The sequence below is a fragment of the Homo sapiens genome, chromosome X (assembly GCF_000001405.40).
Source record: "Homo sapiens chromosome X, GRCh38.p14 Primary Assembly".
In the NCBI taxonomy this organism is placed as follows: domain Eukaryota; kingdom Metazoa; phylum Chordata; class Mammalia; order Primates; family Hominidae; genus Homo; species Homo sapiens.
This window is the reverse complement of record NC_000023.11, coordinates 62,258,779-62,402,957: the sequence shown is the minus strand read 5'-3', so window position 1 is coordinate 62,402,957 and position 144,179 is coordinate 62,258,779. Positions and strand designations below refer to the sequence as shown.

Below are 144,179 nucleotides of genomic sequence, written 5' to 3'. Positions count from 1 at the left end.
AAAGAATGTTCTGAGTTTGCTTCCGTTCAGTTATGGGAAGTTGATCCCCTTCCCAACGAAATCCTCAGAGAGGTCCAAATATCCCCTTGCAGATTCTACAAAACGTGTGTTTGGAAACTGCTCCATCATAACGAATGTTCAGCTCTCTGAGTTAAACTCCATCGTCACAAAGAATTTTCTGAGAGTGCTACCGTCTGGTTTTTATATGAAGTTCTTTCCTTCACTACCACAGGCCTCAAAGCGGTCCAAATCTCCACTTGCAGATTCTACAAAAAGAGTGTTTGCAAACTGCTCTATCAAAAGGAATGTTCAACTCTGGGAGTTGAATGCAATCATCACAGAGCAGTTTCTGAGAATGCTTCTATGTCGTTTTTAGGAGAAGATATTTCCTTTTCCAACACAGTCCTCCAAGCCCGCTAAATAGCCACTTGCACATTGTAGAAAAAGTGTGTCAAAGCTGCGCTATCAAAGGGAAAGTTCAACTCTGTGAGGTGAATGCAAACATCCCAAAGAAGTTTCAGAGAATGCTTCCGTTTAGCTTTTAGGTGAAGATTATCCCGTTTCCAACGAAACCTTCAAAGAGGTCCAAATATCCCCTTGCGGATCCCACAGAAAGAGTGTTTCGAAACTGCTGTTTCAAAAGGAATCTTCAACTCTGTGAGTTGAATGCAATCATCAAAAAGAAGTTTCTGACAATGCTTCTCTCTCGTCTTCCTGTGAAGATAAAGGAAAAGGCTTTCAGGCCTTTTCCACCACAGGCCTGAAAGCGCTCCAAATGTCCACTTGCAGATTCTGCCAAAAGAATATTTCAAAACTGCTCTATGAAAAGCAATGTTAAACTCTGTGGCTCGAACACAAACATCACAAAGCAGTTTCTGAGAATGCTTCAGTTTAGTTTTTCTGTGGAAATATTCCCGTTTCCAAAGAAATCTTCAAAGAGGTCCACGTATCCACTTACAGATTCTACAAAAAGACAGTTTCAAAACTGCTCCATCAAAAGGAGGGTTCAACCGTGTGACTTGAATGCAATCATCACTCAGAAGTTTCTGAGAATGCTTCTCTTTAGTTTTTACGTGAACATATACCCGTTTCGAACGAAGGCCACCCAGTGGTCCAAATATCCACTTGCAGATTCTACACAAAGAGTGTTTCGAACCTGATCTCTCAAAGGCAGGTCCATCTCTGCGAGTTAAATGCATTCATCATGAAGAACTTTCTCAGATTGTTTGTGTTTAGTTATGGGAAATTATTCCCGTTTCCAACGAAATCCTCAGAGAGCTCCAAATATCCACCTGTAGATTCTACCAAAAGTGTATTTGGAAACTGCTCCATCAAAAGGCATGTTCAGCTCTGTGAGTGAAACTCCATCATCACAAAGAATATTCTGAGAATGCTTCCGTTTGCCTTTTATATGAACTTCCTTCCTGTACCACCGTAGGCCTCAAAGCAGTCCAAATCTCCATTTGCAGATTCTACAAAAAGAGTGATTCCAATCTGCTCTATCAATAGGATTGTTCAACTCCATGAGTTGAATGCCATCCTCACAAAGTAGTTTCTGAGAATGCTTCTATCTGGTTTTTGTGTGAAGATATTTCCTTTTCCACCACAGGCCTCAAAGCCCTCCAAACGTCCACTTGCAGATTCTCGAAAAAGAGTGTTTCATAGCTGCTCTTTCAAAAGGAAAGTTCAACTCTGGGAGTTGAATACAAACATCACAAAATAGTTTCCGAGAATGCTTCTGTTTAGTTTTTATGTGAAGATGATCCCGTTTCCAGTGAAATCTTCAAAGAGGTCCACATATCCCCTTGCAGATTCCAAAGAAAGAGGGTTTCAAAACTGCTCCATCAGAAGGATTGTTCAACTCTGTGAGTTGAATGCAGTCATCGCAGAAAACTTTCTGAGAATGCTTCTGTCTAGGTTTGATGTGAAGATATAGACGTTTCAAACGAAGGCTACAAAGTGGTCAAAATATACACTTGCAGATTCTACTACAAGGGTGTTGCAAACCTGAACTATCAAAGGAAGGTTCAACTCTGTGAGTTGAATACAAACATCACAAAGAATGTTCTGAGTTTGCTTCCGTTCAGTTATGGGAAGTTGATCCCGTTTCCAACGAAATCCTCAGAGAGGTCCAAATATCCCCTTGCAGATTCTACAAAACGTGTGTTTGGAAACTGCTCCATCATAACGAATGTTCAGCTCCCTGAGTTAAACTCCATCGTCACAAAGAATTTTCTGAGAGTGCTAACCGTCTGGTTTTTATATGAAGTTCTTTCCTTCACTACCACAGGCCTCAAAGCGGTCCAAATCTCCACTTGCAGATTCTACAAAAAGAGTGTTTGCAAACTGCTCTATCAAAAGGAATGTTCAACTCTGGGAGTTGAATGCAATCATCACAGAGCAGTTTCTGAGAATGCTTCTATGTCGTTTTTAGGAGAAGATATTTCCTTTTCCAACACAGTCCTCCAAGCCCGCTAAATAGCCACTTGCACATTGTAGAAAAAGAGTGTCGAAGCTGCGCTATCAAAGGGAAAGTTCAACTCTGTGAGGTGAATGCAAACATCCCAACGAAGTTTCTGAGAATGCTTCCGTTTAGCTTTTAGGTGAAGATTATCCCGTTTCCAACGAAATCTTCAAAGAAGTCCAAATATCCCCTTGCGGATCCCACAGAAAGAGTGTTTCGAAACTGCTGTTTCAAAAGGAATCTTCAACTCTGTGAGTTGAATGCAATCATCACAAAGAAGTTTCTGACAATGCTTCTCTCTCGTCTTTCTGTGAAGATAAAGGAAAAGGCTTTCAGGCCTTTTCCACCACAGGCCTGAAAGCGCTCCAAATGTCCACTTGCAGATTCTGCCAAAAGAATATTTCAAAACTGCTCTATGAAAAGCAATGTTAAACTCTGTGGCTCGAACACAAACATCACAAAGCAGTTTCTGAGAATGCTTCAGTTTAGTTTTTCTGTGGAAATATTCCCGTTTCCAAAGAAATCTTCAAAGAGGTCCACGTATGCACTTACAGATTCTACAAAAAGACAGTTTCAAAACTGCTCCATCAAAAGGAGGGTTCAACTGTGTGACTTGAATGCAATCATCACTCAGAAGTTTCTGAGAATGCTTCTCTTTAGTTTTTACGTGAACATATACCCGTTTCGAACGAAGGCCACCCAGTGGTCCAAATATCCACTTGCAGATTCTACAGAAAGAGTGTTTCGAACCTGAACTCTCAAAGGCAGGTTCATCTCTGTTAGTTAAATGCATTCATCATGAAGAACTTTCTCAGAGTGTTTGTGTTTAGTTATGGGAAATTATTCCCGTTTCCAACGAAATCCTCAGAGAGCTCCAAATATCCACCTGCAGATTCTACCAAAAGTGTATTTGGAAACTGCTCCATCAAAAGGCATGTTCAGCTCTGTGAGTGAAACTCCATCATCACAAAGAATATTCTGAGAATGCTTCCGTTTGCCTTTTATATGAAGTTCCTTCCTGTACTACTGTAGGCCTCAAAGCAGTCCAAATCTCCATTTGCAGATTCTACAAAAAGAGTGATTCCAATCTGCTCTATCAATAGGATTGTTCAACTCCATGAGTTGAATGCCATCCTCACAAAGTAGTTTCTGAGAATGCTTCTATCTAGTTTTTATGTGAAGGTATTTCCTTTTCCACCACAGGCCTCCAAGCCCTCCAAACGTCCACTTGCAGATTCTCGAAAAAGAGTGTTTCATAGCTGCTCTTTCAAAAGGAAAGTTCAACTCTGGGAGTTGAATACAAACATCACAAAGTAGTTTCCGAGAATGCTTCTGTTTAGTTTTTATGTGAAGATGATCCCGTTTCCAGTGAAATCTTCAAAGAGGTCCACATATCCCCTTGCAGATTCCAAAGAAAGAGGGTTTCAAAACTGCTCCATCAGAAGGATTGTTCAACTCTGTGAGTTGAATGCAGTCATCGCAGAAAACTTTCTGAGAATGCTTCTGTCTAGGTTTGATGTGAAGATATAGACGTTTCAAACGAAGGCTACAAAGTGGTCAAAATATACACTTGCAGATTCTACTACAAGGGTGTTGCAAACCTGAACTATCAAAGGAAGGTTCAACTCTGTGAGTTGAATACAAACATCACAAAGAATGTTCTGAGTTTGCTTCCGTTCAGTTATGGGAAGTTGATCCCGTTTCCAACGAAATCCTCAGAGAGGTCCAAATATCCCCTTGCAGATTCTACAAAACGTGTGTTTGGAAACTGCTCCATCATAACGAATGTTCAGCTCCCTGAGTTAAACTCCATCGTCACAAAGAATTTTACTGAGAGTGCTAACCGTCTGGTTTTTATATGAAGCTCTTTCCTTCACTACCACAGACCTCAAAGCGGTCCAAATCTCCACTTGCAGATTCTACAAAAAGAGTGTTTGCAAACTGCTCTATCAAAAGGAATGTTCAACTCTGGGAGTTGAATGCAATCATCACAGAGCAGTTTCTGAGAATGCTTCTATGTCGTTTTTAGGAGAAGATATTTCCTTTTCCAACACAGTCCTCCAAGCCCGCTAAATAGCCACTTGCACATTGTAGAAAAAGTGTGTCAAAGCTGCGCTATCAAAGGGAAAGTTCAACTCTGTGAGGTGAATGCAAACATCCCAAAGAAGTTTCTGAGAATGCTTCCGTTTAGGTTTTAGGTGAAGATTATCCCGTTTCCAACGAAACCTTCAAAGAGGTCCAAATATCCCCTTGCGGATCCCACAGAAAGAGTGTTTCGAAACTGCTGTTTCAAAAGGAATCTTCAACTCTGTGAGTTGAATGCAATCATCACAAAGAAGTTTCTGACAATGCTTCTCTCTCGTCTTTCTGTGAAGATAAAGGAAAAGGCTTTCAGGCCTTTTCCACCACAGGCCTGAAAGCGCTCCAAATGTCCACTTGCAGATTCTGCCAAAAGAATATTTCAAAACTGCTCTATGAAAAGCAATGTTAAACTCTGTGGCTCGAACACAAACATCACAAAGCGGTTTCTGAGAATGCTTCAGTTTAGTTTTTCTGTGGAAATATTCCCGTTTCCAAAGAAATCTTCAAAAGAGGTCCACGCATCCACTTACAGATTCTACAAAAAGACAGTTTCAAAACTGCTCAATCAAAAGGAGGGTTCAACTGTGTGACTTGAATGCAATCATCACTCAGAAGTTTCTGAGAACGCTTCTCTTTAGTTTTTACGTGAACATATACCCGTTTCGAATGAAGGCCAGCCAGTGGTCCAAATATCCACTTGCAGATTCCACAGAAAGAGTGTTTCGAACCTGAACTCTCAAAGGCAGGTTCATCTCTGCGAGTTAAATGCATTCATCATGAAGAACTTTCTCAGCGTGTTTGTGTTTAGTTATGGGAAATTATTCCCGTTTCCAACGAAATCCTCAGAGAGCTCCAAATATCCACCTGCAGATTCTACCAAAAGTGTATTTGGAAACTGCTCCATCAAAAGGCATGTTCAGCTCTGTGAGTGAAACTCCATCATCACAAAGAATATTCTGAGAATGCTTCCGTTTGCCTTTTATATGAAGTTCCTTCCTATACGACCGTAGGCCTCAAAGCAGTCCAAATCTCCATTTGCAGATTCTACAAAAAGAGTGATTCCAATCTGCTCTATCAATAGGATTGTTCAACTCCATGAGTTGAATGCCATCCTCACAAAGTCGTTTCTGAGAATGCTTCTATCTGGTTTTTGTGTGAAGATATTTCCTTTTCCACCACAGGCCTCAAAGCCCTCCAAACGTCCACTTGCAGATTCTCGAAAAAGAGTGTTTCATAGCTGCTCTTTCAAAAGGAAAGTTCAACTCTGGGAGTTGAATACAAACATCACAAAGTAGTTTCCGAGAATGCTTCTGTTTAGTTTTTATGTGAAGATGATCCCGTTTCCAGTGAAATCTTCAAAGAGGTCCACATATCCCCTTGCAGATTCCAAAGAAAGAGGGTTTCAAAACTGCTCCATCAGAAGGATTGTTCAACTCTGTGAGTTGAATGCAGTCATCGCAGAAAACTTTCTGAGAATGCTTCTGTCTAGGTTTGATGTGAAGATATAGACGTTTCAAACGAAGGCTACAAAGTGGTCAAAATATACACTTGCAGATTCTACTACAAGGGTGATGCAAACCTCAACTATCAAAGGAAGGTTCAACTCTGTGAGATGAATGCAAACATCACAAAGAATGTTCTGAGTTTGCTTCCGTTCAGTTATGGGAAGTTGATCCCGTTTCCAACGAAATCCTCAGAGAGGTCCAAATATCCCCTTGCAGATTCTACAAAACGTGTGTTTGGAAACTGCTCCATCATAACGAATGTTCAGCTCTCTGAGTTAAACTCCATCGTCACAAACAATTTTCTGAGACTGCTACCGTCTAGTTTTTATATGAAGTTCTTTCCTTTACTACCACAGGCCTCAAAGCGGTCCAAATCTCCACTTGCAGATTCTACAAAAAGAGTGTTTGCAAACTGCTCTATCAAAAGGAATGTTCAACTCTGGGAGTTGAATGCAATCATCACAGAGCAGTTTCTGAGAATGCTTCTATGTCGTTTTTAGGAGAAGATATTTCCTTTTCCAACACAGTCCTCCAAGCCCGCTAAATAGCCACTTGCACATTGTAGAAAAAGTGTGTCAAAGCTGCGCTATCAAAGGGAAAGTTCAACTCTGTGAGGTGAATGCAAACATCCCAAAGAAGTTTCTGAGAATGCTTCCGTTTAGCTTTTAGGTGAAGATTATCCCGTTTCCAACGAAACCTTCAAAGAGGTCCAAATATCCCCTTGCGGATCCCACAGAAAGAGTGTTTCGAAACTGCTGTTTCAAAAGGAATCTTCAACTCTGTGAGTTGAATGCAATCATCACAAAGAAGTTTCTGACAATGCTTCTCTCTCGTCTTTCTGTGAAGATAAAGGAAAAGGCTTTCAGGCCTTTTCCACCACAGGCCTGAAAGCGCTCCAAATGTCCACTTGCAGATTCTGCCAAAAGAATAGTTCAAAACTGCTCTATGAAAAGCAATGTTAAACTCTGTGGCTCGAACACAAACATCACAAAGCAGTTTCTGAGAATGCTTCAGTTTAGTTTTTCTGTGGAAATATTCCCGTTTCCAAAGAAATCTTCAAAGAGGTCCACGCATCCACTTACAGATTCTACAAAAAGACAGTTTCAAAACTGCTCAATCAAAAGGAGGGTTCAACTGTGTGACTTGAATGCAATCATCACTCAGAAGTTTATGAGAACGCTTCTCTTTAGTTTTTACATGAACATATACCCGTTTCGAACGAAGGCCAGCCAGTGGTCCAAATATCCACTTGCAGATTCTACAGAAAGAGTGTTTCGAACCTGAACTCTCAAAGGCAGGTTCATCTCTGCGAGTTCAATGCATTCATCATGAAGAACTTTCTCAGCGTGTTTGTGTTTAGTTATGGGAAATTATTCCCGTTTCCAACGAAATCCTCAGAGAGCTCCAAATATCCACCTGCAGATTCTACCAAAAGTGTATTTGGAAACTGCTCCATCAAAAGGCATGTTCAGCTCTGTGAGTGAAACTCCATCATCACAAAGAATATTCTGAGAATGCTTCCGTTTGCCTTTTATATGAAGTTCCTTCCTATACGACCGTAGGCCTCAAAGCAGTCCAAATCTCCATTTGCAGATTCTACAAAAAGAGTGATTCCAATCTGCTCTATCAATAGGATTGTTCAACTCCATGAGTTGAATGCCATCCTCACAAAGTCGTTTCTGAGAATGCTTCTATCTAGTTTTTATGTGAAGATATTTCCTTTTCCACCACAGGCCTCAAAGCCCTCCAAACGTCCACTTGCAGATTCTCGAAAAAGAGTGTTTCATAGCTGCTCTTTCAAAAGGAAAGTTCAACTCTGGGAGTTGAATACAAACCTCACAAAGTAGTTTCCGAGAATGCTTCTGTTTAGTTCTTATGTGAAGATGATCCCGTTTCCAGTGAAATCTTCAAAGAGGTCCACATATCCCCTTGCAGATTCCAAAGAAAGAGGGTTTCAAAACTGCTCCATCAAAAGGATTGTTCAACTCTGTGAGTTGAATGCAGTCATCGCAGAAAACTTTCTGAGAATGCTTCTTTCTAGGTTTGATGTGAAGATATAGACGTTTCAAACGAAGGCTACAAAGTGGTCAAAATATACACTTGCAGATTCTACTACAAGGGTGTTGCAAACCTGAACTATCAAAGGAAGGTTCAACTCTGTGAGTTGAATACAAACATCACAAAGAATGTTCTGAGTTTGCTTCCGTTCAGTTATGGGAAGTTGATCCCGTTTCCAACGAAATCCTCAGAGAGGTCCAAATATCCCCTCACAGATTCTACAAAACGTGTGTTTGGAAACTGCTCCATCATAACGAATGTTCAGCTCCCTGAGTTAAACTCCATCGTCACAAAGAATTTTCTGAGAGTGCTACCGTCTGGTTTTTATATGAAGTTCTTTCCTTCACTACCACAGGCCTCAAAGCGGTCCAAATCTCCACTTGCAGATTCTACAAAAAGAGTGTTTGCAAACTGCTCTATCAAAAGGAATGTTCAACTCTGGGAGTTGAATGCAATCATCACAGAGCAGTTTCTGAGAATGCTTCTATGTCGTTTTTAGGAGAAGATATTTCCTTTTCCAACACAGTCCTCCAAGCCCGCTAAATAGCCACTTGCACATTGTAGAAAAAGTGTGTCAAAGCTGCGCTATCAAAGGGAAAGTTCAACTCTGTGAGGTGAATGCAAACATCCCAAAGAAGTTTCTGAGAATGCTTCCGTTTAGCTTTTAGGTGAAGATTATCCCGTTTCCAACGAAACCTTCAAAGAGGTCCAAATATCCCCTTGCGGATCCCACAGAAAGAGTGTTTCGAAACTGCTGTTTCAAAAGGAATCTTCAACTCTGTGAGTTGAATGCAATCATCAAAAAGAAGTTTCTGACAATGCTTCTCTCTCGTCTTTCTGTGAAGATAAAGGAAAAGGCTTTCAGGCCTTTTCCACCACAGGCCTGAAAGCGCTCCAAATGTCCACTTGCAGATTCTGCGAAAAGAATATTTCAAAACTGCTCTATGAAAAGCAATGTTAAACTCTGTGGCTCGAACACAAACATCACAAAGCGGTTTCTGAGAATGCTTCAGTTTAGTTTTTCTGTGGAAATATTCCCGTTTCCAAAGAAATCTTCAAAGAGGTCCACGTATCCACTTACAGATTCTACAAAAAGACAGTTTCAAAACTGCTCCATCAAAAGGAGGGTTCAACTGTGTGACTTGAATGCAATCATCACTCAGAAGTTTCTGAGAATGCTTCTCTTTAGTTTTTACGTGAACATATACCCGTTTCGAACGAAGGCCAGCCAGTGGTCCAAATATCCACTTGCAGATTCTACAGAAAGAGTGTTTCGAACCTGAACTCTCAAAGGCAGGTTCATCTCTGCGCGTTAAATGCATTCATCATGAAGAACTTTCTCAGCGTGTTTGTGTTTAGTTATGGGAAATTATTCCCGTTCCCAACGAAATCCTCAGAGAGGTCCAAATGTCCACCTGCAGATTCTACCAAAAGTGTATTTGGAAACTGCTCCATCAACAGGCATGTTCAGCTCTGTGAGTGAAACTCCATCATCACAAAGAATATTCTGAGAATGCTTCCGTTTGCCTTTTATATGAAGTTCCTTCCTATACGTCCGTAGGCCTCAAAGCAGTGCAAATCTCCATTTGCAGATTCTACAAAAAGAGTGATTCCAATCTGCTCTATCAATAGGATTGTTCAACTCCATGAGTTGAATGCCATCCTCACAAAGTCGTTTCTGAGAATGCTTCTATCTAGTTTTTATGTGAAGATATTTCCTTTTCCACCACAGGCCTCAAAGCCCTCCAAACGTCCACTTGCAGATTCTCGAAAAGGAGTGTTTCATAGCTGCTCTTTCAAAAGGAAAGTTCAACTCTGGGAGTTGAATACAAACATCACAAAGTAGTTTCCGAGAATGCTTCTGTTTAGTTTTTATGTGAAGATGATCCCGTTTCCAGTGAAATCTTCAAAGAGGTCCACATATCCCCTTGCAGATTCCAAAGAAAGAGGGTTTCAAAACTGCTCCATCAGAAGGATTGTTCAACTCTGTGAGTTGAATGCAGTCATCGCAGAAAACTTTCTGAGAATGCTTCTGTCTAGGTTTGATGTGAAGATATAGACGTTTCAAACGAAGGCTACAAAGTGGTCAAAATATACACTTGCAGATTCTACTACAAGGGTGTTGCAAACCTGAACTATCAAAGGAAGGTTCAACTCTGTGAGTTGAATACAAACATCACAAAGAATGTTCTGAGTTTGCTTCCGTTCACTTATGGGAAGTTGATCCCGTTTCCAACGAAATCCTCAGAGAGGTCCAAATATCCCCTTGCAGATTCTGCAAAACGTGTGTTTGGAAACTGCTCCATCATAACGAATGTTCAGCTCTCTGAGTTAAACTCCATCGTCACAAAGAATTTTCTGAGAGTGCTACCGTCTAGTTTTTATATGAAGTTCTTTCCTTTACTACCACAGGCCTCAAAGCGGTCCAAATCTCCACTTGCAGATTCTACAAAAAGAGTGTTTGCAAACTGCTCTATCAAAAGGAATGTTCAACTCTGGGAGTTGAATGCAATCATCACAGAGCAGTTCCTGAGAATGCTTCTATGTCGTTTTTAGGAGAAGATATTTCCTTTTCCAACACAGTCCTCCAAGCCCGCTAAATAGCCACTTGCACATTGTAGAAAAAGTGTGTCAAAGCTGCGCTATCAAAGGGAAAGTTCAACTCTGTGAGTTGAATGCAAACATCCCAAAGAAGTTTCTGAGAATGCTTCCGTTTAGCTTTTAGGTGAAGATTATCCCGTTTCCAACGAAACCTTCAAAGGAGGTCCAAATATCCCCTTGCGGATCCCACAGAAAGAGTGTTTCGAAACTGATGTTTCAAAAGGAATCTTCAACTCTGTGAGTTGAATGCAATCATCACAAAGAAGTTTCTGACAATGCTTCTCTCTCGTCTTTCTGTGAAGATAAAGGAAAAGGCTTTCAGGCCTTTTCCACCACAGGCCTGAAAGCGCTCCAAATGTCCACTTGCAGATTCTGCCAAAAGAATATTTCAAAACTGCTCTATGAAAAGCAATGTTAAACTCTGTGGCTGGAACACAAACATCACAAAGCGGTTTCTGAGAATGTTTCAGTTTAGTTTTTCTGTGGAAATATTCCCGTTTCCAAAGAAATCTTCAAAGAGGTCCACGTATCCACTTACAGATTCTACAAAAAGACAGTTTCAAAACTGCTCCATCAAAAGGAGGGTTCAACCGTGTGACTTGAATGCAATCATCACTCAGAAGTTTCTGAGAATGCTTCTCTTTAGTTTTTACGTGAACATATACCCGTTTCGAACGAAGGCCACCCAGTGGTCCAAATATCCACTTGCAGATTATACAGAAAGAGTGTTTCGAACCTGAACTCTCAAAGGCAGGTTCATCTCTGCGAGTTAAATGCATTCATCATGAAGAACTTTCTCAGAGTGTTTGTGTTTAGTTATGGGAAATTATTCCCGTTTCCAACGAAATCCTCAGAGAGCTCCAAATATCCACCTGCAGATTCTACCAAAAGTGTATTTGGAAACTGCTCCATCAAAAGGCATGTTCAGCTCTGTCAGTGAAACTCCATCATCACAAAGAATATTCTGAGAATGCTTCCGTTTGCCTTTTATATGAAGTTCCTTCCTATACGACCGTAGGCCTCAAAGCAGTCCAAATCTCCATTTGCAGATTCTACAAAAAGAGTGATTCCAATCTGCTCTATCAATAGGATTGTTCAACTCCATGAGTTGAATGCCATCCTCACAAAGTAGTTTCTGAGAATGCTTCTATCTAGTTTTTATGTGAAGATATTTCCTTTTCCACCACAGGCCTCAAAGCCCTCCAAACGTCCACTTGCAGATTCTCGAAAAAGAGTGTTTCATAGCTGCTCTTTCAAAAGGAAAGTTCAACTCTGGGAGTTGAATACAAACATCACAAAGTAGTTTCCGAGAATGCTTCTGTTTAGTTTTTATGTGAAGATGATCCCGTTTCCAGTGAAATCTTCAAAGAGGTCCACATATCCCCTTGCAGATTCCAAAGAAAGAGGGTTTCAAAACTGCTCCATCAGAAGGATTGTTCAACTCTGTGAGTTGAATGCAGTCATCGCAGAAAACTTTCTGAGAATGCTTCTGTCTAGGTTTGATGTGAAGATATAGACGTTTCAAACGAAGGCTACAAAGTGGTCAAAATATACACTTGCAGATTCTACTACAAGGGTGTTGCAAACCTGAACTATCAAAGGAAGGTTCAACTCTGTGAGTTGAATACAAACATCACAAAGAATGTTCTGAGTTTGCTTCCGTTCAGTTATGGGAAGTTGATCCCGTTTCCAACGAAATCCTCAGAGAGGTCCAAATATCCCCTTGCAGATTCTACAAAACGTGTGTTTGGAAACTGCTCCATCATAACGAATGTTCAGCTCCCTGAGTTAAACTCCATCGTCACAAAGAATTTTCTGAGAGTGCTACCGTCTGGTTTTTATATGAAGCTCTTTCCTTCACTACCACAGGCCTCAAAGCGGTCCAAATCTCCACTTGCAGATTCTACAAAAAGAGTGTTTGCAAACTGCTCTATCAAAAGGAATGTTCAACTCTGGGAGTTGAATGCAATCATCACAGAGCAGTTTCTGAGAATGCTTCTATGTCGTTTTTAGGAGAAGATATTTCCTTTTCCAACACAGTCCTCCAAGCCCGCTAAATAGCCACTTGCACATTGTAGAAAACGTGTGTCAAAGCTGCGCTATCAAAGGGAAAGTTCAACTCTGTGAGGTGAATGCAAACATCCCAAAGAAGTTTCTGAGAATGCTTCCGTTTAGCTTTTAGGTGAAGATTATCCCGTTTCCAACGAAACCTTCAAAGAGGTCCAAATATCCCCTTGCGGATCCCACAGAAAGAGTGTTTCGAAACTGCTGTTTCAAAAGGAATCTTCAACTCTGTGAGTTGAATGCAATCATCACAAAGAAGTTTCTGACAATGCTTCTCTCTCGTCTTTCTGTGAAGATAAAGGAAAAGGCTTTCAGGCCTTTTCCACCACAGGCCTGAAAGCGCTCCAAATGTCCACTTGCAGATTCTGCGAAAAGAATATTTCAAAACTGCTCTATGAAAAGCAATGTTAAACTCTGTGGCTCGAACACAAACATCACAAAGCGGTTTCTGAGAATGCTTCAGTTTAGTTTTTCTGTGGAAATATTCCCGTTTCCAAAGAAATCTTCAAAGAGGTCCACGTATCCACTTACAGATTCTACAAAAAGACAGTTTCAAAACTGCTCCATCAAAAGGAGGGTTCAACTGTGTGACTTGAATGCAATCATCACTCAGAAGTTTCTGAGAATGCTTCTCTTTAGTTTTTACGTGAACATATACGCGTTTCGAACGAAGGCCACCCAGTGGTCCAAATATCCACTTGCAGATTATACAGAAAGAGTGTTTCGAACCTGAACTCTCAAAGGCAGGTTCATCTCTGCGAGTTAAATGCATTCATCATGAAGAACTTTCTCAGAGTGTTTGTGTTTAGTTATGGGAAATTATTCCCGTTTCCAACGAAATCCTCAGAGAGCTCCAAATATCCACCTGCAGATTCTACCAAAAGTGTATTTGGAAACTGCTCCATCAAAAGGCATGTTCAGCTCTGTGAGTGAAACTCCATCATCACAAAGAATATTCTGAGAATGCTTCCGTTTGCCTTTTATATGAAGTTCCTTCCTATACGACCGTAGGCCTCAAAGCAGTCCAAATCTCCATTTGCAGATTCTACAAAAAGAGTGATTCCAATCTGCTCTATCAATAGGATTGTTCAACTCCATGAGTTGAATGCCATCCTCACAAAGTCGTTTCTGAGAATGCTTCTATGTAGTTTTTATGTGAAGATATTTCCTTTTCCACCACAGGCCTCAAAGCCCTCCAAACGTCCACTTGCAGATTCTCGAAAAAGAGTGTTTCATAGCTGCTCTTTCAAAAGGAAAGTTCAACTCTGGGAGTTGAATACAAACATCACAAAGTAGTTTCCGAGATTGCTTCTGGTTAGTTCTTATGTGAAGATGATCCCGTTTCCAGTGAAATCTTCAAAGAGGTCCACATATCCCCTTGCAGATTCCAAAGAAAGAGGGTTTCAAAACTGCTCCATCAAAAGGATTGTTCAACTCTGTGAGTTGAATGCAGTCATCGCAGAAAACTTTCTGAGAATGCTTCTGTCTAGGTTTGAGGTGAAGATATAGACGTTTCAAACGAAGGCTACAAAGTGGTCAACATATACACTTGCAGATTCTACTACAAGGGTGTTGCAAACCTCAACTATCAAAGGAAGGTTCAACTCTGTGAGATGAATGCAAACATCACAAAGAATGTTCTGAGTTTGCTTCCATTCAGTTATGGGAAGTTGATCCCGTTTCCAACGAAATCCTCAGAGAGGTCCAAATATCCCCTTGCAGATTCTACAAAACGTGTGTTTGGAAACTGCTCCATCATAACGAATGTTCAGCTCTCTGAGTTAAACTCCATCGTCACAAAGAATTTTCTGAGGGTGCTACCGTCTGGTTTTTATATGAAGTTCTTTCCTTCACTACCACAGGCCTCAAAGCGGTCCAAATCTCCACTTGCAGATTCTACAAAAAGAGTGTTTGCAAACTGCTCTATCAAAAGGAATGTTCAACTCTGGGAGTTGAATGCAATCATCACAGAGCAGTTTCTGAGAATGCTTCTATGTCGTTTTTAGGAGAAGATATTTCCTTTTCCAACACAGTCCTCCAAGCCCGCTAAATAGCCACTTGCACATTGTAGAAAAAGTGTGTCAAAGCTGCGCTATCAAAGGGAAAGTTCAACTCTGTGAGGTGAATGCAAACATCCCAAAGAAGTTTCTGAGAATGCTTCCGTTGAGCTTTTAGGTGAAGATTATCCCGTTTCCAACGAAACCTTCAAAGAGGTCCAAATATCCCCTTGCGGATCCCACAGAAAGAGTGTTTCGAAACTGCTGTTTCAAAAGGAATCTTCAACTCTGTGAGTTGAATGCAATCATCACAAAGAAGTTTCTGACAATGCTTCTCTCTCGTCTTTCTGTGAAGATAAAGGAAAAGGCTTTCAGGCCTTTTCCACCACAGGCCTGAAAGCGCTCCAATTGTCCACTTGCAGATTCTGCCAAAAGAATATTTCAAAACTGCTCTATGAAAAGCAAGGTTAAACTCTGTGGCTCGAACACAAACATCACAAAGCAGTTTCTGAGAATGCTTCAGTTTAGTTTTTCTGTGGAAATATTCCCGTTTCCAAAGAAATCTTCAAAGAGGTCCACGCATCCACTTACAGATTCTACAAAAAGACAGTTTCAAAACTGCTCAATCAAAAGGAGGGTTCAACTGTGTGACTTGAATGCAATCATCACTCAGAAGTTTCTGAGAACGCTTCTCTTTAGTTTTTACGTGAACATATACCCGTTTCGAATGAAGGCCAGCCAGTGGTCCAAATATCCACTTGCAGATTCCACAGAAAGAGTGTTTCGAACCTGAACTCTCAAAGGCAGGTTCATCTCTGCGAGTTAAATGCATTCATCATGAAGAACTTTCTCAGCGTGTTTGTGTTTAGTTATGGGAAATTATTCCCGTTTCCAACGAAATCCTCAGAGTGGTCCAAATGTCCACCTGCAGATTCTACCAAAAGTGTATTTGGAAACTGCTCCATCAAAAGGCATGTTCAGCTCTGTGAGTGAAACTCCATCATCACAAAGAATATTCTGAGAATGCTTCCGTTTGCCTTTTATATGAAGTTCCTTCCTGTACTACCGTAGGCCTCAAAGCAGTCCAAATCTCCATTTGCAGATTCTACAAAAAGAGTGATTCCAATCTGCTCTATCAATAGGATTGTTCAACTCCATGAGTTGAATGCCATCCTCACAAAGTAGTTTCTGAGAATGCTTCTATCTGGTTTTTGTGTGAAGATATTTCCTTTTCCACCACAGGCCTCAAAGCCCTCCAAACGTCCACTTGCAGATTCTCGAAAAAGAGTGTTTCATAGCTGCTCTTTCAAAAGGAAAGTTCAACTCTGGGAGTTGAATACAAACATCACAAAATAGTTTCCGAGACTGCTTCTGTTTAGTTTTTATGTGAAGATGATCCCGTTTCCAGTGAAATCTTCAAAGAGGTCCACATATCCCCTTGCAGATTCCAAAGAAAGAGGGTTTCAAAACTGCTCCATCAGAAGGATTGTTCAACTCTGTGAGTTGAATGCAGTCATCGCAGAAAACTTTCTGAGAATGCTTCTGTCTAGGTTTGATGTGAAGATATAGACGTTTCAAATGAAGGCTACAAAGTGGTCAAAATATACACTTGCAGATTCTACTACAAGGGTGTTGCAAACCTGAACTATCAAAGGAAGGTTCAACTCTGTGAGTTGAATACAAACATCACAAAGAATGTTCTGAGTTTGCTTCCGTTCAGTTATGGGAAGTTGATCCCGTTTCCAACGAAATCCTCAGAGAGGTCCAAATATCCCCTTGCAGATTCTACAAAACGTGTGTTTGGAAACTGCTCCATCATAACGAATGTTCAGCTCCCTGAGTTAAACTCCATCGTCACAAAGAATTTTCTGAGAGTGCTACCGTCTGGTTTTTATATGAAGTTCTTTCCTTCACTACCACAGGCCTCAAAGCGGTCCAAATCTCCACTTGCAGATTCTACAAAAAGAGTGTTTGCAAACTGCTCTATCAAAAGGAATGTTCAACTCTGGGAGTTGAATGCAATCATCACAGAGCAGTTTCTGAGAATGCTTCTATGTCGTTTTTAGGAGAAGATATTTCCTTTTCCAACACAGTCCTCCAAGCCCGCTAAATAGCCACTTGCACGTTGTAGAAAAAGTGTGTCAAAGCTGCGCTATCAAAGGGAAAGTTCAACTCTGTGAGGTGAATGCAAACATCCCAAAGAAGTTTCTGAGAATGCTTCCGTTTAGCTTTTAGGTGAAGATTATCCCGTTTCCAACGAAACCTTCAAAGAGGTCCAAATATCCCCTTGCGGATCCCACAGAAAGAGTGTTTCGAAACTGCTGTTTCAAAAGGAATCTTCAACTCTGTGAGTTGAATGCAATCATCAAAAAGAAGTTTCTGACAATGCTTCTCTCTCGTCTTTCTGTGAAGATAAAGGAAAAGGCTTTCAGGCCTTTTCCACCACAGGCCTGAAAGCGCTCCAAATGTCCACTTGTAGATTCTGCCAAAAGAATATTTCAAAACTGCTCTATGAAAAGCAATGTTAAACTCTGTGGCTCGAACACAAACATCACAAAGCAGTTTGCTGAGAATGCTTCAGTTTAGTTTTTCTGTGGAAATATTCCCGTTTCCAAAGAAATCTTCAAAGAGGTCCACGTATCCACTTACAGATTCTACAAAAAGACAGTTTCAAAACTGCTCCATCAAAAGGAGGGTTCAACTGTGTGACTTGAATGCAATCATCACTCAGAAGTTTCTGAGAATGCTTCTCTTTAGTTTTTACGTGAACATATACCCGTTTCGAACGAAGGCCACCCAGTGGTCCAAATATCCACTTGCAGATTCTACAGAAAGAGTGTTTCGAACCTGAACTCTCAAAGGCAGGTTCATCTCTGCGAGTTGAATGCATTCATCATGAAGAACTTTCTCAGAGTGTTTGTGTTTAGTTATGGGAAATTATTCCCGTTTCCAACGAAATCCTCAGAGAGCTCCAAATATCCACCTGCAGATTCTACCAAAAGTGTATTTGGAAACTGCTCCATCAAAAGGCATGTTCAGCTCTGTGAGTGAAACTCCATCATCACAAAGAATATTCTGAGAATGCTTCCGTTTGCCTTTTATATGAAGTTCCTTCCTATACTACCGTAGGCCTCAAAGCAGTCCAAATCTCCATTTGCAGATTCTACAAAAAGAGTGATTCCAATCTGCTCTATCAATAGGATTGTTCAACTCCATGAGTTGAAGGCCATCCTCACAAAGTCGTTTCTGAGTATGCTTCTATCTAGTTTTTATGTGAAGATATTTCCTTTTCCACCACAGGCCTCAAAGCCCTCCAAACGTCCACTTGCAGATTCTCGAAAAAGAGTGTTTCATAGCTGCTCTTTCAAAAGGAAAGTTCAACTCTGGGAGTTGAATACAAACATCACAAAGTAGTTTCCGAGAATGCTTCTGTTTAGTTTTTATGTGAAGATGATCCCGTTTCCAGTGAAATCTTCAAAGAGGTCCACATATCCCCTTGCAGATTCCAAAGAAAGAGGGTTTCAAAACTGCTCCATCAGAAGGATTGTTCAACTCTGTGAGTTGAATGCAGTCATCGCAGAAAACTTTCTGAGAATGCTTCTGTCTAGGTTTGATGTGAAGATATAGACGTTTCAAACGAAGGCTACAAAGTGGTCAAAATATACACTTGCAGATTCTACTACAAGGGTGTTGCAAACCTGAACTATCAAAGGAAGGTTCAACTCTGTGAGTTGAATACAAACATCACAAAGAATGTTCTGAGTTTGCTTCCGTTCAGTTATGGGAAGTTGATCCCGTTTCCAACGAAATCCTCAGAGAGGTCCAAATATCCCCTTGCAGATTCTACAAAACGTGTGTTTGGAAACTGCTCCATCATAACGAATGTTCAGCTCCCTGAGTTAAACTCCATCGTCACAAAGAATTTTCTGAGAGTGCTACCGTCTGGTTTTTATATGAAGTTCTTTCCTTCACTACCACAGGCCTCAAAGCGGTCCAAATCTCCACTTGCAGATTCTACAAAAAGAGTGTTTGCAAACTGCTCTATCAAAAGGAATGTTCAACTCTGGGAGTTGAATGCAATCATCACAGAGCAGTTTCTGAGAATGCTTCTATGTCGTTTTTAGGAGAAGATATTTCCTTTTCCAACACAGTCCTCCAAGCCCGCTAAATAGCCACTTGCACATTGTAGAAAAAGTGTGTCAAAGCTGCGCTATCAAAGGGAAAGTTCAACTCTGTGAGGTGAATGCAAACATCCCAAAGAAGTTTCTGAGAGTGCTTCCGTTTAGCTTTTAGGTGAAGATTATCCCGTTTCCAACGAAACCTTCAAAGAGGTCCAAATATCCCCTTGCGGATCCCACAGAAAGAGTGTTTCGAAACTGCTGTTTCAAAAGGAATCTTCAACTCTGTGAGTTGAATGCAATCATCACAAAGAAGTTTCTGACAATGCTTCTCTCTCGTCTTCCTGTGAAGATAAAGGAAAAGGCTTTCAGGCCTTTTCCACCACAGGCCTGAAAGCGCTCCAAATGTCCACTTGCAGATTCTGCCAAAAGAATATTTCAAAACTGCTCTATGAAAAGCAATGTTAAACTCCTGTGGCTCGAACACAAACATCACAAAGCAGTTTCTGAGAATGCTTCAGTTTAGTTTTTCTGTGGAAATATTCCCGTTTCCAAAGAAATCTTCAAAGAGGTCCACGTATCCACTTACAGATTTTACAAAAAGACAGTTTCAAAACTGCTCAATCAAAAGGCGGGTTCAACTGTGTGACTTGAATGCAATCATCACTCAGAAGTTTCTGAGAATGCTTCTCTTTAGTTTTTACGTGAACATATACCCGTTTCGAACGAAGGCCACCCAGTGGTCCAAATATCCACTTGCAGATTCTACAGAAAGGGTGTTTCGAACCTGAACACTCAAAGACAGGTTCATCTCTGCGAGTTCAATGCATTCATCATGAAGAACTTTCTCAGAGTGTTTGTGCTTAGTTATGGGAAATTATTCCCGTTTCCAACGAAATCCTCAGAGTGGTCCAAATATCCACCTGCAGATTCTACCAAAAGTGTATTTGGAAACTGCTCCATCAAAAGGCATGTTCAGCTCTGTGAGTGAAACTCCATCATCACAAAGAATATTCTGAGAATGCTTCCGTTTGCCTTTTATATGAAGTTCCTTCCTGTACTACCGTAGGCCTCAAAGCAGTCCAAATCTCCATTTGCAGATTCTATAAAAAGAGTGATTCCAATCTGCTCTATCAATAGGATTGTTCAACTCCATGAGTTGAATGCCATCCTCACAAAGTAGTTTCTGAGAATGCTTCTATCTAGTTTTTATGTGAAGATATTTCCTTTTCCACCACAGGCCTCAAAGCCTTCCAAACGTCCACTTGCAGATTCTCGAAAAAGAGTGTTTCATAGCTGCTCTTTCAAAAGGAAAGTTCAACTCTGGGAGTTGAATACAAACATCACAAAGTAGTTTCCGAGAATGCTTCTGTTTAGTTTTTATGTGAAGATGATCCCGTTTCCAGTGAAATCTTCAAAGAGGTCCACATATCCCCTTGCAGATTCCAAAGAAAGAGGGTATCAAAACTGCTCCATCAGAAGGATTGTTCAACTCTGTGAGTTGAATGCAGTCATCGCAGAAAACTTTCTGAGAATGCTTCTGTCTAGGTTTGATGTGAAGATATAGACGTTTCAAACGAAGGCTACAAAGTGGTCAAAATATACACTTGCAGATTCTACTACAAGGGTGATGCAAACCTGAACTATCAAAGGAAGGTTCAACTCTGTGAGTTGAATACAAACATCACAAAGAATGTTCTGAGTTTGCTTCCGTTCAGTTATGGGAAGTTGATCCCGTTTCCAACGAAATCCTCAGAGAGGTCCAAATATCCCCTTGCAGATTCTACAAAACGTGTGTTTGGAAACTGCTCCATCATAACGAATGTTCAGCTCTCTGAGTTAAACTCCATCGTCACAAAGAATTTTCTGAGAGTGCTACCGTCTAGTTTTTATAGGAAGTTCTTTCCTTTACTACCACAGGCCTCAAAGCGGTCCAAATCTCCACTTGCAGATTCTACAAAAAGAGTGTTTGCAAACTGCTCTATCAAAAGGAATGTTCAACTCTGGGAGTTGAATGCAATCATCACAGAGCAGTTTCTGAGAATGCTTCTATGTCGTTTTTAGGAGAAGATATTTCCTTTTCCAACACAGTCCTCCAAGCCCGCTAAATAGCCACTTGCACATTGTAGAAAAAGTGTGTCAAAGCTGCGCTATCAAAGGGAAAGTTCAACTCTGTGAGGTGAATGCAAACATCCCAAAGAAGTTTCTGAGAATGCTTCCGTTTAGCTTTTAGGTGAAGATTATCCCGTTTCCAACGAAACCTTCAAAGAGGTCCAAATATCCCCTTGCGGATCCCACAGAAAGAGTGTTTCGAAACTGCTGTTTCAAAAGGAATCTTCAACTCTGTGAGTTGAATGCAATCATCACAAAGAAGTTTCTGACAATGCTTCTCTCTCGTCTTTCTGTGAAGATAAAGGAAAAGGCTTTCAGGCCATTTCCACCACAGGCCTGAAAGCGCTCCAAATGTCCACTTGCAGATTCTGCCAAAAGAATATTTCAAAACTGCTCTATGAAAAGCAATGTTAAACTCTGCGGCTCGAACACAAACATCACAAAGCAGTTTCTGAGAATGCTTCAGTTTAGTTTTTCTGTGGAAATATTCCCGTTTCCAAAGAAATCTTCAAAGAGGTCCACGTGTCCACTTACAGATTCTACAAAAAGACAGTTTCAAAACTGCTCCATCAAAAGGAGGGTTCAACTGTGTGACTTGAATGCAATCATCACTCAGAAGTTTCTGAGAATGCTTCTCTTTAGTTTTTACGTGAACATATACCCGTTTCGAACGAAGGCCAGCCAGTGGTCCAAATATCCACTTGCAGATTCTACAGAAAGAGTGTTTCGAACCTGAACTCTCAAAGGCAGGTTCATCTCTGCGAGTTAAATGCATTCATCATGAAGAACTTTCTCAGAGTGTTTGTGTTTAGTTATGGGAAATTATTCCCGTTTCCAACGAAATCCTCAGAGAGGTCCAAATATCCACCTGCAGATTCTACCAAAAGTGTATTTGGAAACTGCTCCATCAAAAGGCATGTTCAGCTCTGTGAGTGAAACTCCATCATCACAAAGAATATTCTGAGAATGCTTCCGTTTGCCTTTTATATGAAGTTCCTTCCTATACGACCGTAGGCCTCAAAGCAGTCCAAATCTCCATTTGCAGATTCTACAAAAAGAGTGATTCCAATCTGCTCTATCAATAGGATTGTTCAACTCCATGAGTTGAATGCCATCCTCACAAAGTAGTTTCTGAGAATGCTTCTATCTAGTTTTTATGTGAAGGTATTTCCTTTTCCAGCACAGGCCTCCAAGCCCTCCAAACGTCCACTTGCAGATTCTCGAAAAAGAGTGTTTCATAGCTGCTCTTTCAAAAGGAAAGTTCAACTCTGGGAGTTGAATACAAACATCACAAAGTAGTTTCCGAGAATGCTTCTGTTTAGTTTTTATGTGAAGATGATCCCGTTTCCAGTGAAATCTTCAAAGAGGTCCACATATCCCCTTGCAGATTCCAAAGAAAGAGGGTTTAAAAACTGCTCCATCAGAAGGATTGTTCAACTCTGTGAGTTGAATGCAGTCATCGCAGAAAACTTTCTGAGAATGCTTCTGTCTAGGTTTGATGTGAAGATATAGACGTTTCAAACGAAGGCTACAAAGTGGTCAAAATATACACTTGCAGATTCTACTACAAGGGTGTTGCAAACCTGAACTATCAAAGGAAGGTTCAACTCTGTGAGTTGAATACAAACATCACAAAGAATGTTCTGAGTTTGCTTCCGTTCAGTTATGGGAAATTGATACCGTTTCCAACGAAATCCTCAGAGAGGTCCAAATATCCCCTTGCAGATTCTACAAAACGTGTGTTTGGAAACTGCTCCATCATAACGAATGTTCAGCTCTCTGAGTTAAACTCCATCGTCACAAAGAATTTTCTGAGAGTGCTACCGTCTGGTTTTTATATGAAGTTCTTTCCTTCACTACCACAGGCCTCAAAGCGGTCCAAATCTCCACTTGCAGATTCTACAAAAAGAGTGTTTGCAAACTGCTCTATCAAAAGGAATGTTCAACTCTGGGAGTTGAATGCAATCATCACAGAGCAGTTTCTGAGAATGCTTCTATGTCGTTTTTAGGAGAAGATATTTCCTTTTCCAACACAGTCCTCCAAGCCCGCTAAATAGCCACTTGCACATTGTAGAAAAAGTGTGTCAAAGCTGCGCTATCAAAGGGAAAGTTCAACTCTGTGAGGTGAATGCAAACATCCCAAAGAAGTTTCTGAGAATGCTTCCGTTTAGCTTTTAGGTGAAGATTATCCCGTTTCCAACGAAACCTTCAAAGAGGTCCAAATATCCCCTTGCGGATCCCACAGAAAGAGTGTTTCGAAACTGCTGTTTCAAAAGGAATCTTCAACTCTGTGAGTTGAATGCAATCATCACAAAGAAGTTTCTGACAATGCTTCTCTCTCGTCTTTCTGTGAAGATAAAGGAAAAGGCTTTCAGGCCTTTGCCACCACAGGCCTGAAAGCGCTCCAAATGTCCACTTGCAGATTCTGCGAAAAGAATATTTCAAAACTGCTCTATGAAAAGCAATGTTAAACTCTGTGGCTCGAACACAAACATCACAAAGCAGTTTCTGAGAATGCTTCAGTTTAGTTTTTCTGTGGAAATATTCCCGTTTCCAAAGAAATCTTCAAAGAGGTCCACGTATCCACTTACAGACTCTACAAAAAGACAGTTTCAAAACTGCTCCATCAAAAGGAGGGTTCAACTGTGTGACTTGAATGCAATCATCACTCAGAAGTTTCTGAGAATGCTTCTCTTTAGTTTTTACGTGAACATATACCCGTTTCGAACGAAGGCCACCCAGTGGTCCAAATATCCACTTGCAGATTCTACAGAAAGAGTGTTTCGAACCTGAACTCTCAAAGGCAGGTTCATCTCTGCGAGTTAAATGCATTCATCATGAAGAACTTTCTCAGAGTGTTTGTGCTTAGTTATGGGAAATTATTCCCGTTTCCAACGAAATCCTCAGAGTGGTCCAAATATCCACCTGCAGATTCTACCAAAAGTGTATTTGGAAACTGCTCCATCAAAAGGCATGTTCAGCTCTGTGAGTGAAACTCCATCATCACAAAGAATATTCTGAGAATGCTTCCGTTTGCCTTTTATCTGAAGTTCCTTCCTATACGACCGTAGGCCTCAAAGCAGTCCAAATCTCCATTTGCAGATTCTACAAAAAGAGTGATTCCAATCTGCTCTATCAATAGGATTGTTCAACTCCATGAGTTGAATGCCATCCTCACAAAGTCGTTTCTGAGAATGCTTCTATCTACTTTTTATGTGAAGATATTTCCTTTTCCACCACAGGCCTCAAAGCCCTCCAAACGTCCACTTGCAGATTCTCGAAAAAGAGTGTTTCATAGCTGCTCTTTCAAAAGGAAAGTTCAACTCTGGGAGTTGAATACAAACATCACAAAGTAGTTTCCGAGAATGCTTCTGTTTAGTTCTTATGTGAAGATGATCCCCTTTCCAGTGAAATCTTCAAAGAGGTCCACATATCCCCTTGCAGATTCCAAAGAAAGAGGGTTTCAAAACTGCTCCATCAAAAGGATTGTTCAACTCTGTGAGTTGAATGCAGTCATCGCAGAAAACTTTCTGAGAATGCTTCTGTCTAGGTTTGATGTGAAGATATAGACGTTTCAAACGAAGGCTACAAAGTGGTCAAAATATACACTTGCAGATTCTACTACAAGGGTGTTGCAAACCTGAACTATCAAAGGAAGGTTCAACTCTGTGAATTGAATACAAACATCACAAAGAATGTTCTGAGTTTGCTTCCGTTCAGTTATGGGAAGTTGATCCCGTTTCCAACGAAATCCTCAGAGAGGTCCAAATATCCCCTTGCAGATTCTACAAAACGTGTGTTTGGAAACTGCTCCATCATAACGAATGTTCAGCTCCCTGAGTTAAACTCCATCGTCACAAAGAATTTTCTGAGAGTGCTACCGTCTGGTTTTTATATGAAGTTCTTTCCTTCACTACCACAGGCCTCAAAGCGGTCCAAATCTCCACTTGCAGATTCTACAAAAAGAGTGTTTGCAAACTGCTCTATCAAAAGGAATGTTCAACTCTGGGAGTTGAATGCAATCATCACAGAGCAGTTTCTGAGAATGCTTCTATGTCGTTTTTAGGAGAAGATATTTCCTTTTCCAACACAGTCCTCCAAGCCCGCTAAATAGCCACTTGCACATTGTAGAAAAAGTGTGTCAAAGCTGCGCTATCAAAGGGAAAGTTCAACTCTGTGAGTTGAATGCAAACATCCCAAAGAAGTTTCTGAGAATGCTTCCGTTTAGCTTTTAGGTGAAGATTATCCCGTTTCCAACGAAACCTTCAAAGGAGGTCCAAATATCCCCTTGCGGATCCCACAGAAAGAGTGTTTCGAAACTGATGTTTCAAAAGGAATCTTCAACTCTGTGAGTTGAATGCAATCATCACAAAGAAGTTTCTGACAATGCTTCTCTCTCGTCTTTCTGTGAAGATAAAGGAAAAGGCTTTCAGGCCTTTTCCACCACAGGCCTGAAAGCGCTCCAAATGTCCACTTGCAGATTCTGCCAAAAGAATATTTCAAAACTGCTCTATGAAAAGCAATGTTAAACTCTGCGGCTCGAACACCAACATCACAACGCAGTTTCTGAGAATGCTTCAGTTTAGTTTTTCTGTGGAAATATTCCCGTTTCCAAAGAAATCTTCAAAGAGGTCCACGTATCCACTTACAGATTCTACAAAAAGACAGTTTCAAAACTGCTCCATCAAAAGGAGGGTTCAACTGTGTGACTTGAATGCAATCATCACTCAGAAGTTTCTGAGAATGCTTCTCTTTAGTTTTTACGTGAACATATACCCGTTTCGAACGAAGGCCACCCAGTGGTCCAAATATCCACTTGCAGATTCTACAGAAAGAGTGTTTCGAACATGAACTCTCAAAGGCAGGTTCATCTCTGCGAGTTAAATGCATTCATCATGAAGAACTTTCTCAGAGTGTTTGTGTTTAGTTATGGGAAATTATTCCCGTTTCCAACGAAATCCTCAAAGAGCTCCAAATATCCACCTGCAGATTCTACCAAAAGTGTATTTGGAAACTGCTCCATCAAAAGGCATGTTCAGCTCTGTGAGTGAAACTCCATCATCACAAAGAATATTCTGAGAATGCTTCCGTTTGCCTTTTATCTGAAGTTCCTTCCTATACGACCGTAGGCCTCAAAGCAGTCCAAATCTCCATTTGCAGATTCTACAAAAAGAGTGATTCCAATCTGCTCTATCAATAGGATTGTTCAACTCCATGAGTTGAATGCCATCCTCACAAAGTAGTTTCTGAGAATGCTTCTATCTAGTTTTTATGTGAAGATATTTCCTTTTCCACCACAGGCCTCAAAGCCCTCCAAACGTCCACTTGCAGATTCTCGAAAAAGAGTGTTTCATAGCTGCTCTTTCAAAAGGAAAGTTCAACTCTGGGAGTTGAATACAAACATCACAAAGTAGTTTCCGAGAATGCTTCTGTTTAGTTCTTATGTGAAGATGATCCCGTTTCCAGTGAAATCTTCAAAGAGGTCCACATATCACCTTGCAGATTCCAAAGAAAGAGGGTTTCAAAACTGCTCCATCAAAAGGATTGTTCAACTCTGTGAGTTGAATGCAGTCATCGCAGAAAACTTTCTGAGAATGCTTCTGTCTAGGTTTGATGTGAAGATATAGACGTTTCAAACGAAGGCTACAAAGTGGTCAACATATACACTTGCAGATTCTACTACAAGGGTGATGCAAACCTGAACTATCAAAGGAAGGTTCAACTCTGTGAGTTGAATACAAACATCACAAAGAATGTTCTGAGTTTGCTACCGTTCAGTTATGGGAAGTTGATCCCATTTCCAACGAAATCCTCAGAGAGGTCCAAATATCCCCTTGCAGATTCTACAAAACGTGTGTTTGGAAACTGCTCCATCATAACGAATGTTCAGCTCTCTGAGTTAAACTCCATCGTCACAAAGAATTTTCTGAGAGTGCTACCGTCTAGTTTTTATATGAAGTTCTTTCCTTTACTACCACAGGCCTCAAAGCGGTCCAAATCTCCACTTGCAGATTCTACAAAAAGAGTGTTTGCAAACTGCTCTATCAAAAGGAATGTTCAACTCTGGGAGTTGAATGCAATCATCACAGAGCAGTTTCTGAGAATGCTTCTATGTCGTTTTTAGGAGAAGATATTTCCTTTTCCAACACAGTCCTCCAAGCCCGCTAAATAGCCACTTGCACATTGTAGAAAAAGTGTGTCAAAGCTGCGCTATCAAAGGGAAAGTTCAACTCTGTGAGGTGAATGCAAACATCCCAAAGAAGTTTCTGAGAATGCTTCCGTTTAGCTTTTAGGTGAAGATTATCCCGTTTCCAACGAAACCTTCAAAGAGGTCCAAATATCCCCTTGCGGATCCCACAGAAAGAGTGTTTCGAAACTGCTGTTTCAAAAGGAATCTTCAACTCTGTGAGTTGAATGCAATCATCACAAAGAAGTTTCTGACAATGCTTCTCTCTCGTCTTTCTGTGAAGATAAAGGAAAAGGCTTTCAGGCCTTTTCCACCACAGGCCTGAAAGCGCTCCAAATGTCCACTTGCAGATTCTGCCAAAAGAATATTTCAAAACTGCTCTATGAAAAGCAATGTTAAACTCGGTGGCTCGAACACAAACATCCAAAGCAGTTTCTGAGAATGCTTCAGTTTAGTTTTTCTGTGGAAATATTCCCGTTTCCAAAGAAATCTTCAAAGAGGTCCACGCATCCACTTACAGATTCTACAAAAAGACAGTTTCAAAACTGCTCAATCAAAAGGAGGGTTCAACTGTGTGACTTGAATGCAATCATCACTCAGAAGTTTATGAGAACGCTTCTCTTTAGTTTTTACGTGAACATATACCCGTTTCGAACGAAGGCCAGCCAGTGGTCCAAATATCCACTTGCAGATTCTACAGAAAGAGTGTTTCGAACCTGAACTCTCAAAGGCAGGTTCATCTCTGCGAGTTAAATGCATTCATCATGAAGAACTTTCTCAGCGTGTTTGTGTTTAGTTATGGGAAATTATTCCCGTTCCCAACGAAATCCTCAGAGAGGTCCAAATGTCCACCTGCAGATTCTACCAAAAGTGTATTTGGAAACTGCTCCATCAACAGGCATGTTCAGCTCTGTGAGTGAAACTCCATCATCACAAAGAATATTCTGAGAATGCTTCCGTTTGCCTTTTATATGAAGTTCCTTCCTATACGACCGTAGGCCTCAAAGCAGTGCAAATCTCCATTTGCAGATTCTACAAAAAGAGTGATTCCAATCTGCTCTATCAATAGGATTGTTCAACTCCATGAGTTGAATGCCATCCTCACAAAGTAGTTTCTGAGAATGCTTCTATCTAGTTTTTATGTGAAGATATTTCCTTTTCCACCACAGGCCTCAAAGCCCTCCAAACGTCCACTTGCAGATTCTCGAAAAAGAGTGTTTCATAGCTGCTCTTTCAAAAGGAAAGTTCAACTCTGGGAGTTGAATACAAACATCACAAAGTAGTTTCCGAGAATGCTTCTGTTTAGTTCTTATGTGAAGATGATCCCCTTTCCAGTGAAATCTTCAAAGAGGTCCACATATCCCCTTGCAGATTCCAAAGAAAGAGGGTTTCAAAACTGCTCCATCAAAAGGATTGTTCAACTCTGTGAGTTGAATGCAGTCATCGCAGAAAACTTTCTGAGAATGCTTCTGTCTAGGTTTGATGTGAAGATATAGACGTTTCAAACGAAGGCTACAAAGTGGTCAAAATATACACTTGCAGATTCTACTACAAGGGTGTTGCAAACCTGAACTATCAAAGGAAGGTTCAACTCTGTGAGTTGAATACAAACATCACAAAGAATGTTCTGAGTTTGCTTCCGTTCAGTTATGGGAAGTTGATCCCGTTTCCAACAAAATCCTCAGAGAGGTCCAAATATCCCCTTGCAGATTCTACAAAACGTGTGTTGGGAAACTGCTCCATCATAACGAATGTTCAGCTCCCTGAGTTAAACTCCATCGTCACAAAGAATTTTCTGAGAGTGCTACCGTCTGGTTTTTATATGAAGTTCTTTCCTTCACTACCACAGGCCTCAAAGCGGTCCAAATCTCCACTTGCAGATTCTACAAAAAGAGTGTTTGCAAACTGCTCTATCAAAAGGAATGTTCAACTCTGGGAGTTGAATGCAATCATCACAGAGCAGTTTCTGAGAATGCTTCTATGTCGTTTTTAGGAGAAGATATTTCCTTTTCCAACACAGTCCTCCAAGCCCGCTAAATAGCCACTTGCACATTGTAGAAAAAGTGTGTCAAAGCTGCGCTATCAAAGGGAAAGTTCAACTCTGTGAGGTGAATGCAAACATCCCAAAGAAGTTTCTGAGAATGCTTCCGTTTAGCTTTAAGTGAAGATTATCCCGTTTCCAACGAAATCTTCAAAGAGGTCCAAATATCCCCTTGCGGATCCCACAGAAAGAGTGTTTCGAAACTGCTGTTTCAAAAGGAATCTTCAACTCTGTGAGTTGAATGCAATCATCACAAAGAAGTTTCTGACAATGCTTCTCTCTCGTCTTTCTGTGAAGATAAAGGAAAAGGCTTTCAGGCCTTTTCCACCACAGGCCTGAAAGCGCTCCAAATGTCCACTTGCAGATTCTGCCAAAAGAATATTTCAAAACTGCTCTATGAAAAGCAATGTTAAACTCTGTGGCTCGAACACAAACATCACAAAGCAGTTTCTGAGAATGCTTCAGTTTAGTTTTTCTGTGGAAATATTCCCGTTTCCAAAGAAATCTTCAAAGAGGTCCACGCATCCACTTACAGATTCTACAAAAAGACAGTTTCAAAACTGCTCAATCAAAAGGAGGGTTCAACTGTGTGACTTGAATGCAATCATCACTCAGAAGTTTCTGAGAACGCTTCTCTTTAGTTTTTACGTGAACATATACCCGTTTCGAACGAAGGCCAGCCAGTGGTCCAAATATCCACTTGCAGATTCTACAGAAAGAGTGTTTCGAACCTGAACTCTCAAAGGCAGGTTCATCTCTGCGAGTTCAATGCATTCATCATGAAGAACTTTCTCAGCGTATTTGTGTTTAGGTATGGGAAATTATTCCCGTTTCCAACGAAATCCTCAGAGAGGTCCAAATATCCACCTGCAGATTCTACCAAAAGTGTATTTGGAAACTGCTCCATGAAAAGGCATGTTCAGCTCTGTGAGTGAAACTCCATCATCACAAAGAATATTCTGAGAATGCTTCCATTTGCCTTTTATATGAAGTTCCTTCCTATACTACCGTAGGCCTCAAAGCAGTCCAAATCTCCATTTGCAGATTCTACAAAAAGAGTGATTCCAATCTGCTCTATCAATAGGATTGTTCAACTCCATGAGTTGAATGCCATCCTCACAAAGTCGTTTCTGAGAATGCTTCTATCTAGTTTTTATGTGAAGATATTTCCTTTTCCACCACAGGCCTCAAAGCCCTCCAAACGTCCACTTGCAGATTCTCGAAAAAGAGTGTTTCATAGCTGCTCTTTCAAAAGGAAAGTTCAACTCTGGGAGTTGAATACAAACATCACAAAGTAGTTTCCGAGAATGCTTCTGTTTAGTTTTTATGTGAAGATGATCCCGTTTCCAGTGAAATCTTCAAAGAGGTCCACATATCCCCTTGCAGATTCCAAAGAAAGAGGGTTTCAAAACTGCTCCATCAGAAGGATTGTTCAACTCTGTGAGTTGAATGCAGTCATCGCAGAAAACTTTCTGAGAATGCTTCTGTCTAGGTTTGATGTGAAGATATAGACGTTTCAAACGAAGGCTACAAAGTGGTCAAAATATACACTTGCAGATTCTACTACAAGGGTGTTGCAAACCTGAACTATCAAAGGAAGGTTCAACTCTGTGAGTTGAATACAAACATCACAAAGAATGTTCTGAGTTTGCTTCCGTTCAGTTATGGGAAGTTGATCCCGTTTCCAACGAAATCCTCAGAGAGGTCCAAATATCCCCTTGCAGATTCTACAAAACGTGTGTTTGGAAACTGCTCCATCATAACGAATGTTCAGCTCCCTGAGTTAAACTCCATCGTCACAAAGAATTTTCTGAGAGTGCTACCGTCTGGTTTTTATATGAAGTTCTTTCCTTCACTACCACAGGCCTCAAAGCGGTCCAAATCTCCACTTGCAGATTCTACAAAAAGAGTGTTTGCAAACTGCTCTATCAAAAGGAATGTTCAACTCTGGGAGTTGAATGCAATCATCACAGAGCAGTTTCTGAGAATGCTTCTATGTCGTTTTTAGGAGAAGATATTTCCTTTTCCAACACAGTCCTCCAAGCCCGCTAAATAGCCACTTGCACATTGTAGAAAAAGTGTGTCAAAGCTGCGCTATCAAAGGGAAAGTTCAACTCTGTGAGGTGAATGCAAACATCCCAAAGAAGTTTCTGAGAATGCTTCCGTTTAGCTTTTAGGTGAAGATTATCCCGTTTCCAACGAAATCTTCAAAGAGGTCCAAATATCCCCCTGCGGATCCCACAGAAAGAGTGTTTCGAAACTGCTGTTTCAAAAGGAATCTTCAACTCTGTGAGTTGAATGCAATCATCACAAAGAAGTTTCTGACAATGCTTCTCTCTCGTCTTTCTGTGAAGGTAAAGGAAAAGGCTTTCAGGCCTTTTCCACCACAGGCCTGAACGTGCTCCAAATGTCCACTTGCAGATTCTGCCAAAAGAATATTTCAAAACTGCTCTATGAAAAGCAATGTTAAACTCTGTGGCTCGAACACAAACATCACAAAGCCGTTTCTGAGAATGCTTCAGTTTAGTTTTTCTGTGGAAATATTCCCGTTTCCAAAGAAATCTTCAAAGAGGTCCACGCATCCACTTACAGATTCTACAAAAAGACAGTTTCAAAACTGCTCAATCAAAAGGAGGGTTCAACTGTGTGACTTGAATGCAATCATCACTCAGAAGTTTATGAGAACGCTTCTCTTTAGTTTTTACGTGAACATATACCCGTTTCGAACGAAGGCCAGCCAGTGGTCCAAATATCCACTTGCAGATTCTACAGAAAGAGTGTTTCGAACCTGAACTCTCAAAGGCAGGTTCATCTCTGCGAGTTAAATGCATTCATCATGAAGAACTTTCTCAGAGTGTTTGTGTTTAGTTATGGGAAATTATTCCCGTTTCCAACGAAATCCTCAGAGAGCTCCAAATATCCACCTGCAGATTCTACCAAAAGTGTATTTGGAAACTGCTCCATCAAAAGGCATGTTCCGCTCTGTGAGTGAAACTCCATCATCACAAAGAATATTCTGAGAATGCTTCCGTTTGCCTTTTATATGAAGTTCCTTCCTATACGACCGTAGGCCTCAAAGCAGTCCAAATCTCCATTTGCAGATTCTACAAAAAGAGTGATTCCAATCTGCTCTATCAATAGGATTGTTCAACTCCATGAGTTGAATGCCATCCTCACAAAGTAGTTTCTGAGAATGCTTCTATCTAGTTTTTATGTGAAGATATTTCCTTTTCCACCACAGGCCTCAAATCCCTCCAAACGTCCACTTGCAGATTCTCGAAAAAGAGTGTTTCATAGCTGCTCTTTCAAAAGGAAAGTTCAACTCTGGGAGTTGAATACAAACATCACAAAGTAGTTTCCGAGAATGCTTCTGTTTAGTTTTTATGTGAAGATGATCCCGTTTCCAGTGAAATCTTCAAAGAGGTCCACATATCCCCTTGCAGATTCCAAAGAAAGAGGGTTTCAAAACTGCTCCATCAGAAGGATTGTTCAACTCTGTGAGTGGAATGCAGTCATCGCAGAAAACTTTCTGAGAATGCTTCTTTCTAGGTTTGATGTGAAGATATAGACGTTTCAAACGAAGGCTACAAAGTGGTCAAAATATACACTTGCAGATTCTACTACAAGGGTGTTGCAAACCTGAACTATCAAAGGAAGGTTCAACTCTGTGAGTTGAATACAAACATCACAAAGAATGTTCTGAGTTTGCTTCCGTTCAGTTATGGGAAGTTGATCCCGTTTCCAACGAAATCCTCAGAGAGGTCCAAATATCCCCTCGCAGATTCTACAAAACGTGTGTTTGGAAACTGCTCCATCATAACGAATGTTCAGCTCCCGGAGTTAAACTCCATCGTCACAAAGAATTTTCTGAGAGTGCTACCGTCTGGTTTTTATATGAAGTTCTTTCCTTCACTACCACAGGCCTCAAAGCGGTCCAAATCTCCACTTGCAGATTCTACAAAAAGAGTGTTTGCAAACTGCTCTATCAAAAGGAATGTTCAACTCCTGGGAGTTGAATGCAATCATCACAGAGCAGTTTCTGAGAATGCTTCTATGTCGTTTTTAGGAGAAGATATTTCCTTTTCCAACACAGTCCTCCAAGTCCGCTAAATAGCCACTTGCACATTGTAGAAAAAGTGTGTCAAAGCTGCGCTATCAAAGGGAAAGTTCAACTCTGTGAGGTGAATGCAAACATCCCAAAGAAGTTTCTGAGAATGCTTCCGTTTAGCTTTTAGGTGAAGATTATCCCGTTTCCAACGAAACCTTCAAAGAGGTCCAAATATCCCCTTGCGGATCCCACAGAAAGAGTGTTTCGAAACTGCTGTTTCAAAAGGAATCTTCAACTCTGTGAGTTGAATGCAATCATCACAAAGAAGTTTCTGACAATGCTTCTCTCTCGTCTTTCTGTGAAGATAAAGGAAAAGGCTTTCAGGCCTTTTCCACCACAGGCCTGAAAGCGCTCCAAATGTCCACTTGCAGATTCTGCGAAAAGAATATTTCAAAACTGCTCTATGAAAAGCAATGTTAAACTCTGTGGCTGGAACACAAACATCACAAAGCGGTTTCTGAGAATGTTTCAGTTTAGATTTCTGTGGAAATATTCCCGTTTCCAAAGAAATCTTCAAAGAGGTCCACGTATCCACTTACAGATTCTACAAAAAGACAGTTTCAAAACTGCTCCATCAAAAGGAGGGTTCAACTGTGTGACTTGAATGCAATCATCACTCAGAAGTTTCTGAGAATGCTTCTCTTTAGTTTTTACGTGAACATATACCCGTTTCGAACGAAGGCCACCCAGTGGTCCAAATATCCACTTGCAGATTCTACAGAAAGAGTGTTTCGAACCTGAACTCTCAAAGGCAGGTTCATCTCTGCGAGTTAAATGCATTCATCATGAAGAACTTTCTCAGAGTGTTTGTGTTTAGTTATGGGAAATTATTCCCGTTTCCAACGAAATCCTCAGAGAGCTCCAAATATCCACCTGCAGATTCTACCAAAAGTGTATTTGGAAACTGCTCCATCAAAAGGCATGTTCAGCTCTGTGAGTGAAACTCCATCATCACAAAGAATATTCTGAGAATGCTTCCGTTTGCCTTTTATATGAAGTTCCTTCCTATACTACCGTAGGCCTCAAAGCAGTCCAAATCTCCATTTGCAGATTCTACAAAAAGAGTGATTCCAATCTGCTCTATCAATAGGATTGTTCAACTCCATGAGTTGAATGCCATCCTCACAATGTCGTTTCTGAGAATGCTTCTATCTAGTTTTTATGTGAAGATATTTCCTTTTCCACCACAGGCCTCAAAGCCCTCCAAACGTCCACTTGCAGATTCTCGAAAAAGAGTGTTTCATAGCTGCTCTTTCAAAAGGAAAGTTCAACTCTGGGAGTTGAATACAAACATCACAAAGTAGTTTCCGAGAATGCTTCTGTTTAGTTTTTATGTGAAGATGATCCCGTTTCCAGTGAAATCTTCAAAGAGGTCCACATATCCCCTTGCAGATTCCAAAGAAAGAGGGTTTCAAAACTGCTCCATCAGAAGGATTGTTCAACTCTGTGAGTTGAATGCAGTCATCGCAGAAAACTTTCTGAGAATGCTTCTGTCTAGGTTTGATGTGAAGATATAGACGTTTCAAACGAAGGCTACAAAGTGGTCAAAATATACACTTGCAGATTCTACTACAAGGGTGTTGCAAACCTGAACTATCAAAGGAAGGTTCAACTCTGTGAGTTGAATACAAACATCACAAAGAATGTTCTGAGTTTGCTTCCGTTCAGTTATGGGAAGTTGATCCCGTTTCCAACGAAATCCTCAGAGAGGTCCAAATATCCCCTCGCAGATTCTACAAAACGTGTGTTTGGAAACTGCTCCATCATAACGAATGTTCAGCTCCCTGAGTTAAACTCCATCGTCACAAAGAATTTTCTGAGAGTGCTACCGTCTGGTTTTTATATGAAGTTCTTTCCTTCACTACCACAGGCCTGAAAGCGGTCCAAATCTCCACTTGCAGATTCTACAAAAAGAGTGTTTGCAAACTGCTCTATCAAAAGGAATGTTCAACTCTGGGAGTTGAATGCAATCATCACAGAGCAGTTTCTGAGAATGCTTCTATGTCGTTTTTAGGAGAAGATATTTCCTTTTCCAACACAGTCCTCCAAGCCCGCTAAATAGCCACTTGCACATTGTAGAAAAAGTGTGTCAAAGCTGCGCTATCAAAGGGAAAGTTCAACTCTGTGAGGTGAATGCAAACATCCCAAAGAAGTTTCTGAGAATGCTTCCGTTTAGCTTTTAGGTGAAGATTATCCCGTTTCCAACGAAACCTGCAAAGAGGTCCAAATATCCCCTTGCGGATCCCACAGAAAGAGTGTTTCGAAACTGCTGTTTCAAAAGGAATCTTCAACTCTGTGAGCTGAATGCAATCATCACAAAGAAGTTTCTGACAATGCTTCTCTCTCGTCTTTCTGTGAAGATAAAGGAAAAGGCTTTCAGGCCTTTTCCACCACAGGCCTGAAAGCGCTCCAAATGTCCACTTGCAGATTCTGCGAAAAGAATATTTCAAAACTGCTCTATGAAAAGCAATGTTAAACTCTGTGGCTCGAACACAAACATCACAAAGCGGTTTCTGAGAATGCTTCAGTTTAGTTTTTCTGTGGAAATATTCCCGTTTCCAAAGAAATCTTCAAAGAGGTCCACGTATCCACTTACAGATTCTACAAAAAGACAGTTTCAAAACTGCTCCATCAAAAGGAGGGTTCAACCGTGTGACTTGAATGCAATCATCACTCAGAAGTTTCTGAGAATGCTTCTCTTTAGTTTTTACGTGAACATATACCCGTTTCGAACGAAGGCCAGCCAGTGGTCCAAATATCCACTTGCAGATTCTACAGAAAGAGTGTTTCGAACGTGAACTCTCAAAGGCAGGTTCATCTCTGCGAGTTGAATGCATTCATCATGAAGAACTTTCTCAGAGTGTTTGTGTTTAGTTATGGGAAATTATTCCCGTTTCCAACGAAATCCTCAGAGAGCTCCAAATATCCACCTGCAGATTCTACCAAAAGTGTATTTGGAAACTGCTCCATCAAAAGGCATGTTCAGCTCTGTGAGTGAAACTCCATCATCACAAAGAATATTCTGAGAATGCTTCCGTTTGCCTTTTATATGAAGTTCCTTCCTATACTACCGTAGGCCTCAAAGCAGTCCAAATCTCCATTTGCAGATTCTACAAAAAAAGTGATTCCAATCTGCTCTATCAATAGGACTGTTCAACTCCATGAGTTGAATGCCATCCTCACAAAGTCGTTTCTGAGAATGCTTCTATCTAGTTTTTATGTGAAGATATTTCCTTTTCCCCCACAGGCCTCAAAGCCCTCCAAACGTCCACTTGCAGATTCTCGAAAAAGGGTGTTTCATAGCTGCTCTTTCAAAAGGAAAGTTCAACTCTGGGAGCTGAATACAAACATCACAAAGTAGTTTCTGAGAATGCTTCTGTTTAGTTCTTATGTGAAGATGATCCCGTTTCCAGTGAAATCTTCAAAGAGGTCCACATATCCCCTTGCAGATTCCAAAGAAAGAGGGTTTCAAAACTGCTCCATCAAAAGGATTGTTCAACTCTGTGAGTTGAATGCAGTCATCGCAGAAAACTTTCTTAGAATGCTTCTGTCTAGGTTTGAGGTGAAGATATAGACGTTTCAAACGAAGGCTACAAAGTGGTCAAAATATACACTTGCAGATTCTACTACAAGGGTGTTGCAAACCTGAACTATCAAAGGAAGGTTCAACTCTGTGAGTTGAATACAAACATCACAAAGAATGTTCTGAGTTTGCTTCCGTTCAGTTATGGGAAGTTGATCCCGTTTCCAACGAAATCCTCAGAGAGGTCCAAATATCCCCTTGCAGATTCTACAAAACGTGTGTTTGGAAACTGCTCCATCATAACGAATGTTCAGCTCCCTGAGTTAAACTCCATCGTCACAAAGAATTTTCTGAGAGTGCTACCGTCTGGTTTTTATATGAAGTTCTTTCCTTCACTACCACAGGCCTCAAAGCGGTCCAAATCTCCACTTGCAGATTCTACAAAAAGAGTGTTTGCAAACTGCTCTATCAAAAGGAATGTTCAACTCTGGGAGTTGAATGCAATCATCACAGAGCAGTTTCTGAGAATGCTTCTATGTCGTTTTTAGAAGATATTTCCTTTTCCAACACAGTCCTCCAAGCCCGCTAAATATCCACTTGCACATTGTAGAAAAAGTGTGTCAAAGCTGCGCTATCAAAGGGAAAGTTCAACTCTGTGAGGTGAATGCAAACATCCCAAAGAAGTTTCTGAGAATGCTTCCGTTTAGCTTTTAGGTGAAGATTATCCCGTTTCCAACGAAACCTTCAAAGAGGTCCAAATATCCCCTTGCGGATCCCACAGAAAGAGTGTTTCGAAACTGCTGTTTCAAAAGGAATCTTCAACTCTGTGAGTTGAATGCAATCATCACAAAGAAGTTTCTGACAATGCTTCTCTCTCGTCTTTCTGTGAAGATAAAGGAAAAGGCTTTCAGGCCTTTTCCACCACAGGCCTGAAAGCGCTCCAAATGTCCACTTGCAGATTCTGCCAAAAGAATATTTCAAAACTGCTCTATGAAAAGCAATGTTAAACTCTGCGGCTCGAACACAAACATCACAAAGCAGTTTCTGAGAATGCTTCAGTTTAGTTTTTCTGTGGAAATATTCCCGTTTCCAAAGAAATCTTCAAAGAGGTCCACGTATCCACTTACAGATTCTACAAAAAGACAGTTTCAAAACTGCTCCATCAAAAGGAGGGTTCAACTGTGTGACTTGAATGCAATCATCACTCAGAAGTTTCTGAGAATGCTTCTCTTTAGTTTTTACGTGAACATATACCCGTTTCGAACGAAGGCCACCCAGTGGTCCAAATATCCACTTGCAAATTATACAGAAAGAGTGTTTCGAACCTGAACTCTCAAAGGCAGGTTCATCTCTGCGAGTTAAATGCATTCATCATGAAGAACTTTCTCAGAGTGTTTGTGTTTAGTTATGGGAAATTATTCCCGTTTCCAACGAAATCCTCAGAGAGCTCCAAATATCCACCTGCAGATTCTACCAAAAGTGTATTTGGAAACTGCTCCATCAAAAGGCATGTTCAGCTCTGTCAGTGAAACTCCATCATCACAAAGAATATTCTGAGAATGCTTCCGTTTGCCTTTTATATGAAGTTCCTTCCTATACGACCGTAGGCCTCAAAGCAGTCCAAATCTCCATTTGCAGATTCTACAAAAAGAGTGATTCCAATCTGCTCTATCAATAGGATTGTTCAACTCCATGAGTTGAATGCCATCCTCACAAAGTAGTTTCTGAGAATGCTTCTATCTGGTTTTTGTGTGAAGATATTTCCTTTTCCACCACAGGCCTCAAAGCCCTCCAAACGTCCACTTGCAGATTCTCGAAAAAGAGTGTTTCATAGCTGCTCTTTCAAAAGGAAAGTTCAACTCTGGCAGTTGAATACAAACATCACAAAGTAGTTTCCGAGAATGCTTCTGTTTAGTTCTTATGTGAAGATGATCCCGTTTCCAGTGAAATCTTCAAAGAGGTCCACATATGCCCTTGCAGATTCCAAAGAAAGTGGGTTTCAAAACTGCTCCATCAAAAGGATTGCTCAACTCTGTGAGTAGAATGCAGTCATCGCAGAAAACTTTCTGAGAATGCTTCTGTCTAGGTTTGATGTGAAGATATAGACGTTTCAAACGAAGGCTACAAAGTGGTCAAAATATACACTTGCAGATTCTACTACAAGGGTGTTGCAAACCTGAACTATCAAAGGAAGGTTCAACTCTGTGAGTTGAATACAAACATCACAAAGAATGTTCTGAGTTTGCTTCCGTTCACTTATGGGAAGTTGATCCCGTTTCCAACGAAATCCTCAGAGAGGTCCAAATATCCCCTTGCAGATTCTGCAAAACGTGTGTTTGGAAACTGCTCCATCATAACGAATGTTCAGCTCTCTGAGTTAAACTCCATCGTCACAAAGAATTTTCTGAGAGTGCTACCGTCTAGTTTTTATATGAAGTTCTTTCCTTTACTACCACAGGCCTCAAAGCGGTCCAAATCTCCACTTGCAGATTCTACAAAAAGAGTGTTTGCAAACTGCTCTATCAAAAGGAATGTTCAACTCTGGGAGTTGAATGCAATCATCACAGAGCAGTTCCTGAGAATGCTTCTATGTCGTTTTTAGGAGAAGATATTTCCTTTTCCAACACAGTCCTCCAAGCCCGCTAAATAGCCACTTGCACATTGTAGAAAAAGTGTGTCAAAGCTGCGCTATCAAAGGGAAAGTTCAACTCTGTGAGGTGAATGCAAACATCCCAAAGAAGTTTCTGAGAGTGCTTCCGTTTAGCTTTTAGGTGAAGATTATCCCGTTTCCAACGAAACCTTCAAAGAGGTCCAAATATCCCCTTGCGGATCCCACAGAAAGAGTGTTTCGAAACTGCTGTTTCAAAAGGAATCTTCAACTCTGTGAGTTGAATGCAATCATCACAAAGAAGTTTCTGACAATGCTTCTCTCTCGTCTTTCTGTGAAGATAAAGGAAAAGGCTTTCAGGCCATTTCCACCACAGGCCTGAAAGCGCTCCAAATGTCCACTTGCAGATTCTGCCAAAAGAATATTTCAAAACTGCTCTATGAAAAGCAATGTTAAACTCTGCGGCTCGAACACAAACATCACAAAGCAGTTTCTGAGAATGCTTCAGTTTAGTTTTTCTGTGGAAATATTCCCGTTTCCAAAGAAATCTTCAAAGAGGTCCACGTATCCACTTACAGATTCTACAAAAAGACAGTTTCAAAACTGCTCCATCAAAAGGAGGGTTCAACTGTGTGACTTGAATGCAATCATCACTCAGAAGTTTCTGAGAATGCTTCTCTTTAGTTTTTACGTGAACATATACCCGTTTCGAACGAAGGCCACCCAGTGGTCCAAATATCCACTTGCAGATTCTACAGAAAGAGTGTTTCGAACCTGAACTCTCAAAGGCAGGTTCATCTCTGCGAGTTAAATGCATTCGTCATGAAGAACTTTCTCAGAGTGTTTGTGTTTAGTTATGGGAAATTATTCCCGTTCCCAAAGAAATCCTCAGAGAGGTCCAAATGTCCACCTGCAGATTCTACCAAAAGTGTATTTGGAAACTGCTCCATCAACAGGCATGTTCAGCTCTGTGAGTGAAACTCCATCATCACAAAGAATATTCTGAGAATGCTTCCGTTTGCCTTTTATATGAAGTTCCTTCCTATACGACCGTAGGCCTCAAAGCAGTCCAAATCTCCATTTGCAGATTCTACAAAAAGAGTGATTCCAATCTGCTCTATCAATAGGATTGTTCAACTCCATGAGTTGAATGCCATCCTCACAAAGTAGTTTCTGAGAATGCTTCTATCTGGTTTTTGTGTGAAGATATTTCCTTTACCACCACAGGCCTCAAAGCCCTCCAAACGACCACTTGCAGATTCTCGAAAAAGAGTGTTTCATAGCTGCTCTTTCAAAAGGAAAGTTCAACTCTGGGAGTTGAATACAAACATCACAAAATAGTTTCCGAGAATGCTTCTGTTTAGTTTTTATGTGAAGATGATCCCGTTTCCAGTGAAATCTTCAAAGAGGTCCACATATCCCCTTGCAGATTCCAAAGAAAGAGGGTTTCAAAACTGCTCCATCAGAAGGATTGTTCAACTCTGTGAGTTGAATGCAGTCATCGCAGAAAACTTTCTGAGAATGCTTCTGTCTAGTTTTGATGTGAAGATATAGACGTTTCAAACGAAGGCTACAAAGTGGTCAAAATATACACTTGCAGATTCTACTACAAGGGTGTTGCAAACCTGAACTATCAAAGGAAGGTTCAACTCTGTGAGTTGAATACAAACATCACAAAGAATGTTCTGAGTTTGCTTCCGTTCAGTTATGGGAAGTTGATCCCGTTTCCAACGAAATCCTCAGAGAGGTCCAAATATCCCCTTGCAGATTCTACAAAACGTGTGTTTGGAAACTGCTCCATCATAACGAATGTTCAGCTCCCTGAGTTAAACTCCATCGTCACAAAGAATTTTCTGAGAGTGCTACCGTCTGGTTTTTATATGAAGTTCTTTCCTTCACTACCACAGGCCTCAAAGCGGTCCAAATCTCCACTTGCAGATTCTACAAAAAGAGTGTTTGCAAACTGCTCTATCAAAAGGAATGTTCAACTCTGGGAGTTGAATGCAATCATCACAGAGCAGTTTCTGAGAATGCTTCTATGTCGTTTTTAGGAGAAGATATTTCCTTTTCCAACACAGTCCTCCAAGCCCGCTAAATAGCCACTTGCACATTGTAGAAAACGTGTGTCAAAGCTGCGCTATCAAAGGGAAAGTTCAACTCTGTGAGGTGAATGCAAACATCCCAAAGAAGTTTCTGAGAATGCTTCCGTTTAGCTTTTAGGTGAAGATTATCCCGTTTCCAACGAAACCTTCAAAGAGGTCCAAATATCCCCTTGCGGATCCCACAGAAAGAGTGTTTCGAAACTGCTGTTTCAAAAGGAATCTTCAACTCTGTGAGTTGAATGCAATCATCAAAAAGAAGTTTCTGACAATGCTTCTCTCTCGTCTTTCTGTGAAGATAAAGGAAAAGGCTTTCAGGCCTTTTCCACCACAGGCCTGAAAGCGCTCCAAATGTCCACTTGCAGATTCTGCCAAAAGAATATTTCAAAACTGCTCTATGAAAAGCAATGTTAAACTCTGCGGCTCGAACACAAACATCACAAAGCGGTTTCTGAGAATGCTTCAGTTTAGTTTTTCTGTGGAAATATTCCCGTTTCCAAAGAAATCTTCAAAGAGGTCCACGTATCCACTTACAGATTCTACAAAAAGACAGTTTCAAAACTGCTCCATCAAAACGAGGGTTCAACTGTGTGACTTGAATGCAATCATCACTCAGAAGTTTCTGAGAATGCTTCTCTTTAGTTTTTACGTGAACATATACCCGTTTCGAACGAAGGCCACCCAGTGGTCCAAATATCCACTTGCAGATTATACAGAAAGAGTGTTTCGAACCTGAACTCTCAAAGGCAGGTTCATCTCTGCGAGTTAAATGCATTCATCATGAAGAACTTTCTCAGAGTGTTTGTGTTTAGTTATGGGAAATTATTCCCGTTTCCAACGAAATCCTCAGAGAGCTCCAAATATCCACCTGCAGATTCTACCAAAAGTGTATTTGGAAACTGCTCCATCAAAAGGCATGTTCAGCTCTGTGAGTGAAACTCCATCATCACAAAGAATATTCTGAGAATGCTTCCGTTTGCCTTTTATATGAAGTTCCTTCCTGTACTACCGTAGGCCTCAAAGCAGTCCAAATCTCCATTTGCAGATTCTACAAAAAGAGTGATTCCAATCTGCTCTATCAATAGGATTGTTCAACTCCATGAGTTGAATGCCATCCTCACAAAGCAGTTTCTGAGAATGCTTCTATCTGGTTTTTGTGTGAAGATATTTCCTTTTCCACCACAGGCCTCAAAGCCCTCCAAACGTCCACTTGCAGATTCTCGAAAAAGAGTGTTTCATAGCTGCTCTTTCAAAAGGAAAGTTCAACTCTGGGAGTTGAATACAAACATCACAAAGTAGTTTCCGAGAATGCTTCTGTTTAGTTTTTATGTGAAGATGATCCCGTTTCCAGTGAAATCTTCAAAGAGGTCCACATATCCCCTTGCAGATTCCAAAGAAAGAGGGTTTCAAAACTGCTCCATCAGAAGGATTGTTCAACTCTGTGAGTTGAATGCAGTCATCGCAGAAAACTTTCTGAGAATGCTTCTGTCTAGGTTTGATGTGAAGATATAGACGTTTCAAACGAAGGCTACAAAGTGGTCAAAATATACACTTGCAGATTCTACTACAAGGGTGTTGCAAACCTGAACTATCAAAGGAAGGTTCAACTCTGTGAGTTGAATACAAACATCACAAAGAATGTTCTGAGTTTGCTTCCGTTCAGTTATGGGAAGTTGATCCCGTTTCCAACGAAATCCTCAGAGAGGTCCAAATATCCCCTCGCAGATTCTACAAAACGTGTGTTTGGAAACTGCTCCATCATAACGAATGTTCAGCTCCCTGAGTTAAACTCCATCGTCACAAAGAATTTTCTGAGAGTGCTACCGTCTGGTTTTTATATGAAGTTCTTTCCTTCACTACCACAGGCCTCAAAGCGGTCCAAATCTCCACTTGCAGATTCTACAAAAAGAGTGTTTGCAAACTGCTCTATCAAAAGGAATGTTCAACTCTGGGAGTTGAATGCAATCATCACAGAGCAGTTTCTGAGAATGCTTCTATGTCGTTTTTAGGAGAAGATATTTCCTTTTCCAACACAGTCCTCCAAGCCCGCTAAATAGCCACTTGCACATTGTAGAAAAAGTGTGTCAAAGCTGCGCTATCAAAGGGAAAGTTCAACTCTGTGAGGTGAATGCAAACATCCCAAAGAAGTTTCTGAGAATGCTTCCGTTTAGCTTTTAGGTGAAGATTATCCCGTTTCCAACGAAACCTTCAAAGAGGTCCAAATATCCCCTTGCGGATCCCACAGAAAGAGTGTTTCGAAACTGCTGTTTCAAAAGGAATCTTCAACTCTGTGAGTTGAATGCAATCATCACAAAGAAGTTTCTGACAATGCTTCTCTCTCGTCTTTCTGTGAAGATAAAGGAAAAGGCTTTCAGGCCTTTTCCACCACAGGCCTGAAAGCGCTCCAAATGTCCACTTGCAGATTCTGCGAAAAGAATATTTCAAAACTGCTCTATGAAAAGCAATGTTAAACTCTGTGGCTGGAACACAAACATCACAAAGCGGTTTCTGAGAATGTTTCAGTTTAGTTTTTCTGTGGAAATATTCCCGTTTCCAAAGAAATCTTCAAAGAGGTCCACGTATCCACTTACAGATTCTACAAAAAGACAGTTTCAAAACTGCTCCATCAAAAGGAGGGTTCAACTGTGTGACTTGAATGCAATCATCACTCAGAAGTTTCTGAGAATGCTTCTCTTTAGTTTTTACGTGAACATATACCCGTTTCGAACGAAGGCCAGCCAGTGGTCCAAATATCCACTTGCAGATTCTACAGAAAGAGTGTTTTGAACCTGAACTCTCAAAGGCAGGTTCATCTCTGCGAGTTAAATGCATTCATCATGAAGAACTTTCTCAGCGTGTTTGTGTTTAGTTATGGGAAATTATTCCCGTTTCCAACGAAATCCTCAGAGAGCTCCAAATATCCACCTGCAGATTCTACCAAAAGTGTATTTGGAAACTGCTCCCATCTCAAAAGGCATGTTCAGCTCTGTGAGTGAAACTCCATCATCACAAAGAATATTCTGAGAATGCTTCCGTTTGCCTTTTATATGAAGTTCCTTCCTATACGACCGTAGGCCTCAAAGCAGTGCAAATCTCCATTTGCAGATTCTACAAAAAGAGTGATTCCAATCTGCTCTATCAATAGGATTGTTCAACTCCATGAGTTGAATGCCATCCTCACAAAGTCGTTTCTGAGAATGCTTCTATCTAGTTTTTATGTGAAGATATTTCCTTTTCCACCACAGGCCTCAAAGCCCTCCAAACGTCCACTTGTAGATTCTCGAAAAAGAGTGTTTCATAGCTGCTCTTTCAAAAGGAAAGTTCAACTCCTGGGAGTTGAATACAAACATCACAAAGTAGTTTCCGAGAATGCTTCTGTTTAGTTTTTATGTGAAGATGATCCCGTTTCCAGTGAAATCTTCAAAGAGGTCCACATATCCCCTTGCAGATTCCAAAGAAAGAGGGTTTCAAAACTGCTCCATCAGAAGGATTGTTCAACTCTGTGAGTTGAATGCAGTCATCGCAGAAAACTTTCTGAGAATGCTTCTGTCTAGGTTTGATGTGAAGATATAGACGTTTCAAACGAAGGCTACAAAGTGGTCAAAATATACACTTGCAGATTCTACTACAAGGGTGTTGCAAACCTGAACTATCAAAGGAAGGTTCAACTCTGTGAGTTGAATACAAACATCACAAAGAATGTTCTGAGTTTGCTTCCGTTCAGTTATGGGAAGTTGATCCCTTTTCCAACGAAATCCTCAGAGAGGTCCAAATATCCCCTCGCAGATTCTACAAAACGTGTGTTTGGAAACTGCTCCATCATAACGAATGTTCAGCTCCCTGAGTTAAACTCCATCGTCACAAAGAATTTTCTGAGAGTGCTACCGTCTGGTTTTTATATGAAGTTCTTTCTTTCACTACCACAGGCCTCAAAGCGGTCCAAATCTCCACTTGCAGATTCTACAAAAAGAGTGTTTGCAAACTGCTCTATCAAAAGGAATGTTCAACTCTGGGAGTTGAATGCAATCATCACAGAGCAGTTTCTGAGAATGCTTCTATGTCGTTTTTAGGAGAAGATATTTCCTTTTCCAACACAGTCCTCCAAGCCCGCTAAATATCCACTTGCACATTGTAGAAAAAGTGTGTCGAAGCTGCGCTATCAAAGGGAAAGTTCAACTCTGTGAGGTGAATGCAAACATCCCAAAGAAGTTTCTGAGAATGCTTCCGTTTAGCTTTTAGGTGAAGATTATCCCGTTTCCAACGAAACCTTCAAAGAGGTCCAAATATCCCCTTGCGGATCCCACAGAAAGAGTGTTTCGAAACTGCTGTTTCAAAAGGAATCTTCAACTCTGAGTTGAATGCAATCATCACAAAGAAGTTTCTGACAATGCTTCTCTCTCGTCTTTCTGTGAAGATAAAGGAAAAGGCTTTCAGGCCTTTTCCACCACAGGCCTGAAAGCGCTCCAAATGTCCACTTGCAGATTCTGCGAAAAGAATATTTCAAAACTGCTCTATGAAAAGCAATGTTAAACTCTGTGGCTCGAACACAAACATCACAAAGCGGTTTCTGAGAATGCTTCAGTTTAGTTTTTCTGTGGAAATATTCCCGTTTCCAAAGAAATCTTCAAAGAGGTCCACGTATCCACTTACAGATTCTACAAAACGACAGTTTCAAAACTGCTCCATCAAAAGGAGGGTTCAACTGTGTGACTTGAATGCAATCATCACTCAGAAGTTTCTGAGAATGCTTCTCTTTAGTTTTTACGTGAACATATACCCGTTTCGAACGAAGGCCACCCAGTGGTCCAAATATCCACTTGCAGATTCTACAGAAAGAGTGTTTCGAACCTGAACTCTCAAAGGCAGGTTCATCTCTGCGAGTTAAATGCATTCATCATGAAGAACTTTCTCAGAGTGTTTGTGTTTAGTTATGGGAAATTATTCCCGTTTCCAACGAAATCCTCAGAGAGCTCCAAATATCCACCTGCAGATTCTACCAAAAGTGTATTTGGAAACTGCTCCATCAAAAGGCATGTTCAGCTCTGTCAGTGAAACTCCATCATCACAAAGAATATTCTGAGAATGCTTCCGTTTGCCTTTTATATGAAGTTCCTTCCTATACTACCGTAGGCCTCAAAGCAGTCCAAATCTCCATTTGCAGATTCTACAAAAAGAGTGATTCCAATCTGCTCTATCAATAGGACTGTTCAACTCCATGAGTTGAATGCCATCCTCACAAAGTAGTTTCTGAGAATGCTTCTATCTAGTTTTTATGTGAAGATATTTCCTTTTCCACCACAGGCCTCAAAGCCTTCCAAACGTCCACTTGCAGATTCTCGAAAAAGAGTGTTTCATAGCTGCTCTTTCAAAAGGAAAGTTCAACTCTGGGAGTTGAATACAAACATCACAAAGTAGTTTCCGAGAATGCTTCTGTTTAGTTTTTATGTGAAGATGATCCCGTTTCCAGTGAAATCTTCAAAGAGGTCCACATATCCCCTTGCAGATTCCAAAGAAAGAGGGTTTCAAAACTGCTCCATCAGAAGGATTGTTCAACTCTGTGAGTTGAATGCAGTCATCGCAGAAAACTTTCTGAGAATGCTTCTGTCTAGGTTTGATGTGAAGATATAGACGTTTCAAACGAAGGCTACAAAGTGGTCAAAATATACACTTGCAGATTCTACTACAAGGGTGTTGCAAACCTGAACTATCAAAGGAAGGTTCAACTCTGTGAATTGAATACAAACATCACAAAGAATGTTCTGAGTTTGCTTCCGTTCAGTTATGGGAAGTTGATCCCGTTTCCAACGAAATCCTCAGAGAGGTCCAAATATCCCCTTGCAGATTCTACAAAACGTGTGTTTGGAAACTGCTCCATCATAACGAATGTTCAGCTCCCTGAGTTAAACTCCATCGTCACAAAGAATTTTCTGAGAGTGCTACCGTCTGGTTTTTATATGAAGCTCTTTCCTTCACTACCACAGGCCTCAAAGCGGTCCAAATCTCCACTTGCAGATTCTACAAAAAGAGTGTTTGCAAACTGCTCTATCAAAAGGAATGTTCAACTCTGGGAGTTGAATGCAATCATCACAGAGCAGTTTCTGAGAATGCTTCTATGTCGTTTTTAGGAGAAGATATTTCCTTTTCCAACACAGTCCTCCAAGCCCGCTAAATAGCCACTTGCACATTGTAGAAAAAGTGTGTCAAAGCTGCGCTATCAAAGGGAAAGTTCAACTCTGTGAGGTGAATGCAAACATCCCAAAGAAGTTTCTGAGAATGCTTCCGTTTAGCTTTTAGGTGAGGATTATCCCGTTTCCAACGAAACCTTCAAAGAGGTCCAAATATCCCCTTGCGGATCCCACAGAAAGAGTGTTTCGAAACTGCTGTTTCAAAAGGAATCTTCAACTCTGTGAGTTGAATGCAATCATCACAAAGAAGTTTCTGACAATGCTTCTCTCTCGTCTTTCTGTGAAGATAAAGGAAAAGGCTTTCAGGCCTTTTCCACCACAGGCCTGAAAGCGCTCCAAATGTCCACTTGCAGATTCTGCCAAAAGAATATTTCAAAACTGCTCTATGAAAAGCAATGTTAAACTCTGTGGCTGGAACACAAACATCACAAAGCGGTTTCTGAGAATGTTTCAGTTTAGTTTTTCTGTGGAAATATTCCCGTTTCCAAAGAAATCTTCAAAGAGGTCCACGTATCCACTTACAGATTCTACAAAAAGACAGTTTCAAAACTGCTCCATCAAAAGGAGGGTTCAACTGTGTGACTTGAATGCAATCATCACTCAGAAGTTTCTGAGAATGCTTCTCTTTAGTTTTTACATGAACATATACCCGTTTCGAACGAAGGCCACCCAGTGGTCCAAATATCCACTTGCAGATTCTACAGAAAGAGTGTTTCGAACCTGAACTCTCAAAGGCAGGTTCATCTCTGCGAGTTAAATGCATTCATCATGAAGAACTTTCTCAGAGTGTTTGTGTTTAGTTATGGGAAATTATTCCCGTTTCCAACGAAATCCTCAGAGAGCTCCAAATATCCACCTGCAGATTCTACCAAAAGTGTATTTGGAAACTGCTCCATCAAAAGGCATGTTCAGCTCTGTGAGTGAAACTCCATCATCACAAAGAATATTCTGAGAATGCTTCCGTTTGCCTTTTATATGAAGTTCCTTCCTATACGACCGTAGGCCTCAAAGCAGTCCAAATCTCCATTTGCAGATTCTACAAAAAGAGTGATTCCAATCTGCTCTATCAATAGGATTGTTCAACTCCATGAGTTGAATGCCATCCTCACAAAGTCGTTTCTGAGAATGCTTCTATCTGGTTTTTGTGTGAAGATATTTCCTTTTCCACCACAGGCCTCAAAGCCCTCCAAACGTCCACTTGCAGATTCTCGAAAAAGAGTGTTTCATAGCTGCTCTTTCAAAAGGAAAGTTCAACTCTGGGAGTTGAATACAAACATCACAAAATAGTTTCCGAGAATGCTTCTGTTTAGTTTTTATGTGAAGATGATCCCGTTTCCAGTGAAATCTTCAAAGAGGTCCACATATCCCCTTGCAGATTCCAAAGAAAGAGGGTTTCAAAACTGCTCCATCAGAAGGATTGTTCAACTCTGTGAGTTGAATGCAGTCATCACAGAAAACTTTCTGAGAATGCTTCTGTCTAGGTTTGATGTGAAGATATAGACGTTTCAAACGAAGGCTACAAAGTGGTCAAAATATACACTTGCAGATTCTACTACAAGGGTGTTGCAAACCTGAACTATCAAAGGAAGGTTCAACTCTGTGAATTGAATACAAACATCACAAAGAATGTTCTGAGTTTGCTTCCGTTCAGTTATGGGAAGTTGATCCCGTTTCCAACGAAATCCTCAGAGAGGTCCAAATATCCCCTCGCAGATTCTACAAAACGTGTGTTTGGAAACTGCTCCATCATAACGAATGTTCAGCTCCCTGAGTTAAACTCCATCGTCACAAAGAATTTTCTGAGAGTGCTACCGTCTGGTTTTTATATGAAGTTCTTTCCTTCACTACCACAGGCCTCAAAGCGGTCCAAATCTCCACTTGCAGATTCTACAAAAAGAGTGTTTGCAAACTGCTCTATCAAAAGGAATGTTCAACTCTGGGAGTTGAATGCAATCATCACAGAGCAGTTTCTGAGAATGCTTCTATGTCGTTTTTAGGAGAAGATATTTCCTTTTCCAACACAGTCCTCCAAGCCCGCTAAATAGCCACTTGCACATTGTAGAAAAAGTGTGTCAAAGCTGCGCTATCAAAGGGAAAGTTCAACTCTGTGAGGTGAATGCAAACATCCCAAAGAAGTTTCTGAGAATGCTTCCGTTTAGCTTTTAGGTGAAGATTATCCCGTTTCCAACGAAACCTTCAAAGAGGTCCAAATATCCCCTTGCGGATCCCACAGAAAGAGTGTTTCGAAACTGCTGTTTCAAAAGGAATCTTCAACTCTGTGGGTTGAATGCAATCATCACAAAGAAGTTTCTGACAATGCTTCTCTCTCGTCTTTCTGTGAAGATAAAGGAAAAGGCTTTCAGGCCTTTTCCACCACAGGCCTGAAAGCGCTCCAAATGTCCACTTGCAGATTCTGCCAAAAGAATATTTCAAAACTGCTCTATGAAAAGCAATGTTAAACTCTGTGGCTCGAACACAAACATCACAAAGCGGTTTCTGAGAATGCTTCAGTTTAGTTTTTCTGTGGAAATATTCCCGTTTCCAAAGAAATCTTCAAAGAGGTCCACGTATCCACTTACAGATTCTACAAAAAGACAGTTTCAAAACTGCTCCATCAAAAGGAGGGTTCAACTGTGTGACTTGAATGCAATCATCACTCAGAAGTTTCTGAGAATGCTTCTCTTTAGTTTTTACGTGAACATATACCCGTTTCGAACGAAGGCCACCCAGTGGTCCAAATATCCACTTGCAGATTCTACAGAAAGAGTGTTTCGAACCTGAACTCTCAAAGGCAGGTTCATCTCTGCGAGTTAAATGCATTCATCATGAAGAACTTTCTCAGAGTGTTTGTGTTTAGTTATGGGAAATTATTCCCGTTTCCAACGAAATCCTCAGAGAGCTCCAAATATCCACCTGCTGATTCTACCAAAAGTGTATTTGGAAACTGCTCCATCAAAAGGCATGTTCAGCTCTGTGAGTGAAACTCCATCATCACAAAGAATATTCTGAGAATGCTTCCGTTTGCCTTTTATATGAAGTTCCTTCCTATACGACCGTAGGCCTCAAAGCAGTCCAAATCTCCATTTGCAGATTCTACAAAAAGAGTGATTCCAATCTGCTCTATCAATAGGATTGTTCAACTCCATGAGTTGAATGCCATCCTCACAAAGTCGTTTCTGAGAATGCTTCTATCTAGTTTTTATGTGAAGATATTTCCTTTTCCACCACAGGCCTCAAAGCCTTCCAAACGTCCACTTGCAGATTCTCGAAAAAGAGTGTTTCATAGCTGCTCTTTCAAAAGGAAAGTTCAACTCTGGGAGTTGAATACAAACATCACAAAGTAGTTTCCGAGAATGCTTCTGCTTAGTTCTTATGTGAAGATGATCCCGTTTCCAGTGAAATCTTCAAAGAGGTCCACATATCCCCTTGCAGATTCCAAAGAAAGAGGGTTTCAAAACTGCTCCATCAAAAGGATTGTTCAACTCTGTGAGTTGAATGCAGTCATCGCAGAAAACTTTCTGAGAATGCTTCTGTCTAGGTTTGATGTGAAGATATAGACGTTTCAAACGAAGCCTACAAAGTGGTCAAAATATACACTTGCAGATTCTACTACAAGGGTGTTGCAAACCTGAACTATCAAAGGAAGGTTCAACTCTGTGAGTTGAATACAAACATCACAAAGAATGTTCTGAGTTTGCTTCCGTTCAGTTATGGGAAGTTGATCCCGTTCCCAACGAAATCCTCAGAGAGGTCCAAATATCCCCTTGCAGATTCTACAAAACGTGTGTTTGGAAACTGCTCCATCATAACGAATGTTCAGCTCTCTGAGTTAAACTCCATCGTCACAAAGAATTTTCTGAGAGTGCTACCGTCTGGTTTTTATATGAAGTTCTTTCCTTTACTACCACAGGCCTCAAAGCGGTCCAAATCTCCACTTGCAGATTCTACAAAAAGAGTGTTTGCAAACTGCTCTATCAAAAGGAATGTTCAACTCTGGGAGTTGAATGCAATCATCACAGAGCAGTTTCTGAGAATGCTTCCATGTCGTTTTTAGGAGAAGATATTTCCTTTTCCAACACAGTCCTCCAAGCCCGCTAAATATCCACTTGCACATTGTAGAAAAAGTGTGTCGAAGCTGCGCTATCAAAGGGAAAGTTCAACTCTGTGAGATGAATGCAAACACCCCAAGGAAGTTTCTGAGAATGCTTCCGTTTAGCTTTTAGGTGAAGATTATCCCGTTTCCAACGAAATCTTCAAAGAGGTCCAAATATCCCCTTGCGGATCCCACAGAAAGAGTGTTTCGAAACTGCTGTTTCAAAAGGAATCTTCAACTCTGTGAGTTGAATGCAATCATCACAAAGAAGTTTCTGACAATGCTTCTCTCTCGTCTTTCTGTGAAGATAAAGGAAAAGGCTTTCAGGCCTTTTCCACCACAGGCCTGAAAGCGCTCCAAATGTCCACTTGCAGATTCTGCCAAAAGAATATTTCAAAACTGCTCTATGAAAAGCAATGTTAAACTCTGCGGCTCGAACACAAACATCACAAAGCAGTTTCTGAGAATGCTTCAGTTTAGTTTTTCTGTGGAAATATTCCCGTTTCCAAAGAAATCTTCAAAGAGGTCCACGTATCCACTTACAGATTCTACAAAAAGACAGTTTCAAAACTGCTCCATCAAAAGGAGGGTTCAACTGTGTGACTTGAATGCAATCATCACTCAGAAGTTTCTGAGAATGCTTCTCTTTAGTTTTTACGTGAACATATACCCGTTTCGAACGAAGGCCAGCCAGTGGTCCAAATATCCACTTGCAGATTCTACAGAAGGAGTGTTTCGAACCTGAACTCTCAAAGGCAGGTTCATCTCTGCGAGTTAAATGCATTCATCATGAAGAACTTTCTCAGCGTGTTTGTGTTTAGTTATGGGAAATTATTCCCGTTTCCAACGAAATCCTCAGAGAGCTCCAAATATCCACCTGCAGATTCTACCAAAAGTGTATTTGGAAACTGCTCCATCAAAAGGCATGTTCAGCTCTGTGAGTGAAACTCCATCATCATAAAGAATATTCTTAGAATGCTTCCGTTTGCCTTTTATATGAAGTTCCTTCCTATACGACCGTAGGCCTCAAAGCAGTCCAAATCTCCATTTGCAGATTCTACAAAAAGAGTGATTCCAATCTGCTCTATCAATAGGATTGTTCAACTCCATGAGTTGAATGCCATCCTCACCAAGTCGTTTCTGAGAATGCTTTCTATCTAGTTTTATGTGAAGATATTTCCTTTTCCACCACAGGCCTCAAAGCCCTCCAAACGTCCACTTGCAGATTCTCGAAAAAGAGTGTTTCATAGCTGCTCTTTCAAAAGGAAAGTTCAACTCTGGGAGTTGAATACAAACATCACAAAGTAGTTTCCGAGAATGCTTCTGTTTAGTTTTTATGTGAAGATGATCCCGTTTCCAGTGAAATCTTCAAAGAGGTCCACATATCCCCTTGCAGATTCCAAAGAAAGAGGGTTTCAAAACTGCTCCATCAGAAGGATTGTTCAACTCTGTGAGTTGAATGCAGTCATCGCAGAAAACTTTCTGAGAATGCTTCTGTCTAGGTTTGATGTGAAGATATAGACGTTTCAAACGAAGGCTACAATGTGGTCAAAATATACACTTGCAGATTCTACTACAAGGGTGTTGCAAACCTCAACTATCAAAGGAAGGTTCAACTCTGTGAGATGAATGCAAACATCACAAAGAATGTTCTGAGTTTGCTTCCGTTTAGTTATGGGAAATTGATACCGTTTCCAACGAAATCCTCAGAGAGGTCCAAATATCCCCTTGCAGATTCTACAAAACGTGTGTTTGGAAACTGCTCCATCATAACGAATGTTCAGCTCTCTGAGTTAAACTCCATCGTCACAAAGAATTTTCTGAGAGTGCTACCGTCTACTTTTTATATGAAGTTCTTTCCTTTACTACCACAGGCCTCAAAGCGGTCCAAATCTCCACTTGCAGATTCTACAAAAAGAGTGTTTGCAAATTGCTCTATCAAAAGGAATGTTCAACTCTGGGAGTTGAATGCAATCATCACAGAGCAGTTTCTGAGAATGCTTCTATGTCGTTTTTAGGAGAAGATATTTCCTTTTCCAACACAGTCTTCCAAGCCCGCTTAATAGCCACTTGCACATTGTAGAAAAAGTGTGTCGAAGCTGCGCTATCAAAGGGAAAGTTCAACTCTGTGAGGTGAATGCAAACATCCCAAAGAAGTTTCTGAGAATGCTTCCGTTTAGCTTTTAGGTGAAGATTATCCCGTTTCCAACGAAACCTTCAAAGAGGTCCAAATATCCCCTTGTGGATCCCACAGAAAGAGTGTTTCGAAACTGCTGTTTCAAAAGGAATCTTCAACTCTGTGAGTTGAATGCAATCATCACAAAGAAGTTTCTGACAATGCTTCTCTCTCGTCTTTCTGTGAAGATAAAGGAAAAGGCTTTCAGGCCTTTTCCACCACAGGCCTGAAAGCGCTCCAAATGTCCACTTGCAGATTCTGCGAAAAGAATATTTCAAAACTGCTCTATGAAAAGCAATGTTAAACTCTGTGGCTCGAACACAAACATCACAAAGCGGTTTCTGAGAATGCTTCAGTTTAGTTTTTCTGTGGAAATATTCCCGTTTCCAAAGAAATCTTCAAAGAGGTCCACGTATCCACTTACAGATTCTACAAAAAGACAGTTTCAAAACTGCTCCATCAAAAGGAGGGTTCAACTGTGTGACTTGAATGCAATCATCACTCAGAAGTTTCTGAGAATGCTTCTCTTTAGTTTTTACGTGAACATATACCCGTTTCGAACGAAGGCCACCCAGTGGTCCAAATATCCACTTGCAGATTCTACAGAAAGAGTGTTTCGAACCTGAACTCTCAAAGGCAGGTTCATCTCTGCGAGTTAAATGCATTCATCATGAAGAACTTTCTCAGAGTGTTTGTGTTTAGTTATGGGAAATTATTCCCGTTTCCAACGAAATCCTCAGAGAGCTCCAAATATCCACCTGCTGATTCTACCAAAAGTGTATTTGGAAACTGCTCCATCAAAAGGCATGTTCAGCTCTGTGAGTGAAACTCCATCATCACAAAGAATATTCTGAGAATGCTTCCGTTTGCCTTTTATATGAAGTTCCTTCCTGTACTACCGTAGGCCTCAAAGCAGTCCAAATCTCCATTTGCAGATTCTATGAAAAGAGTGATTCCAATCTGCTCTATCAATAGGATTGTTCAACTCCATGAGTTGAATGCCATCCTCACAAAGTAGTTTCTGAGAATGCTTCTATCTGGTTTTTGTGTGAAGATATTTCCTTTTCCACCACAGGCCTCAAAGCCCTCCAAACGTCCACTTGCAGATTCTCGAAAAAGAGTGTTTCATAGCTGCTCTTTCAAAAGGAAAGTTCAACTCTGGGAGTTGAATACAAACATCACAAAATAGTTTCCGAGAATGCTTCTGTTTAGTTTTTATGTGAAGATGATCCCGTTTCCAGTGAAATCTTCAAAGAGGTCCACATATCCCCTTGCAGATTCCAAAGAAAGAGGGTTTCAAAACTGCTCCATCAGAGGATTGTTCAACTCTGTGAGTTGAATGCAGTCATCGCAGAAAACTTTCTGAGAATGCTTCTGTCTAGGTTTGATGTGAAGATATAGACGTTTCAAACGAAGGCTACAAAGTGGTCAAAATATACACTTGCAGATTCTACTACAAGGGTGTTGCAAACCTGAACTATCAAAGGAAGGTTCAACTCTGTGAATTGAATACAAACATCACAAAGAATGTTCTGAGTTTGCTTCCGTTCAGTTATGGGAAGTTGATCCCGTTTCCAACGAAATCCTCAGAGAGGTCCAAATATCCCCTCGCAGATTCTACAAAACGTGTGTTTGGAAACTGCTCCATCATAACGAATGTTCAGCTCCCTGAGTTAAACTCCATCGTCACAAAGAATTTTCTGAGAGTGCTACCGTCTGGTTTTTATATGAAGTTCTTTCCTTCACTACCACAGGCCTCAAAGCGGTCCAAATCTCCACTTGCAGATTCTACAAAAAGAGTGTTTGCAAACTGCTCTATCAAAAGGAATGTTCAACTCTGGGAGTTGAATGCAATCATCACAGAGCAGTTTCTGAGAATGCTTCTATGTCGTTTTTAGGAGAAGATATTTCCTTTTCCAACACAGTCCTCCAAGCCCGCTAAATAGCCACTTGCACATTGTAGAAAAAGTGTGTCAAAGCTGCGCTATCAAAGGGAAAGTTCAACTCTGTGAGGTGAATGCAAACATCCCAAAGAAGTTTCTGAGAATGCTTCCGTTTAGCTTTTAGGTGAAGATTATCCCGTTTCCAACGAAACCTTCAAAGAGGTCCAAATATCCCCTTGCGGATCCCACAGAAAGAGTGTTTCGAAACTGCTGTTTCAAAAGGAATCTTCAACTCTGTGAGTTGAATGCAATCATCACAAAGAAGTTTCTGACAATGCTTCTCTCTCGTCTTTCTGTGAAGATAAAGGAAAAGGCTTTCAGGCCTTTTCCACCACAGGCCTGAAAGCGCTCCAAATGTCCACTTGCAGATTCTGCGAAAAGAATATTTCAAAACTGCTCTATGAAAAGCAATGTTAAACTCTGTGGCTCGAACACAAACATCACAAAGCAGTTTCTGAGAATGCTTCAGTTTAGTTTTTCTGTGGAAATATTCCCGTTTCCAAAGAAATCTTCAAAGAGGTCCACGTATCCACTTACAGATTCTACAAAAAGACAGTTTCAAAACTGCTCCATCAAAAGGAGGGTTCAACCGTGTGACTTGAATGCAATCATCACTCAGAAGTTTCTGAGAATGCTTCTCTTTAGTTTTTACGTGAACATATACCCGTTTCGAACGAAGGCCACCCAGTGGTCCAAATATCCACTTGCAGATTCTACAGAAAGAGTGTTTCGAACCTGAACTCTCAAAGGCAGGTTCATCTCTGCGAGTTAAATGCATTCATCATGAAGAACTTTCTCAGAGTGTTTGTGTTTAGTTATGGGAAATTATTCCCGTTTCCAACGAAATCCTCAGAGAGGTCCAAATATCCACCTGCAGATTCTACCAAAAGTGTATTTGGAAACTGCTCCATCAAAAGGCATGTTCAGCTCTGTGAGTGAAACTCCATCATCACAAAGAATATTCTGAGAATGCTTCCGTTTGCCTTTTATATGAAGTTCCTTCCTATACTACCGTAGGCCTCAAAGCAGTCCAAATCTCCATTTGCAGATTCTACAAAAAGAGTGATTCCAATCTGCTCTATCAATAGGATTGTTCAACTCCATGAGTTGAATGCCATCCTCACAAAGTCGTTTCTGAGAATGCTTCTATCTGGTTTTTGTGTGAAGATATTTCCTTTTCCACCACAGGCCTCAAAGCCCTCCAAACGTCCACTTGCAGATTCTCGAAAAAGAGTGTTTCATAGCTGCTCTTTCAAAAGGAAAGTTCAACTCTGGCAGTTGAATACAAACATCACAAAGTAGTTTCCGAGAATGCTTCTGTTTAGTTCTTATGTGAAGATGATCCCGTTTCCAGTGAAATCTTCAAAGAGGTCCACATATCCCCTTGCAGATTCCAAAGAAAGAGGGTTTCAAAACTGCTCCATCAAAAGGATTGTTCAAATCTGTGAGTTGAATGCAGTCATCGCAGAAAACTTTCTGAGAATGCTTCTGTCTAGGTTTGATGTGAAGATATAGACGTTTCAAACGAAGGCTAAAAAGTGGTCAAAATATACACTTGCAGATTCTACTAGAAGGGTGATGCAAACCTGAACTATCAAAGGAAGGTTCAACTCTGTGAGTTGAATACAAACATCACAAAGAATGTTCTGAGTTTGCTTCCGTTCAGTTATGGGAAGTTGATCCCGTTTCCAACGAAATCCTCAGAGAGGTCCAAATATCCCCTTGCAGATTCTACAAAACGTGTGTTTGGAAACTGCTCCATCATAACGAATGTTCAGCTCCCTGAGTTAAACTCCATCGTCACAAAGAATTTTCTGAGAGTGCTACCGTCTGGTTTTTATATGAAGTTCTTTCCTTCACTACCACAGGCCTCAAAGCGGTCCAAATCTCCACTTGCAGATTCTACAAAAAGAGTGTTTGCAAACTGCTCTATCAAAAGGAATGTTCAACTCTGGGAGTTGAATGCAATCATCACAGAGCAGTTTCTGAGAATGCTTCTATGTCGTTTTTAGGAGAAGATATTTCCTTTTCCAACACAGTCCTCCAAGCCCGCTAAATAGCCACTTGCACATTGTAGAAAAAGTGTGTCAAAGCTGCGCTATCAAAGGGAAAGTTCAACTCTGTGAGGTGAATGCAAACATCCCAAAGAAGTTTCTGAGAATGCTTCCGTTTAGCTTTTAGGTGAAGATTATCCCGTTTCCAACCAAACCTTCAAAGAGGTCCAAATATCCCCTTGCGGATCCCACAGAAAGAGTGTTTCGAAACTGCTGTTTCAAAAGGAATCTTCAACTCTGTGAGTTGAATGCAATCATCACAAAGAAGTTTCTGACAATGCTTCTCTCTCGTCTTTCTGTGAAGATAAAGGAAAAGGCTTTCAGGCCTTTTCCACCACAGGCCTGAAAGCGCTCCAAATGTCCACTTGCAGATTCTGCGAAAAGAATATTTCAAAACTGCTCTATGAAAAGCAATGTTAAACTCTGTGGCTCGAACACAAACATCACAAAGCGGTTTCTGAGAATGCTTCAGTTTAGTTTTTCTGTGGAAATATTCCCGTTTCCAAAGAAATCTTCAAAGAGGTCCACGTATCCACTTACAGATTCTACAAAAAGACAGTTTCAAAACTGCTCCATCAAAAGGAGGGTTCAACTGTGTGACTTGAATGCAATCATCACTCAGAAGTTTCTGAGAATGCTTCTCTTTAGTTTTTACGTGAACATATACCCGTTTCGAACGAAGCCACCCAGTGGTCCAAATATCCACTTGCAGATTCTACAGAAAGAGTGTTTCGAACCTGAACTCTCAAAGGCAGGTTCATCTCTGCGAGTTAAATGCATTCATCATGAAGAACTTTCTCAGAGTGTTTGTGTTTAGTTATGGGAAATTATTCCCGTTTCCAACGAAATCCTCAGAGAGCTCCAAATATCCACCTGCAGATTCTACCAAAAGTGTATTTGGAAACTGCTCCATCAAAAGGCATGTTCAGCTCTGTGAGTGAAACTCCATCATCACAAAGAATATTCTGAGAATGCTTCCGTTTGCCTTTTATATGAAGTTCCTTCCTATACGACCGTAGGCCTCAAAGCAGTCCAAATCTCCATTTGCAGATTCTACAAAAAGAGTGATTCCAATCTGCTCTATCAATAGGATTGTTCAACTCCATGAGTTGAATGCCATCCTCACAAAGTAGTTTCTGAGAATGCTTCTATCTAGTTTTTATGTGAAGATATTTCCTTTTCCACCACAGGCCTCAAAGCCCTCCAAACGTCCACTTGCAGATTCTCGAAAAAGAGTGTTTCATAGCTGCTCTTTCAAAAGGAAATTTCAACTCTGGGAGTTGAATACAAACATCACAAAGAATGTTCTGAGTTTGCTTCCGTTCAGTTATGGGAAGTTGATCCCGTTTCCAACGAAATCCTCAGAGAGGTCCAAATATCCCCTTGCAGATTCTACAAAACGTGTGTTCGGAAACTGCTCCATCATAACGAATGTTCAGCTCCCTGAGTTAAACTCCATCGTCACAAAGAATTTTCTGAGAGTGCTACCGTCTGTTTTTTATATGAAGCTCTTTCCTTTACTACCCCAGTCCTCAAAGCGGTCCAAATCTCCACTTGCAGATTCTACAAAAAGAGTGTTTGCAAACTGCTCTATCAAAAGGAATGTTCAACTCTGGGAGTTGAATGCAATCATCACAGAGCAGTTTCTGAGAATGCTTCTATGTCGTTTTTAGGAGAAGATATTTCCTTTTCCAACACAGTCCTCCAAGCCCGCTAAATAGCCACTTGCACATTGTAGAAAAAGTGTGTCAAAGCTGCGCTATCAAAGGGAAAGTTCAACTCTGTGAGGTGAATGCAAACATCCCAAAGAAGTTTCTGAGAATGCTTCCGTTTAGCTTTTAGGTGAAGATTATCCCGTTTCCAACGAAACCTTCAAAGAGGTCCAAATATCCCCTTGTGGATCCCACAGAAAGAGTGTTTCGAAACTGCTGTTTCAAAAGGAATCTTCAACTCTGTGAGTTGAATGCAATCATCACAAAGAAGTTTCTGACAATGCTTCTCTCTCGTCTTTCTGTGAAGATAAAGGAAAAGGCTTTCAGGCCTTTTCCACCACAGGCCTGAAAGCGCTCCAAATGTCCACTTGCAGATTCTGCGAAAAGAATATTTCAAAACTGCTCTATGAAAAGCAATGTTAAACTCTGTGGCTGGAACACAAACATCACAAAGCGGTTTCTGAGAATGTTTCAGTTTAGTTTTTCTGTGGAAATATTCCCGTTTCCAAAGAAATCTTCAAAGAGGTCCACGTATCCACTTACAGATTCTACAAAAAGACAGTTTCAAAACTGCTCCATCAAAAGGAGGGTTCAACTGTGTGACTTGAATGCAATCATCACTCAGAAGTTTCTGAGAATGCTTCTCTTTAGTTTTTACGTGAACATATACCCGTTTCGAACGAAGGCCACCCAGTGGTCCAAATATCCACTTGCAGATTATACAGAAAGAGTGTTTCGAACCTGAACTCTCAAAGGCAGGTTCATCTCTGCGAGTTAAATGCATTCATCATGAAGAACTTTCTCAGAGTGTTTGTGTTTAGTTATGGGAAATTATTCCCGTTTCCAACGAAATCCTCAGAGAGCTCCAAATATCCACCTGCTGATTCTACCAAAAGTGTATTTGGAAACTGCTCCATCAAAAGGCATGTTCAGCTCTGTGAGTGAAACTCCATCATCACAAAGAATATTCTGAGAATGCTTCCGTTTGCCTTTTATATGAAGTTCCTTCCTATACGACCGTAGGCCTCAAAGCAGTCCAAATCTCCATTTGCAGATTCTACAAAAAGAGTGATTCCAATCTGCTCTATCAATAGGATTGTTCAACTCCATGAGTTGAATGCCATCCTCACAAAGTAGTTTCTGAGAATGCTTCTATCTAGTTTTATGTGAAGATATTTCCTTTTCCACCACAGGCCTCAAAGCCCTCCAAACGTCCACTTGCAGATTCTCGAAAAAGAGTGTTTCATAGCTGCTCTTTCAAAAGGAAAGTTCAACTCTGGGAGTTGAATACAAACATCACAAAGTAGTTTCCAAGAATGCTTCTGTTTAGTTTTTATGTGAAGATGATCCCGTTTCCAGTGAAATCTTCAAAGAGGTCCACATATCCCCTTGCAGATTCCAAAGAAAGAGGGTTTCAAAACTGCTCCATCAGAAGGATTGTTCAACTCTGTGAGTTGAATGCAGTCATCGCAGAAAACTTTCTGAGAATGCTTCTGTCTAGGTTTGATGTGAAGATATAGACGTTTCAAACGAAGGCTACAAAGTGGTCAAAATATACACTTGCAGATTCTACTACAAGGGTGTTGCAAACCTGAACTATCAAAGGAAGGTTCAACTCTGTGAGTTGAATACAAACATCACAAAGAATGTTCTGAGTTTGCTTCCGTTCAGTTATGGGAAGTTGATCCCGTTTCCAACGAAATCCTCAGAGAGGTCCAAATATCCCCTTGCAGATTCTACAAAACGTGTGTTTGGAAACTGCTCCATCATAACGAATGTTCAGCTCCCTGAGTTAAACTCCATCGTCACAAAGAATTTTCTGAGAGTGCTACCGTCTGGTTTTTATATGAAGTTCTTTCCTTCACTACCACAGGCCTCAAAGCGGTCCAAATCTCCACTTGCAGATTCTACAAAAAGAGTGTTTGCAAACTGCTCTATCAAAAGGAATGTTCAACTCTGGGAGTTGAATGCAATCATCACAGAGCAGTTTCTGAGAATGCTTCTATGTCGTTTTTAGGAGAAGATATTTCCTTTTCCAACACAGTCCTCCAAGCCCGCTAAATAGCCACTTGCACATTGTAGAAAAAGTGTGTCAAAGCTGCGCTATCAAAGGGAAAGTTCAACTCTGTGAGGTGAATGCAAACATCCCAAAGAAGTTTCTGAGAATGCTTCCGTTTAGCTTTTAGGTGAAGATTATCCCGTTTCCAACGAAATCTTCAAAGAGGTCCAAATATCCCCTTGCGGATCCCACAGAAAGAGTGTTTCGAAACTGCTGTTTCAAAAGGAATCTTCAACTCTGTGAGTTGAATGCAATCATCACAAAGAAGTTTCTGACAATTCTTCTCTCTCGTCTTTCTGTGAAGATAAAGGAAAAGGCTTTCAGGCCTTTTCCACCACAGGCCTGAAAGCGCTCCAAATGTCCACTTGCAGATTCTGCGAAAAGAATATTTCAAAACTGCTCTATGAAAAGCAATGTTAAACTCTGTGGCTCGAACACAAACATCACAAAGCGGTTTCTGAGAATGTTTCAGTTTAGTTTTTCTGTGGAAATATTCCCGTTTCCAAAGAAATCTTCAAAGAGGTCCACGTATCCACTTACAGATTCTACAAAAAGACAGTTTCAAAACTGCTCCATCAAAAGGAGGGTTCAACTGTGTGACTTGAATGCAATCATCACTCAGAAGTTTCTGAGAATGCTTCTCTTTAGTTTTTACGTGAACATATACCCGTTTCGAACGAAGGCCAGCCAGTGGTCCAAATATCCACTTGCAGATTCTACAGAAAGAGTGTTTCGAACCTGAACTCTCAAAGGCAGGTTCATCTCTGCGAGTTAAATGCATTCATCATGAAGAACTTTCTCAGAGTGTTTGTGTTTAGGTATGGGAAATTATTGCCGTTTCCAACGAAATCCTCAGAGAGGTCCAAATATCCACCTGCAGATTCTACCAAAAGTGTATTTGGAAACTGCTCCATCAAAAGGCATGTTCAGCTCTGTGAGTGAAACTCCATCATCACAAAGAATATTCTGAGAATGCTTCCGTTTGCCTTTTATATGAACTTCCTTCCTGTACTACCGTAGGCCTCAAAGCAGTCCAAATCTCCATTTGCAGATTCTACAAAAAGAGTGATTCCAATCTGCTCTATCAATAGGATTGTTCAACTCCATGAGTTGAATGCCATCCTCACAAAGTAGTTTCTGAGAATGCTTCTATCTAGTTTCTATGTGAAGATATTTCCTTTTCCACCACAGGCCTCAAAGCCCTCCAAACGTCCACTTGCAGATTCTCGAAAAAGAGTGTTTCATAGCTGCTCTTTCAAAAGGAAAGTTCAACTCTGGGAGTTGAATACAAACATCTCAAACTAGTTTCCGAGAATGCTTCTGTTTAGTTTTTATGTGAAGATGATCCCGTTTCCAGTGAAATCTTCAAAGAGGTCCACATATCCCCTTGCAGATTCCAAAGAAAGAGGGTTTCAAAACTGCTCCATCAGAAGGATTGTTCAACTCTGTGAGTTGAATGCAGTCATCGCAGAAAACTTTCTGAGAATGCTTCTGTCTAGGTTTGATGTGAAGATATAGACGTTTCAAACGAAGGCTACAAAGTGGTCAAAATATACACTTGCAGATTCTACTACAAGGGTGTTGCAAACCTGAACTATCAAAGGAAGGTTCAACTCTGTGAGTTGAATACAAACATCACAAAGAATGTTCTGAGTTTGCTTCCGTTCAGTTATGGGAAGTTGATCCCGTTTCCAACGAAATCCTCAGAGAGGTCCAAATATCCCCTTGCAGATTCTACAAAACGTGTGTTTGGAAACTGCTCCATCATAACGAATGTTCAGCTCCCTGAGTTAAACTCCATCGTCACAAAGAATTTTCTGAGAGTGCTACCGTCTGGTTTTTATATGAAGTTCTTTCCTTCACTACCACAGACCTCAAAGCGGTCCAAATCTCCACTTGCAGATTCTACAAAAAGAGTGTTTGCAAACTGCTCTATCAAAAGGAATGTTCAACTCTGGGAGTTGAATGCAATCATCACAGAGCAGTTTCTGAGAATGCTTCTATGTCGTTTTTAGGAGAAGATATTTCCTTTTCCAACACAGTCCTCCAAGCCCGCTAAATAGCCACTTGCACATTGTAGAAAAAGTGTGTCGAAGCTGCGCTATCAAAGGGAAAGTTCAACTCTGTGAGGTGAATGCAAACATCCCAAAGAAGTTTCTGAGAATGCTTCCGTTTAGCTTTTAGGTGAAGATTATCCCGTTTCCAACGAAACCTTCAAAGAGGTCCAAATATCCCCTTGCGGATCCCACAGAAAGAGTGTTTCGAAACTGCTGTTTCAAAAGGAATCTTCAACTCTGTGAGTTGAATGCAATCATCACAAAGAAGTTTCTGACAATGCTTCTCTCTCGTCTTTCTGTGAAGATAAAGGAAAAGGCTTTCAGGCCTTTTCAACCACAGGCCTGAAAGCGCTCCAAATGTCCACTTGCAGATTCTGCCAAAAGAATATTTCAAAACTGCTCTATGAAAAGCAATGTTAAACTCTGTGGCTCGAACACAAACATCACATAGCAGTTTCTGAGAATGCTTCAGTTTAGTTTTTCTGTGGAAATATTCCCGTTTCCAAAGAAATATTCAAAGAGGTCCACGTATCCACTTACAGATTTTACAAAAAGACAGTTTCAAAACTGCTCAATCAAAAGGAGGGTTCAACTGTGTGACTTGAATGTAATCATCACTCAGAAGTTTCTGAGAATGCTTCTCTTTAGTTTTTACGTGAACATATACCCGTTTCGAACGAAGGCCAGCCAGTGGTCCAAATATCCACTTGCAGATTCTACAGAAAGAGTGTTTCGAACCTGAACTCTCAAAGGCAGGTTCATCTCTGCGAGTTAAATGCATTCATCATGAAGAACTTTCTCAGAGTGTTTGTGTTTAGTTATGGGAAATTATTCCCTTTTCCAACGAAATCCTCAGAGAGCTCCAAATATCCACCTGCAGATTCTACCAAAAGTGTATTTGGAAACTGCTCCATCAAAAGGCATGTTCAGCTCTGTCAGTGAAACTCCATCATCACAAAGAATATTCTGAGAATGCTTCCGTTTGCCTTTTATATGAAGTTCCTTCCTGTACTACCGTAGGCCTCAAAGCAGTCCAAATCTCCATTTGCAGATTCTACAAAAAGAGTGATTCCAATCTGCTCTATCAATAGGATTGTTCAACTCCATGAGTTGAATGCCATCCTCACAAAGTAGTTTCTGAGAATGCTTCTATCTGGTTTTTGTGTGAAGATATTTCCTTTTCCACCACAGGCCTCAAAGCCCTCCAAACGTCCACTTGCAGATTCTCGAAAAAGAGTGTTTCATAGCTGCTCTTTCAAAAGGAAAGTTCAACTCTGGGAGTTGAATGCAAACATCACAAAATAGTTTCCGAGAATGCTTCTGTTTAGTTTTTATGTGAAGATGATCCCGTTTCCAGTGAAATCTTCAAAGAGGTCCACATATCCCCTTGCAGATTCCAAAGAAAGAGGGTTTCAAAACTGCTCCATCAGAAGGATTGTTCAACTCTGTGAGTTGAATGCAGTCATCGCAGAAAACTTTCTGAGAATGCTTCTGTCTAGGTTTGATGTGAAGATATAGACGTTTCAAACGAAGGCTACAAAGTGGTCAAAATATACACTTGCAGATTCTACTACAAGGGTGTTGCAAACCTGAACTATCAAAGGAAGGTTCAACTCTGTGAGTTGAATACAAACATCACAAAGAATGTTCTGAGTTTGCTTCCGTTCAGTTATGGGAAGTTGATCCCGTTTCCAACGAAATCCTCAGAGAGGTCCAAATATCCCCTTGCAGATTCTACAAAACGTGTGTTTGGAAACTGCTCCATCATAACGAATGTTCAGCTCCCTGAGTTAAACTCCATCGTCACAAAGAATTTTCTGAGAGTGCTACCGTCTGGTTTTTATATGAAGTTCTTTCCTTCACTACCACAGGCCTCAAAGCGGTCCAAATCTCCACTTGCAGATTCTACAAAAAGAGTGTTTGCAAACTGCTCTATCAAAAGGAATGTTCAACTCTGGGAGTTGAATGCAATCATCACAGAGCAGTTTCTGAGAATGCTTCTATGTCGTTTTTAGAAGATATTTCCTTTTCCAACACAGTCCTCCAAGCCTGCTAAATAGCCACTTGCACATTGTAGAAAAAGTGTGTCAAAGCTGCGCTATCAAAGGGAAAGTTCAACTCTGTGAGGTGAATGCAAACATCCCAAAGAAGTTTCTGAGAATGCTTCCATTTAGCTTTTAGGTGAAGATTATCCCGTTTCCAACGAAACCTTCAAAGAGGTCCAAATATCCCCTTGCGGATCCCACAGAAAGAGTGTTTCGAAACTGCTGTTTCAAAAGGAATCTTCAACTCTGTGAGTTGAATGCAATCATCACAAAGAAGTTTCTGACAATGCTTCTCTCTCGTCTTTCTGTGAAGATAAAGGAAAAGGCTTTCAGGCCTTTTCCACCACAGGCCTGAAAGCGCTCCAAATGTCCACTTGCAGATTCTGCCAAAAGAATATTTCAAAACTGCTCTATGAAAAGCAATGTTAAACTCTGTGGCTCGAACACAAACATCACAAAGCGGTTTCTGAGAATGCTTCAGTTTAGTTTTTCTGTGGAAGTATTCCCGTTTCCAAAGAAATCTTCAAAGAGGTCCACGTATCCACTTACAGATTCTAAAAAAGACAGTTTCAAAACTGCTCCATCAAAAGGAGGGTTCAACTGTGTGACTTGAATGCAATCATCACTCAGAAGTTTCTGAGAATGCTTCTCTTTAGTTTTTACGTGAACATATACGCGTTTCGAACGAAGGCCACCCAGTGGTCCAAATATCCACTTGCAGATTATACAGAAAGAGTGTTTCGAACCTGAACTCTCAAAGGCAGGTTCATCTCTGCGAGTTAAATGCATTCATCATGAAGAACTTTCTCAGAGTGTTTGTGTTTAGTTATGGGAAATTATTCCCGTTTCCAACGAAATCCTCAGAGAGCTCCAAATATCCACCTGCAGATTCTACCAAAAGTGTATTTGGAAACTGCTCCATCAAAAGGCATGTTCAGCTCTGTGAGTGAAACTCCATCATCACAAAGAATATTCTGAGAATGCTTCCGTTTGCCTTTTATATGAAGTTCCTTCCTGTACTACCGTAGGCCTCAAAGCAGTCCAAATCTCCATTTGCAGATTCTACAAAAAGAGTGATTCCAATCTGCTCTATCAATAGGATTGTTCAACTCCATGAGTTGAATGCCATCCTCACAAAGCAGTTTCTGAGAATGCTTCTATCTAGTTTTTATGTGAAGATATTTCCTTTTCCACCACAGGCCTCAAAGCCCTCCAATCGTCCACTTGCAGATTCTCGAAAAAGAGTGTTTCATAGCTGCTCTTTCAAAAGGAAAGTTCAACTCTGGGAGCTGAATACAAACATCACAAAGTAGTTTCCGAGAATGCTTCTGTTTAGTTCTTATGTGAAGATGATCCCGTTTCCAGTGAAATCTTCAAAGAGGTCCACATATCCCCTTGCAGATTCCAAAGAAAGAGGGTTTCAAAACTGCTCCATCAAAAGGATTGTTCAACTCTGTGAGTTGAATGCAGTCATCGCAGAAAACTTTCTGAGAATGCTTCTGTCTCGGTTTGATGTGAAGATATAGACGTTTCAAACGAAGGCTACAAAGTGGTCAAAATATACACTTGCAGATTCTACTACAAGGGTGATGCAAACCTGAACTATCAAAGGAAGGTTCAACTCTGTGAGTTGAATACAAACATCACAAAGAATGTTCTGAGTTTGCTTCTGTTCAGTTATGGGAAGTTGATCCCGTTTCCAACGAAATCCTCAGAGAGGTCCAAATATCCCCTTGCAGATTCTACAAAACGTGTGTTTGGAAACTGCTCCATCATAACGAATGTTCAGCTCTCTGAGTTAAACTCCATCGTCACAAAGAATTTTCTGAGAGTGCTACCGTCTAGTTTTTATATGAAGTTCTTTCCTTTACTACCACAGGCCTCAAAGCGGTCCAAATCTCCACTTGCAGATTCTACAAAAAGAGTGTTTGCAAACTGCTCTATCAAAAGGAATGTTCAACTCTGGGAGTTGAATGCAATCATCACAGAGCAGTTTCTGAGAATGCTTCTATGTCGTTTTTAGGAGAAGATATTTCCTTTTCCAACACAGTCCTCCAAGCCCGCTAAATAGCCACTTGCACATTGTAGAAAAAGTGTGTCAAAGCTGCGCTATCAAAGGGAAAGTTCAACTCTGTGAGGTGAATGCAAACATCCCAAAGAAGTTTCTGAGAATGCTTCCGTTTAGCTTTTAGGTGAAGATTATCCCGTTTCCAACGAAATCTTCAAAGAGGTCCAAATATCCCCTTGCGGATCCCACAGAAAGAGTGTTTCGAAACTGCTGTTTCAAAAGGAATCTTCAACTCTGTGAGTTGAATGCAATCATCACAAAGAAGTTTCTGACAATGCTTCTCTCTCGTCTTCCTGTGAAGATAAAGGAAAAGGCTTTCAGGCCTTTTCCACCACAGGCCTGAAAGCGCTCCAAATGTCCACTTGCAGATTCTGCCAAAAGAATATTTCAAAACTGCTCTATGAAAAGCAATGTTAAACTCTGTGGCTCGAACACAAACATCACAAAGCAGTTTCTGAGAATGCTTCAGTTTAGTTTTTCTGTGGAAATATTCCCGTTTCCAAAGATATCTTCAAAGAGGTCCACGCATCCACTTACAGATTCTACAAAAAGACAGTTTCAAAACTGCTCAATCAAAAGGAGGGTTCAACTGTGTGACTTGAATGCAATCATCACTCAGAAGTTTCTGAGAATGCTTCTCTTTAGTTTTTACGGGAACATATACCCGTTTCAAACGAAGGCCAGCCAGTGGTCCAAATATCCACTTGCAGATTCTACAGAAAGAGTGTTTTGAACCTGAACTCTCAAAGGCAGGTTCATCTCTGAGAGTTCAATGCATTCATCATGAAGAACTTTCTCAGAGTGTTTGTGTTTAGTTATGGGAAATTATTCCCGTTTCCAACGAAATCCTCAGAGAGCTCCAAATATCCACCTGCAGATTCTACCAAAAGTGTATTTGGAAACTGCTCCATCAAAAGGCATGTTCAGCTCTGTGAGTGAAACTCCATCATCACAAAGAATATTCTGAGAATGCTTCCGTTTGCCTTTTATATGAAGTTCCTTCCTGTACTACCGTAGGCCTCAAAGCAGTCCAAATCTCCATTTGCAGATTCTACAAAAAGAGTGATTCCAATCTGCTCTATCAAAAGGATTGTTCAACTCCATGAGTTGAATGCCATCCTCACAAAGCAGTTTCTGAGAATGCTTCTATCTGGTTTTTGTGTGAAGATATTTCCTTTTCCACCACAGGCCTCAAAGCCCTCCAAACGTCCACTTGCAGATTCTCGAAAAAGAGTGTTTCATAGCTGCTCTTTCAAAAGGAAAGTTCAACTCTGGGAGTTGAATACAAACATCACAAAATAGTTTCCGAGAATGCTTCTGTTTAGTTTTTATGTGAAGATGATCCCGTTTCCAGTGAAATCTTCAAAGAGGTCCACATATCCCCTTGCAGATTCCAAAGAAAGAGGGTTTCAAAACTGCTCCATCAGAAGGATTGTTCAACTCTGTGAGTTGAATGCAGTCATCGCAGAAAACTTTCTGAGAATGCTTCTGTCTAGGTTTGATGTGAAGATATAGACGTTTCAAACGAAGGCTACAAAGTGGTCAAAATATACACTTGCAGATTCTACTACAAGGGTGTTGCAAACCTGAACTATCAAAGGAAGGTTCAACTCTGTGAGTTGAATACAAACATCACAAAGAATGTTCTGAGTTTGCTTCCGTTCAGTTATGGGAAGTTGATCCCGTTTCCAACGAAATCCTCAGAGAGGTCCAAATATCCCCTTGCAGATTCTACAAAACGTGTGTTTGGAAACTGCTCCATCATAACGAATGTTCAGCTCCCTGAGTTAAACTCCATCGTCACAAAGAATTTTCTGAGAGTGCTACCGTCTGGTTTTTATATGAAGTTCTTTCCTTCACTACCACTGGTCTCAAAGCGGTCCAAATCTCCACTTGCAGATTCTACAAAAAGAGTGTTTGCAAACTGCTCTATAAAAAGGAATGTTCAACTCTGGGAGTTGAATGCAATCATCACAGAGCAGTTTCTGAGAATGCTTCTATGTCGTTTTTAGGAGAAGATATTTCCTTTTCCAACACAGTCCTCCAAGCCCGCTAAATAGCCACTTGCACATTGTAGAAAAAGTGTGTCGAAGCTGCGCTATCAAAGGGAAAGTTCAACTCTGTGAGGTGAATGCAAACATCCCAAAGAAGTTTCTGAGAATGCTTCCGTTTAGCTTTTAGGTGAAAATTATCCCGTTTCCAACGAAATCTTCAAAGAGGTCCAAATATCCCCTTGCGGATCCCACAGAAAGAGTGTTTCGAAACTGCTGTTTCAAAAGGAATCTTCAACTCTGTGAGTTGAATGCAATCATCACAAAGAAGTTTCTGACAATGCTTCTCTCTCGTCTTTCTGTGAAGATAAAGGAAAAGGCTTTCAGGCCTTTTCCACCACAGGCCTGAAAGCGCTCCAAATGTCCACTTGCAGATTCTGCGAAAAGAATATTTCAAAACTGCTCTATGAAAAGCAATGTTAAACTCTGTGGCTCGAACACAAACATCACAAAGCAGTTTCTGAGAATGCTTCAGTTTAGTTTTTCTGTGGAAATATTCCCGTTTCCAAAGAAATCTTCAAAGAGGTCCACGTATCCACTTACAGATTCTACAAAAAGACAGTTTCAAAACTGCTCCATCAAAAGGAGGGTTCAACTGTGTGACTTGAATGCAATCATCACTCAGAAGTTTCTGAGAATGCTTCTCTTTAGTTTTTACGTGAACATATACCCGTTTCGAACGAAGGCCACCCAGTGGTCCAAATATCCACTTGCAGATTCTACAGAAAGAGTGTTTCGAACCTGAACTCTCAAAGGCAGGTTCATCTCTGCGAGTTAAATGCATTCATCATGAAGAACTTTCTCAGAGTATTTGTGTTTAGTTATGGGAAATTATTCCCGTTTCCAAAGAAATCCTCAGAGAGCTCCAAATATCCACCTGCAGATTCTACCAAAAGTGTATTTGGAAACTGCTCCATCAAAAGGCATGTTCAGCTCTGTGAGTGAAACTCCATCATCACAAAGAATATTCTGAGAATGCTTCCGTTTGCCTTTTATATGAAGTTCCTTCCTGTACTACCGTAGGCCTCAAAGCAGTCCAAATCTCCATTTGCAGATTCTATAAAAAGAGTGATTCCAATCTGCTCTATCAATAGGATTGTTCAACTCCATGAGTTGAATGCCATCCTCACAAAGTAGTTTCTGAGAATGCTTCTATCTGGTTTTTGTGTGAAGATATTTCCTTTTCCACCACAGGCCTCAAAGCCCTCCAAACGTCCACTTGCAGATTCTCGAAAAAGAGTGTTTCATAGCTGCTCTTTCAAAAGGAAAGTTCAACTCTGGGAGTTGAATACAAACATCACAAAGTAGTTTCCGAGAATGCTTCTGTTTAGTTATTATGTGAAGATGATCCCGTTTCCAGTGAAATCTTCAAAGAGGTCCACATATCCCCTTGCAGATTCCAAAGAAAGAGGGTTTCAAAACTGCTCCATCAAAAGGATTGTTCAACTCTGTGAGTTGAATGCAGTCATCGCAGAAAACTTTCTGAGAATGCTTCTGTCTAGGTTTGATGTGAAGATATAGACGTTTCAAACGAAGGCTACAAAGTGGTCAAAATATACACTTGCAGATTCTACTACAAGGGTGTTGCAAACCTGAACTATCAAAGGAAGGTTCAACTCTGTGAGTTGAATACAAACATCACAAAGAATGTTCTGAGTTTGCTTCCGTTCAGTTATGGGAAGTTGATCCCGTTTCCAACGAAATCCTCAGAGAGGTCCAAATATCCCCTCGCAGATTCTACAAAACGTGTGTTTGGAAACTGCTCCATCATAACGAATGTTCAGCTCCCTGAGTTAAACTCCATCGTCACAAAGAATTTTCTGAGAGTGCTACCGTCTGGTTTTTATATGAAGTTCTTTCCTTCACTACCACAGGCCTCAAAGCGGTCCAAATCTCCACTTGCAGATTCTACAAAAAGAGTGTTTGCAAACTGCTCTATCAAAAGGAATGTTCAACTCTGGGAGTTGAATGCAATCATCACAGAGCAGTTTCTGAGAATGCTTCTATGTCGTTTTTAGGAGAAGATATTTCCTTTTCCAACACAGTCCTCCAAGCCCGCTAAATAGCCACTTGCACATTGTAGAAAAAGTGTGTCAAAGCTGCGCTATCAAAGGGAAAGTTCAACTCTGTGAGGTGAATGCAAACATCCCAAAGAAGTTTCTGAGAATGCTTCCGTTTAGCTTTTAGGTGAAGATTATCCCGTTTCCAACGAAACCTTCAAAGAGGTCCAAATATCCCCTTGCGGATCCCACAGAAAGAGTGTTTCGAAACTGCTGTTTCAAAAGGAATCTTCAACTCTGTGAGTTGAATGCAATCATCACAAAGAAGTTTCTGGCAATGCTTCTCTCTCGTCTTTCTGTGAAGATAAAGGAAAAGGCTTTCAGGCCTTTTCCACCACAGGCCTGAAAGCGCTCCAAATGTCCACTTGCAGATTCTGCGAAAAGAATATTTCAAAACTGCTCTATGAAAAGCAATGTTAAACTCTGTGGCTCGAACACAAACATCACAAAGCGGTTTCTGAGAATGCTTCAGTTTAGTTTTTCTGTGGAAATATTCCCGTTTCCAAAGAAATCTTCAAAGAGGTCCACGCATCCACTTACAGATTCTACAAAAAGACAGTTTCAAAACTGCTCAATCAAAAGGAGGGTTCAACTGTGTGACTTGAATGCAATCATCACTCAGAAGTTTCTGAGAACGCTTCTCTTTAGTTTTTACGTGAACATATACCCGTTTCGAACGAAGGCCACCCAGTGGTCCAAATATCCACTTGCAGATTCTACAGAAAGAGTGTTTCGAACCTGAACTCTCAAAGGCAGGTTCATCTCTGCGAGTTCAATGCATTCAACATGAAGAACTTTCTCAGCGTGTTTGTGTTTAGTTATGGGAAATTATTGCCGTTTCCAACGAAATCCTCAGAGAGGTCCAAATATCCACCTGCAGATTCTACCAAAAGTGTATTTGGAAACTGCTCCATCAAAAGGCATGTTCAGCTCTGTGAGTGAAACTCCATCATCACAAAGAATATTCTGAGAATGCTTCCGTTTGCCTTTTATATGAAGTTCCTTCCTATACTACCGTAGGCCTCAAAGCAGTCCAAATCTCCATTTGCAGATTCTACAAAAAGAGTGATTCCAATCTGCTCTATCAATAGGATTGTTCAACTCCATGAGTTGAATGCCATCCTCACAAAGTCGTTTCTGAGTATGCTTCTATCTAGTTTTTATGTGAAGATATTTCCTTTTCCACCACAGGCCTCAAAGCCCTCCAAACGTCCACTTGCAGATTCTCGAAAAAGAGTGTTTCATAGCTGCTCTTTCAAAAGGAAAGTTCAACTCTGGGAGTTGAATACAAACATCACAAAGTAGTTTCCGAGAATGCTTCTGTTTAGTTTTTATGTGAAGATGATCCCGTTTCCAGTGAAATCTTCAAAGAGGTCCACATATCCCCTTGCAGATTCCAAAGAAAGAGGGTTTCAAAACTGCTCCATCAGAAGGATTGTTCAACTCTGTGAGTTGAATGCAGTCATCGCAGAAAACTTTCTGAGAATGCTTCTTTCTAGGTTTGATGTGAAGATATAGACGTTTCAAACGAAGGCTACAAAGTGGTCAAAATATACACTTGCAGATTCTACTACAAGGGTGTTGCAAACCTGAACTATCAAAGGAAGGTTCAACTCTGTGAGTTGAATACAAACATCACAAAGAATGTTCTGAGTTTGCTTCCGTTCAGTTATGGGAAGTTGATCCCATTTCCAACGAAATCCTCAGAGAGGTCCAAATATCCCTTTGCAGATTCTACAAAATGTGTGTTTGGAAACTGCTCCATCATAACGAATGTTCAGCTCTCTGAGTTAAACTCTATCGTCACAAAGAATTTTACTGAGAGTGCTACCGTCTAGTTTTATATGAAGTTCTTTCCTTTACTACCACCGGCCTCAAAGCGGTCCAAATCTCCACTTGCAGATTCTACAAAAAGAGTGTTTGCAAACTGCTCTATCAAAAGGAATGTTCAACTCTGGGAGTTGAATGCAATCATCACAGAGCAGTTTCTGAGAATGCTTCTATGTCGTTTTTAGGAGAAGATATTTCCTTTTCCAACACAGTCCTCCAAGCCCGCTAAATAGCCACTTGCACATTGTAGAAAAAGTGTGTCAAAGCTGCGCTATCAAAGGGAAAGTTCAACTCTGTGAGGTGAATGCAAACATCCCAAAGAAGTTTCTGAGAATGCTTCCGTTTAGCTTTTAGGTGAAGATTATCCCGTTTCCAACGAAACCTTCAAAGAGGTCCAAATATCCCCTTGCGGATCCCACAGAAAGAGTGTTTCGAAACTGCTGTTTCAAAAGGAATCTTCAACTCTGTGAGTTGAATGCAATCATCACAAAGAAGTTTCTGACAATGCTTCTCTCTCGTCTTTCTGTGAAGATAAAGGAAAAGGCTTTCAGGCCTTTTCCACCACAGGCCTGAAAGCGCTCCAAATGTCCACTTGCAGATTCTGCGAAAAGAATATTTCAAAACTGCTCTATGAAAAGCAATGTTAAACTCTGTGGCTCGAACACAAACATCACAAAGCGGTTTCTGAGAATGCTTCAGTTTAGTTTTTCTGTGGAAATATTCCCGTTTCCAAAGAAATCTTCAAAGAGGTCCACGTATCCACTTACAGATTCTACAAAAAGACAGTTTCAAAACTGCTCCATCAAAAGGAGGGTTCAACTGTGTGACTTGAATGCAATCATCACTCAGAAGTTTCTGAGAATGCTTCTCTTTAGTTTTTACGTGAACATATACCCGTTTCGAAAGAAGGCCAGCCAGTGGTCCAAATATCCACTTGCAGATTCTACAGAAACAGTGTTTCGAACCTGAACTCTCAAAGGCAGGTTCATCTCTGCGAGTTAAATGCATTCATCATGAAGAACTTTCTCAGAGTGTTTGTGTTTAGTTATGGGAAATTATTCCCGTTTCCAACGAAATCCTCAGAGAGCTCCAAATATCCACCTGCAGATTCTACCAAAAGTGTATTTGGAAACCGCTCCATCAAAAGGCATGTTCAGCTCTGTCAGTGAAACTCCATCATCACAAAGAATATTCTGAGAATGCTTCCGTTTGCCTTTTATATGAAGTTCCTTCCTATACGACCGTAGGCCTCAAAGCAGTCCAAATCTCCATTTGCAGATTCTACAAAAAGAGTGATTCCAATCTGCTCTATCAATAGGATTGTTCAACTCCATGAGTTGAATGCCATCCTCACAAAGTAGTTTCTGAGAATGCTTCTATCTAGTTTTCATGTGAAGATATTTCCTTTTCCACCACAGGCCTCAAAGCCCTCCAAACGTCCACTTGCAGATTCTCGAAAAAGTGTGTTTCATAGCTGCTCTTTCAAAAGGAAAGTTCAACTCTGGGAGTTGAATACAAACATCACAAAGTAGTTTCCGAGAATGCTTCTGTTTAGTTTTTATGTGAAGATGATCCCGTTTCCAGTGAAATCTTCAAAGAGGTCCACATATCCCCTTGCAGATTCCAAAGAAAGAGGGTTTCAAAACTGCTCCATCAGAAGGATTGTTCAACTCTGTGAGTTGAATGCAGTCATCGCAGAAAACTTTCTGAGAAGGCTTCTGTCTAGGTTTGATGTGAAGATATAGACGTTTCAAACGAAGGCTACAAAGTGGTCAAAATATACACTTGCAGATTCTACTACAAGGGTGTTGCAAACCTGAACTATCAAAGGAAGGTTCAACTCTGTGAGTTGAATACAAACATCACAAGGAATGTTCTGAGTTTGCTTCCGTTCAGTTATGGGAAGTTGATCCCGTTTCCAACGAAATCCTCAGAGAGGTCCAAATATCCCCTTGCAGATTCTACAAAACGTGTGTTTGGAGACTGCTCCATCATAACGAATGTTCAGCTCCCTGAGTTAAACTCCATCGTCACGAAGAATTTTCTGAGAGTGCTACCGTCTGGTTTTTATATGAAGCTCTTTCCTTCACTACCACAGGCCTCAAAGCGGTCCAAATCTCCACTTGCAGATTCTACAAAAAGAGTGTTTGCAAACTGCTCTATCAAAAGGAATGTTCAACTCTGGGAGTTGAATGCAATCATCACAGAGCAGTTTCTGAGAATGCTTCTATGTCGTTTTTAGGAGAAGATATTTCCTTTTCCAACACAGTCCTCCAAGCCCGCTAAATAGCCACTTGCACATTGTAGAAAAAGTGTGTCAAAGCTGCGCTATCAAAGGGAAAGTTCAACTCTGTGAGGTGAATGCAAACATCCCAAAGAAGTTTCTGAGAATGCTTCCGTTTAGCTTTTAGGTGAAGATTATCCCGTTTCCAACGAAACCTTCAAAGAGGTCCAAATATCCCCTTGCGGATCCCACAGAAAGAGTGTTTCGAAACTGCTGTTTCAAAAGGAATCTTCAACTCTGTGAGTTGAATGCAATCATCACAAAGAAGTTTCTGACAATGCTTCTCTCTCGTCTTTCTGTGAAGATAAAGGAAAAGGCTTTCAGGCCTTTTCCACCACAGGCCTGAAAGCGCTCCAAATGTCCACTTGCAGATTCTGCCAAAAGAATATTTCAAAACTGCTCTATGAAAAGCAATGTTAAACTCTGTGGCTCGAACACAAACATCACAAAGCGGTTTCTGAGAATGCTTCAGTTTAGTTTTTCTGTGGAAATATTCCCGTTTCCAAAGAAATCTTCAAAGAGGTCCACGCATCCACTTACAGATTGTACAAAAAGACAGTTTCAAAACTGCTCAATCAAAAGGAGGGTTCAACTGTGTGACTTGAATGCAATCATCACTCAGAAGTTTCTGAGAACGCTTCTCTTTAGTTTTTACGTGAACATATACCTGTTTCGAACGAAGGCCAGCCAGTGGTCCAAATATCCACTTGCAGATTCTACAGAAAGAGTGTTTCGAACCTGAACTCTCAGAGGCAGGTTCATCTCTGCGAGTTCAATGCATTCATCATGAAGAACTTTCTCAGCGTGTTTTGTGTTTAGTTATGGGAAATTATTCCCGTTTCCAACGAAATCCTCAGAGAGCTCCAAATATCCACCTGCAGATTCTACCAAAAGTGTATTTGGAAACTGCTCCATCAAAAGGCATGTTCAGCTCTGTCAGTGAAACTCCATCATCACAAAGAATATTCTGAGAATGCTTCCGTTTGCCTTTTATATGAAGTTCCTTCCTGTACTACCGTAGGCCTCAAAGCAGTCCAAATCTCCATTTGCAGATTCTACAAAAAGAGTGATTCCAATCTGCTCTATCAATAGGATTGTTCAACTCCATGAGTTGAATGCCATCCTCACAAAGTAGTTTCTGAGAATGCTTCTATCTGGTTTTTGTGTGAAGATATTTCCTTTTCCACCACAGGCCTCAAAGCCCTCCAAACGTCCACTTGCAGATTCTCGAAAAAGAGTGTTTCATAGCTGCTCTTTCAAAAGGAAAGTTCAACTCTGGGAGTTGAATACAAACATCACAAAATAGTTTCCGAGAATGCTTCTGTTTAGTTTTTATGTGAAGATGATCCCGTTTCCAGTGAAATCTTCAAAGAGGTCCACATATGCCCTTGCAGATTCCAAAGAAAGAGGGTTTCAAAACTGCTCCAGCAAAAGGATTGTTCAACTCTGTGAGTTGAATGCAGTCATCGCAGAAAACTTTCTGAGAATGCTTCTGTCTAGGTTTGATGTGAAGATATAGACGTTTCAAACGAAGGCTACAAAGTGGTCAAAATATACACTTGCAGATTCTACTACAAGGGTGTTGCAAACCTGAACTATCAAAGGAAGGTTCAACTCTGTGAGTTGAATACAAACATCACAAAGAATGTTCTGAGTTTGCTTCCGTTCAGTTATGGGAAGTTGATCCCGTTTCCAACGAAATCCTCAGAGAGGTCCAAATATCCCCTTGCAGATTCTACAAAACGTGTGTTTGGAAACTGCTCCATCATAACGAATGTTCAGCTCCCTGAGTTAAACTCCATCGTCACAAAGAATTTTCTGAGAGTGCTACCGTCTGGTTTTTATATGAAGTTCTTTCCTTCACTACCACAGGCCTCAAAGCGGTCCAAATCTCCACTTGCAGATTCTACAAAAAGAGTGTTTGCAAACTGCTCTATCAAAAGGAATGTTCAACTCTGGGAGTTGAATGCAATCATCACAGAGCAGTTTCTGAGAATGCTTCTATGTCGTTTTTAGGAGAAGATATTTCCTTTTCCAACACAGTCCTCCAAGCCCGCTAAATAGCCACTTGCACATTGTAGAAAAAGTGTGTCAAAGCTGCGCTATCAAAGGGAAAGTTCAACTCTGTGAGGTGAATGCAAACATCCCAAAGAAGTTTCTGAGAATGCTTCCGTTTAGCTTTTAGGTGAAGATTATCCCGTTTCCAACGAAACCTTCAAAGAGGTCCAAATATCCCCTTGCGGATCCCACAGAAAGAGTGTTTCGAAACTGCTGTTTCAAAAGGAATCTTCAACTCTGTGAGTTGAATGCAATCATCACAAAGAAGTTTCTGACAATGCTTCTCTCTCGTCTTTCTGTGAAGATAAAGGAAAAGGCTTTCAGGCCTTTTCCACCACAGGCCTGAAAGCGCTCCAAATGTCCACTTGCAGATTCTGCGAAAAGAATATTTCAAAACTGCTCTATGAAAAGCAATGTTAAACTCTGTGGCTCGAACACAAACATCACAAAGCGGTTTCTGAGAATGCTTCAGTTTAGTTTTTCTGTGGAAATATTCCCGTTTCCAAAGAAATCTTCAAAGAGGTCCACGTATCCACTTACAGATTCTACAAAAAGACAGTTTCAAAACTGCTCCATCAAAAGGAGGGTTCAACTGTGTGACTTGAATGCAATCATCACTCAGAAGTTTCTGAGAATGCTTCTCTTTAGTTTTTACGTGAACATATACCCGTTTCGAACGAAGGCCACCCAGTGGTCCAAATATCCACTTGCAGATTATACAGAAAGAGTGTTTCGAACCTGAACTCTCAAAGGAAGGTTCATCTCTGCGAGTTAAATGCATTCATCATGAAGAACTTTCTCAGAGTGTTTGTGTTTAGTTATGGGAAATTATTCCCGTTTCCAACGAAATCCTCAGAGAGCTCCAAATATCCACCTGCAGATTCTACCAAAAGTGTATTTGGAAACTGCTCCATCAAAAGGCATGTTCAGCTCTGTGAGTGAAACTCCATCATCACAAAGAATATTCTGAGAATGCTTCCGTTTGCCTTTTATATGAAGTTCCTTCCTGTACTACCGTAGGCCTCAAGGCAGTCCAAATCTCCATTTGCAGATTCTACAAAAAGAGTGATTCCAATCTGCTCTATCAATAGGATTGTTCAACTCCATGAGTTGAATGCCATCCTCACAAAGTAGTTTCTGAGAATGCTTCTATCTGGTTTTTGTGTGAAGATATTTCCTTTTCCACCACAGGCCTCAAAGCCCTCCAAACGTCCACTTGCAGATTCTCGAAAAAGAGTGTTTCATAGCTGCTCTTTCAAAAGGAAAGTTCAACTCTGGGAGTTGAATACAAACATCACAAAATAGTTTCCGAGAATGCTTCTGTTTAGTTTTTATGTGAAGATGATCCCGTTTCCAGTGAAATCTTCAAAGAGGTCCACATATCCCCTTGCAGATTCCAAAGAAAGAGGGTTTAAAAACTGCTCCATCAGAAGGATTGTTCAACTCTGTGAGTTGAATGCAGTCATCGCAGAAAACTTTCTGAGAATGCTTCTGTCTAGGTTTGATGTGAAGATATAGACGTTTCAAACGAAGGCTACAAAGTGGTCAAAATATACACTTGCAGATACTACTACAAGGGTGTTGCAAACCTGAACTATCAAAGGAAGGTTCAACTCTGTGAGTTGAATACAAACATCACAAAGAATGTTCTGAGTTTGCTTCCGTTTAGTTATGGGAAATTGATACCGTTTCCAACGAAATCCTCAGAGAGGTCCAAATATCCCCTTGCAGATTCTACAAAACGTGTGTTTGGAAACTGCTCCATCATAACGAATGTTCAGCTCTCTGAGTTAAACTCCATCGTCACAAAGAATTTTCTGAGAGTGCTACCGTCTGGTTTTTATATGAAGTTCTTTCCTTTACTACCACAGGCCTCAAAGTGGTCCAAATCTCCACTTGCAGATTCTACAAAAAGAGTGTTTGCAAAGTGCTCTATCAAAAGGAATGTTCAACTCTGGGAGTTGAATGCAATCATCACAGAGCAGTTTCTGAGAATGCTTCTATGTCGTTTTTAGGAGAAGATATTTCCTTTTCCAACACAGTCCTCCAAGCCCGCTAACTATCCACTTGCACATTGTAGAAAAAGTGTGTCGAAGCTGCGCTATCAAAGGGAAAGTTCAACTCTGTGAGGTGAATGCAAACATCCCAAAGAAGTTTCTGAGAATGCTTCCGTTTAGCTTTAAGTGAAGATTATTCCGTTTCCAACGAAATCTTCAAAGAGGTCCAAATATCCCCTTGCGGATCCCACAGAAAGAGTGTTTCGAAACTGCTGTTTCAAAAGGAATCTTCAACTCTGTGAGTTGAATGCAATCATCACAAAGAAGTTTCTGACAATGCTTCTCTCTCGTCTTTCTGTGAAGATAAAGGAAAAGGCTTTCAGGCCTTTTCCACCACAGGCCTGAAAGCGCTCCAAATGTCCACTTGCAGATTCTGCGAAAAGAATATTTCAAAACTGCTCTATGAAAAGCAATGTTAAACTCTGTGGCTCGAACACAAACATCACAAAGCGGTTTCTGAGAATGCTTCAGTTTAGTTTTTCTTTGGAAATATTCCCGTTTCCAAAGAAATCTTCAAAGAGGTCCACGTATCCACTTACAGATTCTACAAAAAGACAGTTTCAAAACTGCTCCATCAAAAGGAGGGTTCAACTGTGTGACTTGAATGCAATCATCACTCAGAAGTTTCTGAGAATGATTCTCTTTAGTTTTTACGTGAACATATACCCGTTTCGAACGAAGGCCAGCCAGTGGTCCAAATATCCACTTGCAGATTCTACAGAAAGAGTGTTTCGAACCTGAACTCTCAAAGGCAGGTTCATCTCTGCGAGTTAAATGCATTCATCATGAAGAACTTTCTCAGAGTGTTTGTGTTTAGTTATGGGAAATTATTCCCGTTTCCAACGAAATCCTCAGAGAGCTCCAAATATCCACCTGCAGATTCTACCAAAAGTGTTTTTGGAAACTGCTCCATCAAAAGGCATGTTCAGCTCTGTGAGTGAAACTCCATCATCACAAAGAATATTCTGAGAATGCTTCCGTTTGCCTTTTATATGAAGTTCCTTCCTATACTACCGTAGGCCTCAAAGCAGTCCAAATCTCCATTTGCAGATTCTACAAAAAGAGTGATTCCAATCTGCTCTATCAATAGGATTGTTCAACTCCATGAGTTGAATGCCATCCTCACAAAGTCGTTTCTGAGAATGCTTCTATCTAGTTTTTATGTGAAGATATTTCCTTTTCCACCACAGGCCTCAAAGCCTTCCAAACGTCCACTTGCAGATTCTCGAAAAAGAGTGTTTCATAGCTGCTCTTTCAAAAGGAAAGTTCAACTCTGGGAGTTGAATACAAACATCACAAAGTAGTTTCCGAGAATGCTTCTGTTTAGTTTCTATGTGAAGATGATCCCGTTTCCAGTGAAATCTTCAAAGAGGTCCACATATCCCCTTGCAGATTCCAAAGAAAGAGGGTTTCAAAACTGCTCCATCAGAAGGATTGTTCAACTCTGTGAGTTGAATGCAGTCATCGCAGAAAACTTTCTGAGAATGCTTCTGTTTAGGTTTGATGTGAAGATATAGACGTTTCAAACGAAGGCTACAAAGTGGTCAAAATATACACTTGCAGATTCTACTACAAGGGTGATGCAAACCTCAACTATCAAAGGAAGGTTCAACTCTGTGAGTTGAATACAAACATCACAAAGAATGTTCTGAGTTTGCTTCCGTTCAGTTATGGGAAGTTGATCCCGTTTCCAACGAAATCCTCAGAGAGGTCCAAATATCCCCTTGCAGATTCTACAAAACGTGTGTTTGGAAACTGCTCCATCATAACGGATGTTCAGCTCTCTGAGTTAAACTCCATCGTCACAAAGAATTTTCTGAGAGTGCTACCGTCTGGTTTTTATATGAAGTTGTTTCCTTTACTACCACAGGCCTCAAAGCGGTCCAAATCTCCACTTGCAGATTCTACAAAAAGAGTGTTTGCAAACTGCTCTATCAAAAGGAATGTTCAACTCTGGGAGTTGAATGGAATCATCACAGAGCAGTTTCTGAGAATGCTTCTATGTCGTTTTTAGGAGAAGATATTTCCTTTTCCAACACAGTCCTCCAAGCCCGCTAAATATCCACTTGCACATTGTAGAAAAAGTGTGTCGAAGCTGCGCTATCAAAGGGAAAATTCAACTCTGTGAGGTGAATGCAAACATCCAAAAGAAGTTTCTGAGAATGCTTCCGTTTAGCTTTTAGGTGAAGATTATCCCGTTTCCAACGAAACCTTCAAAGAGGTCCAAATATCCCCTTGTGGATCCCACAGAAAGAGTGTTTCGAAACTGCTGTTTCAAAAGGAATCTTCAACTCTGTGAGTTGAATGCAATCATCACAAAGAAGTTTCTGACAATGCTTCTCTCTCGTCTTTCTGTGAAGATAAAGGAAAAGGCTTTCAGGCCTTTTCCACCACAGGCCTGAAAGCGCTCCAAATGTCCACTTGCAGATTCTGCCAAAAGAATATTTCAAAACTGCTCTACGAAAAGCAATGTTAAACTCTGTGGCTCGAACACAAACATCACAAAGCCGTTTCTGAGAATGCTTCAGTTTAGTTTTTCTGTGGAAATATTCCCGTTTCCAAAGAAATCTTCAAAGAGGTCCACGTATCCACTTACAGATTCTACAAAAAGACAGTTTCAAAACTGCTCCATCAAAAGGAGGGTTCAACTGTGTGACTTGAATGCAATCATCACTCAGAAGTTTCTGAGAATGCTTCTCTTTAGTTTTTACGTGAACATATACCCGTTTCGAACGAAGGCCACCCAGTGGTCCAAATATCCACTTGCAGATTATACAGAAAGAGTGTTTCGAACCTGAACTCTCAAAGGCAAGTTCATCTCTGCAAGTTAAATGCATTCATCATGAAGAACTTTCTCAGAGTGTTTGTGTTTAGTTATGGGAAATTATTCCCGTTTCCAACGAAATCCTCAGAGAGCTCCAAATATCCACCTGCAGATTCTACCAAAAGTGTATTTGGAAACTGCTCCATCAAAAGGCATGTTCAGCTCTGTGAGTGAAACTCCATCATCACAAAGAATATTCTGAGAATGCTTCCGTTTGCCTTTTATATGAAGTTCCTTCCTATACGACCGTAGGCCTCAAAGCAGTCCAAATCTCCATTTGCAGATTCTACAAAAAGAGTGATTCCAATCTGCTCTATCAATAGGATTGTTCAACTCCATGAGTTGAATGCCATCCTCACAAAGTAGTTTCTGAGAATGCTTCTATCTGGTTTTTGTGTGAAGATATTTCCTTTTCCACCACAGGCCTCAAAGCCCTCCAAACGACCACTTGCAGATTCTCGAAAAAGAGTGTTTCATAGCTGCTCTTTCAAAAGGAAAGTTCAACTCTGGGAGTTGAATACAAACATCACAAAATAGTTTCCGAGAATGCTTCTGTTTAGTTTTTATGTGAAGATGATCCCGTTTCCAGTGAAATCTTCAAAGAGGTCCACATATCCCCTTGCAGATTCCAAAGAAAGAGGGTTTCAAAACTGCTCCATCAGAAGGATTGTTCAACTCTGTGAGTTGAATGCAGTCATCGCAGAAAACTTTCTGAGAATGCTTCTGTCTAGGTTTGATGTGAAGATATAGCATGTTTCAAACGAAGGCTACAAAGTGGTCAAAATATACACTTGCAGATTCTACTACAAGGGTGTTGCAAACCTGAACTATCAAAGGAAGGTTCAACTCTGTGAGTTGAATACAAACATCACAAAGAATGTTCTGAGTTTGCTTCCGTTCAGTTATGGGAAGTTGATCCCGTTTCCAACGAAATCCTCAGAGAGGTCCAAATATCCCCTCGCAGATTCTACAAAACGTGTGTTTGGAAACTGCTCCATCATAACGAATGTTCAGCTCCCTGAGTTAAACTCCATCGTCACAAAGAATTTTCTGAGAGTGCTACCGTCTGGTTTTTATATGAAGTTCTTTCCTTTACTACCATAGGCCTCAAAGCGGTCCAAACCTCCACTTGCAGATTCTACAAAAAGAGTGTTTGCAAACTGCTCTATCAAAAGGAATGTTCAACCCTGGGAGTTGAATGCAATCATCACAGAGCAGTTTCTGAGAATGCTTCTATGTCGTTTTTAGGAGAAGATATTTCCTTTTCCAACACAGTCCTCCAAGCCCGCTAAATAGCCACTTGCACATTGTAGAAAAAGTGTGTCAAAGCTGCGCTATCAAAGGGAAAGTTCAACTCTGTGAGGTGAATGCAAACATCCCAAAGAAGTTTCTGAGAATGCTTCCGTTTAGCTTTTAGGTGAAGATTATCCCGTTTCCAACGAAACCTTCAAAGAGGTCCAAATATCCCCTTGCGGATCCCACAGAAAGAGTGTTTCGAAACTGCTGTTTCAAAAGGAATCTTCAACTCTGTGAGTTGAATGCAATCATCACAAAGAAGTTTCTGACAATGCTTCTCTCTCGTCTTTCTGTGAAGATAAAGGAAAAGGCTTTCAGGCCTTTTCCACCACAGGCCTGAAAGCGCTCCAAATGTCCACTTGCAGATTCTGCCAAAAGAATATTTCAAAACTGCTCTATGAAAAGCAATGTTAAACTCTGTGGCTCGAACACAAACATCACAAAGCGGTTTCTGAGAATGCTTCAGTTTAGTTTTTCTGTGGAAATATTCCCGTTTCCAAAGAAATCTTCAAAGAGGTCCACGTATCCACTTACAGATTCTACAAAAAGACAGTTTCAAAACTGCTCCATCAAAAGGAGGGTTCTACTGTGTGACTTGAATGCAATCATCACTCAGAAGTTTCTGAGAATGCTTCTCTTTAGTTTTTACGTGAACATATACCCGTTTCGAACGAAGGCCACCCAGTGGTCCAAATATCCACTTGCAGATTCTACAGAAAGAGTGTTTCGAACCTGAACTCTCAAAGGCAGGTTCATCTCTGCGAGTTAAATGCATTCATCATGAAGAACTTTCTCAGAGTGTTTGTGTTTAGTTATGGGAAATTATTCCCGTTTCCAACGAAATCCTCAAAGAGCTCCAAATATCCACCTGCAGATTCTACCAAAAGTGTATTTGGAAACTGCTCCATCAAAAGGCATGTTCAGCTCTGTGAGTGAAACTCCATCATCACAAAGAATATTCTGAGAATGCTTCCGTTTGCCTTTTATATGAAGTTCCTTCCTATACGACCGTAGGCCTCAAAGCAGTCCAAATCTCCATTTGCAGATTCTACAAAAAGAGTGATTCCAATCTGCTCTATCAATAGGATTGTTCAACTCCATGAGTTGAATGCCATCCTCACAAAGTAGTTTCTGAGAATGCTTCTATCTGGTTTTTATGTGAAGATATTTCCTTTTCCACCACAGGCCTCAAAGCCCTCCAAACGTCCACTTGCAGATTCTCGAAAAAGAGTGTTTCATAGCTGCTCTTTCAAAAGGAAAGTTCAACTCTGGGAGTTGAATACAAACATCACAAAGTAGTTTCCGAGAATGCTTCTGTTTAGTTTTTATGTGAAGATGATCCCGTTTCCAGTGAAATCTTCAAAGAGGTCCACATATCCCCTTGCAGATTCCAAAGAAAGAGGGTTTCAAAACTGCTCCATCAGAAGGATTGTTCAACTCTGTGAGTTGAATGCAGTCATCGCAGAAAACTTTCTGAGAATGCTTCTGTCTAGGATTGATGTGAAGATATAGACGTTTCAAATGAAGGCTACAAAGTGGTCAAAATATACACTTGCAGATTCTACTACAAGGGTGTTGCAAACCTGAACTATCAAAGGAAGGTTCAACTCTGTGAGTTGAATACAAACATCACAAAGAATGTTCTGAGTTTGCTTCCGTTCAGTTATGGGAAGTTGATCCCGTTTCCAACGAAATCCTCAGAGAGGTCCAAATATCCCCTTGCAGATTCTACAAAACGTGTGTTTGGAAACTGCTCCATCATAACGAATGTTCAGCTCCCTGAGTTAAACTCCATCGTCACAAAGAATTTTCTGAGAGTGCTACCGTCTGGTTTTTATATGAAGTTCTTTCCTTCACTACCACAGGCCTCAAAGCGGTCCAAATCTCCACTTGCAGATTCTACAAAAAGAGTGTTTGCAAACTGCTCTATCAAAAGGAATGTTCAACTCTGGGAGTTGAATGCAATCATCACAGAGCAGTTTCTGAGAATGCTTCTATGTCGTTTTTAGGAGAAGATATTTCCTTTTCCAACACAGTCCTCCAAGCCCGCTAAATAGCCACTTGCACATTGTAGAAAAAGTGTGTCAAAGCTGCGCTATCAAAGGGAAAGTTCAACTCTGTGAGGTGAATGCAAACATCCCAAAGAAGTTTCTGAGAATGCTTCCGTTTAGCTTTTAGGTGAAGATTATCCCGTTTCCAACGAAACCTTCAAAGAGGTCCAAATATCCCCTTGCGGATCCCACAGAAAGAGTGTTTCGAAACTGCTGTTTCAAAAGGAATCTTCAACTCTGTGAGTTGAATGCAATCATCACAAAGAAGTTTCTGACAATGCTTCTCTCTCGTCTTTCTGTGAAGATAAAGGAAAAGGCTTTCAGGCCTTTTCCACCACAGGCCTGAAAGCGCTCCAAATGTCCACTTGCAGATTCTGCGAAAAGAATATTTCAAAACTGCTCTATGAAAAGCAATGTTAAACTCTGTGGCTCGAACACAAACATCACAAAGCGGTTTCTGAGAATGCTTCAGTTTAGTTTTTCTGTGGAAATATTCCCGTTTCCAAAGGAAATCTTCAAAGAGGTCCACGTATCCACTTACAGATTCTACAAAAAGACAGTTTCAAAACTGCTCCATCAAAAGGAGGGTTCAACTGTGTGACTTGAATGCAATCATCACTCAGAAGTTTCTGAGAATGCTTCTCTTTAGTTTTTACGTGAACATATACCCGTTTCGAACGAAGGCCAGCCAGTGGTCCAAATATCCACTTGCAGATTCTACAGAAAGAGTGTTTCGAACCTGAACTCTCAAAGGCAGGTTCATCTCTGCGAGTTAAATGCATTCATCATGAAGAACTTTCTCAGAGTGTTTTGTGTTTAGTTATGGGAAATTATTCCCGTTTCCAACGAAATCCTCAGAGAGCTCCAAATATCCACCTGCTGATTCTACCAAAAGTGTATTTGGAAACTGCTCCATCAAAAGGCATGTTCAGGTCTGTGAGTGAAACTCCATCATCACAAAGAATATTCTGAGAATGCTTCCGTTTGCCTTTTATATGAAGTTCCTTCCTATACTACCGTAGGCCTCAAAGCAGTCCAAATCTCCATTTGCAGATTCTACAAAAAGAGTGATTCCAATCTCCTCTATCAATAGGACTGTTCAACTCCATGAGTTGAATGCCATCCTCACAAAGTCGTTTCTGAGAATGCTTCTATCTAGTTTTTATGTGAAGATATTTCCTTTTCCACCACAGGCCTCAAAGCCCTCCAAACGTCCACTTGCAGATTCTCGAAAAAGAGTGTTTCATAGCTGCTCTTTCAAAAGGAAAGTTCAACTCTGGGAGTTGAATACAAACATCACAAATTAGTTTCCGAGAATGCTTCTGTTTAGTTCTTATGTGAAGATGATCCCGTTTCCAGTGAAATCTTCAAAGAGGTCCACATATCCCCTTGCAGATTCCAAAGAAAGAGGGTTTCAAAACTGCTCCATCAAAAGGATTGTTCAACTCTGTGAGTTGAATGCAGTCATCGCAGAAAACTTTCTGAGAATGCTTCTGTCTAGGTTTGATGTGAAGATATAGACGTTTCAAACGAAGGCTACAAAGTGGTCAAAATATACACTTGCAGATTCTACTACAAGGGTGTTGCAAACCTGAACTATCAAAGGAAGGTTCAACTCTGTGAGTTGAATACAAACATCACAAAGTATGTTCTGAGTTTGCTTCCGTTCAGTTATGGGAAGTTGATCCCGTTTCCAACGAAATCCTCAGAGAGGTCCAAATATCCCCTTGCAGATTCTACAAAACGTGTGTTTGGAAACTGCTCCATCATAACGAATGTTCAGCTCTCTGAGTTAAACTCCATCGTCACAAAGAATTTTCTGAGAGTGCTACCGTCTGGTTTTTATATGAAGTTCTTTCCTTCACTACCACAGGCCTCAAAGCGGTCCAAATCTCCACTTGCAGATTCTACAAAAAGAGTGTTTGCAAACTGCTCTATCAAAAGGAATGTTCAACTCTGGGAGTTGAATGCAATCATCACAGAGCAGTTTCTGAGAATGCTTCTATGTCGTTTTTAGGAGAAGATATTTCCTTTTCCAACACAGTCCTCCAAGCCCGCTAAATATCCACTTGCACATTGTAGAAAAAGTGTGTCGAAGCTGCGCTATCAAAGGGAAAGTTCAACTCTGTGAGGTGAATGCAAACATCCCAAAGAAGTTTCTGAGAATGCTTCCGTTTAGCTTTTAGGTGAAGATTATCCCGTTTCCAACGAAATCTTCACAGAGGTCCAAATATCCCCTTGCGGATCCCACAGAAAGAGTGTTTCGAAACTGCTGTTTCAAAAGGAATCTTCAACTCTGTGAGTTGAATGCAATCATCACAAAGAAGTTTCTGACAATGCTTCTCTCTCGTCTTTCTGTGAAGATAAAGGAAAAGGCTTTCAGGCCTTTTCCACCACAGGCCTGAAAGCGCTCCAAATGTCCACTTGCAGATTCTGCCAAAAGAATATTTCAAAACTGCTCTATGAAAAGCAATGTTAAACTCTGTGGCTCGAACACAAACATCACAAAGCAGTTTCTGAGAATGCTTCAGTTTAGTTTTTCTGTGGAAATATTCCCATTTCCAAAGAAATCTTCAAAGAGGTCCACGTATCCACTTCCAGATTCTACAAAAAGACAGTTTCAAAGCTGCTCAATCAAAAGGCGGGTTCAACTGTGTGACTTGAATGCAATCATCACTCAGAAGTTTCTGAGAATGCTTCTCTTTAGTTTTTACGTGAACATATACCCGTTTCGAACGAAGGCCACCCAGTGGTCCAAATATCCACTTGCAGATTATACAGAAAGAGTGTTTCGAACCTGAACTCTCAAAGGCAGGTTCATCTCTGCGAGTTAAATGCATTCATCATGAAGAACTTTCTCAGAGTGTTTGTGTTTAGTTATGGGAAATTATTCCCGTTTCCAACGAAATCCTCAGAGAGCTCCAAATATCCACCTGCAGATTCTACCAAAAGCGTATTTGGAAACTGCTCCATCAAAAGGCATGTTCAGCTCTGTGAGTGAAACTCCATCATCACAAAGAATATTCTGAGAATGCTTCCGTTTGCCTTTTATATGAAGTTCCTTCCTATACGACCGTAGGCCTCAAAGCAGTGCAAATCTCCATTTGCAGATTCTACAAAAAGAGTGATTCCAATCTGCTCTATCAATAGGATTGTTCAACTCCATGAGTTGAATGCCATCCTCACAAAGTCGTTTCTGAGAATGCTTCTATCTAGTTTTTATGTGAAGATATTTCCTTTTCCACCACAGGCCTCAAAGCCCTCCAAACGTCCACTTGTAGATTCTCGAAAAAGAGTGTTTCATAGCTGCTCTTTCAAAAGGAAAGTTCAACTCTGGGAGTTGAATACAAACATCACAAAGTAGTTTCCGAGAATGCTTCTGTTTAGTTTTTATGTGAAGATGATCCCGTTTCCAGTGAAATCTTCAAAGAGGTCCACATATCCCCTTGCAGATTCCAAAGAAAGAGGGTTTCAAAACTGCTCCATCAATAGGATTGTTCAACTCTGTGAGTTGAATGCAGTCATCGCAGAAAACTTTCTGAGAATGCTTCTGTCTAGGTTTGATGTGAAGATATAGACGTTTCAAACGAAGGCTACAAAGTGGTCAAAATATACACTTGCAGATACTACTACAAGGGTGTTGCAAACCTGAACTATCAAAGGAAGGTTCAACTCTGTGAGTTGAATACAAACATCACAAAGAATGTTCTGAGTTTGCTTCCGTTCAGTTATGGGAAGTTGATCCCGTTTCCAACGAAATCCTCAGACAGGTCCAAATATCCCCTTGCAGATTCTACAAAACGTGTTTTTGGAAACTGCTCCATCATAACGAATGTTCAGCTCCCTGAGTTAAACTCCATCGTCACAAAGAATTTTCTGAGAGTGCTACCGTCTGGTTTTTATATGAAGTTCTTTCCTTCACTACCACAGGCCTCAAAGCGGTCCAAATCTCCACTTGCAGATTCTACAAAAAGAGTGTTTGCAAACTGCTCTATCAAAAGGAATGTTCAACTCTGGGAGTTGAATGCAATCATCACAGAGCAGTTTCTGAGAATGCTTCTATGTCGTTTTTAGGAGAAGATATTTCCTTTTCCAACACAGTCCTCCAAGCCCGCTAAATAGCCACTTGCACATTGTAGAAAAAGTGTGTCGAAGCTGCGCTATCAAAGGGAAAGTTCAACTCTGTGAGGTGAATGCAAACATCCCAAAGAAGTTTCTGAGAATGCTTCCGTTTAGCTTTTAGGTGAAGATTATCCCGTTTCCAACGAAACCTTCAAAGAGGTCCAAATATCCCCTTGCGGATCCCACAGAAAGAGTGTTTCGAAACTGCTGTTTCAAAAGGAATCTTCAACTCTGTGAGTTGAATGCAATCATCAAAAAGAAGTTTCTGACAATGCTTCTCTCTCGTCTTTCTGTGAAGATAAAGGAAAAGGCTTTCAGGCCTTTTCCACCACAGGCCTGAAAGCGCTCCAAATGTCCACTTGCAGATTCTGCCAAAAGAATATTTCAAAACTGCTCTATGAAAAGCAATGTTAAACTCTGCGGCTCAAACACAAACATCACAAAGCGGTTTCTGAGAATGCTTCAGTTTAGTTTTTCTGTGGAAATATTCCCGTTTCCAAAGAAATCTTCAAAGAGGTCCACGTATCCACTTACAGATTCTACAAAAAGACAGTTTCAAAACTGCTCCATCAAAACGAGGGTTCAACTGTGTGACTTGAATGCAATCATCACTCAGAAGTTTCTGAGAATGCTTCTCTTTAGTTTTTACGTGAACATATACCCGTTTCGAACGAAGGCCAGCCAGTGGTCCAAATATCCACTTGCAGATTCTACAGAAAGAGTGTTTCGAACCTGAACTCTCAAAGGCAGGTTCATCTCTGCGAGTTAAATGCATTCATCATGAAGAACTTTCTCAGAGTGTTTGTGTTTAGTTATGGGAAATTATTCCCGTTTCCAACGAAATCCTCAGAGAGGTCCAAATATCCACCTGCAGATTCTACCAAAAGTGTATTTGGAAACTGCTCCATCAAAAGGCATGTTCAGCTCTGTGAGTGAAACTCCATCATCACAAAGAATATTCTGAGAATGCTTCCGTTTGCCTTTTATATGAAGTTCCTTCCTATACTACCGTAGGCCTCAAAGCAGTCCAAATCTCCATTTGCAGATTCTACCAAAAGAGTGATTCCAATCTGCTCTATCAATAGGATTGTTCAACTCCATGAGTTGAATGCCATCCTCACAAAGTCGTTTCTGAGAATGCTTCTATCTAGTTTTTATGTGAAGATATTTCCTTTTCCACCACAGGCCTCAAAGCCCTCCAAACGTCCACTTGCAGATTCTCGAAAAAGAGTGTTTCATAGCCGCTGTTTCAAAAGGAAAGTTCAACTCTGGGAGTTGAATACAAACATCACAAAGTAGTTTCCGAGAATGCTTCTGTTTAGTTTTTATGTGAAGATGATCCCGTTTCCAGTGAAATCTTCAAAGAGGTCCACATATCCCCTTGCAGATTCCAAAGAAAGAGGGTTTCAAAACTGCTCCATCAGAAGGATTGTTCAACTCTGTGAGTTGAATGCAGTCATCGCAGAAAACTTTCTGAGAATGCTTCTGTCTAGGTTTGATGTGAAGATATAGACGTTTCAAACGAAGGCTACAAAGTGGTCAAAATATACACTTGCAGATTCTACTACAAGGGTGTTGCAAACCTGAACTATCAAAGGAAGGTTCAACTCTGTGAGTTGAATACAAACATCACAAAGAATGTTCTGAGTTTGCTTCCGTTCAGTTATGGGAAGTTGATCCCGTTTCCAACGAAATCCTCAGAGAGGTCCAAATATCCCCTCGCAGATTCTACAAAACGTGTGTTTGGAAACTGCTCCATCATAACGAATGTTCAGCTCCCTGAGTTAAACTCCATCGTCACAAAGAATTTTCTGAGAGTGCTACCGTCTGGTTTTTATATGAAGTTCTTTCCTTCACTACCACAGGCCTGAAAGCGGTCCAAATCTCCACTTGCAGATTCTACAAAAAGAGTGTTTGCAAACTGCTCTATCAAAAGGAATGTTCAACTCTGGGAGTTGAATGCAATCATCACAGAGCAGTTTCTGAGAATGCTTCTATGTCGTTTTTAGGAGAAGATATTTCCTTTTCCAACACAGTCCTCCAAGCCCGCTAAATAGCCACTTGCACATTGTAGAAAAAGTGTGTCAAAGCTGCGCTATCAAAGGGAAAGTTCAACTCTGTGAGGTGAATGCAAACATCCCAAAGAAGTTTCTGAGAATGCTTCCGTTTAGCTTTTAGGTGAAGATTATCCCGTTTCCAACGAAACCTGCAAAGAGGTCCAAATATCCCCTTGCGGATCCCACAGAAAGAGTGTTTCGAAACTGCTGTTTCAAAAGGAATCTTCAACTCTGTGAGCTGAATGCAATCATCACAAAGAAGTTTCTGACAATGCTTCTCTCTCGTCTTTCTGTGAAGATAAAGGAAAAGGCTTTCAGGCCTTTTCCACCACAGGCCTGAAAGCGCTCCAAATGTCCACTTGCAGATTCTGCCAAAAGAATATTTCAAAACTGCTCTATGAAAAGCAATGTTAAACTCTGTGGCTGGAACACAAACATCACAAAGCGGTTTCTGAGAATGTTTCAGTTTAGTTTTTCTGTGGAAATATTCCCGTTTCCAAAGAAATCTTCAAAGAGGTCCACGTATCCACTTACAGATTCTACAAAAAGACAGTTTCAAAACTGCTCCATCAAAAGGAGGGTTCAACTGTGTGACTTGAATGCAATCATCACTCAGAAGTTTCTGAGAATGCTTCTCTTTAGTTTTTACGTGAACATATACCCGTTTCGAACGAAGGCCACCCAGTGGTCCAAATATCCACTTGCAGATTATACAGAAAGAGTGTTTCGAACCTGAACTCTCAAAGGCAGGTTCATCTCTGCGAGTTAAATGCATTCATCATGAAGAACTTTCTCAGAGTGTTTGTGTTTAGTTATGGGAAATTATTCCCTTTTCCAACGAAATCCTCAGAGAGCTCCAAATATCCACCTGCAGATTCTACCAAAAGTGTATTTGGAAACTGCTCCATCAAAAGGCATGTTCAGCTCTGTGAGTGAAACTCCATCATCACAAAGAATATTCTGAGAATGCTTCCGTTTGCCTTTTATATGAAGTTCCTTCCTATACTACCGTAGGCCTCAAAGCAGTCCAAATCTCCATTTGCAGATTCTACAAAAAGAGTGATTCCAATCTGCTCTATCAATAGGATTGTTCAACTCCATGAGTTGAATGCCATCCTCACAAAGTCGTTTCTGAGAATGCTTCTATCTAGTTTTTATGTGAAGATATTTCCTTTTCCACCACAGGCCTCAAAGCCCTCCAAACGTCCACTTGCAGATTCTCGAAAAAGAGTGTTTCATACCTGCCCTTCAAAAGGAAAGTTCAACTCTGGGAGGTGAATACAAACATCACAAAGTAGTTTCCGAGAATGCTTCTGTTTAGTTCTTATGTGAAGATGATCCCGTTTCCAGTGAAATCTTCAAAGAGGTCCACATATCCCCTTGCCGATTCCAAAGAAAGAGGGTTTCAAAACTGCTCCATCAAAAGGATTGTTCAATTCTGTGAGTTGAATGCAGTCATCGCAGAAAACTTTCTGAGAATGCTTCTGTCTAGGTTTGATGTGAAGATATAGACGTTTCAAACGAAGGCTACAAAGTGGTCAAAATATACACTTGCAGATTCTACTACAAGGGTGTTGCAAACCTGAACTATCAAAGGAAGGTTCAACTCTGTGAGTTGAATACAAACATCACAAAGAATGTTCTGAGTTTGCTTCCGTTCAGTTATGGGAAGTTGATCCCGTTTCCAACGAAATCCTCAGAGAGGTCCAAATATCCCCTCGCAGATTCTACAAAACGTGTGTTTGGAAACTGCTCCATCATAACGAATGTTCAGCTCCCTGAGTTAAACTCCATCGTCACAAAGAATTTTCTGAGAGTGCTACCGTCTGGTTTTTATATGAAGTTCTTTCCTTCACTACCACAGGCCTCAAAGCGGTCCAAATCTCCACTTGCAGATTCTACAAAAAGAGTGTTTGCAAACTGCTCTATCAAAAGGAATGTTCAACTCTGGGAGTTGAATGCAATCATCACAGAGCAGTTTCTGAGAATGCTTCTATGTCGTTTTTAGGAGAAGATATTTCCTTTTCCAACACAGTCCTCCAAGCCCGCTAAATAGCCACTTGCACATTGTAGAAAAAGTGTGTCAAAGCTGCGCTATCAAAGGGAAAGTTCAACTCTGTGAGGTGAATGCAAACATCCCAAAGAAGTTTCTGAGAATGCTTCCGTTTAGCTTTTAGGTGAAGATTATCCCGTTTCCAACGAAACCTTCAAAGAGGTCCAAATATCCCCTTGCGGATCCCACAGAAAGAGTGTTTCGAAACTGCTGTTTCAAAAGGAATCTTCAACTCTGTGAGTTGAATGCAATCATCACAAAGAAGTTTCTGACAATGCTTCTCTCTCGTCTTTCTGTGAAGATAAAGGAAAAGGCTTTCAGGCCTTTCCCATCACAGGCCTGAAAGCGCTCCAAATGTCCACTTGCAGATTCTGCCAAAAGAATATTTCAAAACTGCTCTATGAAAAGCAATGTTAAACTCTGTGGCTCGAACACAAACATCACAAAGCAGTTTCTGAGAATGCTTCAGTTTAGTTTTTCTGTGGAAATATTCCCGTTTCCAAAGAAATCTTCAAAGAGGTCCACGTATCCACTTACAGATTCTACAAAAAGACAGTTTCAAAACTGCTCAATCAAAAGGAGGGTTCAACTGTGTGACTTGAATGCAATCATCACTCAGAAGTTTCTGAGAACGCTTCTCTTTAGTTTTTACGTGAACATATACCCGTTTCGAACGAAGGCCAGACAGTGGTCCAAATATCCACTTGCAGATTCTACAGAAAGAGTGTTTCGAACCTGAACTCTCAAAGGCAGGTTCATCTCTGCGAGTTCAATGCATTCATCATGAAGAACTTTCTCAGCGTGTTTGTGTTTAGTTATGGGAAATTATTCCCGTTTCCAACGAAATCCTCAGAGAGCTCCAAATATCCACCTGCAGATTCTACCAAAAGTGTATTTGGAAACTGCTCCATCAAAAGGCATGTTCAGCTCTGTGAGTGAAACTCCATCATCACAAAGAATATTCTGAGAATGCTTCCGTTTGCCTTTTATCTGAAGTTCCTTCCTATACGACCGTAGGCCTCAAAGCAGTCCAAATCTCCATTTGCAGATTCTACAAAAAGAGTGATTCCAATCTGCTCTATCAATAGGATTGCTCAACTCCATGAGTTGAATGCCATCCTCACAAAGTAGTTTCTGAGAATGCTTCTATCTAGTTTTTATGTGAAGGTATTTCCTTTTCCACCACAGGCCTCCAAGCCCTCCAAACGTCCACTTGCAGATTCTCGAAAAAGAGTGTTTCATAGCTGCTCTTTCAAAAGGAAAGTTCAACTCTGGGAGTTGAATACAAACATCACAAAGTAGTTTCCGAGAATGCTTCTGTTTAGTTTTTATGTGAAGATGATCCCGTTTCCAGTGAAATCTTCAAAGAGGTCCACATATCCCCTTGCAGATTCCAAAGAAAGAGGGTTTAAAAACTGCTCCATCAGAAGGATTGTTCAACTCTGTGAGTTGAATGCAGTCATCGCAGAAAACTTTCTGAGAATGCTTCCGTTCAGTTATGGGAAGTTGATCCCGTTTCCAACGAAATCCTCAGAGAGGTCCAAATATCCCCTCGCAGATTCTACAAAACGTGTGTTTGGAAACTGCTCCATCATAACGAATGTTCAGCTCCCTGAGTTAAACTCCATCGTCACAAAGAATTTTCTGAGAGTGCTACCGTCTGGTTTTTATATGAAGTTCTTTCCTTCACTACCACAGGCCTCAAAGCGGTCCAAATCTCCACTTGCAGATTCTACAAAAAGAGTGTTTGCAAACTGCTCTATCAAAAGGAATGTTCAACTCTGGGAGTTGAATGCAATCATCACAGAGCAGTTTCTGAGAATGCTTCTATGTCGTTTTTAGGAGAAGATATTTCCTTTTCCAACACAGTCCTCCAAGCCCGCTAAATAGCCACTTGCACATTGTAGAAAAAGTGAGTCAAAGCTGCGCTATCAAAGGGAAAGTTCAACTCTGTGAGGTGAATGCAAACATCCCAAAGAAGTTTCTGAGAATGCTTCCGTTTAGCTTTTAGGTGAAGATTATCCCGTTTCCAACGAAACCTTCAAAGAGGTCCAAATATCCCCTTGCGGATCCCACAGAAAGAGTGTTTCGAAACTGCTGTTTCAAAAGGAATCTTCAACTCTGTGAGTTGAATGCAATCATCACAAAGAAGTTTCTGACAATGCTTCTCTCTCGTCTTTCTGTGAAGATAAAGGAAAAGGCTTTCAGGCCTTTGCCACCACAGGCCTGAAAGCGCTCCAAATGTCCACTTGCAGATTCTGCCAAAAGAATATTTCAAAACTGCTCTATGAAAAGCAATGTTAAACTCTGTGGCTCGAACACAAACATCACAAAGCGGTTTCTGAGAATGCTTCAGTTTAGTTTTTCTGTGGAAATATTCCCGTTTCCAAAGAAATCTTCAAAGAGGTCCACGTATCCACTTACAGATTCTACAAAAGGACAGTTTCAAAACTGCTCCATCAAAAGGAGGGTTCAACTGTGTGACTTGAATGCAATCATCACTCAGAAGTTTCTGAGAATGCTTCTCTTTAGTTTTTACGTGAACATATACCCGTTTCGAATGAAGGCCAGCCAGTGGTCCAAATATCCACTTGCAGATTCTACAGAAAGAGTGTTTCGAACCTGAACTCTCAAAGGCAGGTTCATCTCTGCGAGTTAAATGCATTCATCATGAAGAACTTTCTCAGCGTGTTTGTGTTTAGTTATGGGAAATTATTCCCGTTTCCAACGAAATCCTCAGAGAGCTCCAAATATCCACCTGCAGATTCTACCAAAAGTGTATTTGGAAACTGCTCCATCAAAAGGCATGTTCAGCTCTGTGAGTGAAACTCCATCATCACAAAGAATATTCTGAGAATGCTTCCGTTTGCCTTTTATATGAAGTTCCTTCCTGTACTACCGTAGGCCTCAAAGCAGTCCAAATCTCCATTTGCAGATTCTACAAAAAGAGTGATTCCAATCTGCTCTATCAATAGGATTGTTCAACTCCATGAGTTGAATGCCATCCTCACAAAGTAGTTTCTGAGAATGCTTCTATCTGGTTTTTGTGTGAAGATATTTCCTTTTCCACCACAGGCCTCAAAGCCCTCCAAACGTCCACTTGCAGATTCTCGAAAAAGAGTGTTTCGTAGCTGCTCTTTCAAAAGGAAAGTTCAACTCTGGGAGTTGAATACAAACATCACAAAGTAGTTTCCGAGAATGCTTCTGTTTAGTTTTTATGTGAAGATGATCCCGTTTCCAGTGAAATCTTCAAAGAGGTCCACATATCCCCTTGCAGATTCCAAAGAAAGAGGGTTTCAAAACTGCTCCATCAGAAGGATTGTTCAACTCTGTGAGTTGAATGCAGTCATCGCAGAAAACTTTCTGAGAATGCTTCTGTCTAGGTTTGATGTGAAGATATAGACGTTTCAAACGAAGGCTACAAAGTGGTCAAAATATACACTTGCAGATTCTACTACAAGGGTGTTGCAAACCTGAACTATCAAAGGAAGGTTCAACTCTGTGAGTTGAATACAAACATCACAAAGAATGTTCTGAGTTTGCTTCCGTTCAGTTATGGGAAGTTGATCCCGTTTCCAACGAAATCCTCAGAGAGGTCCAAATATCCCCTTGCAGATTCTACAAAACGTGTGTTTGGAAACTGCTCCATCATAACGAATGTTCAGCTCTCTGAGTTAAACTCCATCGTCACAAAGAATTTTCTGAGAGTGCTACCGTCTGGTTTTTATATGAAGCTCTTTCCTTCACTACCACAGGCCTCAAAGCGGTCCAAATCTCCACTTGCAGATTCTACAAAAAGAGTGTTTGCAAACTGCTCTATCAAAAGGAATGTTCAACTCTGGGAGTTGAATGCAATCATCACAGAGCAGTTTCTGAGAATGCTTCTATGTCGTTTTTAGGAGAAGATATTTCCTTTTCCAACACAGTCCTCCAAGCCCGCTAAATATCCACTTGCACATTGTAGAAAAAGTGTGTCGAAGCTGCGCTATCAAAGGGAAAGTTCAACTCTGTGAGGTGAATGCAAACATCCCAAAGAAGTTTCTGAGAATGCTTCCGTTTAGCTTTTAGGTGAAGATTATCCCGTTTCCAACGAAACCTTCAAAGAGGTCCAAATATCCCCTTGCGGATCCCACAGAAAGAGTGTTTCGAAACTGCTGTTTCAAAAGGAATCTTCAACTCTGTGAGTTGAATGCAATCATCCCAAAGAAGTTTCTGACAATGCTTCTCTCTCGTCTTTCTGTGAAGATAAAGGAAAAGGCTTTCAGGCCTTTTCCACCACAGGCCTGAAAGCGCTCCAAATGTCCACTTGCAGATTCTGCCAAAAGAATATTTCAAAACTGCTCTATGAAAAGCAATGTTAAACTCTGTGGCTCGAACACAAACATCACAAAGCAGTTTCTGAGAATGCTTCAGTTTAGTTTTTCTGTGGAAATATTCCCGTTTCCAAAGAAATCTTCAAAGAGGTCCACGTATCCACTTACAGATTCTACAAAAAGACAGTTTCAAAACTGCTCCATCAAAAGGAGGGTTCAACTGTGTGACTTGAATGCAATCATCACTCAGAAGTTTCTGAGAATGCTTCTCTTTAGTTTTTACGTGAACATATACCCGTTTCGAACGAAGGCCAGCCAGTGGTCCAAATATCCACTTGCAGATTCTACAGAAAGAGTGTTTCGAACCTGAACTCTCAAAGGCAGGTTCATCTCTGCGAGTTCAATGCATTCATCATGAAGAACTTTCTCAGCGTGTTTGTGTTTAGTTATGGGAAATTATTCCCGTTTCCAACGAAATCCTCAGAGAGCTCCAAATATCCACCTGCAGATTCTACCAAAAGTGTATTTGGAAACTGCTCCATCAAAAGGCATGTTCAGCTCTGTGAGTGAAACTCCATCATCACAAAGAATATTCTGAGAATGCTTCCGTTTGCCTTTTATATGAAGTTCCTTCCTGTACTACCGTAGGCCTCAAAGCAGTCCAAATCTCCATTTGCAGATTCTATAAAAAGAGTGATTCCAATCTGCTCTATCAATAGGATTGTTCAACTCCATGAGTTGAATGCCATCCTCACAAAGTAGTTTCTGAGAATGCTTCTATCTGGTTTTTGTGTGAAGATATTTCCTTTTCCACCACAGGCCTCAAAGCCCTCCAAACGTCCACTTGCAGATTCTCGAAAAAGAGTGTTTCATAGCTGCTCTTTCAAAAGGAAAGTTCAACTCTGGGAGTTGAATACAAACATCACAAAGTAGTTTCCGAGAATGCTTCTGTTTAGTTTTTATGTGAAGATGATCCCGTTTCCAGTGAAATCTTCAAAGAGGTCCACATATTCCCTTGCAGATTCCAAAGAAAGAGGGTTTCAAAACTGCTCCATCAGAAGGATTGTTCAACTCTGTGAGTTGAATGCAGTCATCGCAGAAAACTTTCTGAGAATGCTTCTGTCTAGGTTTGATGTGAAGATATAGACGTTTCAAACGAAGGCTACAAAGTGGTCAAAATATACACTTGCAGATTCTACTACAAGGGTGTTGCAAACCTGAACTATCAAAGGAAGGTTCAACTCTGTGAGTTGAATACAAACATCACAAAGAATGTTCTGAGTTTGCTTCCGTTCAGTTATGGGAAGTTGATCCCGTTTCCAACGAAATCCTCAGAGAGGTCCAAATATCCCCTCGCAGATTCTACAAAACGTGTGTTTGGAAACTGCTCCATCATAACGAATGTTCAGCTCCCTGAGTTAAACTCCATCGTCACAAAGAATTTTCTGAGAGTGCTACCGTCTGGTTTTTATATGAAGTTCTTTCCTTCACTACCACAGGCCTCAAAGCGGTCCAAATCTCCACTTGCAGATTCTACAAAAAGAGTGTTTGCAAACTGCTCTATCAAAAGGAATGTTCAACTCTGGGAGTTGAATGCAATCATCACAGAGCAGTTTCTGAGAATGCTTCTATGTCGTTTTTAGGAGAAGATATTTCCTTTTCCAACACAGTCCTCCAAGCCCGCTAAATATCCACTTGCACATTGTAGAAAAAGTGTGTCGAAGCTGCGCTATCAAAGGGAAAGTTCAACTCTGTGAGGTGAATGCAAACATCCCAAAGAAGTTTCTGAGAATGCTTCCGTTTAGCTTTTAGGTGAAGATTATCCCGTTTCCAACGAAACCTTCAAAGAGGTCCAAATATCCCCTTGCGGATCCCACAGAAAGAGTGTTTCGAAACTGCTGTTTCAAAAGGAATCTTCAACTCTGTGAGTTGAATGCAATCATCACAAAGAAGTTTCTGACAATGCTTCTCTCTCGTCTTTCTGTGAAGATAAAGGAAAAGGCTTTCAGGCCTTTGCCACCACAGGCCTGAAAGCGCTCCAAATGTCCACTTGCAGATTCTGCGAAAAGAATATTTCAAAACTGCTGCTATGAAAAGCAATGTTAAACTACTGTGGCTCGAACACAAACATCACAAAGCGGTTTCTGAGAATGCTTCAGTTTAGTTTTTCTGTGGAAATATTCCCGTTTCCAAAGAAATCTTCAAAGAGGTCCACGTATCCACTTACAGATTCTATAAAAAGACAGTTTCAAAACTGCTCCATCAAAAGGAGGGTTCAACTGTGTGACTTGAATGCAATCATCACTCAGAAGTTTCTGAGAATGCTTCTCTTTAGTTTTTACGTGAACATATACCCGTTTCGAACGAAGGCCACCCAGTGGTCCAAATATCCACTTGCAGATTCTACAGAAAGAGTGTTTCGAACCTGAACTCTCAAAGGCAGGTTCATCTCTGCGAGTTAAATGCATTCATCATGAAGAACTTTCTCAGAGTGTTTGTGTTTAGTTATGGGAAATTATTCCCGTTTCCAACGAAATCCTCAGAGAGCTCCAAATATCCACCTGCAGATTGTACCAAAAGTGTATTTGGAAACTGCTCCATGAAAAGGCATGTTCAGCTCTGTGAGTGAAACTCCGTCATCACAAAGAATATTCTGAGAATGCTTCCGTTTGCCTTTTATATGAAGTTCCTTCCTATACTACCGTAGGCCTCAAAGCAGTCCAAATCTCCATTTGCAGATTCTACAAAAAGAGTGATTCCAATCTGCTCTATCAATAGGATTGTTCAACTCCATGAGTTGAATGCCATCCTCACAAAGTAGTTTCTGAGAATGCTTCTATGTAGTTTTTATGTGAAGATATTTCCTTTTCCACCACAGGCCTCAAAGCCCTCCAAACGTCCACTTGCAGATTCCCGAAAAAGAGTGTTTCATAGCTGCTCTTTCAAAAGGAAAGTTCAACTCTGGGAGTTGAATACAAACATCACAAAGTAGTTTCCGAGAATGCTTCTGTTTAGTTCTTATGTGAAGATGATCCCGTTTCCAGTGAAATCTTCAAAGAGGTCCACATATCCCCTTGCAGATTCCAAAAAAAGAGGGTTTCAAAACTGCTCCATCAAAAGGATTGTTCAACTCTGTGAGTTGAATGCAGTCATCGCAGAAAACTTTCTGAGAATGCTTCTGTCTAGGTTTGATGTGAAGATATAGACGTTTCAAACGAAGGCTACAAAGTGGTCAAAATATACACTTGCAGATTCTACTACAAGGGTGTTGCAAACCTGAACTATCAAAGGAAGGTTCAACTCTGTGAGTTGAATACAAACATCACAAAGAATGTTCTGAGTTTGCTTCCGTTCAGTTATGGGAAGTTGATCCCGTTTCCAACGAAATCCTCAGAGAGGTCCAAATATCCCCTTGCAGATTCTACAAAACGTGTGTTTGGAAACTGCTCCATCATAACGAATGTTCAGCTCCCTGAGTTAAACTCCATCGTCACAAAGAATTTTCTGAGAGTGCTACCGTCTGGTTTTTATATGAAGCTCTTTCCTTCACTACCACAGACCTCAAAGCGGTCCAAATCTCCACTTGCAGATTCTACAAAAAGAGTGTTTGCAAACTGCTCTATCAAAAGGAATGTTCAACTCTGGGAGTTGAATGCAATCATCACAGAGCAGTTTCTGAGAATGCTTCTATGTCGTTTTTAGGAGAAGATATTTCCTTTTCCAACACAGTCCTCCAAGCCCGCTAAATAGCCACTTGCACATTGTAGAAAAAGTGTGTCAAAGCTGCGCTATCAAAGGGAAAGTTCAACTCTGTGAGGTGAATGCAAACATCCCAAAGAAGTTTCTGAGAATGCTTCCGTTTAGCTTTTAGGTGAAGATTATCCCGTTTCCAATGAAATCTTCAAAGAGGTCCAAATATCCCCTTGCGGATCCCACAGAAAGAGTGTTTCGAAACTGCTGTTTCAAAAGGAATCTTCAACTCTGTGAGTTGAATGCAATCATCACAAAGAAGTTTCTGACAATGCTTCTCTCTCGTCTTTCTGTGAAGATAAAGGAAAAGGCTTTCAGGCCTTTTCCACCACAGGCCTGAAAGCGCTCCAAATGTCCACTTGCAGATTCTGCCAAAAGAATATTTCAAAACTGCTCTATGAAAAGCAATGTTAAACTCTGTGGCTCGAACACAAACATCACAAAGCGGTTTCTGAGAATGCTTCAGTTTAGTTTTTCTGTGGAAATATTCCCGTTTCCAAAGAAATCTTCAAAGAGGTCCACGTATCCACTTACAGATTCTACAAAAAGACAGTTTCAAAACTGCTCCATCAAAAGGAGGGTTCAACTGTGTGACTTGAATGCAATCATCACTCACAAGTTTCTGAGAATGCTTCTCTTTAGTTTTTACGTGAACATATACCCGTTTCGAACGAAGGCCAGCCAGTGGTCCAAATATCCACTTGCAGATTCTACAGAAAGAGTGTTTCGAACCTGAACTCTCAAAGGCAGGTTCATCTCTGCGAGTTCAATGCATTCATCATGAAGAACGTTCTCAGCGTGTTTGTGTTTAGTTATGGGAAATTATTCCCGTTTCCAACGAAATCCTCAGAGAGCTCCAAATATCCACCTGCAGATTCTACCAAAAGTGTATTTGGAAACTGCTCCATCAAAAGGCATGTTCAGCTCTGTGAGTGAAACTCCATCATCAAAAAGAATATTCTGAGAATGCTTCCGTTTGCCTTTTATATGAAGTTCCTTCCTATACTACCGTAGGCCTCAAAGCAGTCCAAATCTCCATTTGCAGATTCTACAAAAAGAGTGATTCCAATCTGCTCTATCAATAGGATTGTTCAACTCCATGAGTTGAATGCCATCCTCACAAAGTAGTTTCTGAGAATGCTTCTATCTAGTTTTTGTGTGAAGATATTTCCTTTTCCACCACAGGCCTCAAAGCCCTCCAAACGTCCACTTGCAGATTCTCGAAAAAGAGTGTTTTATAGCTGCTCTTTCAAAAGGAAAGCTCAACTCTGGGAGTTGAATACAAACATCACAAAGTAGTTTCCGAGAATGCTTCTGTTTAGTTTTTATGTGAAGATGATCCCGTTTCCAGTGAAATCTTCAAAGAGGTCCACATATCCCCTTGCAGATTCCAAAGAAAGAGGGTTTCAAAACTGCTCCATCAGAAGGATTGTTCAACTCTGTGAGTTGAATGCAGTCATCGCAGAAAACTTTCTGAGAATGCTTCTGTCTAGGTTTGATGTGAAGATATAGACGTTTCAAACGAAGGCTACAAAGTGGTCAAAATATACACTTGCAGATTCTACTACAAGGGTGTTGCAAACCTGAACTATCAAAGGAAGGTTCAACTCTGTGAGTTGAATACAAACATCACAAAGAATGTTCTGAGTTTGCTTCCGTTCAGTTATGGGAAGTTGATCCCGTTTCCAACGAAATCCTCAGAGAGGTCCAAATATCCCCTCGCAGATTCTACAAAACGTGTGTTTGGAAACTGCTCCATCATAACGAATGTTCAGCTCCCTGAGTTAAACTCCATCGTCACAAAGAATTTTCTGAGAGTGCTACCGTCTGGTTTTTATATGAAGTTCTTTCCTTCACTACCACAGGCCTCAAAGCGGTCCAAATCTCCACTTGCAGATTCTACAAAAAGAGTGTTTGCAAACTGCTCTATCAAAAGGAATGTTCAACTCTGGGAGTTGAATGCAATCATCACAGAGCAGTTTCTGAGAATGCTTCTATGTCGTTTTTAGGAGAAGATATTTCCTTTTCCAACACAGTCCTCCAAGCCCGCTAAATAGCCACTTGCACATTGTAGAAAAAGTGTGTCAAAGCTGCGCTATCAAAGGGAAAGTTCAACTCTGTGAGGTGAATGCAAACATCCCAAAGAAGTTTCTGAGAATGCTTCCGTTTAGCTTTTAGGTGAAGATTATCCCGTTTCCAACGAAACCTTCAAAAGGTCCAAATATCCCCTTGCGGATCCCACAGAAAGAGTGTTTCGAAACTGCTGTTTCAAAAGGAATCTTCAAGTCTGTGAGTTGAATGCAATCATCACAAAGAAGTTTCTGACAATGCTTCTCTCTCGTCTTTCTGTGAAGATAAAGGAAAAGGCTTTCAGGCCTTTTCCACCACAGGCCTGAAAGCGCTCCAAATGTCCACTTGCAGATTCTGCGAAAAGAATATTTCAAAACTGCTCTATGAAAAGCAATGTTAAACTCTGTGGCTCGAACACAAACATCACAAAGCAGTTTCTGAGAATGCTTCAGTTTAGTTTTTCTGTGGAAATATTCCCGTTTCCAAAGAAATCTTCAAAGATGTCCACGTGTCCTCTTACAGATTCTACAAAAAGACAGTTTCAAAACTGCTCAATCAAAAGGAGGGTTCAACCGTGTGACTTGAATGCAATCATCACTCAGAAGTTTCTGAGAATGCTTCTCTTTAGTTTTTACGTGAACATATACCCGTTTCGAACGAAGGCCAGCCAGTGGTCCAAATATCCACTTGCAGATTCTACAGAAAGAGTGTTTCGAACCTGAACTCTCAAAGGCAGGTTCATCTCTGCGAGTTCAATGCATTCATCATGAAGAACTTTCTCAGAGTGTTTGTGTTTAGGTATGGGAAATTATTCCCGTTTCCAACGAAATCCTCAGAGAGGTCCAAATATCCACCTGCAGATTCTACCAAAAGTGTATTTGGAAACTGCTCCATCAAAAGGCATGTTCAACTCTGTGAGTCAAACTCCATCATCACAAAGAATATTCTGAGAATGCTTCCGTTTGCCTTTTATATGAAGTTCCTTCCTATACTACCGTAGGCCTCAAAGCAGTCCAAATCTCCATTTGCAGATTCTACCAAAAGAGTGATTCCAATCTGCTCTATCAATAGGATTGTTCAACTCCATGAGTTGAATGCCATCCTCACAAAGTCGTTTCTGAGAATGCTTCTATCTAGTTTTTATGTGAAGATATTTCCTTTTCCACCACAGGCCTCAAAGCCCTCCAAACGTCCACTTGCAGATTCTCGAAAAAGAGTGTTTCATAGCCGCTGTTTCAAAAGGAAAGTTCAACTCTGGGAGTTGAATACAAACATCACAAAGTAGTTTCCGAGAATGCTTCTGTTTAGTTTTTATGTGAAGATGATCCCGTTTCCAGTGAAATCTTCAAAGAGGTCCACATATCCCCTTGCAGATTCCAAAGAAAGAGGGTTTCAAAACTGCTCCATCAGAAGGATTGTTCAACTCTGTGAGTTGAATGCAGTCATCGCAGAAAACTTTCTGAGAATGCTTCTGTCTAGGTTTGATGTGAAGATATAGACGTTTCAAACGAAGGCTACAAAGTGGTCAAAATATACACTTGCAGATTCTACTACAAGGGTGTTGCAAACCTGAACTATCAAAGGAAGGTTCAACTCTGTGAGTTGAATACAAACATCACAAAGAATGTTCTGAGTTTGCTTCCGTTCAGTTATGGGAAGTTGATCCCTTTTCCAACGAAATCCTCAGAGAGGTCCAAATATCCCCTCGCAGATTCTACAAAACGTGTGTTTGGAAACTGCTCCATCATAACGAATGTTCAGCTCCCTGAGTTAAACTCCATCGTCACAAAGAATTTTCTGAGAGTGCTACCGTCTGGTTTTTATATGAAGTTCTTTCCTTCACTACCACAGGCCTCAAAGCGGTCCAAATCTCCACTTGCAGATTCTACAAAAAGAGTGTTTGCAAACTGCTCTATCAAAAGGAATGTTCAACTCTGGGAGTTGAATGCAATCATCACAGAGCAGTTTCTGAGAATGCTTCTATGTCGTTTTTAGGAGAAGATATTTCCTTTTCCAACACAGTCCTCCAAGCCCGCTAAATAGCCACTTGCACATTGTAGAAAAAGTGTGTCAAAGCTGCGCTATCAAAGGGAAAGTTCAACTCTGTGAGGTGAATGCAAACATCCCAAAGAAGTTTCTGAGAATGCTTCCGTTTAGCTTTTAGGTGAAGATTATCCCGTTTCCAACGAAACCTTCAAAGAGGTCCAAATATCCCCTTGCGGATCCCACAGAAAGAGTGTTCCGAAACTGCTGTTTCAAAAGGAATCTTCAACTCTGTGAGTTGAATGCAATCATCACAAAGAAGTTTCTGACAATGCTTCTCTCTCGTCTTTCTGTGAAGATAAAGGAAAAGGCTTTCAGGCCTTTGCCACCACAGGCCTGAAAGCGCTCCAAATGTCCACTTGCAGATTCTGCGAAAAGAATATTTCAAAACTGCTCTATGAAAAGCAATGTTAAACTCTGCGGCTCGAACACAAACATCACAAAGCGGTTTCTGAGAATGCTTCAGTTTAGTTTTTCTGTGGAAATATTCCCGTTTCCAAAGAAATCTTCAAAGAGGTCCACGTATCCACTTACAGATTCTACAAAAAGACAGTTTCAAAACTGCTCCATCAATAGGAGGGTTCAACTGTGTGACTTGAATGCAATCATCACTCAGAAGTTTCTGAGAATGCTTCTCTTTAGTTTTTACGTGAACATATACCCGTTTCGAACGAAGGCCACCCAGTGGTCCAAATATCCACTTGCAGATTCTACAGAAAGAGTGTTTCGAACCTGAACTCTCAAAGGCAGGTTCATCTCTGCGAGTTAAATGCATTCATCATGAAGAACTTTCTCAGAGTGTTTGTGTTTAGTTATGGGAAATTATTCCCGTTTCCAACGAAATCCTCAGAGAGCTCCAAATATCCACCTGCAGATTCTACCAAAAGTGTATTTGGAAACTGCTCCATCAAAAGGCACGTTCAGCTCTGTGAGTGAAACTCCATCATCACAAAGAATATTCTGAGAATGCTTCCGTTTGCCTTTTATATGAAGTTCCTTCCTATACGACCGTAGGCCTCAAAGCAGTCCAAATCTCCATTTGCAGATTCTACAAAAAGAGTGATTCCAATCTGCTCTATCAATAGGATTGTTCAACTCCATGAGTTGAATGCCATCCTCACAAAGTAGTTTCTGAGAATGCTTCTATCTAGTTTTTATGTGAAGATATTTCCTTTTCCACCACAGGCCTCAAAGCCCTCCAAACGTCCACTTGCAGATTCTCGAAAAAGAGTGTTTCATAGCTGCTCTTTCAAAAGGAAAGTTCAACTCTGGAAGTTGAATACAAACATCACAAAGTAGTTTCCGAGAATGCTTCTGTTTAGTTTTTATGTGAAGATGATCCCGTTTCCAGTGAAATCTTCAAAGAGGTCCACATATCCCCTTGCAGATTCCAAAGAAAGAGGGTTTCAAAACTGCTCCATCAGAAGGATTGTTCAACTCTGTGAGTTGAATGCAGTCATCGCAGAAAACTTTCTGAGAATGCTTCTGTCTAGGTTTGATGTGAAGATATAGACGTTTCAAACGAAGGCTACAAAGTGGTCAAAATATACACTTGCAGATTCTACTACAAGGGTGTTGCAAACCTGAACTATCAAAGGAAGGTTCAACTCTGTGAGTTGAATACAAACATCACAAAGAATGTTCTGAGTTTGCTTCCGTTCAGTTATGGGAAGTTGATCCCGTTTCCAACGAAATCCTCAGAGAGGTCCAAATATCCCCTTGCAGATTCTACAAAACGTGTGTTTGGAAACTGCTCCATCATAACGAATGTTCAGCTCCCTGAGTTAAACTCCATCGTCACAAAGAATTTTCTGAGAGTGCTACCGTCTGGTTTTTATATGAAGTTCTTTCCTTCACTACCACAGGCCTCAAAGCGGTCCAAATCTCCACTTGCAGATTGTACAAAAAGAGTGTTTGCAAACTGCTCTATCAAAAGGAATGTTCAACTCTGGGAGTTGAATGCAATCATCACAGAGCAGTTTCTGAGAATGCTTCTATGTCGTTTTTAGGAGAAGATATTTCCTTTTCCAACACAATCCTCCAAGCCCGCTAAATAGCCACTTGCACATTGTAGAAAAAGTGTGTCAAAGCTGCGCTATCAAAGGGAAAGTTCAACTCTGTGAGGTGAATGCAAACATCCCAAAGAAGTTTCTGAGAATGCTTCCGTTTAGCTTTTAGGTGAAGATTATCCCGTTTCCAACGAAACCTTCAAAGAGGTCCAAATATCCCCTTGCGGATCCCACAGAAAGAGTGTTTCGAAACTGCTGTTTCAAAAGGAATCTTCAACTCTGTGAGTTGAATGCAATCATCACAAAGAAGTTTCTGACAATGCTTCTCTCTCGTCTTTCTGTGAAGATAAAGGAAAAGGCTTTCAGGCCTTTTCCACCACAGGCCTGAAAGCGCTCCAAATGTCCACTTGCAGATTCTGCCAAAAGAATATTTCAAAACTGCTCTATGAAAAGCAATGTTAAACTCTGTGGCTGGAACACAAACATCACAAAGCGGTTTCTGAGAATGTTTCAGTTTAGTTTTTCTGTGGAAATATTCCCGTTTCCAAAGAAATCTTCAAAGAGGTCCACGTATCCACTTACAGATTCTACAAAAAGACAGTTTCAAAACTGCTCCATCAAAAGGAGGGTTCAACTGTGTGACTTGAATGCAATCATCACTCAGAAGTTTCTGAGAATGCTTCTCTTTAGTTTTTACGTGAACATATACCCGTTTCGAACGAAGGCCACCCAGTGGTCCAAATATCCACTTGCAGATTCTACAGAAAGAGTGTTTCGAACCTGAACTCTCAAAGGCAGGTTCATCTCTGCGAGTTAAATGCATTCATCATGAAGAACTTTCTCAGAGTGTTTGTGTTTAGTTATGGGAAATTATTCCCGTTTCCAACGAAATCCTCAGAGAGCTCCAAATATCCACCTGCAGATTCTACCAAAAGTGTATTTGGAAACTGCTCCAACAAAAGGCATGTTAAGCTCTGTGAGTGAAACTCCATCATCACAAAGAATATTCTGAGAATGCTTCCGTTTGCCTTTTATATGAAGTTCCTTCCTATACTACCGTAGGCCTCAAAGCAGTCCAAATCTCCATTTGCAGATTCTACAAAAAGAGTGATTCCAATCTGCTCTATCAATAGGATTGTTCAACTCCATGAGTTGAATGCCATCCTCACAAAGTAGTTTCTGAGAATGCTTCTATCTAGTTTTTATGTGAAGATATTTCCTTTTCCACCACAGGCCTCAAAGCCCTCCAAACGTCCACTTGCAGATTTTCGAAAAAGAGTGTTTCATAGCTGCTCTTTCAAAAGGAAAGTTCAACTCTGGGAGTTGAATACAAACATCACAAAGTAGTTTCCGAGAATGCTTCTGTTTAGTTTTTATGTGAAGATGATCCCGTTTCCAGTGAAATCTTCAAAGAGGTCCACATATCCCCTTGCAGATTCCAAAGAAAGAGGGTTTCAAAACTGCTCCATCAGAAGGATTGTTCAACTCTGTGAGTTGAATGCAGTCATCGCAGAAAACTTTCTGAGAATGCTTCTGTCTAGGTTTGATGTGAAGATATAGACGTTTCAAACGAAGGCTACAAAGTGGTCAAAATATACACTTGCAGATTCTACTACAAGGGTGTTGCAAACCTGAACTATCAAAGGAAGGTTCAACTCTGTGAGTTGAATACAAACATCACAAAGAATGTTCTGAGTTTGCTTCCGTTCAGTTATGGGAAGTTGATCCCGTTTCCAACGAAATCCTCAGAGAGGTCCAAATATCCCCTTGCAGATTCTACAAAACGTGTGTTTGGAAACTGCTCCATCATAACGAATGTTCAGCTCTCTGAGTTAAACTCCATCGTCACAAAGAATTTTCTGAGAGTGCTACCGTGTGGTTTTTATATGAAGTTCTTTCCTTCACTACCACAGACCTCAAAGCGGTCCAAATCTCCACTTGCAGATTCTACAAAAAGAGTGTTTGCAAACTGCTCTATCAAAAGGAATGTTCAACTCTGGGAGTTGAATGCAATCATCACAGAGCAGTTTCTGAGAATGCTTCTATGTCGTTTTTAGGAGAAGATATTTCCTTTTCCAACACAGTCCTCCAAGCCCGCTAAATAGCCACTTGCACATTGTAGAAACAGTGTGTCAAAGCTGCGCTATCAAAGGGAAAGTTCAACTCTGTGAGGTGAATGCAAACATCCCAAAGAAGTTTCTGAGAATGCTTCCGTTTAGCTTTTAGGTGAAGATTATCCCGTTTCCAACGAAACCTTCAAAGAGGTCCAAATATCCCCTTGCGGATCCCACAGAAAGAGTGTTTCGAAACTGCTGTTTCAAAAGGAATCTTCAACTCTGTGAGTTGAATGCAATCATCAAAAAGAAGTTTCTGACAATGCTTCTCTCTCGTCTTTCTGTGAAGATAAAGGAAAAGGCTTTCAGGCCTTTTCCACCACAGGCCTGAAAGCGCTCCAAATGTCCACTTGCAGATTCTGCCAAAAGAATATTTCAAAACTGCTCTATGAAAAGCAATGTTAAACTCTGTGGCTGGAACACAAACATCACAAAGCGGTTTCTGAGAATGTTTCAGTTTAGTTTTTCTGTGGAAATATTCCCGTTTCCAAAGAAATCTTCAAAGAGGTCCACGCATCCACTTACAGATTCTACAAAAAGACAGTTTCAAAACTGCTCAATCAAAACGAGGGTTCAACTGTGTGACTTGAATGCAATCATCACTCAGAAGTTTCTGTGAACGCTTCTCTTTAGTTTTTACGTGAACATATACCCGTTTCGAACGAAGGCCAGCCAGTGGTCCAAATATCCACTTGCAGATTCTACAGAAAGAGTGTTTCGAACCTGAACTCTCAAAGGCAGGTTCATCTCTGCGAGTTAAATGCATTCATCATGAAGAACTTTCTCAGCGTGTTTGTGTTTAGTTATGGGAAATTATTCCCTTTTCCAACTAAATCCTCAGAGAGCTCCAAATATCCACCTGCAGATTCTACCAAAAGTGTATTTGGAAACTGCTCCATCAAAAGGCATGTTCAGCTCTGTGAGTGAAACTCCATGATCACAAAGAATATTCTGAGAATGCTTCCGTTTGCCTTTTATATGAAGTTCCTTCCTATACTACCGTAGGCCTCAAAGCAGTCCAAATCTCCATTTGCAGATTCTACAAAAAGAGTGATTCCAATCTGCTCTATCAATAGGATTGTTCAACTCCATGAGTTGAATGCCATCCTCACAAAGTAGTTTCTGAGAATGCTTCTATCTAGTTTTTATGTGAAGATATTTCCTTTTCCACCACAGGCCTCAAAGCCCTCCAAACGTCCACCTGCAGATTCTCGAAAAACAGTGTTTCATAGCTGCTCTTTCAAAAGGAAAGTTCAACTCTGGGAGTTGAATACAAACATCACAAAGTAGTTTCCGAGAATGCTTCTGTTTAGTTTTTATGTGAAGATGATCCCGTTTCCAGTGAAATCTTCAAAGAGGTCCACATATCCCCTTGCAGATTCCAAAGAAAGAGGGTTTCAAAACTGCTCCATCAGAAGGATTGTTCAACTCTGTGAGTTGAATGCAGTCATCGCAGAAAACTTTCTGAGAATGCTTCTGTCTAGGTTTGATGTGAAGATATAGACGTTTCAAACGAAGGCTACAAAGTGGTCAAAATATACACTTGCAGATTCTACTACAAGGGTGTTGCAAACCTGAACTATCAAAGGAAGGTTCAACTCTGTGAATTGAATACAAACATCACAAAGAATGTTCTGAGTTTGCTTCCGTTCAGTTATGGGAAGTTGATCCCGTTTCCAACGAAATCCTCAGAGAGGTCCAAATATCCCCTTGCAGATTCTACAAAACGTGTGTTTGGAAACTGCTCCATCATAACGAATGTTCAGCTCCCTGAGTTAAACTCCATCGTCACAAAGAATTTTCTGAGAGTGCTACCGTCTGGTTTTTATATGAAGTTCTTTCCTTTACTACCACAGGCCTCAAAGCGGTCCAAATCTCCACTTGCAGATTCTACAAAAAGAGTGTTTGCAAACTGCTCTATCAAAAGGAATGTTCAACTCTGGGAGTTGAATGCAATCATCACAGAGCAGTTTCTGAGAATGCTTCTATGTCGTTTTTAGGAGAAGATATTTCCTTTTCCAACACAGTCCTCCAAGCCCGCTAAATAGCCACTTGCACATTGTAGAAAAAGTGTGTCGAAGCTGCGCTATCAAAGGGAAAGTTCAACTCTGTGAGGTGAATGCAAACATCCCAAAGAAGTTTCTGAGAATGCTTCCGTTTAGCTTTAAGTGAAGATTATCCCGTTTCCAACGAAATCTTCAAAGAGGTCCAAATATCCCCTTGCGGATCCCACAGAAAGAGTGTTTCGAAACTGCTGTTTCAAAAGGAATCTTCAACTCTGTGAGTTGAATGCAATCATCACAAAGAAGTTTCTGACAATGCTTCTCTCTCGTCTTTCTGTGAAAATAAAGGAAAAGGCTTTCAGGCCTTTTCCACCACAGGCCTGAAAGCGCTCCAAATGTCCACTTGCAGATTCTGCCAAAAGAATATTTCAAAACTGCTCTATGAAAAGCAATGTTAAACTCTGTGGCTCGAACACAAACATCACAAAGCAGTTTCTGAGAATGCTTCAGTTTAGTTTTTCTGTGGAAATATTCCCGTTTCCAAAGAAATCTTCAAAGAGGTCCACGCATCCACTTACAGATTCTACAAAAAGACAGTTTCAAAACTGCTCAATCAAAAGGAGGGTTCAACTGTGTGACTTGAATGCAATCATCACTCAGAAGTTTCTGAGAACGCTTCTCTTTAGTTTTTACGTGAACATATACCCGTTTCGAACGAAGGCCAGCCAGTGGTCCAAATATCCACTTGCAGATTCTACAGAAAGAGTGTTTCGAACCTGAACTCTCAAAGGCAGGTTCATCTCTGTGAGTTAAATGCATTCATCATGAAGAACTTTCTCAGCGTGTTTGTGTTTAGTTATGGGAAATTATTCCCGTTTCCAACGAAATCCTCAGAGAGCTCCAAATATCCACCTGCAGATTCTACCAAAAGTGTATTTGGAAACTGCTCCATCAAAAGGCATGTTCAGCTCTGTGAGTGAAACTCCATCATCACAAAGAATATTCTGAGAATGCTTCCGTTTGCCTTTTATATGAAGTTCCTTCCTATACTACCGTAGGCCTCAAAGCAGTCCAAATCTCCATTTGCAGATTCTACAAAAAGAGTGATTCCAATCTGCTCTATCAATAGGATTGTTCAACTCCATGAGTTGAATGCCATCCTCACAAAGTCGTTTGTGAGAATGCTTCTATCTAGTTTTTATGTGAAGATATTTCCTTTTCCACCACAGGCCTCAAAGCCCTCCAAACGTCCACTTGCAGATTCTCGAAAAAGAGTGTTTCATAGCTGCTCTTTCAAAAGGAAAGTTCAACTCTGGGAGGTGAATACAAACATCACAAAGTAGTTTCCGAGAATGCTTCTGTTTAGTTCTTATGTGAAGATGATCCCGTTTCCAGTGAAATCTTCAAAGAGGTCCACATATCCCCTTGCAGATTCCAAAGAAAGAGGGTTTCAAAACTGCTCCATCAAAAGGATTGTTCAACTCTGTGAGTTGAATGCAGTCATCGCAGAAAACTTTCTGAGAATGCTTCTGTCTGGGTTTGATGTGAAGATATAGACGTTTCAAACGAAGGCTACAAAGTGGTCAAAATATAAACTTGCAGATTCTACTACAAGGGTGTTGCAAACCTGAACTATCAAAGGAAGGTTCAACTCTGTGAGTTGAATACAAACATCACAAAGAATGTTCTGAGTTTGCTTCCGTTCAGTTATGGGAAGTTGATCCCGTTTCCAACGAAATCCTCAGAGAGGTCCAAATATCCCCTTGCAGATTCTACAAAACGTGTGTTTGGAAACTGCTCCATCATAACGAATATTCAGCTCTCTGAGTTAAACTCCATCGTCACAAAGAATTTTCTGAGAGTGCTACCGTCTAGTTTTTATATGAAGTTCTTTCCTTTACTACCACAGGCCTCAAAGCGGTCCAAATCTCCACTTGCAGATTCTACAAAAAGAGTGTTTGCAAACTGCTCTATCAAAAGGAATGTTCAACTCTGGGAGTTGAATGCAATCATCACAGAGCAGTTTCTGAGAATGCTTCTATGTCGTTTTTAGGAGAAGATATTTCCTTTTCCAACACAGTCCTCCAAGCCCGCTAAATAGCCACTTGCACATTGTAGAAAAAGTGTGTCAAAGCTGCGCTATCAAAGGGAAAGTTCAACTCTGAGAGGTGAATGCAAACATCCCAAAGAAGTTTCTGAGAGTGCTTCCGTTTAGCTTTTAGGTGAAGATTATCCCGTTTCCAACGAAACCTTCAAAGAGGTCCAAATATCCCCTTGCGGATCCCACAGAAAGAGTGTTTCGAAACTGCTGTTTCAAAAGGAATCTTCAACTCTGTGAGTTGAATGCAATCATCACAAAGAAGTTTCTGACAATGCTCTCTCTCGTCTTTCTGTGAAGATAAAGGAAAAGGCTTTCAGGCCTTTTCCACCACAGGCCTGAAAGCGCTCCAAATGTCCACTTGCAGATTCTGCCAAAAGAATATTTCAAAACTGCTCTATGAAAAGCAATGTTAAACTCTGCGGCTCGAACACAAACATCACAAAGCAGTTTCTGAGAATGCTTTCAGTTTAGTTTTTCTGTGGAAATATTCCCGTTTCCAAAGAAATCTTCAAAGAGGTCCACGCATCCACTTACAGATTCTACAAAAAGACAGTTTCAAAACTGCTCAATCAAAAGGAGGGTTCAACTGTGTGACTTGAATGCAATCATCACTCAGAAGTTTATGAGAACGCTTCTCTTTAGTTTTTACGTGAACATATACCCGTTTCGAACGAAGGCCAGCCAGTGGTCCAAATATCCACTTGCAGATTCTACAGAAAGAGTGTTTCGAACCTGAACTCTCAAAGGCAGGTTCATCTCTGCGAGTTCAATGCATTCATCATGAAGAACGTTCTCAGCGTGTTTGTGTTTAGTTATGGGAAATTATTCCCGTTTCCAACGAAATCCTCAGAGAGCTCCAAATATCCACCTGCAGATTCTACCAAAAGTGTATTTGGAAACTGCTCCATCAAGAGGCATGTTCAGCTCTGTGAGTGAAACTCCATCATCACAAAGAATATTCTGAGAATGCTTCCGTTTGCCTTTTATATGAAGTTCCTTCCTATACGACCTTAGGCCTCAAAGCAGTCCAAATCTCCATTTGCAGATTCTACAAAAAGAGTGATTCCAATCTGCTCTATCAATAGGATTGTTCAACTCCATGAGTTGAATGCCATCCTCACAAAGTCGTTTCTGAGAATGCTTCTATCTAGTTTTTATGTGAAGATATTTCCTTTTCCACCACAGGCCTCAAAGCCCTCCAAACGTCCACTTGCAGATTCTCGAAAAAGAGTGTTTCATAGCTGCTCTTTCAAAAGGAAAGTTCAACTCTGGGAGTTGAATACAAACATCACAAAGTAGTTTCCGAGAATGCTTCTGTTTAGTTCTTATGTGAAGATGATCCCGTTTCCAGTGAAATCTTCAAAGAGGTCCACATATCCCCTTGCAGATTCCAAAGAAAGAGGGTTTCAAAACTGCTCCATCAAAAGGATTGTTCAACTCTGTGAGTTGAATGCAGTCATCGCAGAAAACTTTCTGAGAATGCTTCTGTCCAGGTTTGATGTGAAGATATAGACGTTTCAAACGAAGGCTACAAAGTGGTCAAAATATACACTTGCAGATTCTACTACAAGGGTGTTGCAAACCTGAACTATCAAAGGAAGGTTCAACTCTGTGAGTTGAATACAAACATCACAAAGAATGTTCTGAGTTTGCTTCCGTTCAGTTATGGGAAGTTGATCCCGTTTCCAACGAAATCCTCAGAGAGGTCCAAATATCCCCTTGCAGATTCTACAAAACGTGTGTTTGGAAACTGCTCCATCATAACGAATGTTCAGCTCCCTGAGTTAAACTCCATCGTCACAAAGAATTTTCTGAGAGTGCTACCGTCTGGTTTTTATATGAAGTTCTTTCCTTCACTACCACAGGCCTCAAAGCGGTCCAAATCTCCACTTGCAGATTCTACAAAAAGAGTGTTTGCAAACTGCTCTATCAAAAGGAATGTTCAACTCTGGGAGTTGAATGCAATCATCACAGAGCAGTTTCTGAGAATGCTTCTATGTCGTTTTTAGGAGAAGATATTTCCTTTTCCAACACAGTCCTCCAAGCCCGCTAAATAGCCACTTGCACATTGTAGAAAAAGTGTGTCGAAGCTGCGCTATCAAAGGGAAAGTTCAACTCTGTGAGGTGAATGCAAACATCCCAAAGAAGTTTCTGAGAATGCTTCCGTTTAGCTTTTAGGTGAAGATTATCCCGTTTCCAACGAAACCTTCAAAGAAGTCCAAATATCCCCTTGCGGATCCCACAGAAAGAGTGTTTCGAAACTGCTGTTTCAAAAGGAATCTTCAACTCTGTGAGTTGAATGCAATCATCACAAAGAAGTTTCTGACAATGCTTCTCTCTCGTCTTTCTGTGAAGATAAAGGAAAAGGCTTTCAGGCCTTTTCCACCACAGGCCTGAAAGCGCTCCAAATGTCCACTTGCAGATTCTGCCAAAAGAATATTTCAAAACTGCTCTATGAAAAGCAATGTTAAACTCTGCGGCTCGAACACAAACATCACAAAGCAGTTTCTGAGAATGCTTCAGTTTAGTTTTTCTGTGGAAATATTCCCGTTTCCAAAGAAATATTCAAAGAGGTCCACGTATCCACTTACAGATTCTACAAAAAGACAGTTTCAAAACTGCTCCATCAAAAGGAGGGTTCAACTGTGTGACTTGAATGTAATCATCACTCAGAAGTTTCTGAGAATGCTTCTCTTTAGTTTTTACGTGAACATATACCCGTTTCGAACGAAGGCCAGCCAGTGGTCCAAATATCCACTTGCAGATTCTACAGAAAGAGTGTTTCGAACCTGAACTCTCAAAGGCAGGTTCATCTCTGCGAGTTAAATGCATTCATCATGAAGAACTTTCTCAGAGTGTTTGTGTTTAGTTATGGGAAATTATTCCCTTTTCCAACGAAATCCTCAGAGAGCTCCAAATATCCACCTGCAGATTCTACCAAAAGTGTATTTGGAAACTGCTCCATCAAAAGGCATGTTCAGCTCTGTCAGTGAAACTCCATCATCACAAAGAATATTCTGAGAATGCTTCCGTTTGCCTTTTATATGAAGTTCCTTCCTATACTACCGTAGGCCTCAAAGCAGTCCAAATCTCCATTTGCAGATTCTACAAAAAGAGTGATTCCAATCTGCTCTATCAATAGGATTGTTCAACTCCATGAGTTGAATGCCATCCTCACAAAGTCGTTTCTGAGAATGCTTCTATCTAGTTTTTATGTGAAGATATTTCCTTTTCCACCACAGGCCTCAAAGCCCTCCAAACGTCCACTTGCAGATTCTCGAAAAAGAGTGTTTCATAGCTGCTCTTTCAAAAGGAAAGTTCAACTCTGGGAGTTGAATACAAACATCACAAAGTAGTTTCCGAGAATGCTTCTGTTTAGTTTTTATGTGAAGATGATCCCGTTTCCAGTGAAATCTTCAAAGAGGTCCACATATCCCCTTGCAGATTCCAAAGAAAGAGGGTTTCAAAACTGCTCCATCAGAAGGATTGTTCAACTCTGTGAGTTGAATGCAGTCATCGCAGAAAACTTTGCTGAGAATGCTTCTGTCTAGGTTTGATGTGAAGATATAGACGTTTCAAACGAAGGCTACAAAGTGGTCAAAATATACACTTGCAGATTCTACTACAAGGGTGTTGCAAACGTGAACTATCAAAGGAAGGTTCAACTCTGTGAATTGAATACAAACATCACAAAGAATGTTCTGAGTTTGCTTCCGTTCAGTTATGGGAAGTTGATCCCGTTTCCAACGAAATCCTCAGAGAGGTCCAAATATCCCCTTGCAGATTCTACAAAACGTGTGTTTGGAAACTGCTCCATCATAACGAATGTTCAGCTCCCTGAGTTAAACTCCATCGTCACAAAGAATTTTCTGAGAGTGCTACCGTCTGGTTTTTATATGAAGTTCTTTCCTTCACTACCACAGGCCTCAAAGCGGTCCAAATCTCCACTTGCAGATTCTACAAAAAGAGTGTTTGCAAACTGCTCTATCAAAAGGAATGTTCAACTCCTGGGAGTTGAATGCAATCATCACAGAGCAGTTTCTGAGAATGCTTCTATGTCGTTTTTAGGAGAAGATATTTCCTTTTCCAACACAGTCCTCCTAGCCCGCTAAATAGCCACTTGCACATTGTAGAAAAAGTGTGTCAAAGCTGCGCTATCAAAGGGAAAGTTCAACTCTGTGAGGTGAATGCAAACATCCCAAAGAAGTTTCTGAGAATGCTTCCGTTTAGCTTTTAGGTGAAGATTATCCCGTTTCCAACGAAATCTTCAAAGAGGTCCAAATATCCCCTTGCGGATCCCACAGAAAGAGTGTTTCGAAACTGCTGTTTCAAAAGGAATCTTCAACTCTGTGAGTTGAATGCAATCATCACAAAGAAGTTTCTGACAATGCTTCTCTCTCGTCTTTCTGTGAAGATAAAGGAAAAGGCTTTCAGGCCTTTTCCACCACAGGCCTGAAAGCGCTCCAAATGTCCACTTGCAGATTCTGCCAAAAGAATATTTCAAAACTGCTCTATGAAAAGCAATGTTAAACTCTGTGGCTCGAACACAAACATCACAAAGCAGTTTCTGAGAATGCTTCAGTTTAGTTTTTCTGTGGAAATATTCCCGTTTCGAAAGAAATCTTAAAAGAGGTCCACGTATCCACTTACAGATTCTACAAAAAGACAGTTTCAAAACTGCTCAATCAAAAGGAGGGTTCAACCGTGTGACTTGAATGCAATCATCACTCAGAAGTTTCTGAGAATGCTTCTCTTTAGTTTTTACGTGAACATATACCCGTTTCGAACGAAGGCCACACAGTGGTCCAAATATCCACTTGCAGATTCTACAGAAAGAGTGTTTCGAACCTGAACTCTCAAAGGCAGGTTCATCTCTCCGAGTTCAATGCATTCATCATGAAGAACTTTCTCAGCGTGTTTGTGTTTAGTTATGGGAAATTATTCCCGTTTCCAACGAAATCCTCAGAGAGCTCCAAATATCCACCTGCAGATTCTACCAAAAGTGTATTTGGAAACTGCTCCATCAAAAGGCATGTTCAGCTCTGTGAGTGAAACTCCATCATCACAAAGAATATTCTGAGAATGCTTCCGTTTGCCTTTTATATGAAGTTCCTTCCTATACTACCGTAGGCCTCAAAGCAGTCCAAATCTCCATTTGCAGATTCTACAAAAAGAGTGATTCCAATCTGCTCTATCAATAGGACTGTTCAACTCCATGAGTTGAATGCCATCCTCACAAAGTAGTTTCTGAGAATGCTTCTATCTAGTTTTTATGTGAAGATATTTCCTTTTCCCCCACAGGCCTCAAAGCCCTCCAAACGTCCACTTGCAGATTCTCGAAAAAGGGTGTTTCATAGCTGCTCTTTCAAAAGGAAAGTTCAACTCTGGGAGCTGAATACAAACATCACAAAGTAGTTTCTGAGAATGCTTCTGTTTAGTTCTTATGTGAAGATGATCCCGTTTCCAGTGAAATCTTCAAAGAGGTCCACATATCCCCTTGCAGATTCCAAAGAAAGAGGGTTTCAAAACTGCTCCATCAAAAGGATTGTTCAACTCTGTGAGTTGAATGCAGTCATCGCAGAAAACTTTCTGAGAATGCTTCTGTCTAGGTTTGATGTGAAGATATAGACGTTTCAAACGAAGGCTACATAGTGGTCAACATATACACTTGCAGATTCTACTACAAGGGTGATGCAAACCTGAACTATCAAAGGAAGGTTCAACTCTGTGAGTTGAATACAAACATCACAAAGAATGTTCTGAGTTTGCTTCCGTTCAGTTATGGGAAGTTGATCCCGTTTCCAACGAAATCCTCAGAGAGGTCCAAATATCCCCTTGCAGATTCTACAAAACGTGTGTTTGGAAACTGCCCCATCATAACGAATGTTCAGCTCTCTGAGTTAAACTCCATCGTCACAAGGAATTTTCTGAGAGTGCTACCGTCTGGTTTTTATATGAAGTTCTTTCCTTCACTACCACAGGCCTCAAAGCGGTCCAAATCTCCACTTGCAGATTCTACAAAAAGAGTGTTTGCAAACTGCTCTATCAAAAGGAATGTTCAACTCTGGGAGTTGAATGCAATCATCACAGAGCAGTTTCTGAGAATGCTTCTATGTCGTTTTTAGGAGAAGATATTTCCTTTTCCAACACAATCCTCCAAGCCCGCTAAATAGCCACTTGCACATTGTAGAAAAAGTGTGTCAAAGCTGCGCTATCAAAGGGAAAGTTCAACTCTGTGAGGTGAATGCAAACATCCCAAAGAAGTTTCTGAGAATGCTTCCGTTTAGCTTTTAGGTGAAGATTATCCCGTTTCCAACGAAACCTTCAAAGAGGTCCAAATATCCCCTTGCGGATCCCACAGAAAGAGTGTTTCGAAACTGCTGTTTCAAAAGGAATCTTCAACTCTGTGAGTTGAATGCAATCATCACAAAGAAGTTTCTGACAATGCTTCTCTCTCGTCTTTCTGTGAAGATAAAGGAAAAGGCTTTCAGGCCTTTTCCACCACAGGCCTGAAAGCGCTCCAAATGTCCACTTGCAGATTCTGCGAAAAGAATATTTCAAAACTGCTCTATGAAAAGCAATGTTAAACTCTGTGGCTGGAACACAAACATCACAAAGCGGTTTCTGAGAATGTTTCAGTTTAGTTTTTCTGTGGAAATATTCCCGTTTCCAAAGAAATCTTCAAAGAGGTCCACGTATCCACTTACAGATTCTACAAAAAGACAGTTTCAAAACTGCTCCATCAAAAGGAGGGTTCAACTGTGTGACTTGAATGCAATCATCACTCAGAAGTTTCTGAGAATGCTTCTCTTTAGTTTTTACGTGAACATATACCCGTTTCGAACGAAGGCCAGCCAGTGGTCCAAATATCCACTTGCAGATTCTACAGAAAGAGTGTTTCGAACCTGAACTCTCAAAGGCAGGTTCATCTCTGCGAGTTAAATGCATTCATCATGAAGAACTTTCTCAGAGTGTTTGTGTTTAGTTATGGGAAATTATTCCCGTTTCCAACGAAATCCTCAGAGAGGTCCAAATATCCACCTGCAGATTCTACCAAAAGTGTATTTGGAAACTGCTCCATCAAAAGGCATGTTCAGCTGCTGTGAGTGAAACTCCATCATCACAAAGAATATTCTGAGAATGCTTCCGTTTGCCTTTTATATGAAGTTCCTTCCTATACTACCATAGGCCTCAAAGCAGTCCAAATCTCCATTTGCAGATTCTACAAAAAGAGTGATTCCAATCTGCTCTATCAATAGGATTGTTCAACTCCATGAGTTGAATGCCATCCTCACAAAGTCGTTTCTGAGAATGCTTCTATCTGGTTTTTGTGTGAAGATATTTCCTTTTCCACCACAGGCCTCAAAGCCCTCCAAACGTCCACTTGCAGATTCTCGAAAAAGAGTGTTTCATAGCTGCTCTTTCCAAAGGAAAGTTCAACTCTGGGAGTTGAATACAAACATCACAAAGTAGTTTCCGAGAATGCTTCTGTTTAGTTTTTATGTGAAGATGATCCCGTTTCCAGTGAAATCTTCAAAGAGGTCCACATATCCCCTTGCAGATTCCAAAGAAAGAGGGTTTCAAAACTGCTCCATCAGAAGGATTGTTCAACTCTGTGAGTTGAATGCAGTCATCGCAGAAAACTTTCTGAGAATGCTTCTGTCTAGGTTTGATGTGAAGATATAGACGTTTCAAACGAAGGCTACAAAGTGGTCAAAATATACACTTGCAGATTCTACTACAAGGGTGTTGCAAACCTGAACTATCAAAGGAAGGTTCAACTCTGTGAGTTGAATACAAACATCACAAAGTAATGTTCTGAGTTTGCTTCCGTTCAGTTATGGGAAGTTGATCCCGTTTCCAACGAAATCCTCAGAGAGGTCCAAATATCCCCTCGCAGATTCTACAAAACGTGTGTTTGGAAACTGCTCCATCATAACGAATGTTCAGCTCCCTGAGTTAAACTCCATCGTCACAAAGAATTTTCTGAGAGTGCTACCGTCTGGTTTTTATATGAAGTTCTTTCCTTCACTACCACAGGCCTCAAAGCGGTCCAAATCTCCACTTGCAGATTCTACAAAAAGAGTGTTTGCAAACTGCTCTATCAAAAGGAATGTTCAACTCTGGGAGTTGAATGCAATCATCACAGAGCAGTTTCTGAGAATGCTTCTATGTCGTTTTTAGGAGAAGATATTTCCTTTTCCAACACAGTCCTCCTAGCCCGCTAAATAGCCACTTGCACATTGTAGAAAAAGTGTGTCAAAGCTGCGCTATCAAAGGGAAAGTTCAACTCTGTGAGGTGAATGCAAACATCCCAAAGAAGTTTCTGAGAATGCTTCCGTTTAGCTTTTAGGTGAAGATTATCCCGTTTCCAACGAAACCTTCAAAGAGGTCCAAATATCCCCTTGCGGATCCCACAGAAAGAGTGTTTCGAAACTGCTGTTTCAAAAGGAATCTTCAACTCTGTGAGTTGAATGCAATCATCACAAAGAAGTTTCTGACAATGCTTCTCTCTCGTCTTTCTGTGAAGATAAAGGAAAAGGCTTTCAGGCCTTTTCCACCACAGGCCTGAAAGCACTCCAAATGTCCACTTGCAGATTCTGCCAAAAGAATATTTCAAAACTGCTCTATGAAAAGCAATGTTAAACTCTGTGGCTCGAACACAAACATCACAAAGCGGTTTCTGAGAATGCTTCAGTTTAGTTTTTCTGTGGAAATATTCCCGTTTCCAAAGAAATCTTCAAAGAGGTCCACGTATCCACTTACAGATTCTACAAAAAGACAGTTTCAAAACTGCTCAATCAAAAGGAGGGTTCAACCGTGTGACTTGAATGCAATCATCACTCAGAAGTTTCTGAGCACGCTTCTGTTTAGTTTTTACGTGAACATATACCCGTTTCGAACGAAGGCCACCCAGTGGTCCAAATATCCACTTGCAGATTCTACAGAAAGAGTGTTTCGAACCTGAACTCTCAAAGGCAGGTTGATCTCTGCGAGTTCAATGCATTCAACATGAAGAACTTTCTCAGCGTGTTTGTGTATAGTTAAGGGAAATTATTGCCCTTTCCAATGAAATCCTCAGAGAGGTCCAAATATCCACCTGTAGATTCTACCAAAAGTGTATTTGGAAACTGCTCCATCAAAAGGCATGTTCAGCTCTGTGAGTGAAACTCCATCATCACAAAGATATTCTGAGAATGCTTCCGTTTGCCTTTTATATGAAGTTCCTTCCTATACTACCGTAGGCCTCAAAGCAGTCCAAATCTCCATTTGCAGATTCTACAAAAAGAGTGATTCCAATCTGCTCTATCAATAGGATTGTTCAACTCCATGAGTTGAATGCCATCCTCACAAAGTCGTTTCTGAGAATGCTTCTATCTAGTTTTTATGTGAAGATATTTCCTTTTCCACCACAGGCCTCAAAGCCCTCCAAACGTCCACTTTCAGATTCTCGAAAAAGAGTGTTTCATAGCTGCTCTTTCAAAAGGAAAGTTCAACTCTGGGAGTTGAATACAAACATCACAAAGTAGTTTCCGAGAATGCTTTCTCTTTTGTTCTTATGTGAAGATGATCCCGTTTCCAGTGAAATCTTCAAAGAGGTCCACATATCCCCTTGCAGATTCCAAAGAAAGAGGGTTTCAAAACTGCTCCATCAAAAGGATTGTTCAACTCTGTGAGTTGAATGCAGTCATCGCAGAAAACTTTCTGAGAATGCTTCTGTCTAGGTTTGATGTGAAGATATAGACGTTTCAAACGAAGGCTACAAAGTGGTCAAAATATACACTTGCAGATTCTACTACAAGGGTGTTGCAAACCTGAACTATCAAAGGAAGGTTCAACTCTCTGAGTTGAATACAAACATCACAAAGAATGTTCTGAGTTTGCTTCCGTTCAGTTATGGGAAGTTGATCCCGTTTCCAACGAAATCCTCAGAGAGGTCCAAATATCCCCTTGCAGATTCTACAAAACGTGTGTTTGGAAACTGCTCCATCATAACGAATGTTCAGCTCCCTGAGTTAAACTCCATCGTCACAAAGAATTTTCTGAGAGTGCTACCGTCTGGTTTTTATATGAAGTTCTTTCCTTCACTACCACAGGCCTCAAAGCGGTCCAAATCTCCACTTGCAGATTCTACAAAAAGAGTGTTTGCAAACTGCTCTATCAAAAGGAATGTTCAACTCTGGGAGTTGAATGCAATCATCACAGAGCAGTTTCTGAGAATGCTTCTATGTCGTTTTTAGGAGAAGATATTTCCTTTTCCAACACAGTCCTCCAAGCCCGCTAAATAGCCACTTGCACATTGTAGAAAAAGTGTGTCAAAGCTGCGCTATCAAAGGGAAAGTTCAACTCTGTCAGGTGAATGCAAACATCCCAAAGAAGTTTCTGAGAATGCTTCCGTTTAGCTTTTAGGTGAAGATTATCCCGTTTCCAACGAAACCTTCAAAGAGGTCCAAATATCCCCTTGCGGATCCCACAGAAAGAGTGTTTCGAAACTGCTGTTTCAAAAGGAATCTTCAACTCTGTGAGTTGAATGCAATCATCACAAAGAAGTTTCTGACAATGCTTCTCTCTCGTCTTTCTGTGAAGATAAAGGAAAAGGCTTTCAGGCCTTTTCCACCACAGGCCTGAAAGCGCTCCAAATGTCCACTTGCAGATTCTGCGAAAAGAATATTTCAAAACTGCTCTATGAAAAGCAATGTTAAACTCTGTGGCTCGAACACAAACATCACAAAGCGGTTTCTGAGAATGCTTCAGTTTAGTTTTTCTGTGGAAATATTCCCGTTTCCAAAGAAATCTTCAAAAGAGGTCCACGCATCCACTTACAGATTCTACAAAAAGACAGTTTCAAAACTGCTCAATCAAAAGGAGGGTTCAACTGTGTGACTTGAATGCAATCATCACTCAGAAGTTTCTGAGAACGCTTCTCTTTAGTTTTTACGTGAACATATACCCGTTTCGAAAGAAGGCCACCCAGTGGTCCAAATATCCACTTGCAGATTCTACAGAAAGAGTGTTTCGAACCTGAACTCTCAAAGGCAGGTTCATCTCTGCGAGTTCAATGCATTCATCATGAAGAACTTTCTCAGCGTGTTTGTGTTTAGTTATGGGAAATTATTCCCGTTTCCAACGAAATCCTCAGAGAGCTCCAAATATCCACCTGCAGATTCTACCAAAAGTGTATTTGGAAACTGCTCCATCAAAAGGCATGTTCAGCTCTGTGAGTGAAACTCCATCATCAAAAAGAATATTCTGAGAATGCTTCCGTTTGCCTTTTATATGAAGTTCCTTCCTATACGACTGTAGGCCTCAAAGCAGTCCAAATCTCCATTTGCAGATTCTACAAAAAGAGTGATTCCAATCTGCTCTATCAATAGGATTGTTCAACTCCATGAGTTGAATGCCATCCTCACAAAGTAGTTTCTGAGAATGCTTCTATCTAGTTTTTATGTGAAGATATTTCCTTTTCCACCACAGGCCTCAAAGCCCTCCAAACGTCCACTTGCAGATTCTCGAAAAAGAGTGTTTCATAGCTGCTCTTTCAAAAGGAAAGTTCAACTCTGGGAGTTGAATACAAACATCACAAAGTAGTTTCCGAGAATGCTTCTGTTTAGTTTTTATGTGAAGATGATCCCGTTTCCAGTGAAATCTTCAAAGAGGTCCACATATCCCCTTGCAGATTCCAAAGAAAGAGGGTTTCAAAACTGCTCCATCAGAAGGATTGTTCAGCTCTGTGAGTTGAATGCAGTCATCGCAGAAAACTTTCTGAGAATGCTTCTGTCTAGGTTTGATGTGAAGATATAGACGTTTCAAACGAAGGCTACAAAGTGGTCAAAATATACAGTTGCAGATTCTACTACAAGGGTGTTGCAAACCTGAACTATCAAAGGAAGGTTCAACTCTGTGAGTTGAATACAAACATCACAAAGAATGTTCTGAGTTTGCTTCCGTTCAGTTATGGGAAGTTGATCCCGTTTCCAACGAAATCCTCAGAGAGGTCCAAATATCCCCTTGCAGATTCTACAAAACGTGTGTTTGGAAACTGCTCCATCATAACGAATGTTCAGCTCCCTGAGTTAAACTCCATCGTCACAAAGAATTTTCTGAGAGTGCTACCGTCTGGTTTTTATATGAAGTTCTTTCCTTCACTACCACAGGCCTCAAAGCGGTCCAAATCTCCACTTGCAGATTCTACAAAAAGAGTGTTTGCAAACTGCTCTATCAAAAGGAATGTTCAACTCTGGGAGTTGAATGCAATCATCACAGAGCAGTTTCTGAGAATGCTTCTATGTCGTTTTTAGGAGAAGATATTTCCTTTTCCAACACAGTCCTCCAAGCCCGCTAAATAGCCACTTGCACATTGTAGAAAAAGTGTGTCGAAGCTGCGCTATCAAAGGGAAAGTTCAACTCTGTGAGGTGAATGCAAACATCCCAAAGAAGTTTCTGAGAATGCTTCCGTTTAGCTTTTAGGTGAAGATTATCCCGTTTCCAACGAAACCTTCAAAGAGGTCCAAATATCCCCTTGCGGATCCCACAGAAAGAGTGTTTCGAAACTGCTGTTTCAAAAGGAATCTTCAACTCTGTGAGTTGAATGCAATCATCACAAAGAAGTTTCTGACAATGCTTCTCTCTCGTCTTTCTGTGAAGATAAAGGAAAAGGCTTTCAGGCCATTTCCACCACAGGCCTGAAAGCGCTCCAAATGTCCACTTGCAGATTCTGCCAAAAGAATATTTCAAAACTGCTCTATGAAAAGCAATGTTAAACTCTGCGGCTCGAACACAAACATCACAAAGCAGTTTCTGAGAATGCTTCAGTTTAGTTTTTCTGTGGAAATATTCCCGTTTCCAAAGAAATCTTCAAAGAGGTCCACGTATCCACTTACAGATTCTACAAAAAGACAGTTTCAAAACTGCTCCATCAAAAGGAGGGTTCAACTGTGTGACTTGAATGCAATCATCACTCAGAAGTTTCTGAGAATGCTTCTCTTTAGTTTTTACGTGAACATATACCCGTTTCAAACGAAGGCCAGCCAGTGTTCCAAATATCCACTTGCAGATTCTACAGAAAGAGTGTTTCGAACCTGAACTCTCAAAGGCAGGTTCATCTCTGCGAGTTAAATGCATTCATCATGAAGAACTTTCTCAGAGTGTTTGTGTTTAGTTATGGGAAATTATTCCCGTTTCCAACGAAATCCTCAGAGAGCTCCAAATATCCACCTGCAGATTCTACCAAAAGTGTATTTGGAAACTGCTCCATCAAAAGGCATGTTCAGCTCTGTGAGTAAAACTCCATCATCACAAAGAATATTCTGAGAATGCTTCCGTTTGCCTTTTATATGAAGTTCCTTCCTGTACTACCGTAGGCCTCAAAGCAGACCAAATCTCCATTTGCAGATTCTACAAAAAGAGTGATTCCAATCTGCTCTATCAATAGGATTGTTCAACTCCATGAGTTGAATGCCATCCTCACAAAGTAGTTTCTGAGAATGCTTCTATCTGGTTTTTGTGTGAAGATATTTCCTTTTCCACCACAGGCCTCAAAGCCCTCCAAACGTCCACTTGCAGATTCTCGAAAAAGAGTGTTTCATAGCTGCTCTTTCAAAAGGAAAGTTCAACTCTGGGAGTTGAATGCAAACATCACAAAATAGTTTCCGAGAATGCTTCTGTTTAGTTTTTATGTGAAGATGATCCCGTTTCCAGTGAAATCTTCAAAGAGGTCCACATATCCCCTTGCAGATTCCAAAGAAAGAGGGTTTCAAAACTGCTCCATCAGAAGGATTGTTCAACTCTGTGAGTTGAATGCAGTCATCGCAGAAAACTTTCTGAGAATGCTTCTGTCTAGGTTTGATGTGAAGATATAGACGTTTCAAACGAAGGCTACAAAGTGGTCAAAATATACACTTGCAGATTCTACTACAAGGGTGTTGCAAACCTGAACTATCAAAGGAAGGTTCAACTCTGTGAGTTGAATACAAACATCACAAAGAATGTTCTGAGTTTGCTTCCGTTCAGTTATGGGAAGTTGATCCCGTTTCCAACGAAATCCTCAGAGAGGTCCAAATATCCCCTTGCAGATTCTACAAAACGTGTGTTTGGAAACTGCTCCATCATAACGAATGTTCAGCTCCCTGAGTTAAACTCCATCGTCACAAAGAATTTTCTGAGAGTGCTACCGTCTGGTTTTTATATGAAGTTCTTTCCTTCACTACCACAGGCCTCAAAGCGGTCCAAATCTCCACTTGCAGATTCTACAAAAAGAGTGTTTGCAAACTGCTCTATCAAAAGGAATGTTCAACTCTGGGAGTTGAATGCAATCATCACAGAGCAGTTTCTGAGAATGCTTCTATGTCGTTTTTAGGAGAAGATATTTCCTTTTCCAACACAGTCCTCCAAGCCCGCTAAATAGCCACTTGCACATTGTAGAAAAAGTGTGTCAAAGCTGCGCTATCAAAGGGAAAGTTCAACTCTGTGAGGTGAATGCAAACATCCCAAAGAAGTTTCTGAGAATGCTTCCGTTTAGCTTTTAGGTGAAGATTATCCCGTTTCCAACGAAACCTTCAAAGAGGTCCAAATATCCCCTTGCGGATCCCACAGAAAGAGTGTTTCGAAACTGCTGTTTCAAAAGGAATCTTCAACTCTGTGAGTTGAATGCAATCATCACAAAGAAGTTTCTGACAATGCTTCTCTCTCGTCTTTCTGTGAAGATAAAGGAAAAGGCTTTCAGGCCTTTTCCACCACAGGCCTGAAAACGCTCTAAATGTCCACTTGCAGATTCTGCCAAAAGAATATTTCAAAACTGCTCTATGAAAAGCAATGTTAAACTCTGCGGCTCGAACACCAACATCACAAAGCAGTTTCTGAGAATGCTTCAGTTTAGTTTTTCTGTGGAAATATTCCCGTTTCCAAAGACATCTTCCAAGAGGTCCACGTATCCACTTACAGATTCTACAAAAAGACAGTTTCAAAACTGCTCAATCAAAAGGCGGGTTCAACTGTGTGACTTGAATGCAATCATCACTCAGAAGTTTCTGAGAATGCTTCTCTTTAGTTTTTACGTGAACATATACCCGTTTCGAACGAAGGCCAGCCAGTGGTCCAAATATCCACTTGCAGATTCTACAGAAAGAGTGTTTCGAACCTGAACTCTCAAAGGCAGGTTCATCTCTGCGAGTTAAATGCATTCATCATGAAGAACTTTCTCAGAGTGTTTGTGTTTAGTTATGGGAAATTATTCCCGTTTCCAACGAAATCCTCAGAGTGGTCCAAATATCCACCTGCAGATTCTACCAAAAGTGTATTTGGAAACTGCTCCATCAAAAGGCATGTTCAGCTCTGTGAGTGAAACTCCATCATCACAAAGAATATTCTGAGAATGCTTCCGTTTGCCTTTTATCTGAAGTTCCTTCCTATACGACCGTAGGCCTCAAAGCAGTCCAAATCTCCATTTGCAGATTCTACAAAAAGAGTGATTCCAATCTGCTCTATCAATAGGATTGTTCAACTCCATGAGTTGAATGCCATCCTCACAAAGTAGTTTCTGAGAATGCTTCTATCTAGTTTTTATGTGAAGATATATCCTTTTCCACCACAGGCCTCAAAGCCCTCCAAACGTCCACTTGCAGATTCTCGAAAAAGAGTGTTTCATAGCTGCTCTTTCAAAAGGAAAGTTCAACTCTGGGAGTTGAATACAAACATCACAAAGTAGTTTCCGAGAATGCTTCTGTTTAGTTTTTATGTGAAGATGATCCCGTTTCCAGTGAATTCTTCAAAGAGGTCCACATATCCCCTTGCAGATTCCAAAGAAAGATGGTTTCAAAACTGCTCCATCAAAAGGATTGTTCAACTCTGTGAGTTGAATGCAGTCATCACAGCAAACTTTCTGAGAATGCTTCTTTCTAGGTTTGATGTGAAGATATAGACGTTTCAAACGAAGGCTACAAAGTGGTCAAAATATACACTTGCAGATTCTACTACAAGGGTGTTGCAAACCTGAACTATCAAAGGAAGGTTCAACTCTGTGAGTTGAATACAAACATCACAAAGAATGTTCTGAGTTTGCTTCCGTTCAGTTATGGGAAGTTGATCCCGTTTCCAACGAAATCCTCAGAGAGGTCCAAATATCCCCTTGCAGATTCTACAAAACGTGTGTTTGGAAACTGCTCCATCATAACGAATGTTCAGCTCCCTGAGTTAAACTCCATCGTCACAAAGAATTTTCTGAGAGTGCTACCGTCTGGTTTTTATATGAAGTTCTTTCCTTCACTACCACAGGCCTCAAAGCGGTCCAAATCTCCACTTGCAGATTCTACAAAAAGAGTGTTTGCAAACTGCTCTATCAAAAGGAATGTTCAACTCTGGGAGTTGAATGCAATCATCACAGAGCAGTTTCTGAGAATGCTTCTATGTCGTTTTTAGGAGAAGATATTTCCTTTTCCAACACAGTCCTCCAAGCCCGCTAAATAGCCACTTGCACATTGTAGAAAAAGTGTGTCAAAGCTGCGCTATCAAAGGGAAAGTTCAACTCTGTGAGGTGAATGCAAACATCCCAAAGAAGTTTCTGAGAATGCTTCCGTTTAGCTTTTAGGTGAAGATTATCCCGTTTCCAACGAAATCTTCAAAGAGGTCCAAATATCCCCTTGCGGATCCCACAGAAAGAGTGTTTCGAAACTGCTGTTTCAAAAGGAATCTTCAACTCTGTGAGTTGAATGCAATGATCACAAAGAAGTTTCTGACAATGCTTCTCTCTCGTCTTTCTGTGAAGATAAAGGAAAAGGCTTTCAGGCCTTTTCCACCACAGGCCTGAAAGCGCTCCAAATGTCCACTTGCAGATTCTGCCAAAAGAATATTTCAAAACTGCTCTATGAAAAGCAATGTTAAACTCTGTGGCTCGAACACAAACATCACAAAGCAGTTTCTGAGAATGCTTCAGTTTAGTTTTTCTGTGGAAATATTCCCGTTTCCAAAGAAATCTTCAAAGAGGTCCACGTATCCACTTACAGATTCTACAAAAAGACAGTTTCAAAACTGCTCCATCAAAAGGAGGGTTCAACTGTGTGACTTGAATGCAATCATCACTCAGAAGTTTCTGAGAATGCTTCTCTTTAGTTTTTACGTGAACATATACCCGTTTCGAACGAAGGCCACCCAGTGGTCCAAATATCCACTTGCAGATTCTACAGAAAGAGTGTTTCGAACCTGAACTCTCAAAGGCAGGTTCATCTCTGCGAGTTAAATGCATTCATCATGAAGAACTTTCTCAGAGTGTTTGTGCTTAGTTATGGGAAATTATTCCCGTTTCCAACGAAATCCTCAGAGTGGTCCAAATATCCACCTGCAGATTCTACCAAAAGTGTATTTGGAAACTGCTCCATCAAAAGGCATGTTCAGCTCTGTGAGTGAAACTCCATCATCACAAAGAATATTCTGAGAATGCTTCCGTTTGCCTTTTATCTGAAGTTCCTTCCTATACGACCGTAGGCCTCAAAGCAGTCCAAATCTCCATTTGCAGATTCCACAAAAAGAGTGATTCCAATCTGCTCTATCAATAGGATTGTTCAACTCCATGAGTTGAATGCCATCCTCACAAAGTCGTTTCTGAGAATGCTTCTATCTAGTTTTTATGTGAAGATATTTCCTTTTCCACCACAGGCCTCAAAGCCCTCCAAACGTCCACTTGCAGATTCTCGAAAAAGAGTGTTTCATAGCTGCTCTTCCAAAAGGAAAGTTCAACTCTGGGAGTTGAATACAAACATCCCAAAGTAGTTTCCGAGAATGCTTATATTTAGTTTTTATGTGAAGATGATCCCGTTTCCAGTGAAATCTTCAAAGAGGTCCACATATTCCCTTGCAGATTCCAAAGAAAGAGGGTTTCAAAACTGCTCCATCAGAAGGATTGTTCAACTCTGTGAGTTGAATGCAGTCATCGCAGAAAACTTTCTAAGAATGCTTCTGTCTAGGTTTGATGTGAAGATATAGACGTTTCAAACGAAGGCTACAAAGTGGTCAAAATATACACTTGCAGATTCTACTACAAGGGTGTTGCAAACCTGAACTATCAAAGGAAGGTTCAACTCTGTGAATTGAATACAAACATCACAAAGAATGTTCTGAGTTTGCTTCCGTTCAGTTATGGGAAGTTGATCCCGTTTCCAACGAAATCCTCAGAGAGTTCCAAATATCCCCTTGCAGATTCTACAAAACGTGTGTTTGGAAACTGCTCCATCATAACGAATGTTCAGCTCTCTGAGTTAAACTCCATCGTCACAAAGAATTTTCTGAGAGTGCTACCGTCTGGTTTTTATATGAAGTTCTTTCCTTTATTACCACAGGCCTCAAAGCGGTCCAAATCTCCACTTGCAGATTCTACAAAAAGAGTGTTTGCAAACTGCTCTATCAAAAGGAATGTTCAACTCTGGGAGTTGAATGCAATCATCACAGAGCAGTTTCTGAGAATGCTTCTATGTCGTTTTTAGGAGAAGATATTTCCTTTTCCAACACAGTCCTCCAAGCCCGCTAAATAGCCACTTGCACATTGTAGAAAAAGTGTGTCAAAGCTGCGCTATCAAAGGGAAAGTTCAACTCTGTGAGGTGAATGCAAACATCCCAAAGAAGTTTCTGAGAATGCTTCCGTTTAGCTTTTAGGTGAAGATTATCCCGTTTCCAATGAAACCTTCAAAGAGGTCCAAATATCACCTTGCGGATCCCACAGAAAGAGTGTTTCGAAACTGCTGTTTCAAAAGGAATCTTCAACTCTGTGAGTTGAATGCAATCATCACAAAGAAGTTTCTGACAATGCTTCTCTCTCGTCTTTCTGTGAAGATAAAGGAAAAGGCTTTCAGGCCTTTTCCACCACAGGCCTGAAAGCGCTCCAAATGTCCACTTGCAGATTCTGCGAAAAGAATATTTCAAAACTGCTCTATGAAAAGCAATGTTAAACTCTGTGGCTCGAACACAAACATCACAAAGCGGTTTCTGAGAATGCTTCAGTTTAGTTTTTCTGTGGAAATATTCCCGTTTCCAAAGAAATCTTCAAAGAGGTCCACTGTATCCACTTACAGATTCTACAAAAAGACAGTTTCAAAACTGCTCCATCAAAAGGAGGGTTCAACTGTGTGACTTGAATGCAATCATCACTCAGAAGTTTCTGAGAATGCTTCTCTTTAGTTTTTACGTGAACATATACCCGTTTCGAACGAAGGCCAGCCAGTGGTCCAAATATCCACTTGCAGATTCTACAGAAAGAGTGTTTCGAACCTGAACTCTCAAAGGCAGGTTCATCTCTGCGAGTTAAATGCATTCATCATGAAGAACTTTCTCAGAGTGTTTGTGTTTAGGTATAGGAAATTATTCCCGTTTCCAACGAAATCCTCAGAGAGGTCCAAATATCCACCTGCAGATTCTACCAAAAGTGTATTTGGAAACTGCTCCATCAAAAGGCATGTTCAGCTCTGTGAGTGAAACTCCATCATCACAAAGAATATTCTGAGAATGCTTCCGTTTGCCTTTTATATGAAGTTCCTTCCTATACGACCGTAGGCCTCAAAGCAGTTCAAATCTCCATTTGCAGATTCTACCAAAAGAGTGATTCCAATCTGCTCTATCAATAGGATTGTTCAACTCCATGAGTTGAATGCCATCCTCACAAAGTCGTTTCTGAGAATGCTTCTATCTAGTTTTTATGTGAAGATATTTCCTTTTCCCCACAGGCCTCAAAGCCCTCCAAACGTCCACTTGCAGATTCTCGAAAAAGAGTGTTTCATAGCTGCTCTTTCACAAGGAAAGTTCAACTCTGGGAGTTGAATACAAACATCACAAAGTAGTTTCCGAGAATGCTTCTGTTTAGTTTTTATGTGAAGATGATCCCGTTTCCAGTGAAATCTTCAAAGAGGTCCACATATCCCCTTGCAGATTCCAAAGAAAGAGGGTTTCAAAACTGCTCCATCAGAAGGATTGTTCAACTCTGTGAGTTGAATGCAGTCATCGCAGAAAACTTTCTGAGAATGCTTCTGTCTAGGTTTGATGTGAAGATATAGACGTTTCAAACGAAGGCTACAAAGTGGTCAAAATATACACTTGCAGATTCTACTACAAGGGTGTTGCAAACCTGAACTATCAAAGGAAGGTTCAACTCTGTGAGTTGAATACAAACATCACAAAGAATGTTCTGAGTTTGCTTCCGTTCAGTTATGGGAAGTTGATCCCGTTTCCAACGAAATCCTCAGAGAGGTCCAAATATCCCCTCGCAGATTCTACAAAACGTGTGTTTGGAAACTGCTCCATCATAAGGAATGTTCAGCTCCCTGAGTTAAACTCCATCGTCACAAAGAATTTTCTGAGAGTGCTACCGTCTGGTTTTTATATGAAGTTCTTTCCTTCCCTACCACAGGCCTCAAAGCGGTCCAAATCTCCACTTGCAGATTCTACAAAAAGAGTGTTTGCAAACTGCTCTATCAAAAGGAATGTTCAACTCTGGGAGTTGAATGCAATCATCACAGAGCAGTTTCTGAGAATGCTTCTATGTCGTTTTTAGGAGAAGATATTTCGTTTTCCAACACAGTCCTCCAAGCCCGCTAAATAGCCACTTGCACATTGTAGAAAAAGTGTGTCAAAGCTGCGCTATCAAAGGGAAAGTTCAACTCTGTGAGGTGAATGCAAACATCCCAAAGAAGTTTCTGAGAATGTTTCCGTTTAGCTTTTAGGTGAAGATTATCCCGTTTCCAACGAAACCTTCAAAGAGGTGCAAATATCCCCTTGCGGATCCCACAGAAAGAGTGTTTCGAAACTGCTGTTTCAAAAGGAATCTTCAACTCTGTGAGTTGAATGCAATCATCACAAAGAAGTTTCTGACAATGCTTCTCTCTCGTCTTTCTGTGAAGATAAAGGAAAAGGCTTTCAGGCCTTTTCCACCACAGGCCTGAAAGCGCTCCAAATGTCCACTTGCAGATTCTGCCAAAAGAATATTTCAAAACTGCTCTATGAAAAGCAATGTTAAACTCTGTGGCTCGAACACAAACATCACAAAGCGGTTTCTGAGAATGCTTCAGTTTAGTTTTTCTGTGGAAATATTCCCGTTTCCAAAGAAATCTTCAAAGAGGTCCACGTATCCACTTACAGATTCTACAAAAGGACAGTTTCAAAACTGCTCCATCAAAAGGAGGGTTCAACTGTGTGACTTGAATGCAATCATCACTCAGAAGTTTCTGAGAATGCTTCTCTTTAGTTTTTACGTGAACATATACCCGTTTCGAATGAAGGCCAGCCAGTGGTCCAAATATCCACTTGCAGATTCTACAGAAAGAGTGTTTCGAACCTGAACTCTCAAAGGCAGGTTCATCTCTGCGAGTTAAATGCATTCATCATGAAGAACTTTCTCAGCGTGTTTGTGTTTAGTTATGGGAAATTATTCCCGTTTCCAACGAAATCCTCAGAGAGCTCCAAATATCCACCTGCAGATTCTACCAAAAGTGTATTTGGAAACTGCTCCATCAAAAGGCATGTTCAGCTCTGTGAGTGAAACTCCATCATCACAAAGAATATTCTGAGAATGCTTCCGTTTGCCTTTTATATGAAGTTCCTTCCTATACGACCGTAGGCCTCAAAGCAGTCCAAATCTCCATTTGCAGATTCTACAAAAAGAGTGATTCCAATCTGCTCTATCAATAGGATTGTTCAACTCCATGAGTTGAATGCCATCCTCACAAAGTAGTTTCTGAGAATGCTTCTATCTGGTTTTTGTGTGAAGATATTTCCTTTTCCACCACAGGCCTCAAAGCCCTCCAAACGTCCACTTGCAGATTCTCGAAAAAGAGTGTTTCATAGCTGCTCTTTCAAAAGGAAAGTTCAACTCTGGGAGTTGAATACAAACATCACAAAATAGTTTCCGAGAATGCTTCTGTTTAGTTCTTATGTGAAGATGATCCCGTTTCCAGTGAAATCTTCAAAGAGGTCCACATATGCCCTTGCAGATTCCAAAGAAAGTGGGTTTCAAAACTGCTCCATCAAAAGGATTGCTCAACTCTGTGAGTAGAATGCAGTCATCGCAGAAAACTTTCTGAGAATGCTTCTGTCTAGGTTTGATGTGAAGATATAGACGTTTCAAACGAAGGCTACAAAGTGGTCAAAATATACACTTGCAGATTCTACTACAAGGGTGTTGCAAACCTGAACTATCAAAGGAAGGTTCAACTCTGTGAGTTGAATACAAACATCACAAAGAATGTTCTGAGTTTGCTTCCGTTCACTTATGGGAAGTTGATCCCGTTTCCAACGAAATCCTCAGAGAGGTCCAAATATCCCCTTGCAGATTCTGCAAAACGTGTGTTTGGAAACTGCTCCATCATAACGAATGTTCAGCTCTCTGAGTTAAACTCCATCGTCACAAAGAATTTTCTGAGAGTGCTACCGTCTGGTTTTTATATGAAGTTCTTTCCTTCACTACCACAGGCCTCAAAGCGGTCCAAATCTCCACTTGCAGATTCTACAAAAAGAGTGTTTGCAAACTGCTCTATCAAAAGGAATGTTCAACTCTGGGAGTTGAATGCAATCATCACAGAGCAGTTTCTGAGAATGCTTCTATGTCGTTTTTAGGAGAAGATATTTCCTTTTCCAACACAGTCCTCCAAGCCCGCTAAATAGCCACTTGCACATTGTAGAAAAAGTGTGTCAAAGCTGCGCTATCAAAGGGAAAGTTCAACTCTGTGAGGTGAATGCAAACATCCCAAAGAAGTTTCTGAGAATGCTTCCGTTTAGCTTTTAGGTGAAGATTATCCCGTTTCCAACAAAACCTTCAAAGAGGTCCAAATATCCCCTTGCGGATCCCACAGAAAGAGTGTTTCGAAACTGCTGTTTCAAAAGGAATCTTCAACTCTGTGAGTTGAATGCAATCATCACAAAGAAGTTTCTGACAATACTTCTCTCTCGTCTTTCTGTGAAGATAAAGGAAAAGGCTTTCAGGCCTTTTCCACCACAGGCCTGAAAGCGCTCCAAATGTCCACTTGCAGATTCTGCGAAAAGAATATTTCAAAACTGCTCTATGAAAAGCAATGTTAAACTCTGTGGCTCGAACACAAACATCACAAAGCGGTTTCTGAGAATGCTTCGGTTAAGTTTTTCTGTGGAAATATTCCCGTTTCCAAAGAAATCTTCAAAGAGGTCCACGCATCCACTTACAGATTCTACAAAAAGACAGTTTCAAAACTGCTCAATCAAAAGGAGGGTTCAACTGTGTGACTTGAATGCAATCATCACTCAGAAGTTTCTGAGAACGCTTCTCTTTAGTTTTTACGTGAACATATACCCGTTTCGAACGAAGGCCAGCCAGTGGTCCAAATATCCACTTGCAGATTCTACAGAAAGAGTGTTTCGAACCTGAACTCTCAAAGGCAGGTTCATCTCTGCGAGTTAAATGCATTCATCATGAAGAACTTTCTCAGAGTGTTTGTGTTTAGTTATGGGAAATTATTCCCTTTCCCAAAGAAATCCTCAGAGAGGTCCAAATGTCCACCTGCAGATTCTACCAAAAGTGTATTTGGAAACTGCTCCATCAACAGGCATGTTCAGCTCTGTGAGTGAAACTCCATCATCACAAAGAATATTCTGAGAATGCTTCCGTTTGCCTTTTATATGAAGTTCCTTCCTGTACTACCGTAGGCCTCAAAGCAGTCCAAATCTCCATTTGCAGATTCTACAAAAAGAGTGATTCCAATCTGCTCTATCAATAGGATTGTTCAACTCCATGAGTTGAATGCCATCCTCACAAAGTCGTTTCTGAGAATGCTTCTATCTGGTTTTTGTGTGAAGATATTTCCTTTTCCACCACAGGCCTCAAAGCCCTCCAAACGTCCACTTGCAGATTCTCGAAAAAGAGTGTTTCATAGCTGCTCTTTCAAAAGGAAAGTTCAACTCTGGGAGTTGAATACAAACATCACAAAATAGTTTCCGAGAATGCTTCTGTTTAGTTTTTATGTGAAGATGATCCCGTTTCCAGTGAAATCTTCAAAGAGGTCCACATATCCCCTTGCAGATTCCAAAGAAAGAGGGTTTCAAAACTGCTCCATCAGAAGGATTGTTCAACTCTGTGAGTTGAATGCAGTCATCGCAGAAAACTTTCTGAGAATGCTTCTGTCTAGGTTTGATGTGAAGATATAGACGTTTCAAACGAAGGCTACAAAGTGGTCAAAATATACACTTGCAGATTCTACTACAAGGGTGTTGCAAACCTGAACTATCAAAGGAAGGTTCAACTCTGTGAGTTGAATACAAACATCACAAAGAATGTTCTGAGTTTGCTTCCGTTCAGTTATGGGAAGTTGATCCCGTTTCCAACGAAATCCTCAGAGAGGTCCAAATATCCCCTTGCAGATTCTACAAAACGTGTGTTTGGAAACTGCTCCATCATAACGAATGTTCAGCTCCCTGAGTTAAACTCCATCGTCACAAAGAATTTTCTGAGAGTGCTACCGTCTGGTTTTTATATGAAGTTCTTTCCTTCACTACCACAGGCCTCAAAGCGGTCCAAATCTCCACTTGCAGATTCTACAAAAAGAGTGTTTGCAAACTGCTCTATCAAAAGGAATGTTCAACACTGGGAGTTGAATGCAATCATCACAGAGCAGTTTCTGAGAATGCTTCTATGTCGTTTTTAGGAGAAGATATTTCCTTTTCCAACACAGTCCTCCAAGCCCGCTAAATAGCCCCTTGCACATTGTAGAAAAAGTGTGTCAAAGCTGCGCTATCAAAGGGAAAGTTCAACTCTGTGAGGTGAATGCAAACATCCCAAAGAAGTTTCTGAGAATGCTTCCGTTTAGCTTTTAGGTGAAGATTATCCCGTTTCCAACGAAACCTTCAAAGAGGTCCAAATATCCCCTTGCGGATCCCACAGAAAGAGTGTTTCGAAACTGCTGTTTCAAAAGGAATCTTCAACTCTGTGAGTTGAATGCAATCATCACAAAGAAGTTTCTGACAATGCTTCTCTCTCGTCTTTCTGTGAAGATAAAGGAAAAGGCTTTCAGGCCTTTTCCACCACAGGCCTGAAAGCGCTCCAAATGTCCACTTGCAGATTCTGCGAAAAGAATATTTCAAAACTGCTCTATGAAAAGCAATGTTAAACTCTGTGGCTCGAACACAAACATCACAAAGCGGTTTCTGAGAATGCTTCAGTTTAGTTTTTCTGTGGAAATATTCCCGTTTCCAAAGAAATCTTCAAAGAGGTCCACGTATCCACTTACAGATTCTACAAAAAGACAGTTTCAAAACTGCTCCATCAAAAGGAGGGTTCAACTGTGTGACTTGAATGCAATCATCACTCAGAAGTTTCTGAGAATGCTTCTCTTTAGTTTTTACGTGAACATATACCCGTTTCGAACGAAGGCCACCCAGTGGTCCAAATATCCACTTGCAGATTCTACAGAAAGAGTGTTTCGAACCTGAACTCTCAAAGGCAGGTTCATCTCTGCGAGTTAAATGCATTCATCATGAAGAACTTTCTCAGAGTGTTTGTGTTTAGTTATGGGAAATTATTCCCGTTTCCAACGAAATCCTCAGAGAGCTCCAAATATCCACCTGCAGATTCTACCAAAAGTGTATTTGGAAACTGCTCCATCAAAAGGCATGTTCAGCTCTGTGAGTGAAACTCCATCATCACAAAGAATATTCTGAGAATGCTTCCGTTTGCCGTTTATATGAAGTTCCTTCCTATACTACCGTAGGCCTCAAAGCAGTCCAAATCTCCATTTGCAGATTCTACAAAAAGAGTGATTCCAATCTGCTCTATCAATAGGATTGTTCAACTCCATGTGTTGAATGCCATCCTCAATGTCGTTTCTGAGAATGCTTCTATCTAGTTTTTATGTGAAGATATTTCCTTTTCCACCACAGGCCTCAAAGCCCTCCAAACGTCCACTTTCAGATTCTCGAAAAAGAGTGTTTCATAGCTGCTCTTTCAAAAGGAAAGTTCAACTCTGGGAGTTGAATACAAACATCACAAAGTAGTTTCCGAGAATGCTTCTGTTTAGTTTTTATGTGAAGATGATCCCGTTTCCAGTGAAATCTTCAAAGAGGTCCACATATCCCCTTGCAGATTCCAAAGAAAGAGGGTTTCAAAACTGCTCCATCAGAAGGATTGTTCAACTCTGTGAGTTGAATGCAGTCATCGCAGAAAACTTTCTGAGAATGCTTCTGTCTAGGTTTGATGTGAAGATATAGACGTTTCAAACGAAGGCTACAAAGTGGTCAAAATATACACTTGCAGATTCTACTACAAGGGTGTTACAAACCTGAACTATCAAAGGATGGTTCAACTCTGTGAGTTGAATACAAACATCACAAAGAATGTTCTGAGTTTGCTTCCGTTCAGTTATGGGAAGTTGATCCCGTTTCCAACGAAATCCTCAGAGAGGTCCAAATATCCCCTTGCAGATTCTACAAAACGTGTGTTTGGAAACTGCTCCATCATAACGAATGTTCAGCTCCCTGAGTTAAACTCCATCGTCACAAAGAATTTTCTGAGAGTGCTACCGTCTGGTTTTTATATGAAGTTCTTTCCTTCACTACCACAGGCCTCAAAGCGGTCCAAATCTCCACTTGCAGATTCTACAAAAAGAGTGTTTGCAAACTGCTCTATCAAAAGGAATGTTCAACTCTGGGAGTTGAATGCAATCATCACAGAGCAGTTTCTGAGAATGCTTCTATGTCGTTTTTAGGAGAAGATATTTCCTTTTCCAACACAGTCCTCCAAGCCCGCTAAATAGCCACTTGCACATTGTAGAAAAAGTGTGTCAAAGCTGCGCTATCAAAGGGAAAGTTCAACTCTGTGAGGTGAATGCAAACATCCTAAAGAAGTTTCTGAGAATGCTTCCGTTTAGCTTTTAGGTGAAGATTATCCCGTTTCCAACGAAACCTTCAAAGAGGTGCAAATATCCCCTTGCGGATCCCACAGAAAGAGTGTTTCGAAACTGCTGTTTCAAAAGGAATCTTCAACTCTGTGAGTTGAATGCAATCATCACAAAGAAGTTTCTGACAATGCTTCTCTCTCGTCTTTCTGTGAAGATAAAGGAAAAGGCTTTCAGGCCTTTTCCACCACAGGCCTGAAAGCGCTCCAAATGTCCACTTGCAGATTCTGCGAAAAGAATATTTCAAAACTGCTCTATGAAAAGCAATGTTAAACTCTGTGGCTGGAACACAAACATCACAAAGCGGTTTCTGAGAATGTTTCAGTTTAGTTTTTCTGTGGAAATATTCCCGTTTCCAAAGAAATCTTCAAAGAGGTCCACGCATCCACTTACAGATTCTACAAAAAGACAGTTTCAAAACTGCTCAATCAAAAGGAGGGTTCAACTGTGTGACTTGAATGCAATCATCACTCAGAAGTTTCTGAGAACGCTTCTCTTTAGTTTTTACGTGAACATATACCCGTTTCGAATGAAGGCCAGCCAGTGGTCCAAATATCCACTTGCAGATTCTACAGAAAGAGTGTTTTGAACCTGAACTCTCAAAGGCAGGTTCATCTCTGCGAGTTAAATGCATTCATCATGAAGAACTTTCTCAGCGTGTTTGTGTTTAGTTATGGGAAATTATTCCCGTTTCCAACGAAATCCTCAGAGAGCTCCAAATATCCACCTGCAGATTCTACCAAAAGTGTATTTGGAAACTGCTCCATGAAAAGGCATGTTCAGCTCCGTGAGTGAAACTCCGTCATCACAAAGAATATTCTGAGAATGCTTCCGTTTGCCTTTTATATGAAGTTCCTTCCTATACTACCGTAGGCCTCAAAGCAGTCCAAATCTCCATTTGCAGATTCTACAAAAAGAGTGATTCCAATCTGCTCTATCAATAGGATTGTTCAACTCCATGAGTTGAATGCCATCCTCACAAAGTAGTTTCTGAGAATGCTTCTATCTAGTTTTTATGTGAAGATATTTCCTTTTCCACCACAGGCCTCAAAGCCCTCAAAACGTCCACTTGCAGATTCTCGAAAAAGAGTGTTTCATAGCTGCTCTTTCAAAAGGAAAGTTCAACTCTGGGAGTTGAATACAAACATCACAAAGTAGTTTCCGAGAATGCTTCTGTTTAGTTTTTATGTGAAGATGATCCCGTTTCCAGTGAAATCTTCAAAGAGGTCCACATATCCCCTTGCAGATTCCAAAGAAAGAGGGTTTCAAAACTGCTCCATCAGAAGGATTGTTCAACTCTGTGAGTTGAATGCAGTCATCGCAGAAAACTTTCTGAGAATGCTTCTGTCTAGGTTTGATGTGAAGATATAGACGTTTCAAACGAAGGCTACAAAGTGGTCAAAATATACACTTGCAGATTCTACTACAAGGGTGTTGCAAACCTGAACTATCAAAGGAAGGTTCAACTCTGTGAGTTGAATACAAACATCACAAAGAATGTTCTGAGTTTGCTTCCGTTCAGTTATGGGAAGTTGATCCCGTTTCCAACGAAATCCTCAGAGAGGTCCAAATATCCCCTTGCAGATTCTACAAAACGTGTGTTTGGAAACTGCTCCATCATAACGAATGTTCAGCTCCCTGAGTTAAACTCCATCGTCACAAAGAATTTTCTGAGAGTGCTACCGTCTGGTTTTTATATGAAGTTCTTTCCTTCACTACCACAGGCCTCAAAGCGGTCCAAATCTCCACTTGCAGATTCTACAAAAAGAGTGTTTGCAAACTGCTCTATCAAAAGGAATGTTCAACTCTGGGAGTTGAATGCAATCATCACAGAGCAGTTTCTGAGATGCTTCTATGTCGTTTTTAGGAGAAGATATTTCCTTTTCCAACACAGTCCTCCAAGCCCGCTAAATAGCCACTTGCACATTGTAGAAAAAGTGTGTCAAAGCTGCGCTATCAAAGGGAAAGTTCAACTCTGTGAGGTGAATGCAAACATCCCAAAGAAGTTTCTGAGAATGCTTCCGTTTAGCTTTTAGGTGAAGATTATCCCGTTTCCAACGAAACCTTCAAAGAGGTCCAAATATCCCCTTGCGGATCCCACAGAAAGAGTGTTTCGAAACTGCTGTTTCAAAAGGAATCTTCAACTCTGTGAGTTGAATGCAATCATCACAAAGAAGTTTCTGACAATG

At 40.7% G+C, this 144,179-nt stretch overlaps 1 annotated feature.

Annotated features, from left to right (window-relative positions):
- Positions 1 to 144,179: part of a centromere (Linear centromere model derived predominantly from reads generated in PMID: 17803354. This region does not represent an actual centromere sequence, as long-range ordering of repeats and unmapped WGS contigs is not provided by the model. For details of model production, see http://arxiv.org/abs/1307.0035.) that runs on past both edges of the window.